The sequence below is a fragment of the Amphiura filiformis genome, chromosome 17 (genome assembly GCF_039555335.1).
Source record: "Amphiura filiformis chromosome 17, Afil_fr2py, whole genome shotgun sequence".
NCBI lineage: Eukaryota > Metazoa > Echinodermata > Ophiuroidea > Amphilepidida > Amphiuridae > Amphiura > Amphiura filiformis.
In genome coordinates, this window is record NC_092644.1 from 31,623,084 (window position 1) to 31,747,076 (window position 123,993).

Sequence of the window (123,993 nt, forward strand, 5' to 3'; positions counted from 1 at the left end):
CCAAAATTTTTCCAAAATTTTCCCAAAATTTTGGGAAAATTTGGGTTAAATTCGGCCGAAAATTTTGACTTTTGGTATATCAATGGGTCCAAATTTCCTGAAAAATTGGTATATTTATGGGTCCACTTTCAAATTCTCAGCGGCATGTCCCTACCAAAACCAAACTTGAGTACCCCCCTGGGGTTATAACTGGATGACCACATAGAAGCAAAGGTAAATCTGGTTACAAAGAACCAGCAAATTGTCCATCAGTGGAAGAAAGTGTGATGTTTAAATTTTATTCCAAACCCATTTTATTGTCATCAGGTAACACACATTATGCATTTGACTTGAACATCTGTAAACAAGAACTGCATACATCTTACCAACATACACTAAGCAAGGTCCAGCTGTTACCATGGTGCGATGATGAGACCAAAGAAATAGCTGACATCTATGTCAACCTGGAGTTGGAAGAAACAGCAAACAGTGGTACATCGGTGCTGGACAACAATGAAGATTTGGCGAGTCTCCAAACATCGGAAGGCATTCCAGCAACAAGGGTACTTGTGAAAGGTTTAGCAGGCAGCGGCAAGTCAACATTGCTGACAAGATTGGCATACAGTTGGTCCAAACAGAAGAATGATGTTGGTAAAACTGTAAAATCTACATACCTCACGCTCGATGTAGTGAGTCTGTTGATAGCTCTAATTGGGATAAGTTTAGAAATATGGCTAAGGTTAGGGTTAGGATTAGGGTTAGTAGTATGTGCTATTGGTATGTTTGCATATAGTAATCTCAAGCAGAAAGGCAAAGTCCCACTTGCAAAGTTCGAACTTGTCTTTATCATCTGTTTACGTGAGCTACAGAAGGGATGTAATTTGATTGATGCCATTTTTGAACAAATTTTAGCAGACGATACCAAGGTACCTAAGAAAGGTCTTCGATCATACATTGAATCTAATCCAAATAAAGTTCTGATCTTATTGGATGGTTTTGATGAATATGTGGATAAAAACCTTTCTGGGGAAGAAAATGGAATAGAAAGAATCATAATGTTCCAGGAGTTACGGGAATGTCCTGTGATCTTGACGACCCGTCCGTACGAAAGCCTGGGTAGGTACCAATCGTATTACATCTCTGTAAAACTGACAGGGTTTTCACCAGCCAATGTTAGATTGTATATAACAAAATTCTTTTCAGGGCAGACAGAAATTGCTGAAGAATTGGACAATTTTTACAAAAGATTACAAGAGTCAGAATTGCTGAATTCCTTATCCACCATACCAGTAATACTAATGCTGTTGTGTCTATTGTGGGAAGATGATCAAACTCTGCCACAAACCCAGTCCCAACTCTACCAGAATTTTGCTTTGTTCTTGTGGAGGAGGCATTGTGTCAGATATGGAAAGCAGCGTATGTCAATGGAAATTTTAAGCAGCCAAAATGAAAATGACGATGATTACGAAGGTGACAATGACAGAGACAGCAATGACAAATACAGTGACAATGATGACAGTGACAAAGTAGAAAAGGTCATGCCCAAACACCCTATGTATCAATTCACCGAATTTTTACAAGTTTTGGGTAGCGTGGCGCTGACAGGATTATTCCCAAAGAAAAACATCCAGAAAGAACAGTTGACATTCCACGACAAAGATTTTGACGCTTCCTTATTTCAAATAGGATGCCAAATGGGCATACTCACTAAGGAGAGGTTGAGGTCAAAGTTGAACACACGCAGCACCGTTACATTCCTTCATAAATCATTCCAAGAATATTGCGCAGCGACATATTTGACTAGTTTATTTGACAAAGACAAAGATCAATTTTATGGCGTTTTGAAACGAATCAACACCTGGGGTCTGTTTCTGAGTAAGATTGAACTGATAAAGTTCTGTTGCGGGTGCGCAAACAACGCTGGGTTTGAATCAATCCTAGAAAATGTAATTCAGCTGTTCACAATGGGTAAAGGTCCAAATAAAGCATCAAAAATCCAAATAGGTTATAGTCTTAATAATGAATTTGACATCACTGCAATTCTCACCTTGTTGTATGAAAGTCAATGCAAGGACGATGACCTGACAAGGACCATACAACCTTTGTTATCGGTTGAAACGTTGGAAATACGAAACTACCATCCTCAAACTTTACCCATATTGCACCACTTTGTCAAGACACCCTTAGGCTTATCCACCCTGCATTGCATCAAGACGGTCGATTTTGATGACCATCCTATCGACTCTCTGGACGTTATTCCGGATACAATCTCATGCATGCCTAGCATACGGACTGTCCGTATTGAAACAAAGCAAAATTACGGTGACAGATCTGTGGCTAACAAAACTGTTGTTGATAAACTTGGTAAGCAACTAGCTGCTTCATCAGAAATGTTCAAAATCGAGCTTCGTGCACCTGCTGATATTGATAATCTCTTGCGTCACTTATCCAGCTCTCCTCATGCGCATAAATATGGGGCGATCACATTCAGCAAAGTGACGTTTACTAGCACCAACATGGTCAAGTTGCTTAGCAACTTGAAAAATCTCAAAAATCTTTACCTACGAGACATAGATGCGAGTGCTAACGATACAGCGTCGCTCTTTGATGCAATACAAAGTAGTATCAATGAGCTTTCCTTTATTCACATCAATGTTGCTAGTGCTGTGAGTCATATCGGTCACATCATGACCCCTCACCTCCATATGCTTATTCTAAGGAGTGTTTGCCTGAAGGAAGCGCACATTGAAATATTGAGCCGATTCCTTCCAAAGGCTTTCAATTTACAAGCTCTGATACTATCTACAAACACAATCAGAATGGCTATAGTGTCTCTAGCCAAACAACTGCAGTACTGCACAAAGTTAAACGACTTGCGTTTTATAGATTCACAAATCACAGACTCGGGTGTTTGTGAACTAGCCCAACGGTTCCACCATTTGCCAGACCTTTCAAGATTTGATATCAGTATGAATCATCTTGGAAATAGTGCTCTTGATGCTGTGTTCAAACATATGCATCACTTGCCCAAGCTCAGAAGACTTGACATCTCGGTAACGGTTGACAATCAATGCACTCCTCTTGTCAAGGATTGCCTTGCTGTTATCGGCGAGATAGTCCCTCAAAAGGCTTCCAAACTTGAGATCCTAATAATTGATACAGATGATGTTCAATCCATCTGTTATGCAGCAAGCAAATATGTGTAATCTTGCAAGAGAGCATTGATGAGATAGCTATCAATTGGACTCATCAATGTGTGCAGAAGCAATGATGTAGTTGTAGTACGCATTTGCAGGGAGAACCTCATTTTGGTAGCAAGATGACAGATCAGTATAGGCCAATACTTATTTGTTACCTTCCTATTTTCCTTATTTAAACCACATTGTACTAATTGATGCAGAATGACATAATTCTCTTATCCAGATTTTTCACCTTACAGGATGGGGTATGAATGTTTGGACAGTATTTATTGTGGGACATTAGAGCACATCAGACATATCGAATTGCATTCTGAATACGAAGAATGGCCTTCTGATATCAAATAATTTTGATTTTTTGAAATTAGCAATGTAATACACATTTTATGGCAAATCATTAAAATTGATATTTTTGATATTTAACAGTACTCAAGTAAACTTTATAAATCTGATGATTTTACCTAAAGTGTATGTAAGGCGGGATGAAAAGCCGACGATCAATTAAAAATTTTGACCTTTTGTATTGAAGATATGGATTTTTTTTCACAAAACACCAACAAAAATTAGGTCTTTTTGGAAAAAATCCATATCTTCAATATGAAAGGTCAAAATTTTCAATTGATCGTCGGCTTTTCCTCCCAGCTACATACACTTTAAGACTATATCATTAAATTTATAAAATTTACTTCGAGGACTGTTATATCTCCAAAATGTGAAAAATATCAAATTTGAATAATTTGTCATAAAAATTGTATTATATCATGAATTTCATAAATGAAAATTATTTGATATCAGAAAGACATTCTTCGTATTCAGAATGCAATTCGATAGGTCTGATGTGCTCTCATGTCCCACAAAAAATGCTGTCGAAACGCTCATTCCAGTTCCCTTAAGGACTTTGACCCAATCAACAGCCTCATCACCCGCTTTTCTTCATCAAAACTGAGCTTTTGGTATCAAAAGATTTTTCTTATTACGCAAGTAAAATTTAAACCCGAGATACGTTTTGTGTAAATAGTGTGAACAAAAACATGTTGAATTATGGTAACCATGTACAGGAAGTGTAGATTCATTCACTTGGCAAAAATATCCTCAAATTTGTATTTATGTTCTGTTGACAGAACAAAACTAAATAAAGCACAGTGGCCTAAGGAGCGATGTAAACTACACAATCACGTAAACACAAAATTGGAACTTTTTTTGTGGATACTCACAGATACTACAGAGGAAAAAATACTCCTTTAAATTAGATTAAAACAATCTTATAAGATTTCAGAGTTTTGGTTTTCTTTCCTTTCAGAGTACAAATAGATTCTTAGTTTAGTGAGATGATATTGTACCTATAATTGAAGACTGAAATTATAAAGACCAGTTTGCGTATGACGCCAGGGCAAAGGCGCGACATGATTGGTTGCTGACCTGCGCAGTATGGCATTTTTGGTCTGGTTGTCAGGACGTCATATGCAAACTAGTCTTTTTAAATTGGTCTTCAATTATATACAGGCTGTATCGAAATGGTTGTTCTCCATCCATTTTTGGTGTTTCTAAAAAAGATGTGCTTCTGCCAAACGTACCACCTAGATACTTCACACTATATACAAGGTGTCCCATAAAAAGGTTGCATGTAGAAAATGAACCGCATTTTGTGATGGTACAACAAAACAATGTCATTTTTTCAGATATTATTTTTTAATCCTTCTTGTAACTGTTTGCTAAGTTTCAATTCTGTGTCTTAAAAGCAACTTAACTTATGAGCGCAAGATGACAGGGGTGTCAAGAGTGGCTAACCAACACAATATCGCGCAACGCATGTTGAACACAAGCACATCTTTGTTTTGAGATTTTTCTTTATTACTTTTTATATTTCTCTTATTTTTCATTATTGGACTTATTGCAAAAAAGAAACATATTGAAAAATTTAATATTGTACACTGAAAATAAATCAGTTTTAGAGCTTTTTGACTCTTGGTGGACTGGTGGTGACAAATACAGGAAGGTGGTCATTAGAGAAGAACACGTTTTTGGCGAAATCAGTTCTACACGCTGTATCTCCTGTCATCAACACAGTGAAATGAATAACAATCTTTTGCATTTAGGCATTGCTTGGATTTTGTTGACTTGAAATCGCTGCTATTTGCTTTTACATTTCTGATTGAACTCTTGAAATAAAACTGAACAAGTTTTATTCTTTGTATGTCAGATTAAAACACTGCATCTGTCATGCTATGGCTGTGCCTACTCAAGTGCCCCGCCAAATGCACGGTGGCTATGACGGTCATAATATTGAGCCTCGTGTTGCATTATGTCACGTAAAGAGCTTGCTCAGGAATGTGTGGAATGCGGACTAAGTACGTCGGTTGTGAACTTGACATTCTCAGTGGTACTAGTAGAGGGTACATAGATTATGTCATGAAAAGGATATTTATATTGGTTAACATTAACTTAGATTATTTTCAAAAATCTACATGTAACCTTTTTTTGGGACACCCGGTATATCACAGTCTGGTCATTTCAATAGGATCCAATGAAGGATTTGCAAGTAGCTGGTATTTCAAAAACACCAAAATGGATGGAGAACTGGTGGAGAACAATCATTTTGATACAGCCTATATGTTCAACACGGTTGCTTATATGTTTTTACAGTTCAATATATCTGTGTAAATAAGTTTCATTACAATATGTTTTTGATTGTATGACAGTATGTATTTGTATTATTTAATAAAATCAGAAATGCTGCTTAGAAAATATATAGTTGTATCTTAGATACTTTATATAATGAGTACTCAAACAAAACATTTACATATGTATTAGTTCTTAAGCTTTCCTATCCATACAGCCCACAACCCGATAACCAACTTACATATTTCCCCTATAAAAAAAACACTCATAGCGATTGAGTCAAACTCAACATGAAATACTCCAAAAGTTGCATCATTACATTTGTACTATTGGGCTATTTCAGATTAAATCCATACACCCCTATGGAAGACATGACCATAATCTCCCTCACAGGTAGTGCCAGCAGAATTTGTTTCCAAGGGGCATTGAGGAGGCAAAGTGAATTCCCGGGGGAGGACACAAAACATACAATTTTCGCGAAAAATAGAGTCAAGTGGACATTTTTGAGTTTATTGGAGGCCAAAACCTCTGACTTGGTGCTGCCACTGCACACAGAGGTGTAGATTTCAAATGGAATCACCCATTCAGGCAACCCCATTTGAAATTCACACCCCCTGTGTGGAAGATTAAGGACATGTCTCTCATAGGGGGTGTATGAATTTCAACTGAAATTGCTCATTTACAAGCTCAAAGCTTGAACATAACCAGGTGAAATTGAAATAAATAAATATAAAAAACCTACCTACAACGACAGCAACAATTGTTTTTAACAATTTTTATTCTGATGGTCATTTCTTGATAGCTGCAAAATAAAACTCACAGAAACAAACCAATTATATACGCTCATGAACCACTGTGTTCAGAGAAATTCTCCATCAAAATAAAAGCTATTCTGAAAAACCTTACCTATTCCAGGCATTGTCAGTGGCGTAATTAACTAGAGGTTGTGGGCCATGGGAAAAGGATACAGAATAGCACACCCCCATTCCTGAAACAATTGCACACTCTGTGTGCAAATATTTGCAGAATTGCGCTACTATTTTTGGTTATAATCAAGTTTAATTTTGGTCATAAAACGGTCTTTCAAATGCAGGGACTGCCTCTTGAGGAGAGCGAGAGCAATTGCGCTCTCCTTAAATCTGATATAGGAGAGTGATTTTAGCTCTCCTTGGTTAACCCTTCTCTCCTTACATTCTATTGTAAATGCTTTAAAACAGCTCTCCTTAAGGTTACACAGAATTTGGATGGTTCTAGGTTCAAATTGGCTGTTACGCAGCCACCTAAACCATTTTTTTTTTTTTTTTTTTAAACATCGTAGGCCTAAAAATCATAGGTCATCTCGAAGCTAACATTCTAAGCATTATTATTAATTATTATTTATTAATCTAGCTCATACACAAATGTACTTTGAAAGTGTTTCAATTTTGTTCACGTATCATGAGCATGAAGATTTTTGTGACAGAGGCCATAATTTATTGACACAAGCCCCGATTTCTCTCTCGATTTGCCTGCAGATTATAAACAGGTCAATATAATAATGTTCCTATCAATTTAAAACACAGCTTGTGTGAATTTCATTTTATAAGCTTATGCATTGACAGAATTTGAGTGAAATCTGGTACCACTTTATTGTCATTTTGCAACAATAATATTCGTTTTGTGTCTGATGTTATCGCCAGAATTCTTAGCTACATTATTTCTATGATACCTTCTTAACTCACACGTGGTATGCTAATTTTACTAGGATTCGTCAAAAATGAAATATCTGTGTGTTTTGTCACATCAATGCTGTCATTTTCACGGATTTCAAGACTCGGGTTACGGCCATGACAAGTCATACACGTGAACAAAATCATTTGTATTAGCTTTATCTTTCAATCTGTTGATTGCACAATGGGCATGGTAATTAATGATTAGTGTGACATTGCAGCCAACAATTAAATACTTACATGATTTCAGCACAATGGTGAAAATTTTACAATTTTGTATTATTTCCTCGAGATGTTTCTCCGGCACACACGTTTCATAAATACGATAAATATAAGAGGTCACGACCTCGGGTGACACTAACGGCATGGCCAAGACTAACTCGACCCAATACCAATTTGCACCACTATGACAAACAACTGTTTCCAATTTCTATGCCGTTTTCTTCCGCCTCCACTTCTTTCTCCTGCACCCTCTCTTCTTAGTGGCGTAGCGTAGGTCACCATATTGGGGGGGGGGGCACCGAACATGATGGGGGAGGGGCGGCACTGGGTCTGGTTGGGGGATTTGGGGGCTGAAGCCATTTTTCTACAATTTTCCTATGGGATTTTCTAAATTTTCAGATTGATTGGGGGCATGTTACCCTGTGCCCCTATGACGCTACGCCACAGATCAGTGGCGTATGGTTCATCACATGGGGGGGGGGGCACCGACCATGATTGGGGGCGCACCGGGGTCTGATTGGGGGAGGGGCACGAGCCGTTTTTCGACAATTTTCCTACGGGAATTTTTAAGACAGATCGATTGGGGAATATGCCCCTATGACTATACACCACTGGAGAGCTCCCTTTCTCTAAAATAAATCTATAGCCTATACAATAAAGGAAATTAGATAAATAGGCCTACGTAAAGCAATAAGTATATTTTTTTTTATATTAAAGAAGAACAAAATATATCATAGAAGAAATACAATAGCAAAAGAGCATGAAAATTATTGCAAAACTTCAATGAATAGGCCTAGGCCTAATAGTACTGAATAGGGAGTTTCATGAATACATTGGTGCGCGCGGGGTAGGAGAATAATGTAGGCCCGTATGTGTAAAAATCAAGCCCCTCCGCCTCCTGTAAAAGATCAAATGATAACTTTACTCCCTATAGGCCTACACTGCTGTTGGCCATTGCACGGATCCCAAAATGGGGGAGAAAGGAGCGGTAAAGGGTCCAGTTTGGCCGTGGAGTTTGGAGGGTCGGAGGAGCCCGTAAAAGGCCCTTTCGGGTTTTTTTTTCGGACTCACTTTTATAGGCCTCCCGGATAGGCCTAAGGTCTCTGTTACGTTCGGCTTTGCTTTTAACGGGCCCGGGTCCATAAGGTGGGCCTACCTTTTATATTTTTTTACGAATTTCCCTCTCATTCACATGATTGGTCGAGTGCCGAGCATAAAACAATCGTACCTCGGGATGTACGATCATGGGGTATATGGGAAAGGAAGTAGGCCTAACTTCACTTTTTAATGATGTTATTGTAGGCCTACTATTTTGTTTTTGTTAGGGCCTATTATTTTTGTGTGAAATAAGAATCATTTTCTTCAGAAGAGGGGGTTCCAACTTTATAAAAAGTCGGCGTCAATAAAACGGGCAATAAAATTGCAACCCCACCCCCCCCTTTTTTTGGGGCATTTTATGACCCCCAACCACCACCGATACACCTTACCCCCTAAGCAGACTAAAATTGTATTGAAATCAGTATTTTTTAATAAAATACTGACACCCGGGTAAACAAACTATCTGTGGTCATCAGATATGACTGCCTACATTTTGGTCATCAAAAATTTTACCAAATTGGCAAATACGGTAGGTATTTTTGGCAACCCCAAAAGAGCTGTCGGCCAAGGGTTTCGGGCCCGCTAAGGGACTAAGCTCCGGTGGGGGTCGAGGGGGGCGAAGCCCCCCGGGAGCTATATGGTTTCTGCAGATTTAGCACCAAAAGGACATTTCAGAGGGTAAAAATAACATTTCAAAGCTCCTGGCTTGTTTTACACTTTTAATAAAAGTGCTTCCTTCTTCCAGAAAACATGCTTCAAAGCTTTGAGTTTCCTATATACTTTTGTACATGAGACATTCTTTAAAGTTTTGTTTTTGCCTAATACTATGGCCTACATGGCTGAAATTGATATATGTGATGCGCAATATAAAAGCTATGATTCATCAAATTTTTGACCCCCCTCTTGGGTATGTGGGAGGGGGCCCACATGGGGGTACTAATGTGCATGAAGAATACATTGTATGATAAGAAGATTTTGTAAAATTCGGTATGTTCAACATACAGAGTGATGTCACTACAAATTGGGACTAAACTCAGAGATGTCACAGTACAGGCTGACCCCAAAAAATCCTGAACTTGCGAAGCGAAGCGAGCGTAGCGAGCGGAGCTCTCGCCCAACACGGGCGGGGGTCCGGGGCCTGCTTAAGGGCCCCGGTGGGGGTCAAGTGGGTGAAGCCCCCTGAGGCTAGTTGTTTTTTGCCCATTTAGCACCACAGGAAAGGCCATTTCAGAGGGTAAAAGAACATTTCAAAGCTCCTGGCTTTGTTCTACACTTTTAATAAAAAGTGCTTCCTTCTGCCAGAAAACATGCTTTAAAGTTTTGAGTTTCTTATACTTTTATGCACAAGAGACACTCTTAAAAATGTTTTTGGCTTTACTACATGACCAATATGGCTGATGCTGATATATGTGAAGCAAACAACAAAGGCAATAATTAATCATTTTTTGTGCTTGGCATCCACTGCCTAAACCACCCCACCCCACCCCCACCAACCGGCACCCCATCATGGGCCTTGACGATCAGTGTGCTTTTAGTTAAAATTTCAGGACAACAAACATTTTAGCAGATTTAGCACCCCAAAAGAGACCATTTTTGACATAAAACCTGTTTTAGACTTTTTTTTGAAAAAATGCTTCCTTCACCCTAAAAAAGTGGTTTTAAATTTGCAGTTTCCTATACTTTTGTACATGAGAGACATTCTTCAAAGTTCTTTTGTTGCCTAATAACATGGCCTACATGACTGAACTTGATATATATAATGGGCAATATAAAAACAATGATTCATTAAATTTTTGACCCCCCCCCCCTTCGGGTATGTGGGAGGGGGCCCATGTGGGGGGGGGGGAAGTACTAATGTGCATGAAGAATACATTGTGTGATCATAATAATTTGTAAAATTTGGTATGTTAAACATACAGAGTGATGTCACTACAAATTGGGACTAAAATAGTAGGCCTATCCCAAGGGAAATACATAGGCCTACACACCCCACACACCCCCAACCAACCTCCGCACCCCCACCCCAAGTCCACCCCGACAGCCACATAAAGCCAAAGGATACCGCTAAAAGGTTCATATCAAACCTTTTGACCGAAATTTGCTTCCATTTAGACTTAAACATGACTTGATATTAGAGTATACATAGGCCTATATACATCAGTATAAGCTAGTATAGCATCATCTCAAACGTCATCGTTCATTAATACACATTACATACTTCTTCCTTGGGTAATATTCATTGAGGAAAAAGAGATGAGTTTTTGAACGCAAAACCCGACACAATCAGTATTATGAGTATAACATGCTGTCCGATAACGGATCAAAATTCATCAATTTTGGACATGAAAAAGCTTGAAAAGGTGTTCTCAATAATATAAAAGATTTGACCACATGCATGTTAAATGAGTACCATTATCTAGCCGACTCATCCAGTCAGTATTCTAAGGTTTTCATTTTAAAATTGGAGATGTTCCCCAACCGATTCCCCCTGGGTGCCCCCCCCCACCAAACCAATCACAGGCCTCAAAAACTATACAGGGTCGGTCGGGTTTTTCTGGCTGCATTACAATGGGGCAGTGTCTTTGAGGCCGAGTGCGTCTTGGGCCGGTCGAGCTTGCAACTGCAGACGATTTGACGGGCGATTTAACATGAGGCTGACATCTTTATAGTATGTTTTATAATAGAGATAATTGTGTTGCGCATGACAGATGACAAGCTACTGCCTGTCAATCAAATTTGTTACCAAGCATCGGTAAACAAATTGAACAATAGGAGATGACTGAAGGTGACAAAATAAGCTAAAATGGGCATTTTTACACATTTTTTTGACTTTTTTTTTAATTCACATGATTGGTATGCATGTTTTCTTACGTGTAAGATGATAATATATTTTTTGAGCTGACAAAGCCTGAAAAGATATTGTTTAACCTTAAATGCTCCAGAAGAGCTATTTAATACTCTCCTGCAAACCGCAAATGACAATTTATGTTGAAATTTGTGTGACTTCCACCACTTGCAGGGGTGCAGAATTGATATATGGCAAGCTGAATTGGTTGATTTGGTTCTCCTAAGATGGCGCCCAGGCCATGTATCTCCCTTGCCCCCAAGCTACGCCACTGCCCATTGTGATACTTTCCCTTGCCTATATATATGATATATGATACAACATTGTTTTTGCAGCAAAGAAGATGCCAATATTTCAGATGTGATGCTGTCAAGCAAAATATGTTGTTTGTCATGCCACCTAAATTAAAATAATCCTCTAATATTTGCATGATTATAATTTTGATGAACTTTAATGAACTAACATGCCCTGCAAAATCATGGCCTCAAATCTTCAAAACATAGCCAAGTCAGGCAGACACCATATGTGACACAATCTGCATGGTCCATGGGGGCCAAAGGTAGCAAACTTGAAATTGAGATAAAGGCAAAAATATGGAGTAAAAACAATAAAATACATAAGAAAATAGACATCACAAAACTTCACAACTTCAGAACCAAGTATGCTAGACTTTTTGTGTTTTCTGAAAATAAAAGCCTTATGTCTGTGTAAGGTATTAGTTATAATAACTCAATTTTCAAAAATGCCTCCTTTGGCCCCATGGACCAGATCATGTCACATATTAGAATCTTGAACTCACTCTGTCCCCTATACTTTGTTTCAACTGAAGGTTGGTACTGTGCATTTCACTGGTTGCAGTATCAAACTGCACATGATAACTTGATCTTGTATACATTAACACATACATGGGTGATTTGTGAGCACACTTGCTGCTCAACCACAGTAAAGCACTGATGTCACTACCAAACTTGAGCTGAAATAAAGCATATTGGGCTATTCCAGCTGAAACCCATACAACCCCTTAATCCTTGACCTTAATCTTCCACACAGGGAGTGTGAATTTCAAATGGGACTACATGAATGGGTGATTCCACTCCAAATTCACACCCTCTGTGTGGGACATTAAGGTCATAGGGGATGTAAGGATTTCAAATAGAATGAGTCCAATTACACTGCCCAACACAGTTTTTGGTGACTTTGGTTTGAGAGTTGTTTTTAGGTAATTTTGGGTCGCCGATTTCAAATATAGCATTAGTTTTTGCATATCACGTCAAATTTTCACTCTATGACTATAAATCATGTAGAAATATACAAGATTCCATGTGTTTCAGAGCTCCATTATGTGGTGCAAAGCATCATGGGAAGGTATGATTGTCTGCTATTTTAAAAGCTTAAAAGCTGTATTTATCAGTCATCATGTATCATGTACAATATTTTAAGACAAACATGGCAAAGGCATAAAGTATAACTCATCCTGTCCTTGCTTATTAAACATATGTGTTCTAAATAGTGATTCATGAAATTTCACCATTTGTCATAGAAAAAAACTTGACCTGATAGGGAAAAACTGATGCCATATTTGAAATCAGTGACCCCAAATTAGTTAAAAACAACTCTTAAATCCAAGTCACCAGAAAAAAAGTTAAATTTTGTTGGCCAGTGTTATATGACAATCAACACTTTTAGAGTGTATATCATATATCAATACACTTTCATAATTTTAAGTACAACTCTATGTAAAAAGTAATCAAAACATACTTATATATCAAAAATATAAAATACTCTTTATATTGCCTTTTAAAGTCCAGGCCTTAAAACTTTCCTTGATATGCGGCATGATCAAGGTATCACCTTCCTTCATTCAGAGTAAAATATCTCCAAAATGCAATTGCAAATTTTACCACTTCAACAGATAAAGTAGTAATTATATACTCTTTTAATCAGTGTAATTTATATGCTAAATTAAATCGATTTTATATTTTCAATATTTTGCCGAAAATATGTCAAGAACAATCAATTTGATACGGCTTGTAATGCTCAAGTAAGGCATCCCAACATTTTACACCCAAATGTGGGTTTCATCTTCAGTTACCAATACACCTTTTCAGTTTATTGTGTATTGGGCCATTTCAGTTGAAATGCATGGAGACATGGCCTTAACCTCCCACACAGTGGGTGTAGATTTCAAATCAAGTCACACATTCAGGTAACCCCATTTGAAATTCATACTCCCTGTGTGGAAGATTAAGGTAATGTCTTCCATAAGGGGAGTATGGATTTCAACTGGAATAGCATATTATCACACCTTATTTAGTATCTTCAGATGACCTAATTTTCTAGCCAACGCTGCCTATACATGTAGTTTATAATCGTCGGCAGAGATAAACTTGGAATGTTGTGTCTGACGTCACGTCTCACGCAAAGTAGAAACATGCTATGATCGAGTGGCTGTCTTGCTGATTGGCCTGATATAATTATTGGATATTGTTGGTCACCATACAGGCATACACACAGTATTGAGTGCATAATCTTGCTATGCTCCTCAACGATGATGTCAGATGCAATATCCCAAGTTTATCTCTGCCAATCATTAGTTTCAATTAGGCAGACATCATAACAGAGGAAATTGATACTTCAAGGATGGCTCTGGCAATCACAACATTGTGTCTTAATTATCAAGCACAAATCACATAGTTTTATTTAAAACAAACTCATATTGACTATAAAAATGAATAAAAACAGCCGGCTCTCAACACACGATATTCAAAATTCCAGCGCTGAAATTGTCCAGTGCAATGACGTCGTGGTTATTTGTGCTCAATTGTTGTCAGCCTTTATTACAGGGCCGTCATTGCACTCAAAAATCTCGGCGCCCGGGAATTTTGAATATATCGTGTGTTGAGAGACGGCTGTTTTAAGTCGTTTTTATGGTCAATATGACTTTGTTTAAAATAAAACCATGTGATTTGTGCTTGATAATTAATTTTCTAACATATAAGGCATAATGTTGTAATTGCCGGAGACATCCTTTAACAGTGTAGGTACAACGCAAGTGATTCACAATAAGTGTTGTGTACATATCATATGATGCACATGATGCACTGCACTTCCCACAGGTTGTGTGCATAAGCCCAGTTCACTTTTGCATGATTATACTATATAGGTCCTGTGTATAGATAGACTATAAATTTCATGTTATGCTTGTTTCATAGTGTCGTGCCCCTTGCCGCTTTACCGCTCAATGGTGATATTTGTGTCACTGCGCAGTAACACCAGAAACGATAGCAGTGACAGGTAGCATCTTGTAAATCAAATCAGGAACATCTCAGGAGAGGTGCTGCTTGTGATGTATGGCACTGCACACTATTTTAGCCAACATCATTGCTTTGAGAGTCAAGCCGCTGAGACATAGCAGCGTACCGCTTGGTGACTGCTGCTTGATTTATCTGCAAGCGGCAATCACAAAGCGTTTTCCACAAAGTGGCATGACACTATGAAACCAGCATTACACAATAATAAAAAAAAGAGTGTTTCTAGAAATAGACCAGTGTAATTTAAAATTACACAAAGAACATATAGAATAGTCCTACAAAAATCATTTTAGAAATGTATCAAATGTTGCCCACATTTCATTGACCATTGTTGTATTGCTGTAGTCCAGGCAATCTATATGCCACATACCCACTCCACCCAGCTTCTTGTCTTTGGCAAATTTCATTCGGTAATTGAGACTTTCGGGATCGTCATACCACATCTGATGCTGATAGCCAGTTGCATTCTGTACAAAAAGTGACATAAAATGAAAGAATAGTCAACATTTTCTTCAACTATGATATGATACAAAAGTATAAACTTCCTTAACCTCCTGGAAACTTCACATGTAGTTTGAAACTCTTTGCCAACAAAGTTGTCAAAATTTACTTCAGAGTACATTATGGGGAGTCACTCAAGTATAAATATGTGTGACCAAATTTGATCAAAACACACCCTGAATGAGTTTCATCTTTCCAGCAACAACAACAATACCCCCTAAACAAGAAAATGTTACACCAAATTTTGCACCCAAAGCAAGTTCTGCATATAAAACATATACCTTTTTGGACCAAATTTACAAACATTTTGATAAACTACTCTAAATAATATAAACTTGCTCCAAGTCCTCTGGCTTTCTATAGACTGATGCATTTTTTCTATCAATTGTTCATTTATATCCATTGGTATATAGACCTATTTAAAACCATGGCCACACAACATATAAACACCATCCAGCCATGCCTCTGCCAAAACTGAAGGGAATGTCCAATAGTGTCAGAATACCCTGTCTCTTGTATACAGTGTGCTTGATGCTATATTGTAAGCAGCCAGCAGGGATTCTTAGGTTAGATCAGGGAAGTGAAACCCTGCCTGGTCAGACCATGGTCAGACACATGAACCCTCAGGCCCCTCTGTGGTCAAAACCAGCATGCTCAGTGCATGGATAGAATGACATCCAAGAATGACATGAAAAAACATTGATCTATAAGCAATTAGGTAATGTTTCATGATCAATTTCGAGCAAAAGTAAAGTAATTTTTAAAAAAGGAAGAAAGAGGAAAAAGGCAGAAGCCTTGAATCAAGGCTATAAATAATAAGATTACCAAGCTCAGATAAATTACCCTTTTTCTTGAAAATCAGGATTTTTTAAAAATGACACACTCCTAGCTGTGAAACAATTTTGACCCACCATCCCATACCCAAGTCAACCCGGGAACAGGAAACAATTTTTGACATTATTATGTTTTGATGAATCCAAGTGTGTGAAAATATTGGATCCAACACATAATAATGATAAAATTGGATGCTTTACGCCCAATATTTATTGGTCTCGCTGTGAGTTTTAAAATATTGGACTCGACTATGTCTCGTCCAATATTATAAACTTATAGCTCGACCAATAAATATGGGCTCAATCGATCCAATTTTATATCTGTGTTGAGCAGCAACATTGGCTTTTATAATCATGCCGCTGCAGCACCGCTTGCACAAATTGCAAGTGGCATGATAAAGCGTCACGCCGCTCAGTGACAAGTGGCATGATAAAGCGTCACACCGCTCAGTGACAAGTGGCAGAAAAGTTTTTACCTAGCATTGGGCTCTTCCATTTAAAATCCACACTCCCCCTGTGGAAGATTTTGGAAATATCTTCCACAGGGGGAGTATGTTTTTCAAATATAATTAGTCAGGGTCAATCATTTTGAAACCCATACTCCCCCTGTATTATGGCTTTACATCTATCTTCCACAACTGGAGTGAGTATTTTATATGGAAGTTATCCAATTGTCTATTCTATTCAAAACTAGCTAGTTGAGTAAACGGGAGCGTTTAGTAAACGGTGATGATAACCATGCTGTCTTCATGCCCGTATTGTTGGGGAGGCTTTGGGGGCGCCTGCCCCCCAGGGTCAAAGTAGGGGGCGGCAAAAATGAAGGGGCGGCGGAAGACTAAGGGCAGCAAAAACAGAGGCGGCAAAAACCAAAGGCGGCAAAGCAATTAGCAAAAAAGAAAAAGGGCGCCAAAAATTGCAAAAGCATAAACAATTTTGAAAAAGGTTGCTTTTAGGACGCAAGCTCCTAAAATCCTTTTTTTTTTTTTTGCTCTTCACTTTTTCAAACGACCGTGAAAAAAATTGGGTCAACTTTTTCGGGCTGTTAAGGAAGGGGCGCCAAAATTGTTTCTTCTTCAGCCCCCCGGGGTTGGGGCGGCCACGGTACGCCACTGGTCTTGGTGTAGATTATTCATCCATGCAGCAATAATCAGATGTTGATAATCATGTTAGCTCCTGTCATGTAAGAAGCTAAACTTTTATTTAAGTGAATATCCAGATCTGTGATAATGTTGTTATACTCACTCAATCCCTCAGATTTATTTTGCAAATCTGTCACCCAATGACCCGTTTTTTCACCAGCTTACACCCAATGACCCCCTTTTTTAAATAGAAATTTACACCAAATCTGCAAATATTTTAGGCGCTTTGCGCGCATTGTGAACAAATTTAACATTTTTGTAGCAATTTCAGTTTCAAAAAGGCAAATTTTCACAAAACGTTGCCCAGAAAGTTATGTTTTACGGTTAATGGCACTGAATTTTAGCATTCTCACACATTTTCTTGGAGGCCCCCACTACTGAATAACCCCCTTTTTGACCATAATCGCCTTCAATAGACCCCTAGTGTCATACTCTGGTAGGGACTGGTACGTTACTTTCGTATTCGAGTGCCCCCCCCTCCCGGCGCACCCTCCATCAGACACCCTCCCTCCGCGTATTGATAAGAAGCTTGTTTTGGACATCCGATAACAATTATTATAGTGTCAAAATGGTGCTTCAATTGAGCCTTTATTTTGATTTTTTGTTTCAAATACTCAACCCCCCCTTGATACCCCCTGCGTATAAAGAAGTGTCCGTTTTGGCTTCTCTTTTGGACACCTGTATACACTTTAAAGCAATGACAAAACAAAAATGGTCCCCGAAATGGCTTCAATTAGGCCTAGGCCTTTATTTTGATCAAGTGTTCAATTCTGAGTGGACACCACCCCCCCCTCCTCAGACCATCAGACAACCCTCTGCGGGCGACCTATAAACCCAGACGCAGTATGCGTGTCAGGGTGCGTGAATCGCCACCATCAGCGGCGTGCATTTGACCTGAGCCGTAAGGTTATTGACCTCAAAGGCCTAGCAACCGACCATTTTTTTTGTTATTTCCATAGTGATTGAATAGTTTTGCAAAAATTAACCTCAGATGGTTTAATGGCAATATGTACCCGATCAATGTACGAATAAATCAGAGCTGTAAGTGAAATCATCTCTGAGTCTATTCGCGAACAAGATTTAGCGACTTCCTTTTATTTATATAGATTCATTCTCCCTCTGTGGAAGACTTTAGTTAAATCTTCCACAGGGGTAGTGTGGATTTTAAATGGAATAGCCCATTATGACCCCTCTTCGCTTACTTTAAAATTGAAATAAGGTGCCTTGTAGCTATCATTCCATATCCTTCCTGAAGTAGCATTATTCCTCATGATCCCCTGTATTGCTTGGTATTCTTTTTGTTTGCCTGCTGCATCACTACACGCTACTCCACGGAATGGAACTTTTTCTATGCTGCACACGTCTTTCTGAAAACAAATAAAATATATATATTGGAAAATATTACTATTTATCCTATGGCAATCAACTATGGGGAATTGTCACACAAACTTACCCCCCCCACACACACACATGTAATCGCCTCCAAACGTGGACGCTGTTGAGGACCATGCAAACGTGGTCGTCTGAATCTGTACTCAATCGACATACCGAGGCCGTTAACCGCCATTTTGTTTGTGTATTTTTGTGTGTATGGAATTTAACCTAGCAACAGCGGACGTTATTTCTAATATACAGATAGAGGTCATATTTCGCAAATACATTATACATGCATTAGCGGTCATTTGCAGGTCTCCAGAAATCGAGGACGGTTCCCCATTGCAGGGTGGTCCACGGTTTGAATGTGAAGTGCGAGTGTGTGTCCTTGTTTGCTGGCAAAAACAAACGCACACACCCCCACACAAAAATCAGAAATATGGGCAGAAAGTAAGCTGTATGGTGACATCAGTCAGCAAGTAATGGCCTTGGGTTTTTCTAACCGTGCACTTAATTAAATCTCCCTACTGACCACGCCATTGTGGGCAGGTTAGACAAGCAACTGATTTTCACATCATGCATGCTGATTGCTGACTAGTGAAAGTTAAAATACAGAGTTAACTTTTAAAATTTGTGAACATATGGATATTTGACATTTTAGGAAAAATTAATGTAAACCAAAAGAGAACATCTTTTCCTGGGTTAAGTTTTTCAAATTCTCTACACCCACAGTATTTAAGGTTGGTCTGAACCCTGGAATTATGGAAACTTTCGGGCTTCATAACTGCTAAATTATTAGTCTAAAGAATATAAAAGTATACATTTTTAGACTGGAAATGACTTGCTGAATTCATCTGTGAGGTCCAATTTGGGCCAAAATGCTCATTTTGGAGAAAATCCCAAAAAGCGGGTTTTTGGCCCAATTTTAGTGCAGCGTAACAAAAAAATTGTTTGGCCAAAAAATTTTTTTTTTATTAATTTTTAAAAACTAGATAAAATTATCTAGGGACCGTTTTTTTTTTTTTGACCAATTTTGAGAAATTTGCACCAAAAATGGTCAAAAAATGCAAAATTTTCAAAAAATCATAAAAAGCCTGATTTTACCCAAATTTCAAATATTTTTGGTGAAGTTGGTCAAAATTCAAAAAATGAAAAAACTGTCCCTAGATATTTTTATCTAGTTTTTAAAATTAATAAAAATTTTTTTGGCAAAACAATTTTTTTTACGTTACGCTGCTAACTAAAAATTTGGGCCAAAAACCCGTTTTTTTGGGATTTTCTCCAAAAAATGAGCATTTTGGCCCAAATTGGACCTCACAGATGAATTCATCAAGTCATTTCCATTCTAAAAATGTATACTTTTATATTCTTTAGACTAATAATTTAGCAGTTATGAGGTCCGAAAGTTTTCATAATTCCAGGGTTCAGACCAACCTTAATTGGTTTTGAAAAACAAACTTTGTATTCTGAATTTCTGCAAACCTGATGAATTTATTTACAGTCTCTACACCCACCTTAAGACTGAGACAGGGGTAGTCGTAGCCATACCATGGTACTCCAAGTACGAGTTTATCTGGATCAATACCAAGATCTAAAAACCCTTGAACACCTGAAAAATAGATAAGAGATAAGTAACATTAAGATTTGATTGATGGAACTGAATATGATATGAAAATGATTGTTGTTGGCAATGCATTACTGAGATAGATAAGGCCAAAAAAAAAAAGGTTTGTCTCAAAGCTCACGAGAAATTTAAAAACAAATGCGTAATGCGATTTAAAAAAAAAAATTTTTATTCCCGACTTTTTTTCATGGTATTTTGAGAAAAAAGTCTGATTTTAGGCGATTTTTTCTGGAAAAAACTAAAAAATAAATTTTTTTTGAAATAAAAAAAATTTCCCGATTTGTTTTTTGTCAAATCGTGGGATTTTACAAACGCGAGCGCAAGCTTTGAAACGAACCTTTTTTTTTTGCCTAATCAAGGCATAACGTATGCTCACATAAATTTACAAAGGTGTGCGTCAGTAACGTAATACACAAAACATACTTTGCATAGGTGTTGCGGCCAACTGTGTGCATGCCATTCTATATCAATCTATGATTAATAGCTGAAATCTAGGAGATAACGCTGACGGAACTTCGGCCAGGCACATGTGACCTGGTGAAGGGGGTTACCATAGATAGCTGGTCGGGGCATTTTGTTTCAGTACAGGCAAGTGTATAGCCAACAATCGGACTGAACAGGTGCAAAAATCATCTTTATGAAAAGTCAACTAACACATCAAGAACCTGACGACCCGACCTATTTCATGAACAAGCATGGCATATGTGCCCATCCACCACAAACTGGTCGTAAAGTCGGCATTTTCCATTTTGAGATACAATCAAAAACAGTATATGGATTTCTATGTAAAATATATTAGGAATTTGACCTTTGATGAACCATAAATTCACTTCCAGATGTCTGATGAAGATGGTTGAGGTGTCATTTTAAAGCTGAAAGTACATTCTTGTAAAATCTGCAATAAGCAGAAAATGATCTAGAGCCGACTTTACTACCACTTTGTGGTGGATGGTCACATATTGAAAATATAGTGCCTTTTTTCTCATTGCTACGTCAGTGAACTTAAGGGGTGGGGTATGAACGTTTGGACAGTATTTATTGTGGGACATAAGACATTATCGAATGGCATTCTGAATACGAAGAATGTCCTTCTGATATCAAATAATTTTGATTTTTTGAAATTTCGCAATGTAATACACATTTTATGGCAAATGATTGTAAAAATTGATATTTTGATATTTAACAGTACTGAAGTAAACTTTATAAATCTGATGATTTATACTTAAAGTGTATGTAGGTGGGATAAAAAGCCGACGATCAATTGAAAATTTTGACCTTTCGTATTGAAGATATGGATTTTTTTTCCCAAAACACCAAAAAAAATTAGGTCTTTTGGGGAAAAATCCATATCTTCGATATGAAAGGTCAAAATTTTCAATTGACCGTCGGCTTTTCCTCCCAGCTACATACAATTTAAGAATATGTCATTAGATTTATAAAATTTACTTCCAGGACTGTTATATATCAAAAATGTGAAAATATTCATTTTTATAATTTGTCATAAAATTTGTATTATATCGTGAATTTCAAAAATGAAAATTATTTGATATCAGAAAGACATTCTTCGTATTCAGAATGCAATTCGATATGTCTGATGCTCTCATGTCCCACAAAAATACTGTCGAAACGCTCAAAACGCTCATTCCAGATCCCTTAACGCTGCTGTGTACTCTAGCCATTGTTTCTTTCTCAAAATTGACTTTTTATGATATGTTTGTACCTTGTTATGTTTTTTATAAATACAAGGAATGAAAATCCAGATTTGTAAACTCCAACTGCAATATTTTAAGGATTTTATTTCACTATTCCACTTCGTGTTTGAAATTGAAAAGGAAAGAAAATCTTTGTTGTACCAGCAAGGTACACGCTGCAAGAACAACTCATCGCGTTGCGTATCGCGCAATTTGTTAACGCACAAATACGCTGACGCGACACGCTGACGCTTATCTACATGCTTGTGGCGCATCTTATGGAAACACCACGGAAGCACTGATTTCACAAAACCTAGTGGTCAAATGGCTCCGTTTTAGCTGATAAAATGTGGGTTTTTTCAAGTTCTTTCCCCGATTTAAATATCAAGTTATGAATGGATTTCGCTCAAACTTCTCAAGGGGCTGTGGATTTACCCGATGTTCACGTAATATAAGTTACAAAAGCGAAAACTGTCGCATTCTCCTGTGAAATTCGATGAAAGTGCAAAATGTGACCACTTTAAACTTCAACGGCCATTATTTCAATGTTCATTTTCTCGGTAAAATGACGATTTAGGTACACGATAACTCAATAAATACAGCATCTATAGGTAAGCAAATATGATCATCGTAAAAAGCATGATCGACTCAAGAAACGGTTTTCTCATTTTTTATATTTTGGTCTATTTCCGATTTGGGGCATCATTTTGTGCAAATAGGCGTTTTTGAATTTTAAAAGTTCATTTTGATGCCTTATATGGTCAATATCTCAAAAATAAGGCCAATATCAAAAAATAAAAAAACGTTTTTGGAATGGAGCCTCAAGATTGAGCTAAAAACAAAATAAAATATTTTGGAAAGAATGTTTTTTGTTATGATGTACCTAACAAATATTGCCAAAAACTCACTTTTTGTGATTTTCTTCAAAATTGTTGTTTTTACCCCAAATCTGTATTTATATTAAGATTTATTGATGTCTTGCCTTCATAAAATGTATACTTTTATATGTTTTATGCATGAATAATTACAAAGTTATTGCACTTTTACTACATGCATGTCTGAGAGTACACAGCCACCTTAACACAGTGTATGCATGCAAGAATCAAATTACACGCACAGTGAGTGGAAAGTGACCGAGCACACATTGAACGCACACTGGAATACCAAACTCGATCTAATTCAGAAATTATGAAATGTCAAAAACGTGACTTGTTCCTGCTTTTGTCAGAATGGGTCACATATACTATACTTCATCATAAAAATGTGACTTGTTCCTGCTTTTGTCAGAATGGGTCACATATACTATACTTAAATCAATTTGTGGAACAGTTTTACATACATACATTTATTTATCTATTCCTAGAGTAGTTAAAAAATAATCTTATTTTACAAAATATCTCTGAATATCGCATATTCAGGGAACTTTTTCTCGCAATGACTCACCTTTTCCAGTTTGTTCATAAGGTGAATTTGCTTTAGCAATGCAATCCCCACATATCTGACTCTGTTCATCGTATGACATAACAAACACAAAATCTGTTGCCTCTACAATTTCCTTGTACTGGTAGCACCTTTTATCGATGCATTCACAACATTTCTCAACACACATGGGTGACCAGGCAACATCAAATGTAACCTACAAGGAAATAACAATAATATGTAGGAAAGAATAATAATGTGTACTCGTTTTGTCAAAATTAGATGGAACTGGGCATCTACATATACATGTATGTACATGTTACTGGTTACAGAGTTTGTACAGGTCTGCTTTAAGGGGGTACTACACCCATGTGGTAAATTGGTGACTATTTTTGCATTTTCTCAAAAACTAATAACACAGTGGTAACAAAAGTTATGTATATTATTGGGGCAAGGAATCCAATTACTACACTGAAATTTCAGTGACTCAAGACAAGCGGTTCAGAATACAAACGAGGTACATCCTAGCAGTACCTTATTTCTGATCATTAATAACAAACCGCTTGTCTTGAGTCACTGAAATTCCAGTGTAGTAATTGGATTCCTTGCCCTATAATATACATAACTTTTGTTACCACTGTGTTATTAGTTTTGAGAAAAAATGCAAAATAGACACAAATTTATCGAGGGTGTAGTACCCCTTAAACAAAAAAGCATAGAACATGACAATGTAGTCAATGATGATAAAATAAGATTCTATAATTCTAATAGAAGGACTGTATTTAGATAAAAAAAAAAACAACTCCCAGATATCTTGATTCAGATAGCACACTACTTCATCAACTATCTACTGCTGATAGCACACTATTTCATCAACTACCTACTGCTGATAGCACACTATTTCATCAACTACCTACTGCTGATAGCACACTATTTCATCAACTACCTACTGCTGATAGCACACTATTTCATCAACTACCTACTGCTGATAGCACACTATTTCATCAACTATATACTGCAGATAGCACACCACTTCATCAACTATCTACTGCTGATAGCACACTATTTCATCAACTATCTACTGCAGATAACACACTACTTCATCAACTATCTACTGCAGATAGCTCACTACTTCATCAACTACCTACTGCTGATAGCACACTATTTCATCAACTATCTACTGCTGATAGCGCACTACTTCGTCCACTATCTACTGCTGATAGCACACTACTTCATCAACTATCTACTGCTGATAGCACACTATTTCATCAACTACCTACTGCTGATAGCACACTATTTCATCAACTACCTACTGCTGATAGCACACTATTTCATCAACTACCTACTGCAGATAGCTGCTATTTTTTTTAGCACACTATTTCATCAACTATCTACTGCAGATAGCACACCACTTCATCAACTATCTACTGCTGATAGCACACTATTTCATCAACTATCCACTGCAGATAACACACTACTTCATCAACTATCTATTGCAGATAGCACACTACTTCATCAACTATCTACTGCTGATAGCACACTATTTCATCAACTATCTACTGCTGATGACACACTACTTCATCAACTATCTACTGCAGATAGCACACTACTTCATCAACTATCTACTGCTGATATCACACTATTTCATCAACTATCTACTGCAGATAACACACTACTTCATCAACTATCTACTGCAGATAGCACACTACTTCATCAACTATCTACTGCTGATAGCGCACTACTTTGTCCACTATCTACTGCTGATAGCACACTACTTCATCAACTATCTACTGCAGATAGCACACTATTTCATCAACTATCTACTGCTGATAACACACTATTTCATCAACTACCTACTGCAGATAGCACACTACTTCATCAACTATCTACTGCTGATAGCACACTACTTCATCAACTATCTACTGCAGATAGCACACTACTTCATCAACTATCTACTGCTGATAGCACACTATTTCATCAACTACCTACTGCAGATAGCACACTACTTCATCAACTATCTACTGCTGATAGTACAATACTTCATCAACTATCTACTGCTGATAACACACTATTTCTTCAACTACCTACTGCTGATAGCACACTATTTCATCAACTATCTACTGCTGATGACACACTACTTCATCAACTATCTACTGCAGATAGCACACTATTTCATCAACTATCTACTGCTGATAGCACACTATTTCATCAACTATCTACTGCAGATAACACACTACTTCATCAACTATCTACTGCAGATAGCACACTACTTCAACTATCTACTGCTGATAGCGCACTACTTTGTCCACTATCTACTGCTGATAGCACACTACTTCATCAACTATCTACTGCAGATAGCACACTATTTCATCAACTATCTACTGCTGATAACACACTATTTCATCAACTACCTACTGCAGATAGCACACTACTTCATCAACTATCTACTGCTGATAGCACACTACTTCATCAACTATCTACTGCAGATAGCACACTACTTCATCAACTATCTACTGCTGATAGCACACTACTTCATCAACTATCTACTGCAGATAGCACACTACTTCATCAACTATCTACTGCTGATAGCAAACTATTTCATCAACTATCTACTGCAGATAGCACACTACTTCATCAACTATCTACTGCTGATAGCACACTACTTCCACAACTATCTACTGCTGATAGCACAATACTTCATCAACTATCTACTGCTGATAGCACACTACTTCATCAACTATCTACTGCAGATAGCACACTACTTCATCAACTATCTACTGCAGATAGCACACCACTTCATCAACTATCTACTGCTGATAGCACACTATTTCATCAACTATCTACTGCAGATAGCACACTACTTCATCAACTATCTACTGCAGATAGCACACTACTTCATCAACTATCTACTGCAGATAGCACACAACTTCCTCAACTATCTACTGCTGATAGCACACTACTTCCTCAACTATCTACTGCTGATAGCACAATACTTCATCAACTATCTACTGCTGATAGCACACTACTTCATCAACTATCTACTGCAGATAGCACACTACTTCATCAACTATCTACTGCAGATAGCACACCACTTCATCAACTATCTACTGCTGATAGCACACTATTTCATCAACTATCTACTGCAGATAGCACACTACTTCATCAACTATCTACTGCAGATAGCACACAACTTCCTCAACTATCTACTGCTGATAGCACACTATTTCATCAACTATCTACTGCTGATAGCACACTATTTCATCAACTATCTACTGCTGATGACACACTACTTCATCAACTATCTACTGCAGATAGCACACTACTTCATCAACTATCTACTGCTGATAGCACACTATTTCATCAACTATCTACTGCAGATAACGTACTACTTCATCAACTATCTACTGCAGATAGCACACTACTTCAACTATCTACTGCTGATAGCGCACTACTTTGTCCACTATCTACTGCTGATAGCACACTACTTCATCAACTATCTACTGCAGATAGCACACTATTTCATCAACTATCTACTGCTGATAACACACTATTTCATCAACTACCTACTGCAGATAGCACACTACTTCATGAACTATCTACTGCTGATAGCACACTACTTCATCAACTATCTACTGCAGATAGCACACTACTTCATCAACTATCTACTGCTGATAGCACACTACTTCATCAACTATCTACTGCAGATAGCACACTACTTCATCAACTATCTACTGCTGATAGCAAACTATTTCATCAACTATCTACTGCAGATAGCACACTACTTCATCAACTATCTACTGCTGATAGCACACTACTTCATCAACTATCTACTGCAGATAGCACACTACTTCATCAACTATCTACTGCTGATAGTACACTACTTCCTCAACTATCTACTGCTGATAGCACAATACTTCATCAACTATCTACTGCTGATAGCACACTACTTCATCAACTATCTACTGCAGATAGCACACTATTTCATCAACTATCTACTGCAGATAGCACACTACTTCATCAACTATCTACTGCTGATAGCACACTACTTCATCAACTATCTACTGCAGATAGCACACTACTTCATCAACTATCTACTGCTGATAGCAAACTATTTCATCAACTATCTACTGCAGATAGCACACTACTTCATCAACTATCTACTGCTGATAGCACACTACTTCATCAACTATCTACTGCAGATAGCACACTACTTCATCAACTATCTATTGCTGATAGCACACTACTTCCTCAACTATCTACTGCTGATAGCACAATACTTCATCAACTATCTACTGCTGATAGCACACTACTTCATCAACTATCTACTGCAGATAGCACACTATTTCATCAACTATCTACTGCAGATAGCACACCACTTCATCAACTATCTATACTACTGCTGATAGCACACTATTTCATCAACTATCTACTGCAGATAGCACACTACTTCATCAACTATCTACTGCAGATAGCACACAACTTCCTCAACTATCTACTGCTGATAGCACACTATTTCATCAACTATCTACTGCTGATAGCACACTATTTCATCAACTATCTACTACTGATCACACACTATTTCAACCATCTACTGCTGGTAGCACATTACTTCATCAATGATCTACTATGGATAGCGCATTACTGCATCAACTATCTATTGCAGATAGCACACTACTTCATCAACTATCTACTGCTGATATCACACTATTTCATCAACTATCTACTGCAGATAGCACACTACTTCATCAACTATCTACTGCTGATAGCACACTACTTCATCAACTATCTATTGCAGATAGCACACTACTTCATCAACTATCTACTGCTGATAGCACACTATTTCATCAACTATCTACTACTGATCACACACTATTTCAACCATCTACTGCTGGTAGCACATTACTTCATCAATGATCTACTATGGATAGCGCATTACTGCATCAACTATCTACTGCTGATAGCACATCAACTATCTACTGCAGATAGCACACTACTTCATCAACTATCTACTGCTGATAGCACACTACTTCATCAACTATCTATTGCAGATAGCACACTACTTCATCAACGATCTACTGCTGATAGCACACTATTTCATCAACTATCTACTGCTGATAGCACACTACTTCATCAACTATCTACTGCAGATAGCACACTACTTCATCAACTATCTACTGCTGATAGCAAACTATTTCATCAACTATCTACTGCAGATAGCACACTACTTCATCAACTATCTACTGCTGATAGCACACTACTTCATCAACTATCTACTGCTGATAGCACACTATTTCATCAACTATCTACTGCTGATAGCACACTATTTCATCAACTATCTACTGCTGATACCAGGCTATTTCAACAACGATCTACTGCTGATAGCACACTACTTCATCAACTATCTACTGCGGATAGCACATTACTTCACCAACTATCTACTGCTGATAGCACACTACTTCATCAACTATCTACTGCGGATAGCACATTACTTCACCAACTATCTACTGCGGATAGCACACTGCTTCATCAACTATCTACTGCTGATAGCACACTACTTCACCAACTATCTACTGCGGATAGCACATTACTTCACCAACTATCTACTGCTGATAGCACACTATTTCATCAACTATCTACTGCGGATAGCACACTATTTCATCAACTATCTACTGCGGATAGCACATTACTTCACCAACTATCTACTGCGGATAGCATACTACTTCATCAACTATCTACTGCTGATAGCACACTACTTCATCAACTATCTCCTGCTGATAGCACATTACTTCATCAACTATCTCCTGCTGATAGCACACTACTTCATCAACTATCTACTGCAGATAGCACACTATTTCATCAACTATCTACTGCTGATAGCAAACTATTTCATCAACTATCTACTGCAGATAGCACACTACTTCATCAACTATCTACTGCTGATAGCACACTACTTCATCAACTATCTACTGCAGATAGCACACTACTTCATCAACTATCTACTGCTGATAGCACACTACTTCCTCAACTATCTACTGCTGATAGCACAATACTTCATCAACTATCTACTGCTGATAGCACACTACTTCATCAACTATCTACTGCAGATAGCACACTATTTCATCAACTATCTACTGCAGATAGCACACCACTTCATCAACTATCTATACTACTGCTGATAGCACACTATTTCATCAACTATCTACTGCAGATAGCACACTATTTCATCAACTATCTACTGCTGATAGCACACTATTTCATCAACTATCTACTGCTGATAGCACACTATTTCATCAACTATCTACTGCTGATAGCACACTATTTCATCAACTATCTACTGCTGATAGCACACTATTTCATCAACTATCTACTGCTGATAGCACACTATTTCATCAACTATCTACTGCTGATAGCACACTATTTCATCAACTATCTACTGCAGATAGCACACTATTTCATCAACTATCTACTGCAGATAGCACACTATTTCAACAACTATCTACTACAGATAGCACACTACTTCATCAACTATCTACTACAGATAGCACACTACTTCAACAACTATCTACTACAGATAGCACACTACTTCATCAACTATCTACTGCTGATAGCACACTACTTCATCAACTACCTACTGCTGATAGCACACTACTTCATAAACTATCTACTGCTGATCACACACTATTTCATTAACCATCTAACTGCTGGTAGCACACTACTTCATCAATGATCTACTATGGATAGCGCATTACTGCATCAACTATCTACTGCAGATAGCACATCAACTATCTACTGCAGATAGCACACTACTTCATCAACTATCTACTGCTGATAGCACACTACTTCATCAACTATCTACTGCAGATAGCACACTACTTCATCAACTATCTACTGCTGATAGCACACTATTTCAACAGCTATCTACTGCAGATAGCACACTACTTCATCAACTATCTACTGCAGATAGCACACTACTTCATCAACTATCTACTGCTGATAGCACACTACTTCATTAACCATCTAACTGCTGTAGTATGCTATCAATAGTAGTCAGTTGATTGCATTGCAATAGTGTGATATTTTAAAGTGTGCCAAAAAGGTGGAAGATCCAATTAACAGTAATTTACTCCATCAAAAATTGAGATACATGTATTGGAACCAGAAGAAAACTCATATTTTCTCATAACCCCAATAACTTTTAAGCCTGAAATATATATTTAGTTAGATGGTATGAATAAACACATGGTAGCTTAGTGGTGTACCGTTGGAACAATTTGACTCAAAATCTGGAATAAGAATGCTTCATTGATGGATCTCTATTTAACGTGGTAAACAGTAATCCATTTTGGTCCAGAAATTTAAAAGGGCATTTTGTGACCCACAGCCTCATCCCCCCACTTTGCTCAAAAAAAGGTGAGATTTTTATACCACTGGAAACCTCTGGCTACATAATGTTTATGTACCAAAAATTTCTTGCAGATTAATTCGTTTAGCAAAAATATCGTCAAATTTGAATTTCGTTCTGGCATACCAGAATAAAATTACAACAGTGGCCTATGGAGCAGTTTAATACACATAATCATGCATAACTCGCAAACGCAAAATCGGAATCAACTGAAATTTTGGGAATAAGCTTTTTTCGTGGATATCTATTGAAAAATGTAATAAAAAGCGGATGCTTGGATCAGGAAATCCTCCTTTAAGTGAAAAGAAAATCATTTTCATACCTGTGAGTTTGGGATTGAATTGTGGAATACTTTTGTGGTCTCACGGACCATCTCCGTCAGTAGTGGTGCTGATGTCTTGTTAAGAGGGAATTCCACATCAATGTTGATGCCATCCATGTGTTGTTCAATTGCCAGTTTCACATGGTCCATTATCCATTTGTTTCGAGCCACCTTGTCAAAGAGTATTGTGTTGCTGAAGTAACCTATAGAATGTAATGAAAATAATTATATTTATGTCCTTGAGCAAGTCCGTTAGGCACTTCACTCTACTTCACTTGGTCCCGTGTACATGCATATTTTCTCACATTAATGTAGTGTGCAAGTTAAAGAACGTCACAGGCTATTCGAAAAGAGCAGGGGATCATCCCGGTACTGTTGACTGTATTTCAACAATACACTCATCTACTCTAGGTTCCAGAGCAAAAATTAGTACAGCTTGTCTGTACGCAGTGCGATAATACTCATACATATGAGGGAGGCACTTACAAGGAAGAATAAGAGGAAGATCAGCTTGTAATAGACGGGAATTGTTAGGCTTTTACCACTATGCCGAAAAATAGACCCATGTTAAAAGCGACAATAGTTGACCTGGTAGGTCAATCTTTATTAGGGCTCATGTTGAAATTCCCTTACACAGGAAGGTGTGCGCCATCCTGCAGCTTTCCTGTGCTAGCCCTCTTTTGTTAAAATCCTGGGCAGGGTGTATCACTGATGCATATAATCCATCCGTTTTTTGACCGAGCTTTCCCGAGGCGCGCGCTTAGTGAGGGGAATCCTGCCTTCTTTCTGTGTGAAAACGTGGTAGGGTATTTCAATATGAGCCCTTATTCTGTGATATCTATAGCTTGCCAAGTGAATGAGAAACACTTACAGTTATTAATTCTAGCTTGTTTGCAGGCACAGGTTGTTGTGTAAGACTTTCAGTGAATAGTTCTTGGTCTTGGTCAGTAACACAAATTATATCAAATTGTTTCCCCAATTGGGGAATTTTTGACGAAAGTAGTGCAATTAAATCTTTTCATAATTTTTTCTGACTGGGGAAACAAATCCTATGTTTAGGTGAAGTGGCATTGCCACTAGATATACACTCAGGAGTAGGAATTTACTCCCCCTCCTTAAAAAAATCTGCATTTAACAACCTGCCACATTTATATTATTTTGTAAATTAAATTAAATACTGGAAGTTCGTGTTCCACATTAATGTTTTAACGCTCAATCAATCGTCGCTGTTTTGGCATACTGTCGTATGACGAAAAATGCCGTTTTGAGAAAATCGCATTAAGTTTTTCCAATTTTTGAAGACCCACTGAAGAGCACCAAAGTAAAATATGTTTATTATTATCAAAGAATATAATCAATAATATATTTGTCTTTGTTCCCAACATAATACAAATTCATTCACTAATTAGAAGTAATTAATCGGAAAACTCATACAGCAGTATGCCAAAATATGCACAATTTGACAACCTATGTAAAAATATATGATACGCCATGTGATACGACAGTATGCCAAAACAGTAGGAAACTGCAGATACACGGTGGCCTATGGCGACGTATCATGATACGACTCTATGCCAAAACACAGAATGAAGATTTAGGGGGGGTGTTACATTAAAATTATGTCATATCATACTAATTAGTGCCATATCTCATTAACTAATTACATTTAGGTCTCAAAACTTTGTGAATATATAAACTGAGCTCAAAAAGAAACTTATAATTTTTTACAACTTGTGAATCACAAGGTCATATCTTAAAATATTGTCAATCAAAATGAACCAAAATTACAGACATGATTACCTGAATACTCTACTCAAAACACATGTCAGTAACCAAGCAGTTGTCCAACTGACACAACAGCAAAATGCACTGTCATGGGACAGCTTCCTGGACTTCCTTCACTTTCACAGCCCAACATTTGGCACACAGGATAAAAAATCGGTGAGAATGCACACAAGATCCTTGCACAGATGATAAAACGGTGCTGCTTTCTGCTTTTCATACACTTTTTCATGAAACAGGGCTGGGCTGTGAATGTAGTCCAGGAAGCTGTCTCATGTCAGTGCATTTTGCTGTTGTGTCAGTTGGATAACTGCTTGGTTACTGACATGTTGGGGAAGCTGCACCAGGATTGTTGTGAAATAGGGGTATTTTAGTCTTTTATGTTTTTTCTAAATTAAAATCTATAGAATTTGGGCCTTTATTTGCTTTTTATTTGATTCAAATCGGACATTTGGTTCAGAAGTTGCAAGTAATCAAAGGGAACAACGTGACGAAAAAAGTCGCTAATTGAATTCTGTCCTATACTAATACACGTAATGTATTTCTTATGTATTGTATTGTTTTCAAGGGCGATATTTAAGGAATTTCCAGCTAAAAATTAATTTCTGAATAATGTAATATGTTTATTGTCTATAAAGAGTGCTAATAATTAGTATAAATGTTATTGTTGTCAGAAACATGATTTTATAACATTTGATATGCATAATTGCTGCCTAATTAACATATTAAGTGTTTCTAGACTTAAAATGCCATTTTCTGCCAGATGTTGTTTAGCGTCATTTTTTACCTTATGCGTCACTTTTCTTGGTAATGGTGTATCTGTTTGAGCTTATTTTTGGCAAGTATGTTGGACATACCTGTATCTAAATATTTATAGAAGGAAATTTTGAAAAACATCTGGTAACCATGGAAACGACCCGTTTTTGTAAATTTTCCGTAAAATGCATAAATTTACCAATTTTAATGCACCGTAAGCGTAACCGTACAACCTTTTTTGAAAATTCCCTCTATACATTTTTTAATTAGACCTAAATTTGTCAATAAAACAAATTTCAGAAAAAAATACCAAAGAACGATTGAGAAAAATGGACGCGCAACAACATCATGTGAAAATCCAACATGGCCGCCGTTACCATGGCAACCGTTATAACGACGATCATTTTTTTGGCTGGAATCGCTAAGTTTGATCAGCACACACATTCCCACCAATTTACAAGTGCACAGGTCAAATACTTTAGAAAATCACTTTTTTCAGTGCAGCTTCCCCTTAAGAGTAGAATATTGAAGTAAATCTGTGTGTAATTTTGATGGACAGGATTTCAAGATATGACCTTGTGAAAAATTATAAGTTTCTTTTTGAGCTCAGTTTAGTTTCATTCATAGATTTTGAAAGTTTATATATAACTAATTTTGCCCAAAAATTGTCATACAACACTATGCCAAAACAGCGACGATATGTATCCTGATCCTCCATGATTATATTATTTTTGTTTAAAATATAATGAAAAGTTATATTGATGACTGTTTGTTTGTATCTTTGATTGTTTGTTTGTATGTTTCTTTTCAAATCATTGATCAAAATGCTATACCTTTAAGCACAACTCTGACTCCCTGTGAGTGTGCATAACACATAAGATCTGCATTGTATTGGCCAAACATGGCAATAGTTGTAACTCTTGACCAATCATACTTCTTCCAATCAGGTCCACCAACACTAAATGCAAATACCTAAAATAAACAGATACAAGGAAAGAGGTTTATGCATCATACACAGGAAGACAGACACACTCACGATCCAGCAGGGTTCGGTTTTTGCCAAGTGGCAATACCTGGCAAAAACCTGTTTTTCCACCTGCGACAAAAACCTGCGAACCCTGGCCCACTTTGCTGGCAAAAACAGAACCCTGCCAATATGAGAGGATGGTGGCAAGTAGGGAGAGTGCTGCCATATGGGATCCATATACACAAATTCTCAAATTAGAAGCTGTTCAAAGAAGATAATCTGTCAACATTCAAATAAGAACTGTATCCCAATCCACACTAGCAAAGACTGGACTACAAGAACACCTTTATTCCTCTCACTACCAGAGATTAGAACTTATAAACAAGAAGAGATCACCAACATAACCAGTACCAAGTCATTTAAAGCAGTAAAACACTACGGTACCTCAAGTAACTTCATCACTCACATAGCGTAACCATCAATCCTGCCCACTTAGCTCTTGACTTGGGGCATGGGACAGTATGACAAGATAACATTTTTGTGTTTTCTCAAAATTAAACTGTAATACAATTATATAAAATGTTCGTAAACAAATCCAATAAAAGGTGATGTTGACATACCTCAATGATGTTTACCTCAATACCTCAAAGCTGATCATTCAATTTGAGAAAGTGCTGCGATACAGCATGAAACATCATTGAGGTATGTCAACATCACCTTTTGTTGGAATTTGTTTACAAACATTTTATATTTAATTAAACTGTAAAATGATGTTAGGCCAGAGAAGATGAGAAGTTTCTTCTGATTAGGCCAAGTAAAATAAATAAATAGATTTTCAAATATTTTTGTTCCTTGCTCCTTTACTTTATTTCTAAAATGTCTAATGAAATTGAAAAGACATTCATTCATTCATTCATTCATATTTTATTTCCATGTTACAAAGTGACTGGTTATCATTAAAAATAAACACATTGAAAACACTCTGTTCAAGCTAGGGTAGGGCTTTGGGGAAATAACAAAAATATTAGGGGCATCCCTGTTTTAATGTGGTGTTGACAAAGAGTTAGCAAGTATATGCAATTTTACACAGTAAATGAATAGTTAAAAAATAACATAATAGCAAATAATAAGGGCCTCCCTCACCGATTTTTGAAAAAGTCTGGATGATATGTTTTACATGTTATTCTTTTACTTGGCCTATAACAATGATCGGGACCATATCGGGATCAGTTCCCTTTAATCATGCTCCTGTAAATTGTAGCTCTTTAGCTCAAATTAAGAAAAAAAATGTTTCAGCTCACACAGCCTATAATTTGGCCCAATTTTAGTCCACTAGAACCCCTCCCCCCCAAAAAAAAAGATAAGATTTCTGTTTTTAGTTCCCAACTTGAAATCAAAGTTTGGTGCCCTACCTAGTCCGAGGTTGCTCAGACTCATATAACTCGATCCTCATAGGGCTGTCGTTTATATAGTGTGTGAGTGGAGTAAGGTTATATTATGCAGCTACCCATCATGCCCTAAAAGTTATGTGCCCCCCTCTAGTCCGAATAATCAGTCCCAGAACAAAATATTAATTTCTGACATGATTCATGTTCTGGGTCTGAACTGTTTCCATATGAAATCTTGATGGCAAATTGGACAAAAGAAGCACATGGTTCTACTTGACAGCTTTTTAATTAATCCCTATTCATGTTACATGAATCGCGCTATCATGATTGTGGACCATCTTTCTGATACTTGAGTGTTTGGACAAGCGGAGCGGTCTTTTGTCCACCTCTCTGTTTGTAAACAGACGAGGAGGTCAAAATTGTCATCCTCGCCGAATGACGGCACTACCTTCCTTCCATATGCGAGCTTACCTCAACAACAGTTTGAGTATCAACGCACAGGATTTACGTGCAGTTTTTTGCCTACCCCACCCCCCCCCCCTTGCCCCCAACAGATTTCAATACATTTCACAGAGGAATTCCTCACATACATTCAATTGTTGAATACGCTTACCTCTTTTCGTGGTGGTGTTGTTATTGTGCTGCACCAATTCACATTCGAACATGGACAAGCTGATGTGTTGTTGATCATGTTGATAGGGGTTTTAGGTAAGCTTAAATTTAAGACATCAGATTCAGAGACTGAGTTTGTGACTGCCATTGCGCCACAAAATAAGAACAATAACACAATTTTGGACGTCATATTGTTAACAGTATAAAAAGCTGTAAATTGACATTGATAAAATGCCTGCTCCAAACAATGAAATAGTTTAAAGTACTGTGCAAAGTGACAAAGCCAAAGATTGAAAAAACACAAACACTGTTCAATCGAGTCAATTTTGGGATGCTCACATGATCGCCGGTAAGCGCAGCGCGTCGCCACTTTGGCCACTTTCTATTTTTAGGGCGCACAACACTAAATAATGCTTTTTTTTTTGTTTGCTTGCTTGTTGAGGTCGTTTGAGTGGTATGGAAGAAAATCTCAAATGTTGTCACTGACCATGAACTTGAAGTGGTGCTACGGTTCAGTGAACATTACTAATTTAAGGGTATTGATTCCTAAATATTTGAATGTTGTGCTGAGACTTGTCTTACAATATTGGCAATAATGTTTGTTATCTATAATAACATAAATGTTTTAAACAATAAAATAGCAGATTTTAATGATGAAATTATGCAAATTAATATGCTAATTAGCTAATTAATTAGTTTGGTGTTCCATTTACCCCACAACAGATCCACTTGAGGTAAATGGAACACGGTTGACTGACTTCAAATATAAATAACATGTTAATATTTTTTTACTAATTGGTTTAATTATTATGAAATTATATACTACAAATAACTAATTCATGGTAGATTAGGCCTCCTATTGATTTTTAAAAATCTGAAAACCAATTTTTTCGAGAGAAAGTGTATTTTTACGTGGTATTTTACCATGTTTATAAAAAAAAACATGAAAACAAAATTATTTTTGTTAATCTTTTGTTTAGTCACAAAATATATGTTAAATAAAATATTCTGATGTCTTTTCAATGTAAATATAGCTATGAATGTAGGCTCCTTGCAAGTATAAATGCCCCTTGTTCCAATTACTCATTCCGCTGTTCCATTTACCCCCAATTTGTTGGGGTAACTAGAACACCATGACCGACCATGCATGTATTTGGACCGATACAAGAAACAAAGCCATAAAATGGGAGTTTATCTGTTAAAACAAGTTGTAAAAACATATTATCTACTTATTGAAACAAACAAAAATCATATATGGATATCCTCCTGTGATTTATTGCTTAAGCGTTCCATTTACCCCAATTTACCTAAGGCGGGTTTAGGCCTATATATATAGGCCTAATACAAAAGATAATTCATACATTGAGCATGTTCATCGGTCCGATTTTGCCACGAATTGCGTTCAGAATCATCATCTCTTTGCTTTTTTTGTTTCTTTATTTTTCTTTCAACACGTCATGTTTTATATATTTATCAGCTTCGTCATTTTAGTATTTCTTTATAGCTTTGCATTCAACCTATTTGCTTTTTTTTCTGAATGCTCGCACAGGTAGAACTCGTGCTAAGGATTTTTTTCTGTTTTTCATGTTTTTTGCTCTACTAATCTTCTGAAGATAGCATGATCTTCCGATCTTCTGAAGATAGCATTAAGGGCATACGAATAAAATAATTAATACCTTTAGCAGTAGAAGCTGTGTCCCGAAACTCATTTGGCATATTTGTATGTTTGGTGATTTTTTTTTTCTATCTACTGAAGATAGCAATTATACGGCGGGTTTATTTCATTACATTTGAACGTTTGGACAATATTTATTGTGGGACATTAGAGCACATCAGACATCGAATTGCATTCTGAATACGAAGAATGTCCTTCTGATATCAAATTAATTTTGATTTTTTTTTGTTAATTCGCAATGTAATACACATTTTATGGCAAATGATTAAAAATTGATATTTTTGATATTGAACAGTACTCGAAGTAAACTTTATAAATCTGATGATTTATACATAAAGTGTATGTAGGTGGGATGAAAGGCCGACGATCAATTGAAAATTTTGACCTTTCGTATTGAAGATATGGATTTTTTTTCTAAAAACACCCAAAAAATTAGGTCTTTTTAGGAAAAAATCCATATCTTCAATATGAAAGGTCAAAACTTTCAATTGATCGTCGGCTTTTCCTCCCACCAGCTACATACACTTTAAGAATATGTCATTAGATTTACAAAATTTACTTCGAGGACTGTTATCAAAAACGTGAAAATATCAAATTTTAATAATTTGTCATAAAATTTGTATTATATCGTGAATTTCAAAAATGAAAATTATTTGATATCAGAAAGACATTCTTCGTATTCAGAATGCAATTCGATATGTCTGATGCGCTCTCATGTCCCACAAAAAATACTGTCGAAACGCTCCAAAACGCTCATTCCAGATCCCAGACAAACAAACGAAAAATGTCCTACTGTCTAGCTGTTATAGCAATACAATGCTAGTGAAAATAAAAATCAATTTTTGCTTTGTTGTTTGAAGCTTGAAAAGTTGAAAATATATGAAGATAAAAATACAAAAATACAAAAATATTGGAGGACGTCCTTGGATTGTCTGGTGACAGAAAATAATTGGCTTTGAGCGGACCCGGCTTCATATGTTTTATATTTCAAGATAATTATTACACTATTCAATGAATAAAATGGTACATAAAGAATAGCTGAAGGCTAGTTTTCTTGAATAATTTTACCTTTCAATAGAACAAACTTTAACAAAACTTGTATTGTGCCAACTTTTTGTATAGCTTCAGGGAGGACTTTTCACTATCTGTGATGTATAGTTAAAGGGCATTTCGTGATCCACAGCCTCATCCCCCACTTTTCACAAAAAAAGTTGAGATTTTTACACCACTGGATACCTCTGGCTACATGATGTTTATGTACCAAATATTTCTTGCAGATTAATTCGTTTAGCAAAAATATCGCCAAATTTGAATTTCGTTCTGGTGCACCAGAACGAAATTACAACACATTGTCTATGGAGCAGTGTACCACACATAATCATGCATAACTCGCAAACGCAAAATCGGAATCAACTGAAATTTTGGAAATAAGCTTTTTTCGTGGATATCTACTGAAAAATGACATAAAAAGAGGATACTAGGATCACGAAATCCTCATATGTTATGTTCAAAAAAGTTACAGGTCTATTGACACAGGGAAAATACGTTTACTTTCCCTCTTCAAACCCCCCTTCATATATATTAATTTATATCTTCACATCAGGCAAATACGTTCATAAGGCTGATGATTTTCTTTAACCAAATTCATTTGAAAGCCAAATACCTTCATATAGGCAGATATATTTCTCAGCAGCCAAGTACCTACATAAGGCTGTTAATTTTATATATTACTAATAGCCAATTCCATCTGTAGACAGTGCATTTAATTGTACATGTAAGGCTATACAAACAAATAAACAAACAGATAGACAAACAAATAAAATATATTTTTCTCAGCCAAATACCCTCATAAGGCTAATAATTTTCTGTGGTCAATTCCATCTACTGAGAATTATAATGTAAGGCTATATACAAATAAATAAACCAACATATAAACAAGCAAGCAAATCAAAACTTGATATCTATTTTAGGCTATACTTCATCAGCCAAATACCCTCATAAAGTTAATATTAGCCAATTCCACCCACAGGGAATCTGGTGACATCCCGCTATCTCTAAGGTCCGCTATCTCTAAGGTTCGCTATCTCTAAGGTTCGCTATCACTAACGTGTAAAGTCTATGGAGATCAGAATCCCGCTATCTCTAATAGAGAAAAAGGTTCGCTATACCTAAAAAAAGGTCCGCTACTTCTAAAGTTCGATATCACTAATTTAGAATAAGGTTCGCTAGTTCTAAGGTTCGATATCACTAATTTAAAATAAGGTTCGCTATCACTAATTTTGAATAAGGCCCGCTATCACTAATTTATTGAAGGTTCGCTATCTCTAAGGTTCGTTATCACTAATTCCAATTAAGGTCCGCTATACCTAAGGTTCGCTATCACTAATTTTGTTTAAGGTTCGCTATTCCTAATTAATTAAGGTTCGCTATCTCTAAGGTTCGTTATCACTAATTTTGATTAAGGTTCGCTATACCTAAGGTTCGTTATCACTAATCTTAAATAAGGTCCACTATCTCTAATTTTAAATAAGGTCCGCTATCTCTATTTCTAATCTCTATAACGAACCTTATTTGAAATTAGAGATAGCGAACCTTATTTGAAATTAGAGATAGCGAACCTTATTTAAAATTAGAGATAGTGAACCTTATTTGAAATTAGTGATAGCGAACCTTAGAGATAGCGAACCTTAGAGATAGCGAACCGTAACCAGGGAATCTAATTGTAAGGCTATATAAACAAATAGACAAAATATTAAACAAACACATAAACTTCAGCAAAATATCCTCATAAGGCTATAATCATGATAATATTCAATAGCCATTTCACCTAATGAGGATTTAATTATAAGGCTATACAACAAATAAATTTAAGCACTTTTACTCTTTTCAGCAGGCAAATGGTCTACCGTATTCCAGTTGAAATCCACACTATACCCCTGTAGAAGAGATTTTGGAAATATCTTCCACAGAAGGAGTATGTTTTCCAAATGTAATTTGTCAGTGTTAATCATTTTGAAACCCAATTAACCAACACTTATATAGCACCTTTACCGCTGGATTCAAAGCGCAATAAAAACTAAAAACAAAGAAGCAAAAAACAAGAAAAACTAAACATAGGAAATCTGAAACAGATGAGTTTTGAGAGCAGATTTGAAGGTTTCAACTGTTGGAGAATTACGAATGTGATTTGGGAGATTATTCCAAGCTCTGAGGCCAGCCACTGAGAAGACCCTGTCTCCATCACATTTATCAGTTTTAGGACCTCAAGGTTCAAGTTGTGACAAGAACGGGTGCATGGTTACTGACCCAAGACGAGTTTTTTTTTTTTTTCAGTTTTATACTGGAACTTACTTTTTGCAACTATTGCGACGTTGCGGGTCAGTCTGATGAAATCTGATGGTTCCAGACGGTCGACGCGCGCAACGTCGCAATAGTTGCAAAAAGTAAGTTCAAGTATTAGATTTAATTCCAAAACTCTGCTGATAGTTTTCTTTAGCCAATTCTATCTGCTGGAATTCAAAATTACGGCTATAATGTATCTCATCTCACCTGCCAATTTGCTCATATAATCCATCCATCATGTCCATTGGGAATTTAATAATGTATCTTTATAAATTATACTCGTATTCACAACAGCCAACATTTGTACGGCTGATATATTTATTTAGCCAAATACTCATATAATGCTATTAACTGATTAATTTTCAACGCCCAAAATACTCCATAATGATCACATAACTCAATACTTACAAATAATACGCATAACTTGTATATTCTCAACAGCCAATTTTGTAAATTATGCTGTTACTTTTCTTTTACAACTTTTATATTCAGATGATATATAAAATTCGTCGCTGTTTTGACATACTGTCGTATGATATGACGATTTTTGGGCAAAATGAGTTATATAAACTTTCAAAATCTGTGAATGAAACTCTATATATTCACAAAGTTTTCAGACCTAAATGTAATTAGTTAATGAGATATGGCACTAATTAGTGTGATACGACATGGTTTTTTTTATGTAAACCCCCAAAAAACATCATTCTGTATTTTGACATACACTCTTATTTCGCCAATTAAAAAAGTCTTAAACAATCTTAATCAATCTTAAACTCGTGTTAGTTACGTGGTCCTCTCGTCGAAATATTGGTTAAGGGCCCTTAATTTTCTTGTTGTTTAAGGCTCAAATCAATAGTTGGTTAAAACTTTTAACCAATAAATGCATATAGCACCTTAACCAGCTTCAAGTTTAAGTGCTAAACCAACTAGGTTGTTTAAGGTCTTTTAATCAATATTTGCTTAATAACTCTAAACAGATAATGATTTATATGTTCTATTTTATCTAAGGATTGTTTAAGAAATACAACTGCTTAATCAATGGTTGTATTGGATTTAATTATGATTGGGACTTTTTTCTTTCTTTTTTTTAATTTTATACTGAAACATAATTCATGATAGATTTGAAGTCATCAGATCTTGGTCAACTGTGAGATTCGTTCAAAAATACAATTTCATGCATAAAGTATTTTGGTTTTTTTTCATTAGTTCAACCCGCTATGTATCCGGGCAATGTATCCGAGTAAAATATTAAAATCTAGTAAGCCTTTCTCTCTCGCATGCATTACGATACAATGCTAAAATACAATACATCAACGCTAATAAATTCACACACTCGATACGGTATCCAGCATACCGATACTTCAATGCATCTCGTCTACATTGTAAGCTATTGTGCGTATGCCCAAAACTGAACATCGCGGTACACACATTGGTGATATATATACATGTACCGTGCACGTAGAACAGTACAGTACAGTATCGCTAGAATGTCAATCCCGATGACGTTGTTAAATCTAGCAAATGAACGCATCAATATCCATCCTTTATGTGTCAACGATGTCTATGCATAACTTATCAAACGAATCTCGAGTTTGGTGCAACCTGATTGACTCAAACCTACCTATTTGAACGAAGTTTCAGGAGACCATAAGCAGCACGACCAGCATTCACTCGTGGCCGCCATTTGCTTTTGTCATTTTAAACAATAATTCGTTAAAATTCCGTGGCGCGAGATGTATCGTTAAACAGGTAAAGTACAATTCCACTAAACATTACACAGTTTAACGCCTTTTAACGTAACAAAAAATAACCACCTTTATACGCTCGAGTTTAACAGTCTTTTAACATACGTTAAACTTTGCAGATTAAGCGCAAAATCACGCCTTTGAACATTAATTGTTTAAAAATCTTAAACTTTTCTTCTTATACTTGGCGACTGTTAACTGCCGGAACAAGAGTGTACAGTCGTATTATGATACGTCGCCATAGGCCACCGTGTAACTGCCTATTATTTTGACATACTGTCGTATCACAATGTCGTATCATTATTAATACATAGGTTTTCAAATTGTGCATATTTTGGCATACTGTCGTATGAGTTTGCAGATTAATTACTACTAATTAGTGAATGAATAAACAGTTTGTATTATGTTGAGAACAAAGACAGATATATTATTGATTATATTATTTGATAATAATAAACATATTTTACTTTGGTGCTCTCCAGTGGGTCTTCAAAAAAAAAATTAAAAACTTTAAATGCGATTTTCTCAAAACTGCATTTTTCGTCATACGACAGTATGTCAAAACAGCGACGAATTGCACTATTAAAATATTGCTACATTTATAAGTCTGTTTTTGAAAATGGAAGTGCTGGTTGGTATTTAATATTTTAGATAAGATTGCAGAAAAGTACGTCAGATTGAACAGGAAAGAACGTCTTCCAGCTTTAGTTCTGGCTTTAAAATTGAGGCTAGATTACCTTGTGAGCTACCGTTTGTATTATTGCCATGATGTTTCTAACAAGAGTAACGACATCATCGAGACCTTCAGGAACAAGCCCAGCTTGGCCCAGATCGTTACATTCTGTCAAAGAGGAATTCTCTTTCCCAATTTGTGTTTCCTTTCTCTTTAGCTTCTTGTTCCATAAGTATTTCACTCAATTTAAAACCAGTGTAACACTGATAGAAGTCTTCACCGAGTGCTTCACGTATAACGTTATCATTGCTGAGGTGCTCCAATGCAGTCTTCATATCGGTAGGAAGCATGGCAGTCTTCGCTGGGATATTTTCAAACTCATATGCATTCCCTTTGACATTTTCAGGTGGTTCCATCTCATGTTTGATACCATCAATACCAGCTGCAACAGTTGCCGCAAGTACAAGATACGGATTTGCAGCTCCAGAACTGAGTCTATTTTCAATGTACATATTACCGTTGGTGTTCTGTGTAACGCGGAGTGCAGTTGTACGGTTATCGAAGCCCCACGTAGCTGCTGTAGGTGCACAGGAATATGGTTCATACCGCTTCAGACAGTTACTTGTAGGCGCCATCAGAACAGAAATAGCAGGTGCATGGGTCAAGATTCCAGCTATCCAATTCCGGGCAACCTTAGATAACCCATTGGAACTATTATCCATCATCTTGCTATTCTGACCCTGGACATCCCACAGAGAGTGGTTAAAATGAAGACCACTTGCTTCGGTTCCTGGCCAGGGTTGAGTCATAAAGCTGGCTATGTAACCATGTTCCAAAGCAATTTCTTTAACAGATATACGGCAGGTGTGAGAGGTATCTGCTGCTTTGATACCAAATAAAGGCTTATGCACGATTTCTACTTGACCAGCTTCATATTCGCTCTCGAACACTTCAATATCAACGCCGACTTCAGGAAGGTCTGTAAGAATCTGATGTGTAAACTCAGGATCTCCGTAATTGCGCAGCGTTGATCGCGAAATGTTTCCTTTGGTGTACGGTTCATGTGTGTCCTTATCTACGACAAAAAATTCGTGTTCATAAGCAGATAACAGAGAATATCCAAGTTCCCTCAAGGAGTCAATTTGTCGTCGAGCTACGATTCGTGGATGCACAGTAAGCGGTTCACTATCAAGTGTTGGTTCAATCAGAATTCTCCCGGTGTTCTTAAGCCATGGAATGGTTATGTAGGTATCCAAGTCAGGAAACATTACAGCATCAGGACGACTTCCAGCAATGAAAGTGTACTCGGGGATTGGTAGTGAGCCATCCTTGCGGTAGTCCCAGCCTAAATAGCCAGGATTAAATTTCAGTCCCCGTGTCGCTTTCTCCATAAAATGAGATATTGGGATAATCTTGGAGCGAGAAACACCATACATATCTCCTAATTCAAACCTGATAAATTTGACGTCGTCAGCTTTCATTTTTGACATGAGTTGTTCTACATTTTCTATCTTGACAGCCATGACGTAGTAATTGTAGGGCTATGTATGATTATAAGTGTAAAACATATAGCTATCCGCAGAGAGTAGATATTCTTGAGATGGTTTCTTTTCCAACGCTAAGAGATCACGAATTTTGGTGGTTTACAAATGAAAAGTGTCCGCACTATCGATTGATTACGTAACTGTATGAATAATTCAAGTTATTAGATTTTTCAATGCAATCGCCTCGACCCATTAATACATATTATCTGTATTATCAAAGTACTTGGAATAAAGATGAACAAATACAATAGATGAAGGTCAACACGTATTACCTCCTATATGTGACATGATATACATAATCCAAAATTATCAAGTTATTGAACAGCAAGGATGTTACACTGTATGCTTTATTGATTGGCCCGTGGTGCTTGTGTGCAATACATCGATGCGTTCCCATTGAAAATCGTTGAAAATGCAACTTTTGATTTTGGGGTTTGAGGCTTTGGAGGCGCATATCTTGGTCAATTCTTGTTCGTTTTTCACGAACAGGGTGTCAAATGAGAAAGCAAAGTCCAAAGTGAGAAGCAAAATGTATATTTCAGAATAATCCAAAATTATCAAGTTAGTGAACAGCAAGGATGAATATAACTGACGAGTTTCTTTTTGTGCCTGGTGTATGTGATGTACACAAACCTGAATATCATAAAGATCAGTATTCGTTTGTGCATGCATATGAACTGCACATTTACGTTGCTAAACATTACTCATTAGGCTGCGATCACATAGAAGTATACTATTCGGCTATACGGTGCACGTTTTGCAGGTGCACGCGTATAGCTGAAATCGAACAACGTAATTTCATACTACCGGGTCACATCAGAGTAGGGATGACCATCATAATTTCATGTTGCCCCTATTGCTACAAAAGATTGTTTTCTGGAAAGAACTCATCAACATTTTGGTGGTTAAATGGTCAAAATCGGTCAAAAACTTTTCGAATTATGAATTTTCAAAGTTTCCCATTCTGACCGGTCATTGGAACGAAATAAATTGACAAAGTCTAAATATAGCAATGTGAGCAAAATTGGTATAAGTATATATTTACCTTTTTATATCTCTTTATATGCAAACATGAAACAAGCATATTGTGAAAGTATCAAAGGGGTTTCTTATGAAATGGCACTTTACTATTCAAACCGAGGTTTTTCTAAAATCAGGACTCAGCGGGGATTTTTTCTCTCTCAATATTTTCATATGCCAGTTTGCTCGAGCCCCAATCACGCCATTTAAATTAAAATTTCTCGAGATTGCATCGTTTTCCGATCCTCGCATATATTAATTTGTGTTTCGCATTGTCTTACGCCCTGCTAGGGTGAAGCATATAGGCCGCCTCCTTCTTCATTATTTAATATATAATTGGCCGCTGAGACACAATGAGAGAGTTATCATGGGGACTTAAGTTGAGATTGCCCGAGTACCGACTGTGAACTCAGGTAGCATAGTGGTAAATAGTCGCTGGACCGGTAATCCAGCGACCGGGGTTCAATCCCCGCTGAGTCCTGATTTTTTCTCTCTCAATATTTTCATATGCCAGTTTGCTCGAGCCCCAATCACGCCATTTAAATTAAAATTTCTCGAGCTTGCATCGATCCTTGCATATATTAATTTGTGTTTCGCATTGTCTTACGTCCTGCTAGGGTGAAGCATATAGGCCGCCTCCTTCTTCATTAAATAATTATTTTGTTTGATACATTTGTCTTTTTATTCAACTAAAGGATCCCATCTTCCATGAAGGCGCTAAATCTGACAATAGCAACAATCGCGCAAAGTAGCACAAGTTAATGTGAAAGCGTGATTCTTGTCATAAGAGCACAGAATAGCGCAAAGTAGCACAAGTTAATGTGAAAGCGTGATTCTTGTCATAAGAGCACAGAATAGCGCAAAGTAGCACAAGTTAATGTGTAAGCGTGATTCTTGTCATAAGAGCACAGAATAGCGCAAAGTAGCACAAGTTCATGTGTAAGCGTGATTCTTGTCATAAGAGCACAGAATAGCGCAAAGTAGCACAAGTTAATGTGAAAGCGTGATTCTTGTCATAAGATCACAGAATAGCGCAAAGTAGCACAAGTTAATGTGTAAGCGTGATTCTTGTCATAAGAGCACAGAATAGCGCAAAGTAGCACAAGTTAATGTGTAAGCGTGATTCTTGTCATAAGAGCACAGAATAGCGCAAAGTAGCATAAGTTAATGTGAAAGCGTGATTTTTGTCATAAGAGCACAGAATAGCGCAAAGTAGCACAAGTTAATGTGTAAGCGTGATTCTTGTCATAAGAGCACAGAATAGCGCAAAGTAGCATAAGTTAATGTGAAAGCGTGATTTTTGTCATAAGAGCACAGAATAACGCAAAGTAGCACAAGTTAATGTGAAAGCGTGATTCTTGTCATAAGAGCACAGAATAAACAGAACAGTAATTCACGCGATTTTGCGTTTTTGTACATCACCTTCCGTACGGTACCTCAAGCTTGTGCTATTCACGCGATTTTGCGTTTTTGTACATCACCTACAGTATCTCAAGCTTGTGCTATTCACGCGATTTTGCTCATCTCGCTGATTCCATCACCTACCTCAAGCATGAACTATTCACGCGATTTTGCGTTTTTGTACATCACCTACCATACCTCAAGCCTGTGCTATTCACGCGATTTTGCGTTTTTCTAAAACCTCCCTAAACCAGATTTTGTTTTCAACCCCACAATTTAATTTTATGAAACAGTAAATGAGTATCTATTGGCTCCTTCTTATTTTATCCACGAACACCTCTCCTAAACATTATCGCCTTTTTTAAATTAATTTTCTGCAAACACCCCAAAACCGTCCACACCAGATTTTAAATTTCTCTTTGCCGAGAACCGCTGTGTCTAAAGTCGCCATCCTCTGAAAGAGTTGTCAGGACGAGGATGTTTAGATATGAAGTACTTACCGACAAAAATCCCTTTCCCGAAAACCGCCCAACCCCAAACATCACTTCTCTTAACTTAAAAAGTATTCGCAATTTGACCATTCGCAATTTGAGCATTCTCAATTTGAGCATTCACAATTAAATTATATGAAACAGTAACTGAGTATTTGCTCCTTCTTATTAAATACAAAGCATTCGCAATTTGAGCATTCACAATTTTAATTATATGAAACAGTAAATGAGTAGCCTATATAATTGACTCCTTATTTTATCCACGAGCACCTTTCCTAAACATTATCGCTTTTTTTTTCTGAAAACCGCCCCAACCCAAAAACCGTCCACACCAGGGTCCTATTTCATAAAACTTAAGATTCATCCTAAGTGGGACTTAGGATGAATTGATTCTTCCTAAGTCTTGAACTCTTCCTAACTTTAGGATTGATCCTATCTTCTATATTATAAAGCAACTTAGGAAGAATATCCTTCCTAAGATTCTTCCTAACTTAGGAAGGGGTCGGGAGGTGTCCTAACTTTAGGGGATTCTTCCTAAAGTCCCTATGGAGAGTTGCGACAACTTGCATTATAAACACTTTAAAAAACGACCTCGAAATTCATATATGTACACATATTTGGAAAGCTAACACAATTATGATTCCATATTTGGGCATACCAATTCTCATTTACAAGTCACGTTTACAAGAACAATTCTCATTTACAAGAACTCGAACCTGAAATTTTGCAGGTGTGTCAAGGTTGATCAAAGCTATACATATATAGTCAGAAAAAGTGAAATATATATTTTCGCTATCTTCTGTTGCCATGGTAACATGTTTAAAATCCACAGATTTGGTAAAAAAATAGTCTAACTCCGGTATTTTTATGAATTCGAACCTGAAAATTTGCAGGTATGTCAAGGTTGATAAAGGATAACCATATATGTGACGTGTCTAGTCAAAAGGAAACACTTTTGGGCAGGTTATCAATTTTGAGGTTTTTACATATCTTAAATATAGGAATATTTTGCTCCACAACGCCGTTGTCCCCAATAAAATCGGACATTCCTAAGCGTAGATATTGAGTTCGTAAGTTATGGTATCATAAAATTGGAAATTGAGATATCGGCCTTTAAAAATATTGTTGACAATGTTGAGAATAGGAATTACCTTGAAAAATGTCTCAAAAAATACAAGATGCCAGTTTTATTCCGGTCTGAAACTATCAGACAATATTTTAAACATTAATAACATCACAAATTCGCAACAAACCCAAATTGTGAAAAAAATCACCCCGGGCAGAATTTTGGCTATTTCTCCATTTACGATCCTGCCCAAAAGTGTCTCCTTTTGACATGACACGTCACATATAGTAAAATAAACTGAAACATAAATTTTGCTATCTTCTGTTGTCATGGTAACATGTTACAAATCCACAGATTTGGTAAAAATTAGTCTAACACCGTTATTTTTAGGAATTCAAATCTGAAACTTTACAGGTATGTCAAGGTTGATAATAGCTAACCATAAACAGCAGAGTAAAGTGAAACATATGTTTTCGTTATCTTCTGTTGCCATGGTAACGTTTAAAATCCAGATTTGGTAAAAAATTAATCTAACTCCGTTATTTTTAGAATCTCGAACATGAAACTTTGCAGGTGTATCGAGGTTGATAATAGCTAACCATATATAGTAAAATAAAGTAAAATATACATTTTCGCTATACTACTTCTTAAGTACTTAGGGAAAAATAGCATAATCGCGCGAATAGCGCTTCAGGGTTAAGGCATTTTCCCCATCATAATGGACCAAAGTACAAAATCGCAAAATAGCGCGAATAGCGCACCCCTATATAGATCTATCAATCAACCACTAAAATCGCAAAATCGCGCGAATAGCACTACTTCTTAAGTACTTAGGGGAAAATAGCATAATCGCGCGAATAGCGTACCACGTTAAGCCGTTTTACTGCTGTAGAAATATTTTAAGTTTGAAAAATATAAGTGTTAATAGCACAAATAGCAATTCTTCAAAATCGCGGTGCGATTATTGCGAATATACATACAAAGTAATGGCAGAAACGCGCGATCGTAAGACATGTGAATAAGAGTGCTATTATTGCTATTGTCAGTTATAGCGCCTTTCTCCCATCTTATCACGTATCAATACAGGAGCGTGTCACTATTTTAAACTGTTGCGATTTGGTAGTTCACAGCATCTTGCGAATGGTAGTGAGCTTTGGCAAAAATTGCATTGATCATTTCATAGCCATAGTGTGTAGAAGAATTCAATTATACTCTTGTAGGTCCTGTGGTTCTTGAGTTATGTTGTAAAGAGCAGGGCCGTTCCGACCATTAGGCCAGGTAAGATGGTCGCCTAGGGCGGCAAACGCAGAGGGGCGCAAAAAAGGGTGAAAAAAGAAAAAACGGGAATGGAGAAAGAAAAGGAAAAAAATGAGGGCGGATAAAAAGACAAAATGGGAGTAAAAATAAAAAGGGACGAGGGGCGACAGGGAGAGGCTTTGCCTATAGGGTGGCAAAATCCCTAAGAACGGCCCTGGTAAAGAGGTCTGAAACAACAACACTCTTGTAAAACGTAGGCCTACATAACTTATTCACAACAATAAAATCAAGCAAGTTTCCAAAGCATATGATTTGTAGAATTAATTCAAGTTTTGCAAATCATCAAAGTTATTTTTCAATAATATATTGATTATGATTATCAATTTTTTGGCTGCTTCGACCAACAATAGATCGTGTAGCCTTAAGACTTTCTGTTCCATAATCCCATAGAAAAAAAAGGGGAAAAAGAAGATTTTTAATATGATGAGTTTCCGATTATTTGATTCGCGATTTGGATTGAAATATTTTTGGCAATTCCGTGATTTTCTACTCAAATCGACCACCCACTATTAAAATCGATATAATTATTGGACACGCATCTATGGATTTGGAAGTAGGCCTAAATAAAAACCTCTGTCATAAAACAGATAAACAGACTTATAGGAACTGCATGTTGGAAGATCGACAAGATTTTTGTATCTTCGAAAACGCTAGCTGCAGTCAAAGTGCACATTTTAATTGTACAGCAAGTAAACCCAACTACCAAGCAAAAATGGTAAGTGTTTCTTTTATATTTTACTTTAAAAGTGTTTGAAATAAGCGGTTCGTGCAAAAATAGGCTAAAAATAATGTTGGGTAAACCAGAGAAGATTTTCATGCAGCAAATTTGATCGTGCGTGCATGTATAGCTACCGTACGGTAGAAACATTATTTTATTTTAAAAAATATTAAAAAGAATTTCTTTTTTTAAAATTAATATTTTGCAAATATTATTTATTTGCTGAGACTGCAATTTGAGTAGCTATATTTATATATGGATGCGTGATGTCAAAATCAAATTAAATGACAAATTTTACAGCTTTGAGTTTACAAATTAGTTAAATAAATTTGAAGCCATAAGGCGACGGAAAAAAAACCCTGTTTTGCGGCCTGACAGACTTTTCAAGAAAATATCACTGAACGCTTGAAAAATCTGGAAAAAGTTTGATGATTTTTGTGTGTGCATTAACATATGTCCTAAATTTAGACATTTTGGCCAAAAAAATTTGTTTTCATTTTTCGTCGCTGCCAGTTATTACCAATTTTATTCATCATTTTTGATGAAAATTGTACAAAGTTATATGGCTTTAATGTAGGCCTATACAGTAGGCCTGGTAACAGAAACTCGTTCTTATTGATCAATTATGACAGAAGTTTGTTGTTAATAGTAACCATAGTTACCATCGGAGTTACCATCATGCATAATCAATCGATCATGCGGATGTGGTTCAAGATGAAAATAATATAAGTTATTCAATAAATCCCAATTTATTCAACCATTTCATGGAAGAAAGAGCATGGCTATAATAAGAAACTTATTTACCATGACCATAACAATTGATGTCATATTTCAATAAGTTTTATGAAGGACACGCCCAGTTTATTTTAAAAATAATGATATCATAAACAGGGATTATTAAGGTGACGTATCCTGGATACCAGAACCAAACAAATAAATGATATTAGGGACCGTTCACAAACACTTGTGGGGGGCTAATGCAAAAAGCGGGGGCCCTGAAATTTTTTGACCCTCTTAAAGGAGGATTTCGATTCCTAGCATCCTCCTTTTATGACATTTTTCAGTAGATATCCAGGAAAAATAGCTTATTCCCAAAATTTCAGTTGATTCCGATTTTGCGTTTGCGAGTTATACATGATTTAGTGTATTACACCCCATAGGCCACTGTTGTAATTTCGTTCTGTTATACCAGAACGAAATTCAAATTTGGCGATATAACGAATTAATCTGCAAGAAATTTTTGGTACATAAACATTATGTAGCCAGAGGTATCCAGTGGTATAAAAATCTCAACTTTTTTTCAGAAAAGTGGGGGGGATGAGGCTGTGGATCACGAAATGCCCTTTTAAGGGGGCCTGAAAAAAATGACCACAAATTATCCTGGGAAAATTGAGTTAATATGCTTTTCTATGGGGTTGACCCATAATTTTCATGTCAAAAGGGGAGAGGGGCTGAAATATTTGAGATCTGTAAAGGGGGCCCTGAAAATGTTCGCGATGAATTTTTTTGCATCAGGCCCCCCTAAAAAGTGTTTGTGAACGGTCCCTTATAAGCAGTGATTATTAAGTTGACGTATCATGGATACCAGAACCAAACACATGCAAGGATACCAGAACCAATTTACGTATCCATGTATCATGGATGGATATGATACCGAGTGGGTGGATACCAGAACCAATAAACACATTGGGATTTGGGAATCGATTTACGCACTCGATTTAAGGGGTACTACACCCATTGCATTTTTTGCGTGTTTTTTTTGTATTTTGTGAAGAAATGAAAAAAAAAAAAAAATGGGATATTAAGTGGTATGCAAAATGAAGGGGAAAATCTTCTCGTTCTATTGGTGGCATCAGTATCAATGTAGCTTATATGCTTTTAAAGGTAGAAGCCAAAAAGTGGTACAATTTTTTCTCATTTCTTCACAAAAAGAAAAAAAAAAGAGCAAAAATATGCAATGGGTGTAGTACCCCCTTAATGCGACGGTGGATGTTAGGAGCCATTGTTCAGTTTTATAATACATTTATTTTAGTACCTTTTGCTATTTGTCTCAATGCCTCTCGGACTGTACTTATATTGCATGTTAATTTAAATCGTGAAACCACAGAACGATTTGCTGGTCATCATAGATATCATTGAATAAAATTAAATCCAGTCACATTAATTCAAAGTTAACGCCCTTTTATAAAATATCACATTTCGTGGGGGGTTGGAAAATATTTCTTGAAGTACAGTGAAAATCCAGCACCTTTTGGAGACAGAACAAGTTTATGGTACAAATGCGCGCGAAGCTCGCGAAAAAGTTTGCCATAATGAAGCTAAACTGATGAAATATTGTGCAAAAGAGGAACCGCAAACAAAATTGGCAATTTGGGGGCTAAAATGGCAAAAAATATGGTGTTAATTTGGTCAGAAACCCACACGCAGGTGTCAACATTGGGGGAATGATTGTATCGACCACCCCCCGGATCTACGCCAATGGAAATGGGGCAAGCAAGCAGACACATTCCGCTATACGAAAGTTTTGGGCGTTTGAAATATCAAGCTTTGCGGGGATCTCCTTTATAGAACCCATACCATTCCTCTTGTGTGTCAGCTATTTTGTCTCAACAGCACTAGGTCATGCCCTCCGACCCGCCTTTTATTTGGACAGTAATTTTTGTGGCACATGAGAGCACATCAGAGATATCAAATTGCGTTCTTAATACGAAGAATGTCCTTCTGATATCAAATAATTTGGATTTTTTTTTAATTCGCGATATATTACAAATTTTATGACAAATTATAAAATTTGATATTCTTCAAATTTTTGATATACAGGGTGTCCCAGAAAAAATTACCGAGGGAATAAAAGTGAACGTAAGTCGAGAAATAGACATCAAAATCAAATTAAAATGTATTGCATAGCTTATTTTGTTGTGGATCACATATGAAAATTTTATTTGATTCAGTTGACTGGTTGCGAATGAACGATTACATAATGCGTGTATCAACAGTGCAATTCATTCCAAATTTGATCAACAGGCGCTTTTTTCATACTAGCTTATCGCTTCCTAAAGTTTGTGTATCTCATTAAATTTAGTCTATATTATCTATTTTATAATCCGATGGTGTTATGTCATTCATGCTTTCACTGAAGTTTGTCCGAGAAAACTTTGATTTCTGCAATTGGAAGCTAATTTATGCAACATCTATATCAACATTAACGAAAAATATATTTACAAGTACCGAGCATCATCTTACATCAGGTTTTATTTTCAATATCGTGCAGGTTTTCAAATTTGAACAAAACCTAATGTTTTGCAAGAAACAGATTGTTTAAAAAGAACGAAAAGGATTTCACAGAACAAAATATGAAGCCCATTGAGAGTTAACCTGTAGTGCGCATTGTGTTGAATGATCTTTCTTTCAAACTTGGAATGAAGTGAATTGACGCATGCGTTATAAATCGCTCATTTCCTCGCGATCAGTCAACCAATTCTAGTAAGATTGGCGTATAAGATGCAGAATAAGATGGGTTACTCGCTGATGTTTAGATTTTTGGATTCTGATGTATATTTCTCGACTACGTCCAAATTCATTCGTCCGGTAATTTTTTATGGGACACCCTGTATAACAGTCCTCGAATTCGAAGTAAACTTTTTAAATTTAATAATATGTACTTAAAGTGTATGTATAGCTGGGAGTAAAAGCTGACGATAAATTGAAAATTTTGACCTTTCGTATTGAAGATATGGATTTTTTTTTTTTTCTTAAAGGGGCCGCCCTAAATCACCAAAGGAAAAAGGTCCACTTTGAGAGTGAAAAAATAGGTCTTTTTGGGAAAAGAGCCACAACAATCAGTGCCCGACATTGCGTAGGTTATTTTGTAAATTGGCCAAAATTTAAATTAAATGTGATATATTATTCAAATTTTAAGTTTTGTAGCCAGAAAACCTGGTGGTATATCTAGCTATACGATCGCATTTTAAATTTAAAGAAAACCCCTGTGTCTGTTAAGGGATCTAAAATGAGCGTTTATTGTGTTTCGACAGTATTTTTTGTGGGACATGAGAGCACCTCAGACCTATCGAATTGCATTCTGAATACGAAGCATGTCTTTCTGATATCAAATAATTTTCATTTTTTGAAAATCACAATATAATACAAATTTTATGACAAATTATAAAAATTTGATATTTTTCAAATTTTTGATATATAACAGTCCTCGAAGTAAATTATATAAATCTAATGACATATTCTTAAAGTGTATGTAGCAGGGAGAAAAAGCCGACAGTCAATTGAAAATTTTGACCTTTCGTATTGAAGATATGGATTTTTTTCCCAAAAACACCAAAAAAAATTTTATTTTTAGGAAAAAAATCCATATCTTCAATACGAAAGGTCAAAATTTTCAATTGATCGTCGGCTTTTCATCCCACCTACATACGCATTAAGTATAAATCATCAGATTTATAAAGTTTACTTCAAGTACTGTTAAATATCAAAAATATCAATTTTAATGATTTGCCATAAAATGTGTATTAAATTGCGAATTTCAAAAATCAAAATTATTTGATATCAGAATGACTTTCTTCGTATTCAGAATGCAATTCGATATGTCTGATGTGCTCTAATGTCCCAAAATAAATACTGTCCAAACGTTCATACCCCAGCCCTTAATTGAAGGCATGGCCGAGAGAAAAAGAGGAAGTTGGAATAAGTTGCAATGTGCATCTTCCTTTATCCCGGTTCTAGGCCAGTTCAGTTGTACCAGTTTTGCCCACTTTAGCAGTAAAATTGCATTTTTTGCGCGCTTTTACCCGCATACTCAAGCTATTTGAAGCAACAATTCCTCAAAAAACTTACTTTATGTGTGGGGTGTAACACTTCGATCCAAAAAGCGCGGTTTCAAGAGCCAGCTAGAAACATAGACAGTAGGCCTATATAATAGTAGAGCAACCATGTTGCCGTGCCCAGGGCCAGTAAAATTTATGAAGGCATTAAAAATTATCATAATATTTTTCTTTCTCATGACAGCGTGAATGTATATCCGTCCATGTTGGCCAGGCCGGTTGTCAAATTGGCAATGCATGCTGGGAGTTGTACTGTTTGGAGCATGGTATCCAGCCGGATGGTCAGATGCCTAGTGATAAGACCATTGGAGGAGGTGATGATTCCTTCAATACTTTCTTCAGTGAGACTGGAGCTGGCAAGCATGTCCCTCGTGCCGTCTTTGTAGACTTGGAACCAACTGTTGTCGGTAGGTCACTTTCATTTTCCATTGACACTACCGTAAAAACTCGATAGTTAGCATATGTGCTTAATATCGAGCGCTTTTCAAAACATGTCAACATGAAGAGCCCCATCCACAAAAGTGTAAAGGGTTTTGAGCAAATCATCGATACAAAGTACGAACAAGTCAACCTGCAAATGTGTGTCTCAACCCCACTTGCTCAGTTGATAAAGCGCTGTACAATTTCATGTTTCAAAAGATCTCGATAGTAAGCACATATGCTAACTATCGAGTTTTTACGGTAATGCAATATAAATATTAATAGCAAGATTGAACAGTGCATCTCACGCTTTGCTTGGTTCTCGCCCATCCTCCTGTTTCTTAGAGTATGTCATACTCTCTAAATGCAAAAAGACTGGAATAAGGGACACTTTTTTGGTGTGGTTAGTCACGCTAAGGAGCTTACAGCCAATGTACAGCTGTACAATGCCGCCAGGGGCGAAGTCAGGGGGAGGGACTACGGGGGCCGCCCTAAATCACCAAAGGAAAAAGATCCACTTTGCGAGTGAAAAAATCATGTTTTTATGCTTTTCGGTCAAGAAAAGGTCAAAGTTTGTCCATTTGCGATCGTAGCGAGCAAAAAATTCGGTCTTTATGCTTTCTTGCTCACAAAAGTCCAAAATTTTGGAAGAAGGTCCACTTCTGGGCAAAGAGGTCCAATTTTTGAAAATACATCCTTCCTCAAAATAAATCCTGGCTAAGCCAAAGACTCTTTGAGTATCAAAGAGGCTTTGAGTATCAAATCCTGGCTAAGCCTCTTTGAGTATCAAAGAAGCTTAGGGAAGAACAGATGATTAATTGTGTTTTCAACTGATTGAATGTCCCAGGTTAAAGAAGAAATAATAATAAAAAAAAAAATCATGTTCAATACAGTGCACTCTCAAAAGAGGGTCAAGAAATGAAACTTCATCATGTCTTTTCAGGTTGAATTCAGTTTGCACCTTCATCCGTTAAGAGTTGTTGATCACTCTTTTACATTAAATACTTTATATACATATTTGGCTTTCTACGTCTGCATTGTATGTAGCATGTATGAAAGAAAAGAAAATATGTTGAATTGATAGAATAGAATTGATTTGTTTTTGTACCAGGAGACAAAAGATCTCATCAATTCAGTGTATCATTTTATAATTTTAGATGAGATCCGTACCGGTACTTACCGTCAACTCTTCCACCCTGAGCAACTGATTACCGGCAAAGAAGATGCGGCCAACAACTATGCACGTGGGCACTACACAGTCGGCAAAGAGCTCATTGATCAGGTGTTGGACAGAATCAGAAAGCTGGTAAGGTTTTCAATTTCTTAATTATAATAGGATCCAAAACCCCAGATTTCTGGGCGAAAATGACACCGTAATGTCAAAATAATGTAAGAATCGGATACCTTGTGCCCGACTTACCCGGAAAAGTGTATTTGAACATGATTATAGGTGCTCTGGTTCAAAACTTAAGTTTCAAAATGGCGCCGGCCGCCATCTTGGATTTTGGCTTCTAGCGAAAAATGCCGGGATTTTTGCGAGGGACATGGAGGCTATTTTTTTTAAAGGTCCATAGAAGTCAAATCAATCGTCAAACCTTACTAGCTAAAGAATGGTTACGGAATTGATGTTTTGGACCCTATTAGTATTATTAGTAAATGGATTTCGGCCACTCCTATATGGAAGCCTGTCAATAAGAACCCCTTTTCATGTTTTACTACCCAATTAGCCACAGTTGCATGTTTATTATTCCCCCTTTTTAGAACATATACCTACATGTTCACCCCCTTTCTTTTCTTGAAGGCTCTTTTCGTGTTCTACTAAAATACTATAAAACATTAACACCTATCAAATTCGTTAATACAGCAAATTCGTATTTAAGAGGCGAATAGGAATATTGATAAAAAGTGCTTTAATATTTTTTCCCGAAAATTTTACAAATCTTTACCCAATGCCCCCTTTTAACGACATTTACTTTCGAAAGGTCTTCTTCCAAATGCTTGAACTGCAAACAGATAGGACAAAAAATTGAGAAAATTTGAAAAAAGAAAAAGAAACACACCCTCGATCATGTTGATGCCAAAAGCTGTGTTGTATGGACATGATGGATGGCTGACAGCATCAAAAAACGCCTAAGAGCTCCTAAGATTATATGCCTAACCTAACCTTGGACGTGCAATCTTGGTGTCAAGAACCTAAATCTACGAATCACAAAATCACAAACAGTCAATTGTTTTCATCCTGTTTATTTTCTTTTCCCGTTCATAGGCTGATCAGTGTACCGGTCTGCAGGGTTTCCTCATCTTCCACAGTTTCGGAGGCGGCACCGGGTCCGGCTTCACATCTCTGATGATGGAGCGTCTATCAGTTGATTACGGTAAAAAATCAAAGCTTGAATTTGCCATCTACCCAGCCCCTCAAGTTTCAACGGCTATTGTTGAGCCATACAATTCTGTCCTGACCACTCACACGACTCTAGAACACTCCGACTGTGCCTTCATGGTTGACAACGAAGCCATCTATGACATCTGCCGTCGTAACCTGGACATCGAGCGTCCAACTTATACCAACCTTAACCGTCTGATCGGTCAGATAGTATCTTCTATCACTGCATCTCTACGCTTCGATGGTGCTTTAAATGTCGATCTTACCGAGTTCCAAACCAATTTGGTGCCCTACCCACGTATTCATTTCCCTATGGCCACCTACGCTCCAGTCATCTCTGCTGAGAAAGCCTACCATGAGCAGCTTACCGTTGCCGAAATTACCAACGCTTGCTTTGAGCCTGCCAACCAGATGGTAAAATGTGATCCTCGTCACGGCAAGTACATGGCATGTTGTCTGTTGTTCCGTGGTGACGTTGTGCCAAAAGACGTCAATGCCGCCATTGCAACCATCAAGACCAAACGTACCATTCAATTCGTCGACTGGTGTCCAACTGGCTTCAAAGTAGGCATCAACTACCAACCACCAACCGTTGTACCTGGTGGTGATCTTGCTAAAGTCCAGCGTGCTGTCTGCATGTTGAGCAATACCACAGCTATCGCCGAGGCCTGGGCTCGTCTGGATCATAAGTTTGATCTGATGTACGCCAAGCGTGCTTTCGTCCACTGGTACGTTGGCGAGGGTATGGAGGAAGGGGAGTTCTCCGAGGCTCGTGAAGATATGGCTGCCCTGGAGAAGGACTATGAAGAGGTTGGCGTGGACTCGGTTGACGAGGAGGGTGAAGAAGAAGATGATGAGTATTGAGCAACTCCTCTCGCCTCTTAAACTTTGAGACAATAACCTATGACATGAACTGATAGCGAAAGTTGAATCATGATAATGACCGTGATAAACAGAATAAGTTCGACGCCTTATTTAACTAAACATTTAAAGCCATATTATAACATTTTCATACAAAATAGATTAGCATTTCTTTGCCATATAAAATGTTTGGTTTTACTGTCAGATATATCCCCTTTTATTTTTGAGCCGAACAATTACGGCAAAGCAAAGAAAATTGGAATTTACTACTAACGCATATGTCGCCAATACGTACCACTCCTTCGGTCATGTTATGGTACGACCCTTTGTTGTGTAGATCACCGTCCCGCACGCCGTGTACGTACTGTGTGTTATGAACATCGTTATTCACTACCAGAGTGAACAAGATTCCTGATAGGAATCGAAATATTTCTAGTGAGTACCTAATTTTACTTATTTGGATCTGTCTTGAGAACATTATTTACCAGTGACTTTTATGAACGATCCTGATGAATTTGTTCAGAATCGTGTATGCGTTCGACTAATAATTCTATCGTAATAATAAAACGCTGGTTCCATCGTTTTATTCAAAATCTCGGATTTTGACAAAACTACAGCATCTAGAGTCTTGATTTTTGCAGGGTATAATGGTTTAATAAAGTACACTGATATAATCGTGTAATAAAAATCGCTTTAAAAAGGGATGTACCGGCAAAAGGATGAATTACAATGAGTAACATAAGATTTCGTTTTAAAATATAAATATACAGTAAAAATAATTTTAAGTGTAAAGATTATGGTTGTATTTTGAGCCAAATTCCATTTGTTGCTATTCTCTCAAAATCAGTCTTAACGTTGTTAGATACATTTGAAATAAGATGAAATAAATTCCAAACATTTGGCACCAAATGTGATCATTTGGTACCAAATGTGATGTGATCCCTTCTACATCCTTACGAATTTCGGAAGCTAATTCATTAGCGATTTTCCCAATAGTTTATGTTACACCCTGTTTTGTATTCTTCTTCACACTATACTTACGTCAAAACTGTCTATGAGTATAATTGTGATTGCACAAATGAAATTTGTAAAAGCAAACAACATTCGCATCTTTTAGTATAGATTAATTCATAACAATCTGGTTTTGAAATTTTAAACACACAGAATATTAAACACTATATCAAGAATAATTTTTTGGGACTATATAAACAACAAATATATTATAGGCCTACACATACTGAAACCCAAAGCTATATTGTATTAATTTTGTTAGCATGGTTAAAGACTAGTGATATACGTAGGAACATAATTCGTTACATCTGCACTAGAGCTACATTTTTCTGATTTATGTCATCATTATTATACCAAAATATATGAAGTTAATCAACTTATCCAAAAGAAGATAATTGTTTATCATGTGTGAGTGCAAATAGCTTTTCCCGGGGGGGCCACTGGTCATTGACAAGGGGGTATCATGCGTGGCCATGGAGTTTCAAAAAGCACCCTAAACAAGTATGTGCAACGACTGAGATTACACCCCTAAATAAGTATAACCAGTGTAAAATCCTACCCTAAACAAGTATTTGCATTTTTTTTACCCCTTAGCAAGTAAAACATATTTTCGACACCCTAAGCAAGTAGGCCTTATACTACATTTTCATTGATTTCTTTAATATTAGTAAACTCAGAATGGATCGATCTGCTACCAGGGCAGAATATGGCTATTTTAAAATTACAAAATAAACGTTACATTATTTTAAGCAGATTTATAGTAGGCCTATCAGAGAGCCTAATAAGAGGGTATTAAATGAAAAGAAAATTTACAAAACTCTTAAGAAAAAACAACAATGAAGAAAATAAAATAGAGAAAAAGAAGTCAAGAAATGTTTTAATATCATTTTTGTAGGCCCTATTATTAAGTTTCGACAATTTATTCTCCATCCTCCAAATATTATTATAGACCTACAAGGCTACAAATCATGTTTCAAAGTGAGACAAAAATCATAAAATAGTGGTCAGATTTTTTTATGACCTAGGCCTTATATTATTGCGAAAAGATGAAAAGTGCATATTAATGATTTATTTTAAAAGCTTAAAATGACAACAATTAAGGCCTACTTCTGGAAGGAATCGGATGAATAATAGTGGTATTATTTCATAAGTTGAATAAAGTATTAGGATGAAAATAAGTCGGTAAATAGCGACTGAGATGCATGATGCTCAATCAGTTCATCCAAGACTTGCAGGATTCGTTTATGACTGCAGAATTTGATACCAATCCAAAAACGTATTTTAATTCTGCACCATATCCATCTTACCTTTTAATATTCATAAGATGTTTTCACATTTTATTCAAAAGTTTAAAATTTGTTTTTAAATAAAATCAAGATCACTTATTGTGACAAAATTCTGACAAAAATCTGATGCGTTTGACGATAATAACATGCATGTTTTTATTTATTTATTTTGTGGATAATAGGTCACAGGTCAAGTCAATCAGTCCTCTTCCATAGATATTGGTGGTTAAATAATTGTATACAACATGAAAATTAGCTTTAAAATCTTTATTTTTATCCATAAATACAAGATAGAAAATTCAAATAACAGTAAAAATATTTTAAAATGAAATGAGAAACTTTGGACTTTATAAAGGAGAATTGAAACTCTTAAAATCAGAGTATACACGTGCTGTGCATGTACAATGTACATTGTACATGTACTGCATGTGTACATCACCATTGAATGTTGTATAGGGTTGTGTAGCATTGAATGGGTTAATGGAAAAATATTAACAGGGCCAGCTGGGCGAAGTCGGCAATCTTTATGGACTTAAAGAAGAGACTAAACAGAGAACTACACAGTCAAGTCTAGGGATAAACATGAAGGACATGAAACTTATAAAGGACTGGAGTCTGGACGGACCCTAAATACGTAATCTGTTGTGAAAAAGATACCCTTTTTCTCTAATTTCCATGTTTTTGACACCCTATTCACGATACGTACGTACAGTGCCTGATCGTGAAAAAAGACCCTTTTTACGTGATTTTTTGGCCACGCATGATACCCCCTTGTCAATGACCAGTGGCCCCCCCGGGTAGCTTTTGCAGCAGACTTTTGATTAAGGGCATAACATTACAACCTCTTCTATCCTAACATCTAATTATTATCCTGTGAAACTCCTAAATGTAGAACCAATTGTCCTGCCAATTATTCTCTCCCACCAATTGCCAATTAATTTTCATGTGTAAGTTTTCTGGAATAGATGTGTTAATGACATCAAAACAGTTTCATAAACTTATAGCAAGATTGCTGCTAGATAACCTTGACCCTGCTTGAAAAGCACTATGACCATTGACCACACACTGACACCACAGATATTGGAACTTGTACTGAGTATTATATTGTCCCCTGTGCTTTATACTCTAATAAGGTCAATGTGCATGGTAAGAGGACCAGCGAATTTGCCAAATTTTCAATTTAGAAAGAAAGTTCCTAAAATATTATACTGATTTTACCTTAATATTGCAAAATCAACACAAAACATCTGTTGTCTTCACACACCAATTTTGGTATTTCTATTTGCCTTGACAACTCGATCATTTTTGACAATATTTTCTGTTTTGTTCATACACTATCTATAGAAAGTTAGAAACAACAACAAACTTGAGCCAATTAATAAGTACCGGCCAGTTCCTGGCGCCGGTACAAAAATGAATTTTAAAAAATCAGTGAGGGCGTCCTCCTCAGCAAATGTTATAATTTAAGTCAAGGAGCGAGATCACACGGGGCCCGCATGGGGCCCCGGGCATGGGGCCCTAATTAAGGAGTCGGTTCACCCCTCACAATGCTCAGATATACAAAGTTTGACACCATAAGTAGTTTGTATGGATCCCTATAGATATATCACTGCTATGTGGTCTCAAATAAATTTGTGCTATCACGTTTTGGGGCGCCCTCTACGGAGGCGTCCCACAATATTGGCATGTACTTGTGAGTAGCTTCTAATTTCAGTCTTACTAGATTTACTCCGCAATTGTTGTGCTATTTTGCTAAAATTATGCCCTTGCTCAGAAATAAATCCACAATATGCTTGGATTTTATTTTATTATTGTTTTCTGTTATGCACAGGATAAAATGGTGTGCGTATATTCTTTGTTTAAAAGACAAAATTAATGGATTTGTAAAACACCAAATAAATCGAGACCTTTGACCTTTGTAACCACTTTGACCTTTGTAACCAGTTTACCGCCTCTTAGAACCCGATAGACGGTGACCAACACTTTGGATTACAATAGCCTAATCTGAATGGCATAGTCCAATAAGCTCAAATAAACAATCATAGTGCAAAATTTGACCTAACTTGCAGAGTATGAGTTTTGTACCCAAAGTTTCAAAGTCAGGCATCTTATCAAGATCAAGATAGTGATAGTGACATAACAATTAACACGCTTATCTTACCAAGGTCTTATCTATCTGCATGGGGTAATTGGAAATTATGGTGTAGCCTATTTGTTTTAAGGATGAAACAACTGGCTCCTTTTGCATGGAAATTAGAACAAATTACTATACAAGCTGTATCAAAAGTTTGGTACCCAGCAGTTTTGATAGTAATTGAAAAGCCTGGTTCTTCCAAATGCAATATCGGGTCCCCTTAAAATGATAAAATGATCAGACCATAAATCTTTTGTGACTGTTTATGACATTAATCAACAAATTATGCGGATCCTAGATGTGTCGAGGATGTTATGTTTATGAACAAAACGTTACGTTTGTATTTTCAACATTGTTAATCATTGCTACGTGTATGTTAACAAATGAAAGTTCTGTAATTATTTTAATTCTTCAATGCTAAGTTAGTAAGTATTCTTTTGGATATCATCAAATTGTAAATCTCTAGTCAGATTTTCAGTGTGTTAACAACTATGTATCAAAGATGTTACGTTCATGTACAAAACATTAACGTTCTTATCTTGTAAACATTGTATACCCATATAGCTACTTTTGAAGAATGAATGTTCTGTAATTGTCTTTTATCCTTCATCTCTATTAGATTTTCAGTGTATTAGCAAGTAGATGATGTATATGTATCACAGACGTTATGATGTATATGTATCACAGACGTTATACATTCATAAAAACTTTTCTTTTGGTCAACATAGGGTAGATCCTCTTCTATACTATCCATCATATACCCCCCTGCATAACGAAATTCAACAATATTCAATATCCAAAGCAATATCATCACTACAATATGCCCCAAAATTGAACTCCCCACCCCACATAATCGCAAATTGACACGACAGCTTCATTCCAATTCAATTTATTTCATCCAAAACGGTCCTGTGATACACCTTCCCCAATCAAACACATTTGTCTTGCATTTGATCATCTTCTACTCTTCCCAAAAAAAAATCATTATGATACCAAATCCCCGGGACCAAATCTAAACACCATGCCATGGAATTCACCATATCACGTCCAAGCTCACATAATTTAGGCGCCCCATTCCTTTTTTAAAGGAATTTTTATTCTACTACTGGACGTGTACTAGCGTAAAATCACGAAAATAGGACACAGTTAAGGGGCAGCGTAAAATGACGAAAATAGGACACAGTTAAGGCACAGCGTAAAATCACGAAAATAGGACACAGTTAAGGGGCAGCGTAAAATCACGAAAATAGGACACAGTTAAGGGGCAGGAAATATAAACTCCATGTGAGCCCGTATGCACAAAACAAGTTAGACCATGTCTAACTTTAAACCTGGTCTAAACAACGAGGTACAACCGGAAGGACAACGAAGAGTATCAACTTCACCGTGCTTGCTTGTCACTATTTTGCACTCCATGAGTGACAAACAAACATGGTGAAGTTGGTACTCTTTGTTTAATGCCATTGTTTAGATCAGATCTAAAGTTAGACCTTGTCTAACTTGTTTTGTGCATACGGGCATAACCCAACTTTTACTCATGATCAGATGATAATCAATTAATTTTGTTATCAATAAGTAGCTAAATTGGTTACTTTATAGTATTTTTTGAAATCAAACCTAGGTTTCATTAGAGCATGATTGGTATGCAAATTGGAGACGTGAGCGTGCAATTGTAAAAATATAACACGATTTCAAATTTTTGACTGTATGGAGATGAGGTGTGGGGTTGGTGTGTATAGGGGTGTGTGTGTGGGGGGTGTGAGTAGAGTATGTACTGCTGCACCAACTTCCATCCATTCTATTTTCAGTGATGTAATATTTTGAATAATTATGTTATGTGTTGAGTGTGAGCAACCAGTATCGGTATCAGGAAATAGTGACAATATTAAAGGGATAGGGAAATATCAGCTATACTTGATTTTTTTTGTAATATAGTATTACAAATATAGTATTTTAAAAGCAAAGTAACCATTTGTTGCATTTGTGTGTAACATTGTAAATTATGACAATATGTTAGAGGAAGGGGAAATTTAAACTACAATAACTCAACTTTATAATAAACGAATTGATTGTTCTACTTTTTTTTTTATCTTTCGACAGCCATGGTGTCTATGATTTATTAACAAGTTTCACAATATAAAAGACGGCTGATTTTAGTATGATATAACAATTTTGTATGTGTGTTTCATTGATTTTGGCAACTTTCTAGTAAAATCTGAAACATTGGGCTAATCTAGTTAAAGTCTACCCTCCCCCTGTTTATAATGAAAATACCATCCTATTCTAGAATAATACAGTACACATTTTTGGGATTTAAAAATATTATTCTGTTTTGTCAAATGAAACACAGCTAAATCCTAATCTTTTAGTTAGTCATAACTAGCTTAAATATTTGGTCAATTTCTGGAAATAAGGGCCAAAACATGCGTTTTTATGGTGTTATTCGTATGTTGTGACAATCAAGCCCAAAGACTTGTACTAAGCCTAATTTCAGTTTATGCATTCTTATTTTTGGAAAAGGCGTGTTTCATTCTCATAACCAACCATTTAATTAAAGTAACATAAAAAAGTGAAAATTAGAGCAAATTTTCGGCATTATATATTCAAGATTTTGAATGCTTAGACTTATTCGAAGTCTTTAATTTTTGTGACTCGATTGTCAGAAAACATGCCGAAAATGCATGTTTGTGGCTCTTTTTTCAAGAAATTAGTAAAATAGTGAGCTGTTTCTTTTATCTCCAGTTAGGACTAAATAAATGATTAGGATTGAGCTATGTTTCATTTGGCAGAACTTTTTTTTAATCCCAAAAAATCAGTGCTGTATTTTTCTGGAATGGGGAGTAGTACATTAACCAACTTGATTTGAAACTCATCTTCCCTCTGTGGAATGTTATAACTCTATATAATACGAATTTACGTTGCATAATATCAAACAAATAAACAAAAGCAAACAAATAAACAATCACATCCTATAAGTATTGAATGCACTTTTATTCTCAATAAAGCCTAAAGACTAAATCCACTGATGTTACAAAATCATATCTTCTTTATTACATCAGTTTAAAAAAAATAAATCTGATTGCATTCATATAATGAATAATCCAGCCCACTACTTAACAAACTTACCATTTTCCCCATGTAATGGACCCTGTTGCCTCTCCTTTCCACCAACCTCATTTTATTCTCTCCTCATGTTGATCAACTTTAATGCATTTTACACTCATAAATTGCCGTAAATGCAACCAAAAAGGCTTTTACCGTATGTGAACATAATGTATAGATGGCTGGGACCGTGTCTACAATCTCTAATATATCACCATTAGCTATCCATTAAATCTTTAAAGGAACGTTAAAAAAGTTTGTTATAAAATTATAATTAACTTTCGTAAGAGAACGGTTCCCATGTTTAAGACTAATGAAAAATCTATAGCAATAGTTATTTAACGACTTCCATAATCAATTATGTAAATATTTAGAAAAAATACAATTGAGTTTTTCTAGAAACCACCTTATACCAATCAATTGAAAAATCTAAATAATTATTATAACTTAATAGATAATAAAATCTGTACAAACGAACACTGTGTAAATACAGCGGTCAGATATTCTTACTTAATTTACTTTATAATTAGATTATATTATCAGCTTTAGTTTTTTCAATTGATGAGGTCGATTTATTTTTAGACAAATATCGGTAAAAATAACACACCGTCATACACAATCCCTCACAAAGGATCTAAATATCCACAAAAACGATGACAAATAACAACGACGACCGCCAACGACGACAACAACAACTTTTTTAATCGCATTTATATAGGTTTTGAGGTTCTTGAGTATAAGGGCATTTTAATATCAAAACGAAAGTTTTGGACGTTTCCCCCTTATTATCGTAGTCTTGAGTTTCTTGAGTTAAGGCCAATAATTATAAAAACGACGTTTTCCCCTCACGACAAAAAACATGCACATGGAGCGGAAAGGACACCCCTGGGCCCTTATATCAATCAAGCTTTGGGATCTCCTTTATAGAACACATGCCATTTCTCTTGTATGTCAGCTTTATTTGTCTCAATAAGTGCAACACGAAACACCGCTAGGTTATGCTCCTCCTCCGGCTCCCTTTAAAGAGCCAAATTTTCTGGTTGATTTCAGTTTGCCGGGACAGCACAGGTTTCCCCGCTAAGATTAACGATAAGAAGTAGGATTTAGAACACAACTGTCAGCAAGGCTAGCGAAATGACATCGCAAATCTCGTTGTATATTTGAGATTCATTTCTAGACAAACAGTACGATAGGTTGTCACTGGATTTCCTGTTTTAGGAAGTCCCCTAAAGGTCGGTGTGACGATGTATTATCTTTTATAGAACACAGTACAGAATCTTCTCGCGGTCGGAAGTTCCTGCTTTAGATTTGTTAGTCTTACTTTCATTATGGGTATTCATAGTGAAAGTTTAATAGTTGTATCAGAAAAGCAAACAAACAAACATACGAAAACAAACAAAAATCCATCAACAAATAAAAACAAACCAAACTTACGCGATGCGTAAATAAGACTCATTATATTTTGTCTGAAAACCGGTATATAACTACTTCATCAGAAATAGAAAGCTAGTTTATGAAACCCAATATCAGTAGCATAGCTACTTCATCAATACCGATATCATCAGTATACGGTATATATAACTACTTCATTCATATCAGCAGTAGATGGCTAATTCACCAATACCAATATCAGCTGTAGATAGCTAATTCATAAATACCAATATCAGCAGTAGATATTGCTAACTTCATCAATACCAATATCAGCAGTACTTATAGCTACTTCATCAATACCAATACCAGCAGTAGATTGATACCAATATTAGCAGTAGATATAGCTAATTCATCAATACCAATATCAGCAGTAGATACCTAATTAATCAATACCAATATCAGCAGTAGATATTATAATAGCTACTTCATCAAAGCCAATATCAGCAGTAGTATACCGTAGCTAATTTATCAATACCAATATCAGCAGTAGATAGCTAATTCATCAATACCAATATCAGCAGTAGATATATTTCGTGATCCATAGCTTCATCCTCCACTTTTTTCACAAAAAGAAAATTGATATTTTTATACCACCGGGTCTGGGAACCTACTATGACTACAATTTGTGTGCAAAACAATTCTTGCAGATTCAGTCGCTATAATATCAAAAATATCGTCAAATTTGTATTTATATTCTGGTTTTTTTAATAACAGAACGCAATTACATCACAGTAATGCAATGCAACATACGTATCTAGCTATGCGTTCAACGCAAAATCAGATTTTTATCTGAAATTTTGGAAATAAATATTTTTTTCGTGACTATCTACTCAAACATCCATAGCCTAACCAATGCAATATGCATCTCGCTAATGCAAAATCGAATTATTGTTTTTCTGAAATTTTGGGAATACAATTTTTTTCGTAACTATCTATTCAAAAATAACATAAAAAAGGATGCTATAATCACAAAATACTCCTTCAGAGTGTTTACAAAATGACCGAATAATCGCACGGTCATTTTCCAATTTCATTATAACCAAAAGAAGAGTGAAATCATGTCAATGATCAATTCCCTGTATGCTGTATTTACATGACATAATTTAACTAAAGCCTTTTCCCACCTTTTAAAGTGCAATTTAGTTCAAAACAAATAGCACGTTGTAAATGCAAAAAATTGATCAGAACCAGATTTGGTTAACCCGTAAGAAAACGTGCTGAAGATGTGGCGTAGACCCGCTGGCCAGACTGATCAAGAAAATGGAGGAAAGGGCAAATAATTAAAAAGGGTATTGTTGATTTTCCCAGGTGGTTTTTGTTCTGTATAAATGAAGAAAATTCTTTCCATTTACTTGGGTCAAATTTGGATCCGGTCAATTTCAAAGTAATCTGAAGGGATTACCCCACACAGGAGTTGAATACATGGTACAGGTGGTTCGACAGGAAGAAAATGAAATTGGATCAAGATAAGAAAGTAAGAAAACAAAATGTACATACAAGAAGATGAAGAATATTGTTGAAGCACATTCCCGTTCAAATGTTAAGTACGTAAATGGCGGTTTGACATTATAGTTAAAAGCACTTAGGCTTCGCTTCTAATAAAAGGATGAGAAATTTCACTTGAGGCCATACATGGGTCTAACTTTGTATTAAAAGAAAATCATGGCGGAACATTATTGAATAACCACACATTTTAATAATGAAATTTTGAAAAATTCTGTACTTAATTCGTGTAATTTTAGAACATGCCAATTTGTTTTAGTGTTGTTATAAAATGTCCACTATGCCATATGTAAACACATTGATTTGAAAATCTGAATAGGTTTGCAGTACTTAGAGGCAGTGCAATAATTATGTTGGAAGGGCTAAGAGTTAACATATTCAAACGGCGTACCCAAAACTGATTGCCCTCCCTCTCGGCCTGCTAAATAATCTTTACCCACCCCCTTTGCACATGCCAAAATTATGTGATCCCAATTTGCATACCTTAATGGTCTAGAGGTGTCCCATAAAAAGGTTACATTGTAGAAAATTAACCGCATTTTGTGATGGTAGGCTAGCAAAACGATATCATTTTTCAGATATTATTTATTCATCCTTCTTGTAACTGTTTGCTAAGTTTCAATTCCGTATCTTAAAAGCAAATTACTTAACTTATGAGAGTGGCTAACCATCAAAATATCGCACATCGAAAGTTGAACACAAGCACACCTTTATTTTGAGATTTTTTCTTTATTACTTTTTATGTTTCTCTTATTTTTCATTGTGGAACTTATTGCACAAAAGAAACATATTGAAAAATTAAATATTGTACACTGAAAATAAATCAGTTTTAGAGCTTCTTGACTCTTGGCGGTAGCAAATAAAGGAAGATGGTCATTAGAGAAGAACACGTTTTTGGTTAAAGCAGTTCTGCACGCTGTATCTCCGGTCATCAACATAGTGAAATGAATAACAATCTTTTGCATTTAGGCCTTGCTCGAATTTGTTGACTTGAAATCGCTGCTGTTTGTTTTTACATTTCTCACTGAACTCTTAAAATAAAATTGAACAAGTTTTATTCTTTGTTTATCAGAATAAAATACCGTACTGCATCTGCCATGCTACGACTGGGCCTACACAGTGCCCCGCCAAATGAACGGTGGCTGTGACGGTGGTAATCTCGTAAATGTGGGCCAAAAATCACTTGCTCCCCCTTTCGACTTGCCAAAACTTGCACCATGTGACTTTTGATTAAAGAGGTTTACAAGATGGAAAAGTTCCCGAGCCGAGGTATGGTATAGGGCACTACGAAAATAGCGGCGATTTTAAATCCAAGATGGCTGACCGTGGTTGGTGGACAAAATGGTAATAACTTGATTTTAAGTTTTTGGCCTAATGTTTACATCCAATAAGTCAAAAATTTTAAAATGTAGCAAACAAGGGAACCAAACAACACAAGAATCTATACTAATATTGAGCTTCCATAATAGGTTACTTCTGGTATTTTGATGGTAGCGTATCCTATCATAGGCCTATATCTCACGCTGATATAGTAGGTGTCGTACTGTTAATAGCAGTATTGATGAAGTATATAGCTATCTACTGCTGGTATCAGTGCTGATGAAGTAGCTATCTACTGCTGATATCAGTATTGATGAAGTCATATCTACTCTTGATATCGGTGTTAATGAAGTAACTATACTTCTAATATTGGTGTTGATGAAGTAACTATATCTACTGTCGACAGTATTGCTAAAGAAATTATACTGTTGATGTCAGCTCTATCTACTGCTGATTCCAGTGTTGGTGAAATTATCTACTGCTGATACCACTGTCGATGAAGTATAGTTATCTACTGCTGATATCAGTATTGATGAAGTAGTTATCTACTACTGAATTAGCTGTCTGTCAACGATGAAGTTATCATTCCGGTAGATAAATTCTGCTCTTATAATCTCAATGAGGTAGCTGTCACCATGGTCACTGTGAATAGTGAAATAGCCGTATAGCCTGCCTTCTGCAGTAGATGTATATATAATGAACATGATGATCTTGCATTTAGAACCTGAATCTGCATTAATTATTATACTAATATAATATAATTCTAATATTATATAGGCTAATATAAATTTATGACAGGAAATCTATAGACATCAATAGCGAATACCTCACTCGGCTTTGAATAAACGCACCATTGTAAGTGAAGGGTGATCAAATTTCGCATAAAATACCATTTATATTTAATTTAACTTCAAAATGCACTTACTTTGTTTCTCTTTCATATTATGTAATACTTCCACGAAAGATTTCAGCTCAAATCATACTATTTTTAAAACTAATAAAATGCTGATTACTTTAAGCGACTCGAGGGGAATCTTCTTTGTTTCAATAATTTCGCATAATTCAATAAGCAAAAACTAAACTAAAAACTAATTTAATAGGTGACACTTTAAACCCCGAGTTAATATAACCTGTGAATATAATATTACGTTAGTGACAAAGACACATTTCATCCGTAAATTAATTTGAATTTATAGTGAAAACGGAAGTGTTGATTTTTGGAAGATGTATAGTCATATGTATGTATGTATGTCATAACCCAATTATAGCAAATGCGGAAGGTTTGGATTTTTTCTTTCAATTTACAATAAAAATGAAAATATTTATTATAATCTTAAAGGAGTATTTCGTGATCCTAGCATCCTCTTTTTATGACATTTTTCAGTACATATCCACGAAAAAAGCATATTCCAAAAATTTCAGTTGATTCCGATATTGCGTTTGCGAGTTATGCATGATTATGTGTATTACACTGCTCCATAGACAATATGTTGTAATTTCGTTCTGGTGCACCAGAACGAAATTCAAATTTCACGATATCTTTGCTAAACGAATTAATCTGCAAGAAATATTTTGTACATAAACATTATGTAGCCAGAGGTTTCCAGTGATATAAAAATCTCAACTTTTTTTGAGAAAAGTGGGGGATGAGGCTGTGGATCACGAAGTGCCCCTTTAAGAAGAGATAATGCATTGCCGGAAGCGTACCTGTTGGAAGGCTGAGCCGATGTGTGAGTAACTGTATACGTTATTTTAAAAATGTTAGTGCAGTGGCTTGGATCAAGAAGAAATTGAAATCATTAAAAACAAATTGTAATTGCTTCAAACCATATATAATTTGCTATGTTATAAATGACTCAAAAATGAATTTGGAGGAGGAAGATGTAGCTGTTATTATATTTGGCTGATATTAAATGTTGGCGTAGAAGCTATCGGACGAAGTATCTAGTGTTGATATTGGTGTCGATGAAGTAGCCAATGGTGGTGATGTTGGCAGTGTTTGTGGTGATTTTTGTGCAACCTTTTTCTTTTCTCTTTCTTCTAAATTGCTAACAATAAGCACTTTAGAGTAGTAATAGCGCCATCTGTTGTTTATTAAGTTTATTTCGTATACCGTTTGAACTTTATTTGACCTATTTCATACTCTAATCAAACGTGACGAGGAAGCAATAGCGACAAACACGATAGAAAAGACTTGCTTGTGACGTAAGAGTCCAATTTAGAAGAGCCCCGCAGGGCTGGTAAGTCGACTTACGATCTATCTCCGTTCTATTTCCATTCTATTCCCATTCTATACCATATCCTGTGATTTTAATCGAATATACGAATATATTTTTGACGTAAACTCAAAAATAAATTCCAACGTCAAATATAATTGATTTTTCGTCAACAAACGTAAAGGTGTATTGAAACATATTAAATAACAAATACACCTGTTGCGAATATTCAACGTCGCATAAAAATGTCTTCATAAACAGGCCTTAAAATGTGAACAGATGTAAAAAGTTAGAATCATTAAATTGAAAGTTGATATTCAGGTCGTCTAAACGACACAACCTTAGTCTGCCACCAAGATCGATACTATATAGTACACAGCCAGTAAAAGACTTGCGGCCTGCAGTGCTGGATATACCTTATAACTGCCTTGCAAATATCATAGAACTGTAGTGTTAATGAAGCGCCGCCACTTTTCCTTTTCCGGCTTTTAAGTGAGAGTGTGAAGTAACTTTAACTTTATTGCCTGACGTCTACGAGTTCAAAGGACTACCTTTTGGATTATAGGTATAGAAAAACGTGAGTTGATGTTTGACTTATTTCGGTGCGCGCCATTGAACGTATTTACTTCAACTCATACATGTCAAAAGTGGAGTCAATATGGAGGTTAACCAAATAATAATGTTGCCGATGTGCTGAAATTATTCGTCACATTCAAGATTTTGATTCTTAGAAATCATTTTGGGCGGTTCCTGTTGTAAGGATATTGCACTTGTGCCCGTGGATAAACTACACATACATCAACACTGCAAGAGACATTACCATCGTGAGCAAATCTCTCTTGGTGTGTAACAGCAGCAGATCCACTCCAGCGGAAACACGTGGATAATGTTACATATTGATATAATTTGATTATAATTAAAAGACGCCTGTCAAAGCCATCAAGGTGCAAAAATACTAACAGATGTGGGTGTGTAAAGCTGAACGATCAAAACGTCACTTTATATAAGGCACCAGTGGCAGGTCACAACCAGGGATCGGATGTGTGTAGACTTATGCAGGATAACAATAAATAATTTCTGACGATGATATCTTAATGACGAAAAAGTGACCTGGATGAATATACGGATAATGGATAATTGATAATACATAATGGATAACTGGATAATGCACCTAACTGCGTTAAACTTGACTTCGATGCTATGCTACCAACCAGTTTGAAATTGCGTATTTGGTTCGCCGCCAATAAAATGTAATATATAGCGGTAAAGAGGCGAAAAACTGATCAGTACTGATTGTATTCTCCCAACGTGATTTACACGACGATAGTGTCTTTATACGTGTAGTAGCCCTATTCATCATGATCTAGCTTTCAGTTTTTACTGCGACATACTATCATTTCTGCGAAAATAAAGAAACACAAAATGGTACTTTCATGAATTGATGATCAGACAATCGTGGACAACAACTGATGGAATATAATCTGCATGTCATCTACATCTGATACTTTTTTGTACGATCGGATAGAGTGCCGTATACCAGTGCTGCTATCTACTGAAGAAAGCATGCATCGTCGTCGATGTTTTTGCTGATAAAATAAGATACAATGTCATAATCAGCATGTTAACATCTCGCTGCATTTTTGGTCATCAATTGGAAAGCACAATGGTTTGAAAATACGAATTGACATTGCTCTCTACTGCTGATAGCATTATTGCTGTGTTTCGTACCAGGGCAGTGTAGCACTGTCGCTGTTAACTGATACTCATTTATTAAATGAATGAAAAGACATACTTCATATCATAATGCAAGTTAAACACGTGTAGCATGTTATAAGATAAAACTAAATACCACCTGATGCAGCTAAAGGTACAAACTGGTTTAGAGGATATTTTAAAATGGATTGCGTGCTTGCCATGCGCTTCAATTGAAAAAGTTTTGAAATATTTTCTCAAAATATCAAGAGCTATCAATACTAGGCTTGTTTGTACTCATTTTAATGCATTTTTCATGCTGATTCCAAATGTGGTCATGAAAATTTACATTTCTGAAATTTTTGAATTTGAAAGAAAAAATTTGAAACTTGTCGTCTGCAGTCGACACCCGCGTGAAGAGAGTTAAATCGGTGATCTGTAAAATGGTGCGAGGTGTTTGAAAGTCGGTCGCTGTTACTTTTACATTTGACGGATGAAATACAGGATATGAACTCGACACTGACAGCCATTATAATCGATAAATCTTATGAAATGTTGCTAATTAATTACCCGTTTAACTATCTACTTCAAAAATTATGTTCATCGCTGGTTATTTATTTAGACATGTTAGAAAAGCATGATGAATTACATATGTAAAAAGGGAAGCATTGGATGAAGCGCAGGGTTTCAGGTCATCATGGTAATGTAAAACTTGATCGATGGCTAGATTCAAGCTGAGATTTTTTGCCAAGGTAAATGGTTTTAATTGTTAATCATGCATTAGCCATGTAAGCAACATAATCCAACTTGCTTTTCAAACGCGATCTGGGAATATACAAAGCCCGATACAGGATAAAGTTCAGTAAGCATAAGCCTTTTTTGACGTTCTCACGACGTGATATTTGACAGGGAAATTTAAAACAATGGATGTTGTGTTCTTCACCAGCTTCTTGTTTAAATCTCAAGAATACTGTTTAAAATCAGATTTGAGATAGACATGCGTCATCATGACGTCATCAATAGCAATTCCAGTATTAGAAGACTTAATTTGGAATAATGCCTCACGTTCATTCCAAAGTCATGCCTGGGACAAAGCTTACAGAGAATGCTTAGCATCGCACCATTATTATGACGCGATTATCGATAATGCAGATTTTGTTCCCGACTATTTACACTACATGCCTATCGATAGATACTTAATCAATATAATAATCCCGTGTGTTACCATATTTGGTCTTATCTGCAACATCGCGTTCCTATTTGTGGTTTGGCGCCTTCAGCGCATGCGTACGGCTACTAATTTTTACTTAGCCAATTTGGCGTTGGCAGATATATTCTTCCTGATAACTGGGAGTAGCAATGCGGTGATTAGTTATTTGTCATCACCTGTTCGAGGTGCTGATCATCTTGGTAAATCAGGTTGTAAACTCTCCATGGTTATGTCATTTGCCTGGTACTATGCCTCTGTTGCCATAGTAACGCTAGTTTCTATCGAAAGATATTACGCTGTTTTATACCCCCTTAAACATCGACTGATGAGTACTAAACGACGCGCTTTACTCATTATATTATCTATATGGCTAGTATCATTTGTGCTTGGACTAACACATATTAGGATCGTAGATAGATATGTATCATATTGTATCATTTGGCCAACCAATGAAAAGTACGTTGACTGGCCTCCTCTTACCTCATTTTGTCAGCCATCTCCCGTGTGGATTTATACAGCAGTTCATGTATTTATGATTTTTGTTTATCTCACTTTATACCTCATCAACTTTATACTTTGTGTCATTATCATAAGGACCATACACAGACGATCCAACGCTGATTATGTGACACATTCCACGCGCAACGCGCGGCTAAGTAATCAGGTTACCCGGATGTTGATAGGAAACTGCACCGTGTTTTTTATTTGTCAAACTCCAGTCCGAGCATTTGCGCTATTCGGAGTTCTTAACATGTACAGGAAACAGTTAAACATTACCGCAAATCCAGATCCAAATATGATGTCATTATTCTTATGGATTTGTGAGATATTGCTTTATTTAAATTCCTCAGTTAATCCCGTCATTTATAATATCGGCAGTGAAAGATACCGGACAGCATTTCGGGAAACATATTCGTGTAATTCATCTCCAATTCATGTGATTAGTCAACATCCAGTGGTCAAACGGCAAGTTACTAATACCACTAGTACGTTTCAGTTGGATCTGCTTAATGGAATTAATGTCACAGAGTACGCACCAGTTAACATTGTGTACTTTGAAACTAGTCTTTGATAATTCACCGATACCAAATAAGTGGACGATAGTGTATATAATTCAAAGACCAGACCTGCTATAAATCTTTCAAAAACTTTTATTGTAATATCTCTAACGCGTGCGTCTTGTTTATATTGTTATTTATTAATGTAGAAAGTGTGTCAAGTCAAGTAATTGGTGCTTTAGAATGTTCAATTCAATAAATTACCGTCGATATAATTTCTTACCAGATAGTATTTACAAATAATCCATTTTTACTACAATGTACATAGTATTACCAAAAGTGCATCGATGCTTATGGTTGGAAAATAAAAATAAAATATAATATAGGAGCTTATATGTTCTAAACAGTAGCGACAGTAGCCTGTATGACAGATATGCTGATTTGAATAAAACTCAGTACCTAATATATCTACTGCTGGATGAACTTCTCTATATGTACTGCTGCTGTTATAGTATTGATTTATGAAATAGCTATCTACTGCTGATATTAGCATTGATGAAATAACCATAGTATGTATACAGTATGTTTCAAATTTGCACTCGCTGCTATTATTATAATTGGTGAACAGGTGAAAAAAAAATCAGCAACTTTTAGTGTTACAGAATATAATGCTTGACGATAGGCATAATACTGCCACAATACCGTAATTGATTAGGTAGATCCCTACCCAGCAAACACACAACGTTTTACAGAAGAGGTTTAAATGTCGGTTTATACACGGGGTATAAAAACTTTTTAATCACATTCATCAACCATTTTTTAAATGTTATTTAATTATTGACCAAATATTTCGCAAAATATTCTATAATAACATTCGAAAAACGTATTCATGATCCTTATGCAACCCGACATTTAAATGTTATGAAAACGTTTTGAATAAACGTTTCAAGAACATTTTTGCTTCTTGGGTAGCTCTCTGATGTGAGAACTGATGCTGTAACTATATTGGTATTGGTGAACTATATAAGTGCTGATATTGATATTGATGAAGCACATAGCTGCTCAGTGCTAATATGGTATCGATGTTACATAGCTAATCAGTGCTGATATTGATATTGATGAAGCATATAGTTATTCAGTGCTGATACTGGTATCGATTAAGTACATTGCTACTCAGTGCTGATATTGATATTGATGAAGCATATAGCTACGCAGTACTGATACTGGTATCGATTAAGTATATAGCTATTCAGTGCTGATAGTACATAGCTACTAAGTGCGGATACTGGTATTGATGAAGTAGGTACTACTCAGTGCTGATCATGCGCGTATTTTGGAGGGGGGGCTTTGGGGCGCAAGCCCCCCCCGGGGTCAAAGTAGGGGCGGCAAAAACGAAGGGCGGCGGAAGAAGGAGCGGCAAAAGAGGGCGGCAAAAATGAAGGGGCGGCAAAACGAATTAGCAAAGGAAAAGGGGCGCAAAAAATTGAAAAAGCATAAAAAATTTAGAAAAAAAGTTGCTTTTAGGGCTGTAGCGCCTGAAATCCTTTTTTTTTTTTTCTTCTTCACTTTTTCAAACGACCGTGAAAAAAATTGGGTCAACCTTTTCGGGCTGTCAAGGAAGGGGCGGCAAAATTGTTTCTTCTTCAGCCCCCCGGGTTGGGGCGGCAACGGTACGCCACTGCTGATATTGATATTGATGAAGCATATAGTTATGCAGTGCTGATACTGGTATCGATTAAGTATATAGCTATTCAGTGCTGATATTGATAATGATGAAGTACATACCCAGCAAACACAAAAACGTTTTAAAAACATTTTAAATAAGTTATATTTTGGCTTTTGGTTTAGGTAAAAACGTTTTAATAACATTAAAATGTCGGGTTATATAAAGATCATGATTACCTTTTGCGAATGATGTCGAAAACGTTTTGTGTTTGCTGGGTAGCTACTCAGTGCAGCTGATATTGGCATTGATGAAATATATAGCTACTCAGGGCTGATATTGGTATCGATGAAGCAGTTCTAGTTCTATATATTTACCGCTGATATTGTTGTTGATAATAGCTATCTAAGTATTGGTATTGCCGAATTAGCTATTATTATCTATAGCTGATATTTGTATAGATGAAGTGGCTTTGTAAGGTAATTGATAAAATATCTGCTGGCATTGATATTACTTGCTGATACTGGTATTGATAAAGTAGCTTGATATTCATACATTAGTATTACTAAAGTTATCAACGAAGCAAAATAAATAACTAAATAAGTAATACTAGGAGCAAAACCTATCGAGAAAACAATGCTCAGGAATTAAATAATAGCTTAAATCGGAAATGCTTCACAGAAAGAAATGCGGGTAAAAAACAACAAGTAGTCAGGTACTCCAGGATGAGATTCGTACTAAAATAATACAAGACGTAAATTAATATGTGTGAAATATCTCCTGAATAAACGCCTTCAGACCTTGTTTAAGGGATCTAAAATGAGCGTTTATTCGACAGTATTTTTGTGGGACATGAGAGCACCTCAGACCTATCGAATTGCATTCTGAATACGAAGCATGTCTTTCTGATATCAAATAATTTTCATTTTTGAAAATCACAATATAATACAAATTTTATGACAAATTATAAAAATTTGATATTTTTCAAATTTTTGATATATAACAGTCCTCGACGTAAATTTTATAAATCTAATGATATATTCTTAAAGTGTATGTAGCCGGGAGGAAAAGCCGACGATCAATTGAAAATTTTGACCTTTCATATTAGAGATATGGATTTTTTTTACCAAAAAGACCAATTTTGTTTTTGTGTTTTGGGAAAAAAATCCATATCTTCAATACGAAAGGTCAAATTTTTCAATTGATCGTCGGCTTTTCATCCCACCTACATACACTTTAAGTACATATTATCAGATTTACAAAGTTTACTTCGAGTACTGTTGAATATCAAAAATATCAATTTTAATCATTTGCCATAAAATGTGTATTACATTGCGAATTTCAAAAATCAAAATTATTTGATATCAGAAGGACATTCTTCGTATTCAGAATGCAATTCGATATGTCTGATGTGCTCTAATGTCCCACAATAAATACTGTCCAAACGTTCATACCCCACCCCTTAACAGCTTCTGCTCAATGAAAATGTATCATGCATGCAACAGAATAATCTTTATCAACAGGTCATTTCTTTTCAGGTCAGAGTGTGTGTTATCAGTTTAAGTGTTTACTTATATGGCTCTCACGGAATCAAATTATGTTATACTAACCGTAAATCTTGTGATGAGTTCAAGTCGTTTCAAAACAATAAGCAACGAGTTTCAAAGCTTCTACCATTAGCTCAATATTTAACAGAAAGCCGTACGAAAATATTGCAGGAAATAAAACAGAGAGGAGATAATACATTCAAAGTACACGCATTTCTGGTATTACCCTTTTTGAGTAAAGTGCCAACAAAATGAACGCATTTTCATTGGCCGTTGAGCTAAGAACCGCGAGTAGAGACTTATTAAACAACAAGTACTGGTGATACTTTTCATATTTATTTATCAACGTTACAAAAAGGAGAAACAAACTGTCCGTAAGATACCCCCGGGAAGATACCATGACACAACCATACCCACTCTTCATTTCAAGTCACATTGTCAAGTCAATTATGCTCACAACCTATCATAAAGTCCCCACGCAGTATATTGTAGATTTTGCCAGTAGCGTAGCTGTCAGGGTGGGGCAAGTCCATGTAGAGGGGCGGGTTTAACTTGATCCTCAAAAGGTGAGAAGCAAAAAAACAACAACAATATATTGCATGATTTGTAGCCAATAAAGACGCATAAGTTACAAAGAAAGGGCTATATAATTGTGAGCACGGTCTAAATTTCGTCGAGGGGTAGTTCTACCACAGCTACGCCACTAGATTTTGCTCTGCAATTTGTCATTTCACTGCTGAATGTGTCATTTGTGTGCAAGTTACTGGTTTACTCCTTGTATTACTGAAGTCATGTTAATGAACATCATGCAGTTATTGTTAACTACATGTATGCACACAACACAGGGGCACTCACATAGGTAATTGACCCGTACTAGTAGCGCTGTGCTGTGGGTATAGGAGATGAACTAGTTAGCGTCATATATCAAAAAGTATAAAAGCTCTGATTTTAGTACTTGCTCTATGTTTCAATTATTCTTTTCATAATATCTGAATTTTTAATCCGGTACAAGCTTTAATAACGGGGGAGCATGCATTTGTATGAGAAAGGAAATCTACCATCTTATCCAAACTCCCGTGTTAATCCAATGCACATTTTGCAATTTGCTTCGTTTGGAAGAGGAGTGCCACCAAACCATAATAGGTACAAATTTAGTACTTTCTGTCAGTCAAGTATGGTTTATATTCTACATGCCAATCTTTAAATTATTAGCATAGTCCTTATAATAACGATGGAGCGCCTTGATGAGTAAATGATAGCAAACCAGTGAAAAATCCCCAAAACTCAGTCAGTGGAGCTCCACCCGTACATGTCAATAGCGTCATTATCGATTGGATTAGTCGACCGTAGCGGACAATTCGATCGCTCATTGGATTAATATTATCACGTGGTAAGAAATGTGCATTGGACAATCGATTACTATAATGGTTTAGTACTGCATATTTCGGTTTAATCTTCACTAAGCGGGTTTATGGCTGAAAAGGTCACGGTGAATATGCCGTGGACAAAACTGCACTATGAAAAGAGAGTCAAAGAGGTAGGTGGAGCGGTGTAGGTGTTTCATTCTTGAGCGCACATCTTTCATCACTGGTATTGGCTTTCGCTTTTGATTAAATTCAATAGGCTATCGTAATCTATGAGCGAGATAATATAAAAGGTGGTTTACGAGAGCCTTACGAGGACGGATCTGCATGGTACAGCTGTACGTAACTTGGTGCCTGGTTAATTTAGCTTGTAAAAAAGAAAAGCAACTTAGAATCCGAACGGAATAACATGAATTTCCCAATACTTTTTATTCGACATCGAATGTTGGATGCAAGCATTCGTTATTCAATTTATTCCCATTCTATTTCCAATAATGTTACTATTTTGTGAATTAAATCTACGTTTTTAACCCGGGTTTCTAACTACTGGATGAATAATCCACACCAAGAACCAAGATATTTCTAGTTATGTTTAAGTACTGATGAATGTGTGTTGTTGACGTAAAATCAAATTACATTTCCACAAGGCATGACATTCGACATCAAATATAATTGATTTTCCGTCAACAAGTATTCGTTAGAAGATAAAAATGAATTGAAATAGATCGAATAACGAATACTTGAGAACGAATATTTGGAGTATACATGGCTCTTTAGTTACCCTCTCCTTTAAAGTTCTTGATGTTTTGTAATGAATGGCCTTAAAATACGCAGACACGGTGATCAACCACCTTATACTAGTTCTGAAAACAGGAAACGGTCTTTTTGGAAGGTATGAAGTTCAATTTATCACTAGGCAGTGACATTATCCTGTTTAATGTCAGTGATATGCCTTTAAGAATTGCTCTATGAATACAAGCCTTGAAAGTTAAACCATGCGACTTTGTATACGTTCAAAGGCTGGCTACATTGGATAGACTCATCAAACAAAACATTCAATCGAATGTTCTATTCCCATAAATAGACCTATTCTATCAAGTAACATTAAGACCCCGTATCAGAGTACATGAGGAGAAATGGGTAGATTGTTTTTCTTTTGTATAGGCTTGCACTTAAGTTACATTCAAATCTATATAGTCTACACCAGAATGCTCTAACACTGTCGTTAGAAACGTTAAGTCGAAGCTACGCTTTAGTAAACAAAATCTTTCTTGCTTTGGGATATTCAAATGGCACTTTGCTCGAGTGGGTCCTTTCTCAACTAGGATACGGACGCACTCTGTAAAACATTTTGGTGCATCGAGCAAAATATGCCATAAACAACTTAATAATTTAGGACTAACTTTGATAGCTTGTACAAATGCATTCTTCTCATAAACACGATAAATGTGTACTTTTGTGTGTGGTGTAAAAGGGAAACCGGAACAGGCACATGGCCCATAAACAGTAGGGGTGGGGGCTCTTCGCACATCAACTTGAAGAACCTATGCATACAAATACAAAAGTTAACATTAGCTATTTAAAAATTACATTAATATAAAAATATATAAAAATATATAAAATTTGTGATGGAATTAATTGTAAAAATACAGTATTATTGCACCGAGTGGGAGGAAGCATGAAAGGAAATTACGGGTCTGTTGCAAAATAGTGATCGAGAAGGCCGGATTTGAATTTTGAGAAATTTTTGAGATTTCTTACATCAGCCGGAAGAACGTTCCAGGAATTATAAATGTGGTTGAAAATGGATTGCCTGAAAATGTCAGTTTTGCGTTTATTGGGAATGAGGGTAAATTGTAGGAATCGGAATTACGAAAGCTGGCCTTGTCATCGAGAATGAAGGCAGTCAATCAAGAAGGGATCGGACATGGACCAAATAAAGAATTTTGCGGCGAGCGAATCATTAAACATCCGTGTCTAGTCTATGTCTACATGGCTGTTTTCAGCATTTTGTGACTGGAGACCTTTAACAGGATTAATATACTTTGGATATGTTGTACCTAAACTCACTGTGACACATATCGTGCGAAATGCGTGGGAGTCGTTCCAGTGTATATTATGTTGTGTATGTTGTCTATAAAAGCTCAGAAACATTTTATCCTTTTTAATGTCAAATAACACATTACAAGTTTAGTCGACCAAATCGTGAAAGTACAGACATCTGTAAAACTATATTGACATGTGCATATAATGGCTAATTCCGATACAGTTGTATTTTGAAATCAATTTTATTTAAAATTAAACCAAACATCTCCTAGGACTTGACACGTTAAACAACGTAACTCTATTATCACGGATGCCTGCCAAATCTATTAGCGCATTTTAATTAAGTTCGCTACATTGGGTTAGCAAATAATATCAGAAGATTCGATTAGATTATGCTAGATATGAATAATAATAATTAGAAGAATTGAAAGCGAATTCAGCATAAAAAGGATTACAGGGCGTGGTGTGCCGATTTGAGGGGAAACACATATTTCACTTATCTATACTTTATTGTCTGTAATTTTGGTATGTTTGGCTACTCAACCAATAAAACACGCAATCACAAGAGAATGTATGGGAAACAAAATTGCACATTTTGTCAACTAACAAGATGATCGCGTCACATACATAATTGAAGTTCTTAAAACGCTGATAATGTGTGTAAAGATGCAACAAGCATCAGTATTGACCAAGTGTCCATATCTACTGCTGATATCAGGTAGCTACCATACCTGTATATTTTCAGTAGCTATCTACTGCTGATATTGCTATTGATGAAGTAACAATCTATTGCTGATATTAATGGTAATGTTATTGAAATAATTATATATTGCTGCTATTAGTTATTTTTATCTTGCTTCCCCTTATATTACTGAAGTAGATATCTACTGCTGAGAGCCGTATTGATGAAGTAGCTATATACTGCTGCTATCTGCTGATATTGATATAAGTTATGATGAAGTAATTATCTACTATTGATATTACTCTTCATGAAGTAGCTATCTACTGCTGATATCAGTATTGATGAAGTAGCTATCTACTGCTGATAGTAGTATTGATAAAGTATATATATATCTCACTGTTTATAATAGTGTTGACGAAGTACTGCCTATATTAGTGTTGATGAAATAAATATTCTCGGCAACTGACAAAAGTATTGAAGACGTGGATATACTTCTAATATCAGTGTTGATAAAGTGCCTTTCGACTGCTCTGCTGACATATCAGTGTTGATGACGTTGCTATCTACTTTTGATATCAGTGTTAATAAAGTAGATATAAAACTGCTGATATCAGTATTGATGAAGTAGCGACTTCAGTATTGATGAAGTATGTATTTACTGCTCGTATTAGTGTTGATGATACATATATCTACTTCTGCTATTAGTTTTGGAGAAGTAGCTGTTGCTGATATTGGTGTAAACGAAGTAGTTACCTACTGTAACTGTTAATTATCCATCATTGATGTATAAGCTGCTGCAGTGTTGATGTAGTAGATATCTAGTGTTGATATCAGAAGGCCCTACTTATATAGTGTTTGGAGAAGGAGCTATCTGCTGATTTTAGTGTTGATGAAGTAGTTACCTAATACAGCTAGATATCCACTTGCATGTAGAAGCGTACACATTATTGTTTCATCGTCATCTTATTGGTAATAGTGACGATACATGGTATTAGCTGTGTACAGGCTGTATCAAAATGATTGGTATAACCATCAATTTTGATGTTTTTTGAAAAGCGTGTCTCTTCCATAATTATGCCACATTTGATTCGCTTGCAATATCCAGAATGTATAGTTTATGACTTGTTATACAATTAATGCACAAATTATTTAGATGTTATGTCGATTTTGATGTGTGAGATTTATCCCTTATTAACGAAAACTGATGGGTACCAATCATTTTGATACAGCTTGAATGAATAAAAAGGTATCACCTGATAAAAGCAAGGGTGATTATAGCTGATTAAAGTGACCTCACACTAGCAGAAACCTGACGTCTCATTCACACGTTTAAGGAAATTGGCTTTCACGTGATGCAGTATTACGTTGGCTTCGTGCTTTTGTCTGTACATGAATGTTAATTTCGTTATCGAGTCCTTCTCAGAAGTCGACTGGTATTAAATGATGGAATGGTTGTGTTGGAACATCGGTAGGTTGTCATGAAATGTTCATAGTGTAATGCCCGGTCATAAACCTCTGATGAGAATCTGAACGCTTAAGAGACTTCGAGTGATTAGTCTCGCATCTTGTACGAATTATACGAAAGACTTTTTGAACAGGGACTGCATTCTGCATATATACAGTTATTGTTCACAATGCTGGAGTGAATTTCAGAAAAGATTCTTCGTCTTTTAGGTCATGAAAGCTCTATATTCATGACTGAAATCGCACTGTACTGTAGATATACATAAGGACTGAAAGCACTATGATGACAATATATTTTAACTAGCCCACTCAGTTAATAAGCGGAATTCGGCAGAATTTGTATACTCCTTTGTGTAATCCTTCAGCAAATAGTTAAAACTAACTGAACAGAATAATGCTTTTAATATTGTATATACATTTAGTAAATATTTAAGCTTATAAAGGATCTTGATTTCATTGAGGGTAGATATTCAACGTCAAGTATAATTGATTTACAACCATTAAATTGAAAGTCGAGATTACTAGGTCGTCTGCACGACACAACCTGAGTCTACCGCCAAGACAAATACAAAGCCAAAGACTTGCTGCAGTGACCTTGAAACCGGCTTGCAAATATCATGGAACAGTCTGTAGTGTTCAAGAAGCGCAGCCACTTTTCCTTTTCTGGATTTTAAATGAGAGTGAAGAGTAACTTTATTGCCACTTCTATGAGTTCAAAGGACTGTCTTGGGATTATAGGTAAGGTTTAAGAAAGACGTTAGTTGATATTTGACTTATTTCGGCGCGCGACACGCCGTATTACTTCATCTTCAACCACTCATACATGTCAAAAGTGGAGTCATAAGTAGTGTAACGGGGCCGAGCTTGCCCCTAATACTTTTGTAAACGACTGGTGGAGAAGACTAACCTTCTAAACATACAAGTGCATGAAGTGGTAGCGTAGTATCAAAGACTAGAATTCTCCCCAAGATATGTGGAATCAGTGATGCATGAAAGGAGAAGTAACTGGTAAAAAATGAGACTTGACAATTCTATTTTATATTTGCTTCTTTAGTTATATCTGTATTGTTATTTTGCTGTCATATCATATCACAATTCATAAATACAAGTAAACACTGGTAAATACACAATCTCTGTTGATGATCATGACGATATTTCCTTATTTCTCTCTTTTAAATCCAAATAATTTACCAATTTTTCTCTTTTAAATCCAAATAATTTACCAATAAATGCTGCCGAATATACTATCTGCTTGAATAATCAAGAAGCATAAAAATACAATTTAATCAACAGAATCTCTCATCACATGACATAGTCGTAGGCTAGGCCAAGGCCTAGTAGGCCTATACAGAGTATCCATGCCGGCACCAAATACGAACTTGCCATGCAACAATGAATGCACACAAAATACAGTGCATAATTTCCATTGGACTTGTGCATGTGTGTGGCAAGTCACTTGCCCAATAGGCATAGGCGCTAGGCCAAAACACCGGAGTGCATAACCACCCGGGTGTTGCCACTATTGTGGTAGCCAAGCTGCCCCTAGCTCAATCTGAGCTCCAGAGTAGGGCGTTTTTGCTTTGGTTGGCGGTGCTTACCTTCAAACTGAGTGAAGGTTTGGGTGGACTATTGTCCACCAAGCAATCTGATTAATTTGCGTCGTGCACGGCCTTTATATAGACTCCTGAACGCGTTCATGGAACCTTTTGGCGGCTGCGTTCAAAGCGTAAGCTCCGTTACTATGGATATCGCGCAGTCACTCCGCGTCAGGCGCTCACTTTCGAAAAGATTTTGAACATGACGAAATTTAATAACTAGAACAACTGCAACTGCTAAAGTGTTTTTAAATTAGGAATCAAACTGATGACCCCCTTTTTGGCCATGTAAAACGTGAAAATACTCAAAATTATCTTAAAATCTACATCCTTAAACAATTACATCTTAAATAATCCAAAGTTTGATCAACAAAAGTCGTTTTTAAGGAAATTTACAATTTTTAGGAAAACTTGTTTACGGTCCCAGACGATTGCTGGCCGGGGAGTTTCAAAATGGCAAATCCAAAATTCTGTAAACAACCGGGTAAACAACACAAGAAAAGCCTGAATTTTGTCCTGAATATTAACTCTCAGACGGTATGTAATACCTTATTTTGTTCCTGACAAAATTATTTACACAATATTATAAGATCTCTGTACAATATAAGCTAATAATAGCGGAAATAGTGAAAGTTGAGGCCAATTTCGCACGCACGTCGTGACAAATTTTCTCAGCCGTATTTTCAACACACGTTGAAATCAGACGATCGGCAGGGGAAACAAATCCAAATATTTACAAAAATATACCTTGAGCAGAGGCATGCAATCATTTTTAGATGCATAATAACAAGCAAAAACTACCACGAACATGTGAGCATCGTGACTTTTCTCTAAATATGAATTTGACAAGAGCTGAATTTTCGTATCTCTGCAATAGACAAACACACAGGAGGTAAGCTTAAAAACAGGCCAAAAATCTGAAATCGCATTTTGGCTCTCCGTTTCACTACCCCCTCTTCGAGACTATTTCGTCCCGAAATGTAACATGTATAATTATTTAACTTAACTACAATCAAAAATCAGAGCATTTCCTTGACAAAACTTTAACAGTAACAAGAACGGTAAAATTCACTCAACCATTGTTTGGTGACAGGCTGACAATAACATTGTCGTGACCTTGTGACCTCAAAAAGTTTTTCAAAATTAATTGGCTATTTGGCCGATTTACGACTATACATACATTATAAAAGCAATTTGATTTTATATACAGCTCTGTTTCACTTGCAAATTATATTATTAGGTTTATAAGTTTTATACAAATCTTTCACAGTATCTTCAGCATATTAATCATTTAAGCATCTGGCTTTTATGCATACTCTTCTTCATCAAATAAAATATTAATTTACAAGAACCATTTAATTCACCTTGGTGCACATTTCCATCAATTTCATTTTCAAATGAACAATACCGGTTTTAATCTTGACTTTCGAGCTAATGAACAGAAGTCTGTCTCTGCATCAAGTTACACAAAACATCAGTTTAACATTTTACATTTTTGCCATCAATTAATGATCAATATTGAAGTTCAGATTTTATAAAAGTTCTATATTCCTCAGCGTCCTTTCTTCTGATGGACCTTGTCTTTAGTTCGATATCTTCAACATCTGAGAATCTACATTATCATACCTCTTTCGCAACTCTCATGAGAAACTGCCAGATTGGTTCACCGTCGATCATGAGAGGAAATGTTGACTGCGCCGCCCTTACATCAATTATGCAAGGTGTAAAGAAACCATACATCATCCAATAAAACATTTGACCTGGTAAAGAATAACCATTGACTAGTCAAATATCACTTTTGCCATTCATTCTTGCACCTGAGTTCTATTAAGTCCATGTAGACTTTCTCAGTTGGCAATCCACCCAAGAGCGAAATTTGATTTTCTGTTACCAATGCGCCTACATAGCCTGACATTGCTCTGAAAACATCATGACTGCAATCAGTGAGTCACCGTCGCACCAACCAGAGTTCCAAAATCATAAGATCTGCATAACCGGCCCGTGGTGATGCCTCAACAGTATCAGTAAGAAATAAGATGAGATCTAGTTGATTTTCATTCGTTAATCTTCTTAAGAGCACATGCCGTATGTACGACGAAACTTAGCTATCTTCAGTAGATAGCATGTAGGGGAAGGTGGGGCATAACGGAACACCTAACTTCAAGGATGCTCTGTGACGTCACCATAAGTAATATGACTGTAAAAATTATATGTTCAGTTGAAGATTGTATTTACCTTTAATATACCATTAACCAATATAACTTGAATCTTACAGTTTTTTATAAAAATGAAGAAATATTTTCAAAAAAATAAATCCGTTTTGCCCCACTATCGGGGCAAAACGGAACCCCCCTATGGGGCAAAACGGCACCCTGGGTGTAAACTTATATCAGTAGTTCCATCGGTAGGCCCTATGCCTAGTTATATGTTGGCCTATATTCAGTTACAATATTAAGTGGGCCTACCATCTCTGTGGAGTGAGTTAACTTCTTATAGACCTAGTAGGCCTATAATATGTATGACCAATATTTGATTAGAAAGAAATATTGAGTAGGCCTACCCATCTCTGTAGAGTAAGTTAACTTTTAATCATTAATTCTATCTGTAGGCCTAGTTAAATATGCCTATGTTTCAGCAAAGTGTTTACCATGCTCGAGTAGGCCCCTAGATAACGCCTACATTTCCTTGAGTGAAGACGTATTTATGTACAATTGGGGCAAAACGGAACCCATCTGTGTGGGGCAAAACGGAACCCTGTTCCGTTATGCCCCACACTAGGGGTTCCGTTTTGCCCCATACCCGATTTTTTAGGAATAGGTTGCATGCATAATACATTGTAGCATATATAGCCCATGCAGTACATACAGGTCAAAGCTAGTACCTTAGTGTTTACATATACACAATTATTTAAGAATCCGATATTAATGAAGTAAAATTTCAGCACATTAAACATCTTCATATCTTACGTCAGACAGGTTGTAATTTTTGACTCGATCTTGCTCGGATGTCAGTAGATTGTTTCTGATCAAATTTTTGTTGTAAATCTGCGTGGCCATACTTGTGTTCCTCGATATAATTTGCATAGACGACAGTATTGCCAAGGCCTATTTTCCCTATGGGTCCGTTTTGCCCCGGGGGTCCGTTATGCCCCACCTTCCCCTACACATCTAAATATGGCTATTCAATGAAGCAACCATAATTGTAGGCTTAAAGTCGTTGTCTGTTATTTAACTGTAGCTATCTCCGTCTCCATTTTGCTTTTCTTCATCTGTCTTCCTAATCTGCAACATCTGACATTCAATTCACAATTAAGGCATGAAATCTCATGTAAAACAACATGAGTGCCCGACAGTCAACACTGTCCATTTTTTCATGGTGATGTCTCCATGCATGTCCATCATTCCAAATGATATTAAGAAGAGTTGTGTCGAAATAAAGTGAGGTGTCTTTCACTTTATCTAAATTAAGAAATCAAGAATATTGCTCTTTTTAAAAGAACAAGAATTTCCCAGAGACAAAACTTGATCAAAAGATTGTCATGTCAATACCGCTGCAGTCAGTAAAGTCATATCAAACTTCTAATCACGGTTTGGCTGAAATAACATTTTATTCATGAAGTTCTTTTTATTGGAGGCTGTTCCTCCCAAAGTTGAGTTATTATAATTAGGCTACATAATAACAATAATGAAAACAATTTTTATATACAGGGTCTACATGTCGAGTAGACAATCCGCTATAAAACACGTTTATATGATGATGATGTCGGCAAGGCCTATACCTGACTTCAACTTCATAAAACAGTAATTTCATATTTTAGCGGCAAGGAGTTGTGAGCAGGCAGTGCAAGACGTCGGTGAGCCCTTTTCCGGACTTCATATACACCACAAGGATCAATAACTATTTTATACGGCAAGGGCTTTTCCGCATTTCATTATCCCATAAACACGATAACTTTCGTCTCCTTGAATCTTCCTCGTAAAGCTATTTACAAATTATATACAATCAGACAATCATTGCATATCGGCATAATAACTGGTCACTCCTCCAGACTCATTCTGATGATGGCAAGTCTCCTGTTGTAAATGAGTTGGTGCACATGCCAGATCGTGTGCCTATACCATCATGACCGTCATCAAGTAGCATAGCTGACCTCTTCCAAAGACTCATCTGAGATGACAACTTTCTCAGAGTGTCGGCGTATTGACCAGGTGAATTCCATTCACCTACGCCTATACGGTCAACTAACACCGTCTGATCACTCGGGGTACATGTACCTGCTGGTTGGCAGTCTTCCCCATCTATCAAGGGAGTGTACTGACCACCAGTTAACTGTCTCCTTACAGCTAATCGTCTCCTGGCTCGTCTTCTAGATGATGGAGACTTTCGTGTCTTTCTCGCTTTCTTCTTGAAACTGCTTGAGCATGCCAACTGGCAGGGTAGATCATCACAGTCTTTCCCAATTAAGGGAGCATGCGGCCTGGTTAACTTTTCCTGGATCTTTAAGAAAGCTAACCTTCTCCTGGCTCGCATTTGTGATGAGGGAGACTTCCGGTTGTTTCTCGATGATCTTCCAGTCTTCTTTGTCACGTCTACAAGTTGCCCTTCAGCAATTCCATCTGAATTAGCATCATTTTGATGCTTCCTGTACTTTTCAGCTTTGTAAAAAGCTTCAGTTTCCACGGCAAACTTAATTGCATCCTTAAAAGTAACAGGTTTTGCACGCAGGATATTTAACCGTAACTCGCTTTCTCTGATAGCACTAATGAAGTATCTCTTTGCTATCTCCTGTGAGAAAGGACTTGGTATTGTTGGTAAGGCTAGTTTGACTAACTTCCTGATGTTGTGAGCTAGGTCAGGCAATGACTCTTTTGGGTGCCTTACTCTGTTATTAAGTTTCACCCAGAATAGCTCTTCCTGATTTTCGGTTCCAAACCTCAGGTTCAAACAGGCCACAAGTGAGTGGTAATCATGTCGTTCAGTCGAATCCAAATATCCCAGTACACTCTGAGCAACACCTCTCAGAATAGTTGCTAAACAAATGGCTTTGGTATAATCATTCCATTTATTCCATTCAGCAACAATTTCGAAATGTATCAAATAGTCTGACCAGGAAGTGGTCCCATCGTAAGTTTGAGGCTTTATTTTTACTCCAGGCTGAGTGTCATTACCAGAATGTTTAGGCCTACTTCTCACTGACTCATCACTTTCATGAACATTAAAGTCATCACCAGCTAATATTTCTGAGCTGGTATCGGTTGGAGAAGTATCAACACTATCTTCAGTCGCTGCCATAATAAATCGTGAGCCAAAATCTGTTAAAATTTTGAATTATCCTACCGCCAGACACCAGTTGTAACGGGACCGAGCTTGCCCCTAATACTTTTGTAAACGACTGGTGGAGAAGACTAACCTTCTAAACATACAAGTGCATGAAGTGGTAGCGTAGTATCAAAGACTAGAATTCTCCCCAAGATATGTGGAATCAGTGATGCATGAAAGGAGAAGTAACTGGTAAAAAATGAGACTTGACAATTCTATTTTATATTTGCTTCTTTAGTTATATCTGTATTGTTATTTTGCTGTCATATCATATCACAATTCATAAATACAAGTAAACACTGGTAAATACACAATCTCTGTTGATGATCATGACGATATTTCCTTATTTCTCTCTTTTAAATCCAAATAATTTACCAATTTTCTCTCTTTTAAATCCAAATAATTTACCAATAAATGCTGCCGAATATACTATCTGCTTGAATAATCAAGAAGCATAAAAATACAATTTAATCAACAGAATCTCTCATCACATGACATAGTCGTAGGCTAGGCCAAGGCCTAGTAGGCCTATACAGAGTATCCATGCCGGCACCAAATACGAACTTGCCATGCAACAATGAATGCACACAAAATACAGTGCATAATTTCCATTGGACTTGTGCATGTGTGTGGCAAGTCACTTGCCCAATAGGCATAGGCGCTAGGCCAAAACACCGGAGTGCATAACCACCCGGGTGTTGCCACTATTGTGGTAGCTAAGCTGCCCCTAGCTCAATCTGAGCTCCAGAGTAGGGCGTTTTTGCTTTGGTTGGCGGTGCTTACCTTCAAACTGAGTGAAGGTTTGGGTGGACTATTGTCCACCAAGCAATCTGATTAATTTGCGTCGTGCACGGCCTTTATATAGACTCCTGAACGCGTTCATGGAACCTTTTGGCGGCTGCGTTCAAAGCGTAAGCTCCGTTACTATGGATATCGCGCAGTCACTCCGCGTCAGGCGCTCACTTTCGAAAAGATTTTGAACATGACGAAATTTAATAACTAGAACAACTGCAACTGCTAAAGTGTTTTTAAATTAGGAATCAAACTGATGACCCCCTTTTTGGCCATGTAAAACGTGAAAATACTCAAAATTATCTTAAAATCTACATCCTTAAACAATTACATCTTAAATAATCCAAAGTTTGATCAACAAAAGTCGTTTTTAAGGAAATTTACAATTTTTAGGAAAACTTGTTTACGGTCCCAGACGATTGCTGGCCGGGGAGTTTCAAAATGGCAAATCCAAAATTCTGTAAACAACCGGGTAAACAACACAAGAAAAGCCTGAATTTTGTCCTGAATATTAACTCTCAGACGGTATGTAATACCTTATTTTGTTCCTGACAAAATTATTTACACAATATTATAAGATCTCTGTACAATATAAGCTAATAATAGCGGAAATAGTGAAAGTTGAGGCCAATTTCGCACGCACGTCGTGACAAATTTTTGCTGCCATATTTTCAACACACGTTGAAATCAGACGATCGGCAGGGGAAACAAATCCAAATATTTACAAAAATATACCTTGTGCAGAGGCATGCAATAATTTTTAGATGCATAATAACAAGCAAAAACTACCACGAACATGTGAGCATCGTGACTTTTCTCTAAATATGAATTTGACAAGAGCTGAATTTTCGTATCTCTGCAATAGACAAACACACAGGAGGTAAGCTTAAAAACAGGCCAAAAATCTGAAATCGCATTTTGGCTCTCCGTTTCAGTAGTCCACGGAGGTTAATCAAATAATGATGATGCCAACGTGCTGAAGTAATTCGACACATTAAAAGATTTTGATTCTTTGAATCGTTTTTAGGTGGTTCCTATTGGAAGGATATCGAAGTTGGGCCGTGGACAAACTACACATACATCAACCACAGTGTACATCAACACTGCAAGAGACATTACCATCGCGAACAAATCTCTCTTGGTTTGTAACAGCAGCGGATCCACCCCAGCAGACACATGTGGATAATGTTACATATTGATATAATTTGATTATAAAAGATGTCTGTCAAAGCCGTCAACATAATCAAGGTGCAAAAATACTAACAGATGTGGGCGATCAAAATTTCACTTTATATAAGTCGCGACCAGAGATCTGATATGTAAAAAACTAAACATTTGTTTCTGGCCAAAATTTCTCAATGACGGAAATTACGAAAAGTGACCTTGTTGAAAATGCAGATAATGGAAATAATATTCATAATCTCCGCGTATAACACCATATGTGCGGCCCAATCAAGTTGTTCGTTACATGATATACGCACTTCGGCACGGAGGTTATGATCATAGGTTTACTGTGCTTCGACTATTTGGAGGGCATTGTGAAAAATCTAAACATTTTGCCTTTAAAACCGAGGAATACCCCGAAGAGCGCATGTTAGCAACATATTAGAGTTACTGCCTTTTTACTCATCAAATTGGAAAGCATAATGGTTTGACAATACCATTTTAATTGACATTTGCTATCTACTGCTGATAGCATTATTGTTGTGTTTCATACAAGGTAGTGTAGAATTATCACTGTTATCTGATACTGATATATTTATTAAATGAATGTGAAGACATACTTATCATAATGCAAGTTAGACATGTATGATTCAAAATGACTGTTGATAACATTTTTACACTCCATGGTATTATTAAAAAACGTTTGATTATCAGAAAACGTGGTAAATCTCGAGTATGCATCGGGATAAGTTCCTTAACAAAATTAAGGATATTGGTGTAAATTGTAAATTGTATAATATTCTTTGTAATATAAATAATGTTTTGAATTCTTGTATTAAAAGTGGCTCACATCTTTCAGATCTTTTTGATCGGCACTTTGGTCTTCGCCAGGGCTGCCAAACTAGCCCCCTCTTCTTTTCAATATTTATTAGTGAGCTTTCAACATGTTCAAGATGTCTTGATGTTAATGGTGGTCGTGGAATTCAACTCGATAACAACACTGAAGTCAAATCATTGTTCTATGTAGATGATAATTGTTTTGGTTGCGGTTAGTGTTGGTAGTTTAGAAGTAGCCACTCATTGCTGATATTGGTATTTATGAAGTACATAGCTACTCAGTGCTGATATTAATATTGATTAAATACATAACTATATATATTCGGTGCTGATATTGGTATTGATGCAGTAATTAGCTACTCAGTGCCGATATTAGTATTGATGAAGTTCAGTGCTGATATTGGAATTAATGAAATAGCTAACCAATACTGATATTGATAATGATGAAGTAGTTGTAACTTCTGTTGATATATTGTTCTTGATAATAGTTATCTACTGCTTACACATCTACAGCTGATATTCGTATTGATGAAGTAGCCTTTTGTTACTGATATTATTTATATTATACGATCACTGGTATAATAACAATTTGAGAAGTTCTTAAAAAAATGTAGCTTCTGCTAGTAGGCCTATTACTATTACTTGCTGATATTCGTATTAATGAAGTATATATATAGTTTAATCTACTCGCTAAAGTAACTATTAAACAACCACTGCTGATATTCATACATTAGCATTACTAAAGTAAGCAAACGAGCAAAATGAATAACTAAACAAGTAATTGTATCTAGAGCAAAAACGATCGAGAAAACAATGCTCAGGAGTTAGCTTATATCGGAAATGCTTCACAGAAATACGCATTATCACATTTCAACTATCAACAAGTGATCAGGTACTACAGGATGTGATTCGTACTGACTAAAATAACACAAGATGTAAATTAATATGTGTGAAATATCTCCTGGATAAACGCCTTAAGATCTTGTTTGACAGTTTTTACTCAATGTAATGTATAATATGCAAGTAACAGAATAATCTTTATCAACAGGTCATTCTTTTCAGGTCAGAGCTGAGTGTTTGTTATCGGCTTAAAAGTGTTTACTTATATGGCTCTCACGTAATCAAATTATACTATAGCGTCAACGCTTCTGACATCAGCTCAAAATTTAACAGAAAGGCATATGAAACTGTTGCAGAAAATATAAAACAGATAAGAGAGTATTCATTCAAAACACACCTTTCTTCCGCAGCCACGCCGCTGGATTGGACCTGTAATTTGCCATTTCCCCGCTGAATTGGCCATTTGTGTGCAATTTGCCTCTTGAAATTTCGCTACTTGTTACTCCGTGTAAATCGTACATTTACGTATAATATAACGCATAGGTTTTGACATAACGTCGCAACTCAAAGTCATATTATTGAAAAAGAGAGTTTACGAGATAAGTGGAGCGGTGCAGGTGTTTCATTCTTGAGCGTATAGATTTCATCATTGGTGTTGCCTTTCGCTTTTGGTCAAATTCAATAAGCTACCGTGATCTATGAGCGAGATTATAATAAGTGGTTTAGGAGAATGGATATGCATGGTACAGTTGCGTGTAGCCTGGTGCCTGGTTGATATACTGGTAAAAAAATGTAAAACATCTGGTAAGAGAAACGCAACTTAGAATCCAAACTAAGCCACTCTTCTTATCTATATTAATATATTCTTTGATGTTTTGTACTGAATTGATTTACAATAAGGTGATCTGTCAACTTAAACCTTAAACCAGAGGCCTGAAACATAAAACTGTCATTTTTGGAAGGTCTACTTTAATTAATTGCTCAAGGAATACAAGTCAACGATTCAACTTTTTGTGCGTTCACAGCCCTATTCTGTCAAGTAGCATTAAGACCCGATATGCAGAGTACACGAGGAGAAATGGATGTATTTGTATACAATGTATCCTATATAATAGGTTTGCACTTAAATTACATTCAAATCTATACAGCCTACACCAGAATATTCTAACTCTTAGGTCGTTTAGAAACTCGAAGCTATGCTGTTATATAGTAAACAAGATCTTTCTTGCGTTGGGATATTCATATGGCACGGGTGTTCGAGTGGATTCTTTCTTAGCTAGGATGTGGATGCACTTTGTAAAACATTTTGGTGCATTCTTCTCATAAATGTGTAGTTTAGTTTAGTTTAGCTTAGATTAGGTTTAGTTTAGTTTAGTTTAGTTTAGTTTAGTTTAGTTTAGTTTAGTTTAGTTTAGATTAGTTTAGTTTAGTTTAGTTTAGTACCTTTATTGCACAAGAACATCAAAAATACAATGTGTGGTGCAATAGGAAAACCCAAACACACACAAGATCCACAGTCACCGGAACGTTCCTTAAAATGAAGCATATAGAATTCATTGCAAAAATACAATATTATTGCACCGAGTCTGCGGCAAGATAGTGATCAAGAAGGCCGGATTTGAATTTTAGGAAATTTTTGAGATTTATTAGATCAGCCTGGAGATCGAACGTTCCAGGAATTGTAAATACGATTGAAAAATTGCCTGAAAATGTCAGTTTTTAATTTATTTGGAATGATGGCAAGGGAGTCAGATGATCTCAAATTGTAGGAATCCGAATTACGAAAGCTGGCCTTGTCATCGAGATTCAAGGTATACGGTAGGTAGTCAATCAAGAAGGAATCGAACATGGGCCAAATAAAGAATTTTGCTAGCAAGGGAATCATTAACATTGTGTCTAGTCTAGGTCTACATGGCTGTTTTCAGCATTTTGCGACTGGAGACCTTTGAAAGGATTAATAGACTTGGGATATGTTGTACCTAAACTCACTGTGACACATATCGTGCGAAAATATGCGTGGGAGGCGTTCCAGTGTGTACTATGTTGTGTATGTTGCCTATAAAAACTCGGAAACATTTTATCCTGTTTTAATGTCAAATGACACATTGCAAGTTTGGTCGACCGAATCATGAAAGTACAGACATCTGTAAAACTGTATATCGACATCCATGTGTATATATTTGCAGATTCCGATACAGATATGTTTTGAAAACGAATGTAGGAGCTACGCTTCGGGCATGATCAAATAATATGAATCTTTACAAATAAAAAATAACCATAACCACCTTTTCCACCCAAATTTTCCAATAAACTGAAATAACAGCAGCATGGATATTAAAGATTTGTTTGAAGCAGGGTTCTTTTTTTTTTATAGGCAACATATTTTGGGACGAAAATATTTCTTGGTAAAGAAATTTAAACAGGGACGAGTGAAGAATAAGTTCTTTTATCCTGTTATGAAGATTTTATATTTCGATTAACCTTTCATGATCAAATAAATCGGTGCATGTTGGAGTATTTTTCTAAGCGTCTGTTCATTTTAGGTATCGACATAAAACATTGCCGTTTCAAATTTTTAAAGACAAACTAAACGTGGTTTAAATTTTGCGTCTTTCAGATTTAAATTAGGCTAAAAGACCCATAATTTAGATTTTGTGCCACACATTTACCCGTTTTGTGATAAAATGTTGAGGCAAAATTGTCTTTCCTTATTTGGTTCCATGATTTATTTTTGAATAAATACAAGTCAAAATGGGACCTTTTGTATTTCTTCAAATAGGTATAATCTTACTCATATGTTGTTTTTACAATGCGTTTTATATAAATTTGCTTTCAATGATGTTTGATATTAAAGGGATAACAAGTCCCTTAATTGAACCAAAACAACTCTTCGGACCTGACACGTTAAACAACGTGACTCTATTATCACGGATGCCTGCAAACTCTATCAGCGCATTTTGATTAAGTTCGTTACATTGAGTTAACAGATGTCTTCTTTTATTTCACTTATTCATTCACAATAAACAAAAATTGCTGAGTACCTGCCAATAAATTTGTAATGTGTAAATCGAGACTCCGAGGATGTAAGGGAATTAAATTATGCGTTGTTGACATCTGTTTTCGATATTGTGTTGTCTGTTGCATGTATGCACTGCACCGTGGTCATTTTTAGCGGAGCATGGTATATATAATTTAGTAGTATGAAGACCTGTTCCAACATTCTGAACAAGTATATAAAACGTTATCTCAAATAATATCAAAAGATTTGACAAGACAGCAAGATGAGGCTAGACATCGTCAATAATAAGAATTGGAACTCTAATTTCTTGAAGTTCTACAATTTGACCGATGTTTTCTGAAAAGTAAATTCAGCATAAATATGATTGCAGAGAGTGATGTTCCGGGTTGATGTGAAACACGTTTCACATGTCTATACTTTAATCGGCTGTGCCAAGGACAGTGTAATTGATTTTGGCATGTCTGGTTACCAAACCAATAAAACACGAAATCAAAAAATACTGTGTCTGGGTATTTAATCAAATTGCACATTTGCTCAACTTACACGATGTTTGTGTCCTATAATGATAATTTATTTATGTAAGTTCATAAAATGCTGATGATAATCTGTAAGGAAACAACAAACATCAGTATTGTTCAAGTAGCTATCTACTGCTGATTTCAGTATTGATGAAGTAGCTAGCTATCTACTGCTGATATCAGTGTTGATGAAGTAGCTATCTACTGCTGATATTAGTGTTGATGAAGTAGCTATCTACTGCTGATAACAATATTGATGAAGCAGTTATCAACTGCTGAGCCTGATAGCAATATTGATGAAGTAACCATCTACTGCTGATAGCAGTATGGATGAAGTAGCTATCTACTGCTGATTTCAGTATTGATGAAGTAGCTATCTACTGCTGATATTAGTGTTGATGAAATAGCTGTCTACTACTGATATTAGAGTTGGGGAAGTAGCTATCTACTACTGATATTAATGTTGGTGAAGTAGCTATCTACTGCTGATATTAGTGTTGGTGAAGTAGCTATCTACTGCTGATATAGTGTTGATGAAGTAGTTATCTACTACTGATATTAGAGTTGGGGAAGTAGCTATCTACTGCTGATATTAATGTTGATGAAGTAGTTATCTACTACTGATATTAGAATTGGGGAAGTAGCTGTCTACTGCTGATATTAGTGTTGATGAAGTAGTTATCTACTACTGATATTAATGTTGATGAAGTAGCTGTCTACTGCTGATATTAGTGTTGATGAAGAAGTTATCTACTACTAATATTAGTGTTGATGAAATAGCTGTCTACTGTTGATATTAGTGTTGATGAAGTCGCTATCTACTGCTGATATTAGTGTTGATGAAGTAGCTATCAACTGCTGATATAAGTGTTGATAAAGTAGTTATCTACTGCTGATATTAGTGTTGATGAAGTAGTTATCCACTACTGATATTAGAGTTGGGGAAGTAGCTATCTACTGCTGATATTAGTGTTGATGAAGTAGTTATCTACTACTGTTATTAGTGTTGATGAAATAGCTGTCTACTGCTGATATTAGCGTTGATGAAGTAGCTTTCTACTGCTGATATTAGTGTTGATGAAGTAGCTTTCTACTGCTGATATTAGTGTTGATGAAGTAGCTGTCTACTGCTGATATTAGTGTTGATGAAGTAGCTGTCTACTGCTGATATTAGTGTTGATGAAGTAGTTATCTACTACTGATATTATTGTTGATGAAATAGCTATCTACTGCTGATATTAGTGTTGATGAAATAGCTGTCTACTGCTGATATTAGTGTTGATGAAGTAGCTTTCTACTGCTGATATTAGTGTTGATGAAGTAGCTGTCTACTGCTGATATTAGTGTTGATGAAGTAGCTGTCTACTGCTGATATTAGTGTTGATGAAGTAGTTATCTACTACTGATATTATTGTTGATGAAATAGCTATCTACTGCTGATATTAGTGTTGATGAAATAGCTGTCTACTGCTGATATTAGTGTTGATGAAGTAGTTATCTACTACTGATATTAGTGTTGATGAAATAGCTGTCTACTGCTGATATTAGTGTTGATGAAGTAGCTATCAACTGCTGATATTAGTGTTGATGAAGTAGTTATCTACTGCTGATATTAGTGTTGATTAAATAGCTGTCTACTGCTGATATTAGTGTTGATGAAGTAGTTATCTACTACTGATATTAGTGTTGATGAAATAGCTGACTACTGCTGATATTAGTGTTGATGAAATAGCTGTCTACTGCTGATATTAGTGTTGATGAAGTAGTTATCTACTGCTGATATTAGTGTTGATTAAATAGCTGTCTACTGCTGATATTAGTGTTGATGAAGTAGTTATCTACTACTGATATTAGTCTTGATGAAGTAGTTATCTACTGCTGCTATTAGTGTTGATGAAGTAGTTATCTACTGCTGATATTAGTGTTGATGAAGTAGTTATCTACTGCTGATATTAGTGTTGATGAAGTAGTTATCTAATGCTGATATTAGTGTTGATGAAATAGCTGTCTACTGCTGATATTAGTGTTGATGAAGTAGTTATCTACTGCTGATATTAGTGTCGATGAAGTAGTTATCTACTGCTGATATTAGTGTTGATGAAGTAGTTATCTACTGCTGATATTAGTGTTGATGAAGTAGTTATCTACTACTGATATTAGTGTTGATGAAGTAGCTATCTACTGCTGATATTAGTGTTGATGAAGTAGTTATCTACTGCTGATATTAGTGTTGATGAAGTAGCTGTATACTGCTGATATTAGTGTTGATGAAGTAGTTATCTACTGCTGATATTAGTGTTGATGAAGTAGTTATCTACTGCTGATATTAGTGTTGATGAAATAGCTGTCTACTGCTGATGTTAGTGTTGATGAAGTAGCTGTCTACTGCTGATATTAGTGTTGATGAAGTAGTTATCTACTGCTGATATTAGTGTTGATGATAGTTATCTACTGCTGATATTAGTGTTGATGAAGTAGCTGTCTACTGCTGATATTAGTGTTGATGAAGTAGTTATCTACTGCTGATATTAGTGTTGATGAAGTAGTTATCTACTGCTGATATTAGTGTTGATGAAGTAGTTATCTACTGCTGATATTGGTATTGATGAAGTAGTTATCTACTGCTGGTGTCAGATTGCGTCAAACGTATTCCTTCAATTTTGTCAAAGAATGTTTTTACATGTACATAAATTACTAATCACCAGTTCAAAATTGCTATGTCTAAATCAGCATATGGTACTTGGAACTTGAAAGCATGAAAAGTTATAATTTCAGGATGAACTAAATACCCACAGTTCAAAGCGCTTACAACATTTTGTTTATTTTAATTTTGTGATTCTTTCGTCCGTAAATTACCGGTCGGAAGACTCTCTGAGTATCAAAATAAGGCAATATAAATTTGACCCCCGGGAGGGGGGGGTGTGAATCTTTTGGGGTATCCCTTTCGGTACTTAAACTGCATAGTCTGTCAAACTAGATGGTGCAACCATTGAAATCGCAATGCTCCTTTGCCTCCGAATCATTGGGTGCAACCAAAAATAGCACAAAGAATTTTTAAAACGTGACCCGTGCTCCCAAGTTAATATTTTCTCATGTGATACACTACCGGTAGTTTCGCAATATCTGATACAGCCCCTTTAAATGTAGTCCCCGTAGACCTATCCAGAGGGTACGCATAAATTTGTCCCGTTTGTGGTCTAGTTTTGACCTCGACGTGTACACAATACTTATATTAACCACATTTTCCATTATAATTATGAAAGTCACACATTTAATAGTTGATAAGTTCAGAAACTAATTTAAACTTATAATTTAACCGCAGTGATCTAGTACTGTATAGTAACTCGCTTTCCTTGATCGCTTCCTATATTTTGCACGTTTTGCGGTATATCCCGAAGGACGTTTTTAGAGAATTTCATAATTGGACCCCAATAAATATGTTGACCTTTCTTCTTCGAACATTGGTCTTCTCAACTTCACAGAGTATAAAGTCGACACATAGGCACTCAAATAGTAAAGTGCATGTGCGGCAGCAACTTTCAACAAGGGGGGGGGTCTTTCGAGGGCAAAATTGTGTGAACAATATGGGTCTTTAGGGGGGAAATGCTAAAAAATGGGGGTCTTTCTCGGGCAGACGCTAAGAAATCGGGGTCTTCGAGGTACGGGCAGATACTAAAAATGTGCGCCTTGGGTCAGGGAGCAGAGGTTGTAACCGTAGGAATTTTCCACAAAAAGGGTCTTGGGGGCAAAAATTGACCTTCAGGGGAAAACAAGAAAACTTATGGGGTCTTTAGGGGCAAAGGAACAAAAAAACAAAAGGTCTTAGGGAATGCACATAATGCATTATCTTAAATATTGAGTGTCCACGGTGGTTCAAGTTCGTAGAGTATGTTCGAGGACTATATAGTAATCACACTTTGATTCACGAACCTTCAAGGTATGGGTCATTATGCATTGAAATACTGTCCAAAGCTTTTTTGCATGAAGTTTTTGACGTTTAGAAAAAACCTGTTACGAGAATATCAAAAGTATATGGGAAAGAATAGTCGTTGTGAACTATTGATTCGAAGAGAAAGAATTATCAGAAAAGACACGATGGAGTTAATTGATAAATGAGCAACGACGTTGCAATTTGTGAAGGCGACTTGAATTTGTCGAATTTAGAAGGGATACGATTTAGCCTATATGTTTATACTCTCCTCTGTATGCTGAGGGGGTTCATATGCAGATGACACAGTGACGAAAGTAGGGGTTGACAGTTATTGGAAAGGTAAAATAATTATGTTAATGTTTCAAATAAAAATATATATCACATAGAATGATTTTTAAAGATGTATGACTAATTATATAGTCCACATAGGATTGTTTCATGCGTTCAATAGAACTCTATTTTTGTCAAAAGCCCAAAACAACAATAATAATAACATTGTAGGCCTACCTTTGGTTAATACCCCTGCAAAAAACAAACATCCCCCCCCCAAAAAAAAACACCCCAACAACAACACACAGAAGAAACAAACAAACAAACAAACAAACAAAACACACACAAACTACAATCAGACGAAACTCAGTTAGCGATAGGCGCATTTCAAAATTAATTAATTTTCCTTACAACCATAATGTACGATTTCGGTTAAATCTTTATTTAGTTACTCTTTGCCAAAAATAATCATGAAATAATATTAGTAGCGACTATCAGGAAGGCATTTTATCCTGTCCATTTATGTCAAAATAATGCCAATTCTATCGTAGCTCAAATGGAGGCGAGGATTTAATGTGTGTAATTACGACATCAAATTTGTTCTGTTGTCCTACAAACAAGACAATAAATAAATAAGTGTGAGTTTGGACATGTAACAGTAAGCATTACAAATGTGCCACAAAATCACATTTGAAAAATGAGCAAATTAATTTAAGATTGCAAATGCTGTTACGCAAATGCTTTTGATGTGATTTTTGCTTAATGCCTAGTTATATAGAATTCTATATAAAATGATATTCCTTGTTGATCAAAAATTTTAGTAATTTCATCTGTGCAAATGACAGATCTGGAAAAAATAGGATGATTTGTTAGGATGATTTGTTAAAAGGTTGTGACCTATAAAAAGCAATAATTTCCCCCGAACATGCCGAAAATCATTAAAATTATATACAATACGAATTTCAACTTGGATCTCCTTCCGTACAAAAATATCCAGACTTTTGTGTACATTTTTGTGTAGTTTATATATATTTTTTGAGTAACGAACTCCGGAAAGAACCTTCGGAAATAAAATACGGCTTCGTTATTTTGAAGGCCTGCAAAGAAATAAAATATAAACGTAAACATGTATAGCAGCGTTTGGTAAAAAAGTAAAACATTTGAAAGCTTATAAGTTGTCGCTAGCACTGTCTGTCTCCATGGAAAAGGCTATATAATACACAATAACCCTCTGGACACAATTTATTCGTTATCTGTCGAAGACAGGTTACATGGAATCATAGATCATCGTGTATAGAGAGGAGGGCCTTATCATCTGTCAATGTGATACCCAAGAGGGAAATATATATGAACATGCTGCAAGTATATGGGGTGTTTTAGGGGACGATGATGGTATTGATGAAGTAGCTATTTCTGCTGAGCCGGCTATCTACTGCTGATACCAGAGTTGATACCGTCGATGAAACAGTTATCTATTTTTATTTGGATTATATCTACTTCATCAACTCTGATATTATGACTGATATCAGAGTTGAGGGAGTAGCTATATTTATGTTAAAAAAAGACCTTAACTGGTTAACTTATTCCTTATTGAAAGAGGCTTCAACTTTGTCAATAGGCCTACTGCTGCTTTCCTCGATTCTTGCCAAAACGTTTAAAATCAGATACCTAATGACAATTTTAATGACTTATCCTTCACTTTTAGGCAATTTATACACAATTTAAATTTGTTTTTCACTTTTTACACTTTCGCTGAGATCACTGAATAAACCTTTAATGATGAGGAAGTATTTATAATTCATTTATACAGTTGATATTGGTGTTGTCGAAGGAGGTTACTGTACTGAAACCACAGAATTCTGTGACTGAAACTGATATCAGTTTTCTTGAAAATTGCTGAATTGTTTGCATAATCTAGTAATGTGTCAGTGTTGATGAAGTAGTAATCTACTGTTGATACCAGTGTTGATGAAATAGTTATATCTACTGCTGATACCAGCATTGATGAAGTAGCTATCTACTGCTGATATTAGTGTTGATGAAGTAGCTATCTATACTGCTGATATTAGTGTTGATGAAGTAACTACAGGGTGAGTAAAAAAAAAGTGCAACAGAGCAAATAATCGATATTTATGTAAGAACCAAGTTGAACTTTCCCATTATTGAAAGTTTCTATAAATGCCACACTCAATAGTCACATTCTGTGAAAAAATGAAGTGACTTGCTTCTACCGTTTAATTTTTATGAGTTCTTTTGCTGCGATACCCAATGTCATTATTTGTCAACGAGGTACCATGTATTTTGAATGGGAGCACACAATGCACGATAAATGCACCAGCTCTGAAACTGACTTTAACTTTAATAAGGCGTTATTTTTATTTCTTTGTTCTGTTCAAACAAACTTTCTAACATTACTTTAAGTCCTTCATACCTCACTCGACTCCATCTCCAGTTTTTTTAATCCCAATAAGTCCAACTTACTGGATGTTTTGTAATTCACTCCACTCCAATTTGCGCGCATTTCATTTCGACATTTGAAAAACCCGCCTACAAATTTATATAGTTTTGATAGAGAATAAACATCTTTAAAGTAAAGGTAAAATGAAAATAACAACAAATAATGTTTCTTCTCCTTAAACAAGACCAAGGGCAATAACACTTTGGGTGCTCCATTTTATTTCAATGCCAATGAAGTTAAGAAACTGGCATTTGTTCCAAATCTACCTTATACAGAGTGGGCTGACATTCATATTTTAGGTGTCTCTTGGACAAACATTAAAATTGGGTATCGCTATAAAATGTGTCATAAAAACAAAACGGTAAATGCTAATTCCTTGATTTTTTCACACAAGATCACTAATAGATATGTTATTTATAAAATGTTTTAAAACCTAAAAGGTTCAACTCGATTCTTAAATAAAAATGGATTCTTTTCTCTATTCCACTTTTTTTGACTCACCCTGACTCACCCTGTATGTCTACTGCTGATATTAGCGTTGATGAAGTAGCTATATCTACTGCTGATATCAGTATTGATGAAGTAGCTATTTGCTGTTGATATCAATTTTGATGAAGTATATGTCTACTGCTGATATTAGCGTTGATGAAGTAGCTATATCTACTGCTGATATCAGTATTGATGAAGAAGCTATTTGCTGCTGATATCAATTTTGATGAAGTATATGTCTACTGCTGATATTAGCGTTGATGAAGTAGCTATATCTACTGCTGATATCAGTATTGATGAAGTAGCTATTTGCTGCTGGATATCAGTTTTGATGAAGTATGTCTACTGCTGATATTAGCATTGATGAAGTAGCTATATCTACTGCTGATATCAGTATTGATGAAGTAGCTATTTCCTGCTGATATCAATGTTGATGTAGTAATATGTCTACTGCTGATATTAGCGTTGATGAAGTAGCTATATCTACTGCTGATATCAGTATTGATGAAGTAGCTATTTGCTGCTGATATCAATGTTGATGTAGTAATATGTCTACTGCTGATATTAGCGTTGATGAAGTAGCTATATCTACTGCTGATATCAGTATAATTGATGAAGTAGCTATTTGCTGCTGATATCAATGTTAATGTATAGTAATATGTCTACTGCTGATATTAGCGTTGATGAAGTAGCTATATCTACTGCTGATATCAGTATTGATGAAGTAGCCATTTGCTACTGATATCAATTTTGATGTAGTATACGTCTACTGCTGATATTAGCGTTGATGAAGTAGCTATATCTATTGCTGATATCAGTATTGATGAAGTAGCTATTTGCTACTGATATCAATTTTGATGTAGTATAATGTCTACTGCTGATATTAGCGTTGATGAAGTAGCTATATACACTGCTGATATCAGTATTGATGAAGTATAGCTATTTGCTACTGATATCAATTTTGTTTAGAAATTTAGAACAGTTTAGAACAACGAGCACCTATCCCCGTACATTTTCGTATTCTGCTCAACAAGCGGCTTTTGGCGACTTCTGAATCACCCTGAACAACTAAAACGTTCTCTGCAGGGAATTCCCCTCAATATGGCAGTGATGCAAGAAAAGTCTTATTATTAACGCTATAATTCTTCGAAACAAACCACGATTTGATGATAGAATTAAGTTGTAAATTGAAGGTCTTGCGGGTTTGCTGCATGGCTGATTGTTTAATCTCGCTGTCATAAATTTGTTCACTTCATTTTGGCGATGTGGCGCGATTAAAAGCATTCAGTCCTTACAGTAAAATGAGTTATAAAAAAAATATGAAAAAAATATAAAACGTGCAGGCCTAACAGAGCTTTCGCTTCAATGTAAAATCAATTAATTTTAATTTGTTTATTGGGACAAGAACACGTTATGAGACCACGAACGCGCAATCACCGGCGAATATTATGCGCGGACAAGATTGTCATTGTTGCGTGCAAAATTATGGTTGCGTGGTAAAGAGCGCACATGTACAATCGCACACCCACAAGCGTTTAAAACGCTTTAAAGTTGACGCGTAATAAAGGCGCACCTCGCACGCGTACATACGCATCAGTGTTGCGTGGTTACCACGTGGTTGTGTCTAAACAAATCAAACTTACTTTTTGATTCACTTGCTATTATTATACTTGTAGCAGTTGTGAATATTTTATAGTTACGCTTCGGAAAACGATATAATAAATTAAATATTTCAATCATCGACTGAAAATGTCAACACTAAGGGATACCCGGTCGTTATTTTTAGTAAATGACGGAATTTCCCGACAAGCAAACAATCTTCAAAATGAAGATCTAGACAGCCAAGAAACTATCAAAGGTAGACCTATCAACTGCAGCCGAGTACATCAAGCTGCGGTGGCAACTCCTGATGATGAAGACGAAGATGAAGATGAAGATGAAGACCTGCCACCATTCCTCAGTGGTGTGTGGTCTCCATTTACCGCCTTGCTGCAAAGGCAGATACAACGTCTGAAGTCTAGTGATTTTGATATGGATCACTCAGAAGAAGAATTAGACTCTGCCTCAAATCAAGACCATTCTAATATTCTGGATATGATGGAAGAAGGCTTATTGCCGAGGCGGAGACTGACATCATCCCAGAGCATTGCGCAGATATCTGTTTCAAACGAATGTATAAGTGGTAACGGACCGCTTGGAAAAGATGATATTCCTAACAAAGGTAAGAGGCCTATATTAATATAGCTTTATTCCTAAAGTTAACCCTAAATCCCTAACTAATTTCTTAACCCCCGGGGACCCCTTAGGATTATTCCAAACTCTGTCTTTCAAGTTTTATCAAGTCATCAGACTTGGCATGGATAAAGGTATCCATCATGAATAAGCATGAGTTATTGCCGGACCGGGTGCTGGACGCAGATGTTCAACTATTATAGCGCAACAAAATTGATAAAAGGACCACATTTTCATGTTAAACTGTTCAGATCATTAGTCCGAAAAAGTCCATTTTTATTTTGGACAAAAGGTCCATATTTCGGCTATTCCGCACCCCTTCATGCCCTCGCAAAATTCCAGGCCACACTCTAATGTTATACTATTCAATTTTAAATATCCCTATTCATTGACTTTTTCCGTTCTGATGAGATTTACTGTTCATTTTGATTTGATAATCAACTTGAACCGATAATCTTATCAAAATGAATAGTTTCCATTTTAACAAGTAACTACTTAAAAGTTGACAAGATCTCCAACTCATTACTTATCCAATGTCATCTTCAAAGCAAATGAACTGACATATTTTTCAAGATATATTTTGCCTATACAAAAGGTGAGCTGTCAAATTTTATGTCAAATTGATTGACAGGAAGTGTCAGAAAAACGAAGCAGTTGAGTGATTAGCCTAGAAACTTCCTGTCCACATCAATTATAGGTCTTGGTTAGGGACGCACCATTTAATAGTTTTGGTCAGGCAGATTTTTTTTTCGCCTTCAAAGGCAGCAAATTTTTTTTCGCCGCCTAAGTATTTATTTTTCAATTTTAATGTATTTGGGGGATTTTTTTTTTACTCATCAGTGAGGCAAATTTTTTTTTTTTTTCGTCTCACTAGTGGGCGAAGTTTTTTTTTCCGTGTCACTATAGTGGGTGAAATTTTTTTCCAAAAAACTCCCATGCCCCCCCCTGGAAATCTAATGGTGCGGCCCTTAGGGGATTTACATTAGTACCCTCTAGTTCCAGGCCATCTATTCTCCATAATTTTATTCCTTGTGGATCTTGTGATCCGCAGGTTTAGGTTACGTTGCTAAAATGGGACCAACTTCGAAGAAGTGATCTTGTGAACACTAAAGATATGATTGGTAACATAAAAAAATGCCAAAGATCAATGAATGGGTCAACAGCATAACATCATCAAGATATTAATCTCGATGGTAACCATATACCAATATGATTTGCATGGCCACGGTACGTCAGTTCGGGGGAATATTGGTAGCCAAACTTTAAAAATAGACCAAAAAAAAACAAAAAAAAAAAGACACACGCACAAATAAAAAAGAAAAAAAAAAAAGAAAAAAAGAAAGAAAAAAAAAAAAAGACACATGCACACGCATCCCCCCACACACAAAAAGGCCTATGTTATTCAATTGCAAGAGGTTGAAGAGTCCCCAAACATAACACCAAGAGAATGGACCCCCATTGTTCTTATTACAGGAAATGCCCCATCTCATCACCCAACTACTTGCTTTTTCTGACACTTCCTGTCAATCAATGTGATGCGTCTTTTGACAGTCCATTGTGTCACTCTGTCACTCACTTACCATCTTACAACCTTTTCAGTCAGTTGCTTTCAAAGCTAAACTCAAGATGACATTCACAAGAGTATCGAAAGCTAAATGTCGACATGTTTATTTTACAGGGATAATGAGCCGAAAAACATCTCTTTTCGACCAAAGTCTATCCCCACTTGCCAGAGGCTGCGAAGAACGGTTTTGTACCAGAAACATCAACGTGAAGAGATATCGACGTAGTATCAGGAGAAGGAAAATTGCTCGGAATATTGGGAGGAGAGTAAGACAAATCTCCCTTCGTGTAAAGATTCTGAAGAAAAATCAGCTGATTCATAATAGGCGAATGTGTAGGGGTGCACGTGCACGTATGACTGGATCTGACTTTGTGCCGGACATATTCAATGCTTCGATGAGGCAACGGCAAACAATGAAATATCACAGAACAGAACCTCGAACTGCAATGTATAGGCCTAGTCGAGCAACGAAAGCAGATAAAGGACAACATGTACATGTGATGCCAAAGCGAGATGTTAGAAGACTTACAGCGCATTTCAATTTTGATCAAAACCCTTGCATGTTCAAGCAAGTTGGAACCACCATGGACAAAGCTAAAGATCATGAACACCTTGCAGCTAACGGAACAGATGACTCTGATGGAGAAATTGAAGATAAAGTCCTCGGTTTCGTGGAAGAAGAAAAATGCTTCCAAACTTTGTCTTCTCAGAATTTAGAGGAAGATGGCACCGATGTGACAGAGAAGCTTCAAGAGGAGAGTGTCCATCCAGGTTCGGTAATGGAGGACAAGAAATGTTGTCAAGTTGCCGATCTTCAGGATCTCCCCATTTCTGTCACTTTGAAAGACGACGTGAAATATGATCGGCCCGAGCAAGATATTAATTCAAATGATCTCCGTAAGGATGCGACATTGTCCAAGCATCACCAATGTTGTACGGCAGCTGAAATTCACGGTGAAGCTGTCATGGATGCTGCAGAAGATACTGAAAAGGGCAGTCTAGTTCAGTCAACATGTTCCTTGGACAGTTACTCTAGTGATGACACAATTAGTGAAACTAAAGAGAACATTGACGAAAGCAATCGTGTTGGTGAGAACGATATGCATTTTGAACAAGACGTTGCTCGGACTGAAGAAGCAGAGAGCAACATTAACGACATGTTTGTAGCTAACAGAACAGAAATACAAACTTTCTTGAACATAAAATTCGACGTTGTGACATTTGTGGAGTTGGCGCTGCTGTTTATCGCTGTTGCAAGTATAGTGCTTCTTATGTTTCCGACTTCGTCTTGTAGAGGCACATCTTCGCTATCTTTTGTCCAGATGAAAGACTGGTCGCTTCTTGAAGAAGCGTTTTATAGTAATCTTGGTTTGAAGCATTATGGACATACTCCTATCTAAGGGTGTTTCCATGTTAACCTGAAATGATTCATGTCAAGTTTAGGTATAAATTTTACTATTACTAGAGTCACGTCCTTCCACGGTCCCTTCCCGGGGGTGGGGTGGGGTACAGGTTGCAAAATGAAATTCTGAACATTTTCATAAAATTTGGAACCCCTGAATAAAATATATATTCGGAATCGCTCTTATGGTGCAATATTTGTTACCTCAATGAAATTAAACGTTTAGTCTATGATAATCAAAACCATTGAAACCATGGAAAATGAGATCGTTAGAGCATGGAAGTGTGCCGTGAGGACGTGAAGCTAATAGAAGTGATTTTTAAACTAATATTACGTATAAAACTATTAGCCTTTTTGAGATATGGCGTACACAATAGAAGAGCAGTATTCAATATGGGTAAAACCCGGCAAATTCAAAAGACTTTATACCCATTTTGTGCAGCGCAATCCTATTTTGTCCGCCATATCTCGAAGAGGCTAATTGCCAGCATTATGCAATATAATTTTGAACAACTCGTCTGTCTTTATACGAGTATATTACAAATTATGTACTCAAATAACATTTCATCACTGATAGGATGTGAGTGCACTGACACGTTCTGTGCAATTGGTCATCTCTGGTTTTACTCTTCCTTTAGGCCCCCTATAGGCCTACCCAGCAAACACAAAACGTTTTCGACATTATTCGCAAAAGGTTATCAGAAAACGTTTAAATGTCGGGGTATATAAAGGGTATATTAAGAGTATAAAACGTTTTCATAGCCTTAAAAAACATTTTTTGATACTCGACTGCTCAGCAAACAAAAAATGATTTACAGGAAACGTTTAAACGTCGGGTTATATAAAGGGTATAAAAAAGTTTTAATAACATTCCAAAAACATTCTTGAAAACTTGATACAAAACATTCTAAACAGAATGTTATTTTGGGGTTCAAAAAATATTTTACGAAAAATGTTTGCGCAAAATATTTTCAATAACGTTTTAAAAACGTTTTCATGACCTTTATATAACCCGACATTTAAATGTTATTAAAAGGTTTTGAAAAAAACATTTTAAGAACATTTCTGTGTTTGCTGGGTTCAGATATTTTAACATAATGTTATTTAAGTATTGACACAAGATTTGGCAAAAATGTTTGCAAAAATAGTTTACAATAACATTTTTTGAAAACATTAAAAAATATTTTTGTAGTGTGTTTTCATTCAAAACGTTTTATAACGTTATCATGACCTTTATATAACCCGACATTTTAATGTTATTAAAACGTTTTTACCTAAACCAAAAGCCAAAATATAACTTATTTCAAACGTTTTTAAAACGTTTTTGTGTTTGCTGGGTACATGTATTTTCCGATAGGCTATACACTACACTGTAAAAATATTTTACTCAACACTGAGTAAAAAGGTCACAGCTCAACAGTTGAGTAAAAAATTACTCAACATTGTGCTCATAGGTCACAACTCAACAAATGAGTAAAAAATTACTCAACAGTGTTGAATAAAATATTTTTTACAGTGTAAGAAGAAAAAGAAAATATCAGACATTCATTATTGTTCAAGCAATTGCACACTTGTACTATACACTGAATAAATACTGACAAACACCATGAAAACAGACCAAGAAATATAATGCAATGCAGGATTGTCAGTTTCTGATCCTTTACATTATTTGAGTAGTGTAACTATATTATTTGCTCTCTTAATTGAGTTTTGTGTGCTTTAAACTGCTTTCACTCAGTTTGACCAAAACAACCCCAAATTGGGTTGTATCTGCTTGCACATCTCTTTCACATAAAAGCTTCATACAAAAGTTCAATCACATTGCCTGTAGAAGTACGTGTCACTTACTCACTTTTACGTAAGATTTATTCAATATTTAGTCAAATAAGACTACGATCAACTTCATAGTTTGAAAATCACCATTAGTCTGAAAAGGGTTGAAGTTAGGGTTTAGGGCATTTTAGGGTTTTAGGGATACGTTTAAGGTTAGCGTTATAGGGTTAAGATAGTTATACAATTATTGAACCAATTGTGCAGATTTGGTTTTAAATTCAATGGTCATATAGGAATTATCTACCCGAAGGGGAACATTTTCTTTTACCTGTAAACACTTTCAATTTTTTTACTGAGTCTAATGTTTAGTCAAGGTTGGTGTATATAGACTAACTGCAATTACAAGAAGTAAATATAAAATATCATCAAATTAACTGCATGAACTTGCCGACTTTTATGTATGTAAAATTATAAAGGACTGATGTGAAATAATATTTGTGATGTTATAAGACAAGTAAGAAAGCAAAGTAATAATATAAGAAATATATAACAAAAGCAGAATTTGTTAAGTGTCATTTTTTGTTGTTCCATTTTCCCATCCCATTAATATATCATATTGTTTGAAGAATTCTAGTTCTTGAGACACCATTTATTAGTTTTCTAGAAGACTAGTTTTCTCCGTCATTCGTTTGCTGAAATATTGCGGGAAGCTTGGTCCTGTAGCATTATTTGCACAACTAATTGCACAAAGATTTGCTTCTAGCAGACCGGCTTAAAATCAAAATGGGAAAAGCGAATTAAAGTACTGTATAAATACTCGTAAGGCTGTGATGAGTGTGACAGGTACATTCCTAGCTTGCTTCTTTTTTTTCTCTGCCCATTTCTACTTTTAAAGGGAAAATGGCAGATTTTATTTAGGTGGTGCAACTATTTTAAACCAATGCATGGCATAAGCTGTAGCAAAATAATGATAATTCCTTATGCTTTGGGTTTGAGAGAATTGTACAAACTCGGACACTTCTATAAATGAAATAAAGAATAGATAAACATTGCAGCAGTACACGTTTTTGACTTGCTGAGTTGAATGCTCAAATGGGCCATGCAAGTTAAAATACATACACCCCATTTAGAAGATTACTTAATCTCCTACGCAGGGGGTGTAGAATTCCAATGGAGCCACACATTCAGGTAACCATATTTGAAATTCACACTACTTGTATGGAAGATTATAAGGTCATGTCTTCCAAAGTGGGTGTATGGATTTGATGTGTCTGATGTGCTCTCAGGTCTCACAAAAATACTGTTTGTTTGTTTGTTTTATTTCTTCTTTTGCCTGGGTTACTCATTCAGTGGATGTTTTAAGGTATCCTCTGTTCTTCCATGAGGCCCAGGGGCCTGTTCTTCCATGAGGCCCATAGCAAACTTTGCTATCCGATCCCTGAAAGTATTATGATATTATATTGTTACATAAGACACAGGCATATTGTGCATAGCATACATTTTCATGACACTCCTGCACACAGAATCAAGCTCACAACTTAAAAGTGGAGGCAGATGCAAAATAGTTCTCACATTTCAATACCTTATTTTTTTTATTCTAAATTTATCAAAAATAATATTGGTACTAATTCACAACAAGAAAAATCTCCAAACAAGACAGACATAATCTTTTGCAGAAAATTACATTTGTGCGATAATGTCAGAGGTCAGAGCTTCTAACAATCTTAAACACTTTTCAGTATTCAGAAGACTTTTTCCCATACAAAATCAGTATTTTAACATGTACAAAAATACTAACAGTATTTGTTTGCATTCCTCAGTATTTGTCGGTTATTGTTCAGAAAAGTCATTACAAAATTCTGAAAATCAGTACTATACTGTGTCTTGTCTCGAGTTCAGAGTAACGTGACATGCATATTTTGCAGAGGCAGTTTCAATTTGCACGCGCTTACCCAATCCTGCAGAACAAATACATATGCATAGAAGGGCGGTTTGATTGTACACTGCCAACGCAACCCAGTGGCGTTAACTAGGGGAAAGGGGGGGGGGGGCAAAATGCCCCGGGCGCTACCACTAGGGGGGCACCAAATCGGCCTCACTTAAAAAATATTGAAAATGCCATTCCCACACCCCGCGTCTAAGATATTCTCGGGTGGGGGTAGGGGCACCAATTTTGTTTCTTGCCCCGGGCGCTACCAACCCTAGTTATGCCACTGACGCAACCATATAAACAGACTTCAAGATGAGACTCAGTATAGTTGGCAGTTCTGCAAGAAGAGTTCACTGATAAATATCTGTGAGCACATGTGTGAATAAACTTAAAGATAAACAAAGATTTGTCAGTGTTTTCGCCCCGATTTCAGCTGCTAATGCCTAGATATGCTTGACATAAAAAAAAATGGGGGCTCCACAGGGAAAGCCACACACAGATTTGTGTGCACCCATATTCAAAAGTATACATGTACTAGATTTCGCGGTTCTCGGGTTGGGCGGTTCTCGTGATAGGCCTATCTCTAATTACCCAACGCCCGTTACCTATAATACTTGTCCTGACCTTTCAAACTACTATACGATATCGTCTCTCAATGATTAAGACACAACTATCAACTCTTGTTTTGTAGCTGTGACGCTTACTTGAACGTATAATCTGAAAACCCATCGTTCGCCTCTTCAAACCCTGTCTTGCAACCACATCGGAGGACCCAAAATATACCCCGAAATTTTAGTAGTGTCTGGATGTAGGCCGTCAATTCAATCGGGAGAAATGTGAACGTAAACGGGTATGTTAATCATGCCTTTAAAATAGGCCTATTGGTCCGATGAGATGCACCTGTTAGTCACTGTAATGCTTTCCGATGCTTGCACTGCGCCCGCCGGTACTCCGCAGCACTACGCGATAGCGCACACGCGATAAGCACCGGGCTTCGCGTTATACGCACGCTGTGAAAGCACGCGTTAGAAAGCCACTCGCAGACGCCGATAGCCATGGACAGAGGACGGACACGCCATAATTAGTATTAAGATGTAGTAAGACTAGCACTATGAGCCATTATGGTCTCATGGTCAATGACACAGTTCATTGCCCTCTACATAACAAGCATATTTCAAAATTTGACCTCAAGTTGTGCACTATTAAGTGTCTGTACCCAACATATTCAAAGGTCATTCTATGAATGTACACATATAGCGGGGGCTAATGAACTTTGTCCTAATAGATGAGTATGTTTAAGATCCTAGCTGCAGCATACTCTTACTATACTTTATTCAGCTTATAAATGGCAAAGACTCATAACATTGTGGATTGATACAGAATCAGTTGAATTGGTGCACCACCTATGCTAGTTGCGCTTTGCATGATGTGTGACCAGCACACGCTTATGTGAACCTAAGGTGGTATATTTGATGCATGCAGTAATAAACACCAAATACTTTTCGCCTGTTATAAGCCGAACAAAGTATATATAATACTGGTAAATTTCATCTCTTAGGGGTACTACACCCTGTGGTAAATTGTGACTATTTTTGCATTTTCTCAAAAATAATAACACACTGGTAACAAAAGTTATGTATATTATTGGGGCAAGGAATCCAGTTACTACACTGAAATGTCAGTGTCTCAAGAAAAGCCGTTCAGTATATATGATAGGAAAAGAGGTACATCCTAGTGGTACCTTATTTCTTATCATAAATAACAAACCGCCTGTCTTGGGTCACTGAAATTCCAGTGTAGTAATTGGATTCCTTGCCCCTATAATATACATAACTTTTGTTACCACTGTGTTATTAGTTTTTGAGAAAAATGCAAAAATTGACACTAATTATCGAGGGGTGTAGTACTCCCTTAAACAACACAAATTCTCACTTGTGTGTTATTCTAGTGACTGAAAACATTACATCACAAGGACAATCTCTGTTAATTGAAACCATTTCGAAGCCACACATACAAATCTTGGGTTATTTTTGATATGGCATTCCCACACATGCTTGCAACAACTCTGTCAATAACATGTGAAGACCTTTTATATAATGATTGTACATGAAACAACAAATGACATGTGTCAATTAAAACAAATTCAAAATATGCATTATAATTTAAACATAAATATCAAAATATATTGAACAAGAAACATTTTAGATCTTTTTCTGTCATTATTGTGCACACAGCAGAACTGAAACTGAATTCAATTTCCAATTCCAGACAGGATCAAACACAAAACGTTTGACAGAAAATGTTTAAATGTTGGGTTATATAAAGGGTATAAGGGATGAAATCCAAACTCGACCGGCGGTTGACCGCTGGTTCTGCCCCGGTTTCCATTGTTTAGACAATAGGAACCTGGTGGAACCGGCGGTCAACCACTGGTCAAGTTTTGATTTCATCCCTAAAACATTTTTAGAGGTGCATGGTCCAATCTTTTCAAGTTCTGTTTTCTATTTTACATTGAGGGCTACCATTAAAAACATTGCGGTTTTGATATAAGCAGCAAAAACGTGTATAACAATGCCCTATAGGAACGTAAATCTGCTTCTGGTGTGGTTACCACAATTCACCACATTTTCTGTTCACACCGTCTAAATGAAACATATGAGCTTTCTTCTGATACCAAAATTTTGATGAGAACGAAGGAAAATGGGGGATGAGGCTGTCGATCGGACCACACTCCTTAATAACATTCAAAAACATTTTTGAAAACATGACATAATTTTATTTATGTACTGACAAAATATTTTGCAAAAATGTTGGCCAAATATATTATACAATAACATTTTGGCAGCATTTTATAATTACTGTAGTAGTGTTTTTCATATAAGATGTTTTAAAAGAATTTTCATAACCTTTATATAATCCAACATTTGAATGTTAACAACATTTATAGTATTGTTTATAAAGTTTTCTACAATGTTCTACAAGGTAAATGGTATCAAATCAAAAATTTACAAAATAAGTGCATTCATTCTTTTGAGCAAATCTTTCAATATTTCTGTAATTCACAATTGCAACATATGTTACGTGATTAAACGATTAAATTCATAACTGCAGCACCCAAACCATTGAACTAGAATGGAGCAAGCAGATGCTGCCGTATTTGGGTAGGGATATACCTATGAGAATCTGAAAAGAATCCCATAATTATACCAATTTTCCAAGAAAATTAGACCCAATTTTTTACCCAAGGCCCAAATTTTTGGGCAAATGTATCGCCATTTTGTAAAATTTGTACTAAAATGTCAAATCTGTTTTATAATTTGGGCTTCAGTTTTGTAAAATTGGGGTATTTTCCCAAAAATTAGATAAAAATACCCATTTTTATCTTATAATTTATTACAAAGGGGCCATTGTTAAACCAGAGGCCCCAAAATGAGACCCATAATTGCAACACATCCCCCATATCCCCCACCCCGGTCACTTGGGAGGGGCAATATGAATGTACTGCAACATTGTAGGACCTAATTGCCATGCAATCATTACACTTTGCCATTGGTGTGTATTTTGTGATCAATGTATATAATGACCAATGAGATCATATTAATATTGTCAGCTAACCACTAGGCCTACATGTGCAATTTTTTATGCCTAATTGGATGCTGGGGGCACTTGTCATTGACCAATGGGTATCATCTGTTAACAAAATTTATTCAAAAAGGGTAATTTTCAAGATCAAAGCACTGTATGTTTTATTACATAGGGTCTCTAAAACAAGCAAATTTGATAAAAGTGTATTCCTTCTCAATAAATCACACATATGAAGGGTCCTCTGAGGAAAAAAAAGTATGTGAAATCAGTTGAACTTTCAATACTTGTTTATGAGTGCATTTTAATACCAATGCTTATGTGTTTTTAGGGTGCTTTTTGAAAGTCCATGTTCACAGATGATACCACCCTTGTCAATACCAAGTGTCCCCAGGCTTTGATTCAAATTTACATCTCACCCTTAACCTAGGAATGCTGCAGGAAGCCAATTTTGGTCTATGTGACAATCTAATATGGCAGATTTGCTATTGACTATTGCACTGAAGAATCTAAAATGAAGAATATATTCATGCATTTCATGTGCAACAGCAGCAAAATGGGTCATTCCAATTGAAATCCATACACCCCCAATGGAAGACATGACCTTAATCTTCCACACAGGGAGTGTAGATTTTAAATGGAGTCACCCAATCAGGTAACCCTATTTGAAAGTTACACTCCCTGTGTGGAAGATTAAGTTCATGTCTTCTATAGGGGAGTACGGATTTCAACTGGATTAGCCCAAAGCACTCAAAAAGTCAAATTACATACTGGCCCTAAAGATGCCTTACTGGTCTACCTCTACACGTAGGGCATTGATAGTTTTCTTATTAAGTATTAATTTCTAAAACATATTAAATATTACGCATCTCATTAACATAAGATAAACATTAATTTGCATTGTAAGCATGACTTTCTATGAAAAACAAATTATTTGCAAGATAAAACATAAAAGAGTATGAAATGCCTGACATAACTTCTTTACATATGTTTCTACAAGATCTTGATTATTTAATACAATCAATTGCACTCACAAATTTCCTTATTACATGTATGTACACGATACAATAAAATAATGTCAAGATACATCGCACAGAAAAGCCCCGTCATCAAAATTTACTTTCATCATTTTAATTAAGATTGGCAACACGCACCAGCTATTTTTTCATGAGGACAGAGTGACATCAGGGGGTGGTTGGCAAATGTTTGAAAATTGTCTAAATTTAGCACTTTTTGTCATAAATAGTGGTGATTTATTGATTTATTGTTTTAATTAGGAGTGGAGTGGGTGCATAGCCCAAGTTGGGGGGGGATGCACCCCCATTCCCTCTTGCCATTCTCACTGTTCATGGCCAACTTTCAAGCATGACCAATTCATAACACCATTCATTATATCGACCAAAAGTTGGGGGAATGCACCCCCTATTCCCTTTGGACACTGTCACTGTTCAAAGCCAACTTTCAAGCATGACCAATTCATAACACCATTCATTATATCAACATCATCTTGTACATACTGGTTCCCTTCCATACACACATATTTAACCATCCATCAAGATTAATCATTACAATCAACCATCAAATTGGGACCAGCTGGAATCTTCATTTGAAATCTACATATACTACAACCTTGAAAAAAAATTACATTACTTTGTTCCACTTGAAAGCAAATTACTTGGGAGCGATTACCGAATAGGGTGCAACTCTAGTACTAGTCTTATTACAAGACTGCCCTACCCCAACCCTAACCCTAAACTTCATAAACGAAGACTGGACTCAAGTCTAGCAAGTTGCACCCTATTCGGTAATTGTACCATTACTTGATTTGATCCACACACACATTTTCATCATATATCTCATTCCTAATTGCATCATAATTATATTAGTTCATACCAGAGCTATAATAATTCATCATGTGTTGGAAATGGAAAGCAGGATATGATCATTCAAGGTCAAGCCACAGCTACTCTGGTGTTCCCAAGCAGGGGTTCCAAACATTAAGGTTGTGATTCCATTCAGAGTTGCAATTCTAATAAAAGGTGAAAGCCATGGATTTATATAACATGCATCTATATATGTAAGACCATTGCACTTTGCAAGAGGTCGCTGACCACTATAGCCCAAGATATAACCCAATTAGCATTATTCTGCTCTATACATGTAAGTACCCTAATCAGTCTACATCTAGATTAACCATTGCACCCAGGATACTAGACTAGAGAGACAAGACATCAGAAATCATGCAGAACAGAGTTGTTTGGAGAGCTACCAGTGAAATTTGGCCGCCAAAGCAAGCAAGCAAGGTCACCAGTCTCGCCACTCTTTATAACAGTATGCTGCTGACTTTTCCTGCTTCTGACCATGTAACATCTTATAACCCTGAGTGTAGAGAGGTATTATTTGGTCTTGAGTGCAATGTGATGGCAGATAAGAGATCTTTTACAGGAGCACTGCACTGTTTGAAGAATGGCTTGTTGTATGGAATGATTATGATAGAGCTACACAAAAGAACATCTGGAGATGTTTAGTAAAGTATTTATGGAAACTATCAAAAGGTATTGCACATTTGGAGAATGTCTACTTATTATTTAGAAAGATTGAGGAGAGGTAATAAATGTCACACTCTTGTCAACATCGCAATTAGTTTGGACATTGTACATTGGACATTGTACATTGGAGAATGACCTATGTTTGGGATCACTGGGTAAACTACCAACATCCATGATGAGCTATAAGGGAGCATTACACATTATGCATGAAAGACACAATATTACTGCAAATTGATTCCTTGATATCTCTTCTATTGAACCATATAATTCTTCCTTATAAAATTCATGTTAACATGTTCAAAAAAGCAATTTTAAATTTAAATTCAAAAATTCAAATTTAAAGGCTTGTTTCTCTGTATTTTGTATTTCATGATGTCTATGTTCCATAACCTTTGACCGATCATAACTTTGTAACTGTAAATCTGACAGATGATTGAAGTATCATTTTAATCCATATTTAGTGCTTTATGTGAAAATGCAAAAATCTCAATTAACAAAATTTGTGACATGTGCCTCATTTACTCATGTTGGGTCACATTTGGTCATACTATGTACATACATTCCGATGAACCACATCTCTCATTCTCTTCATTTCAAATCTTTAACTTTGTCCTTTTCCTGGTTTGCGTTAAATTTAGAATATATTAACTATATAATACAGATTTGTCCTTCATATTATGTATAAATTACATGGATGTGGTCCAATTTTTTCAATCCCTGAAACTTATATAGCGCCTAAAACCAAGGAACTTGCACTAAGGCGTTTACATTGAGGCCTG

At 36.2% G+C, this 123,993-nt stretch overlaps 5 protein-coding genes across 5 annotated transcripts; 3 read left to right on the forward strand and 2 right to left on the reverse strand.

Moving 5' to 3' along the window:
• Positions 1 to 266: 266 nt before the first annotated feature.
• LOC140137142 (NLR family CARD domain-containing protein 4-like) lies at positions 267 to 3,185 on the forward strand. The gene has a single exon (XM_072158796.1). It carries the CDS (start codon positions 267 to 269, stop codon positions 3,183 to 3,185), a length of 2,919 nt encoding a protein of 972 aa, XP_072014897.1.
• Positions 3,186 to 4,438: 1,253 nt separating this feature from the next.
• Positions 4,439 to 37,126, reverse strand: LOC140137631 (di-N-acetylchitobiase-like). Its single transcript, XM_072159368.1, has 8 exons — positions 36,792 to 37,126; positions 34,657 to 34,795; positions 31,286 to 31,488; positions 23,586 to 23,778; positions 20,342 to 20,436; positions 18,656 to 18,820; positions 11,753 to 15,447; positions 4,439 to 7,017 (listed from the first exon to the last, which is right to left on the reverse strand). Exons 1-7 carry the CDS (start codon positions 36,978 to 36,980, stop codon positions 15,265 to 15,267), a joined length of 1,167 nt encoding a protein of 388 aa, XP_072015469.1. The 5' UTR covers positions 36,981 to 37,126; the 3' UTR covers positions 4,439 to 7,017; positions 11,753 to 15,264.
• A 7,260-nt stretch (positions 37,127 to 44,386) lies between these two features.
• LOC140137143 (lengsin-like) lies at positions 44,387 to 45,748 on the reverse strand. The gene has a single exon (XM_072158797.1). It carries the CDS (start codon positions 45,746 to 45,748, stop codon positions 44,387 to 44,389), a length of 1,362 nt encoding a protein of 453 aa, XP_072014898.1.
• Positions 45,749 to 51,641: 5,893 nt separating this feature from the next.
• On the forward strand, positions 51,642 to 60,659 carry LOC140137632 (tubulin alpha-1A chain-like). Its single transcript, XM_072159369.1, has 4 exons — positions 51,642 to 51,779; positions 56,802 to 57,024; positions 58,195 to 58,343; positions 59,304 to 60,659. The coding sequence occupies exons 1-4, from the start codon at positions 51,675 to 51,677 to the stop codon at positions 60,282 to 60,284; spliced, it is 1,458 nt and encodes a 485-aa protein (XP_072015470.1). The 5' UTR covers positions 51,642 to 51,674; the 3' UTR covers positions 60,285 to 60,659.
• A 15,897-nt stretch (positions 60,660 to 76,556) lies between these two features.
• On the forward strand, positions 76,557 to 78,539 carry LOC140138392 (kappa-type opioid receptor-like). The gene has a single exon (XM_072160293.1). The coding sequence runs from the start codon at positions 76,984 to 76,986 to the stop codon at positions 78,256 to 78,258; it is 1,275 nt and encodes a 424-aa protein (XP_072016394.1). The 5' UTR covers positions 76,557 to 76,983; the 3' UTR covers positions 78,259 to 78,539.
• The last annotated feature ends 45,454 nt before the right edge of the window (positions 78,540 to 123,993 follow it).

What these genes read in the sequence shown, in the direction of transcription:
- LOC140137632 (XM_072159369.1), top strand. Translation starts at nt 51,675, where the DNA reads ATGTTGGAAGATCGACAAGATTTTTGTATCTTCGAAAACGCTAGCTGC. An exon ending in CCAACTACCAAGCAAAAATG is followed by an intron (nt 51,780 to 56,801) that starts GTAAGTGTTTCT and finishes TTCTCATGACAG; the next exon opens with CGTGAATGTATATCCGTCCA. An exon ending in TGGACAGAATCAGAAAGCTG is followed by an intron (nt 58,344 to 59,303) that starts GTAAGGTTTTCA and finishes TCCCGTTCATAG; the next exon opens with GCTGATCAGTGTACCGGTCT.
- LOC140137631 (XM_072159368.1), bottom strand. Translation starts at nt 36,980, where the DNA reads ATGACGTCCAAAATTGTGTTATTGTTCTTATTTTGTGGCGCAATGGCA. An exon ending in CAACACCACCACGAAAAGAG is followed by an intron (nt 34,796 to 36,791) that starts GTAAGCGTATTC and finishes TGTTTATTTTAG; the next exon opens with GTATTTGCATTTAGTGTTGG. An exon ending in AGTCAGAGTTGTGCTTAAAG is followed by an intron (nt 31,489 to 34,656) that starts GTATAGCATTTT and finishes TACATTCTATAG; the next exon opens with GTTACTTCAGCAACACAATA.
- LOC140137143 (XM_072158797.1), bottom strand. Translation starts at nt 45,748, where the DNA reads ATGGCTGTCAAGATAGAAAATGTAGAACAACTCATGTCAAAAATGAAA.
- LOC140138392 (XM_072160293.1), top strand. Translation starts at nt 76,984, where the DNA reads ATGACGTCATCAATAGCAATTCCAGTATTAGAAGACTTAATTTGGAAT.
- LOC140137142 (XM_072158796.1), top strand. Translation starts at nt 267, where the DNA reads ATGTTTAAATTTTATTCCAAACCCATTTTATTGTCATCAGGTAACACA.